Below are 144,179 nucleotides of genomic sequence, written 5' to 3' on the forward strand. Positions count from 1 at the left end.
GTCCTCCGTGACCGTGCCCACGGGACTCGCAGACCCAATTGCCGCCGGTGTCCCGCGATCAAGTCACAGGGAGGAAGAACGGGGAGAGGTAAGTGTAAACAAACCTCTCTCCATGCTTCCTAGTGTGACTGTCTCTGATCGTCTCTTCCCTATGTTAGGGAACGACGATCAGTGACATTACACGCACAGCCACGACCCCCCAACAGTAAGAACACTCCCTTTGGGCACACTTAACCCCTACAGCGCCCCCTCCTGGTTAACCCCTTCACTGCCAGTGTCATTTTTACAGTAATCAGTGTATTTTTATAGCACTTTTCGCTGTGAAAATGGTCCCAAAAATGTGTCAAAAGTGTCCGCCATAATGTCGCAGTCACAAAAAAAATCACTGATCGCCGCCATTACTAGTAAAAAAATTAAAATTATTAATAAAAATGCCCTAAAACTATCCCCTATTTTGTAAACGCTAAAACTTTTGTGCAAACCAATCAATAAACGCTTATTTTTTACCAAAAATATGTAGAAGAATACGTTTCGGCCTAAACTGAGGAAACATTTTTTTTTTTTGATATTTTTTGGTGATATTTATTATAGCTAAAATTAAAAAATATAGCATTTTTTTTAAATTGTTTATAGCACAAAAATAAAAAATGCAGAGGTGATCAAATACCACCAAAAGAAAGCTCTATTTGTGGGGAAAAAAAGGACCTCAATTTTGTTTGGGAGCCACATCGCACGGCCGCGCAATTGTCAGTTAAAGTGACGCAGTGCCGAATCGCAAAAAGAGGCCTGGTCCTTTACCTGCATAATGATCCGGGGCTTAAGTGGTTAAATGAGGTGAGCACAAAAAGGTCAATGAGAGTATACAAAGTAAACATGTGAGAAAAGGGGAAAACACTGCGCTAAACCAAACATATAAGTGAAAAAAATAAGCCAGCACACAAACAAACAAAGTAGCAAAAATGGTGAAACAATAGTGCAGCGCTAAATAGTGTGCACAATGATTATAAAGGCGCAAAAGTGAATTCAAACAAAATATGTATAAAGTCCGTGTGTAAACAAAATATATATAAAGTCCGTGAAAATATCCTATATCACAATGAAGGTGACACTGGGTTGGTAAATAGATCACACAGTTCAGTGTACAAATAAAATTCCATAGGAGGAGTGGTGAATGAGGACATTGACATGAACGTTGAGTATATGGTTGTCTGAAGGGGTCATCAAGGCGTCTAATAGAAGAGGTAAGTATAATAAGGTACTCTTACCGAAGGGTGTGGACTCAACTGTTTTATAAACAGTAAGGCCTCATTCACACTTGGCCGTTCGGGTCCGTCCATCTGGACATGTCCGCTGACATCCGACCCGATCCGACCCGCTAAAAACAGACGTATGGGGGCCACGTCCCCATCCGTCCATGCGGATCGGATCGGGTAAGATCTGATGAAAACGGACATGCTGTCCGTTTTCATCAGATCGCTCCATAGGGAGACAGCGGTGCCCGACAAGCCCCTCAGTGAGCAGAGAGGAGCTTGTCATCCGTCGGCTCAGCGGAGATCTGCGGACTGATCTCCCGCTGAGCCGACAGGAGCAGGCGGACTCCGTAGCGATGGAGTCCGCCAAGTGTGAATGAAGCCTAAGGGCCCTTTCACACGTGCGGACCGTACATTAGATCAGTTCCGTCACGTTTTTTTATCATCAGTTGTTGTCAGTAAACATCAGTTTTCATCCTTTTTCACTTCCGTTTTTCATCTGTTGTCATCCGTTTTTCATCCATTGTCATCTGTTTTTCATCCGTTGTCATCCGTTTTTCATCCGTATAGGTCCGTTTTTCTTTTTAGAACTTTATTTAATCAGTTTTTCATTAATTTTGATGAAAAACGGATGTCAGCAGATCGGATGTTGACAGATCGTCCGCTAACATCCGTTTTTCGTCCGTTCTGTTTTTTTTACGGAAGAAAAATAGGGTTTTCTTCCGTTCAAAAAAACGGAGCTTAACAGAGACGGATGTTAACGGACGTTAGCGGATGCTCATCCGCTAACGTCCGCTATCCCATAGAAAAGCATTGCAGTCCGTTTTAATCTGTAAACGGACGTATGAAAAAAACGTCTGCACGTGTGAAAGGGCCCTAAGTCTCGTGAGCGTAGTGGTCTCAGCGGACCTGAATCTCTGCATAGAAGAACTCCCCAGACGACGATGGCTATTCGAGTCAGATGAGATGGAAACCACCGATCACAGGAACTGGACGGATGTAACTTCAATTGCAGGACATAAATGGAGAACCCCAGTGGGCTCACAGGGCAAGTGAAAAAAATGAAAAAAAGAAAAAATATGCTCCAAATGGTGCAGGTCAAAATAAACCGTTTTTGTTTTATTTTAAATGGTATACAAAATATAAAGATATGATCACGTGAACAATACAAAATAAAAGCAGCATGGGTTGCTATAATGCAATCAGATCAGATATACAATAGATTGACAGCATAGAAAAAGGAAGATGTTGTGAAAGAAATAACTCTTATGCCGCGTACACAACCCTTATGTCGCGATGTTAAAAATTACATATTTTTTTAATGTCTCCAGAGCATTTTTCCCCACGTTAAAAATGGGCATTAAAAATTTAGAACATGCTCTAAATTTTTGCATCGTTTTTCACGTTGTAAAAAATGGTCGTGTGTAGGCTTTAACGACGTAAAAATAACGTGCATGCTCAGAATCAATACTAGAGACAGGAGCGCTCGTTCTGGTAAAACTAGCGTTTGTAATGGAGATAGCACATTCATCACGCTGTAACAGACTAAAAAAAACGAATCGTCTCTCACCAAACTTTTACTAACACGAAATCAGCAAAAGCAGCCCCAAGGGTGGCGCCATTCCGAATGGAACTTCCCCTTTATCGTGCCATCGTATGTGTTGTACGTCACCGCGCTTTGCTAGAGCATTTTTTTTTTTTAACGATCGTGTGTAGGCAAGGCCGGCTTAACAATAATCGGGTTAAAAAAAAAAACGTTGTTTTTTCTAGACCATTAAAAATGGTCGTGTGTACGCGGCATTACTATTTAACTGCTGGAATCAACTCTACAGAACAGGGGTCTCCAAACCTTCTAAGCAAAGGGCCTGCTTACTGTCCTTCAGGCTATTCGGGGGGCTGCAGTGTGCCCCGGTAAACAATGTCCCATCATTGGTTTTAATGGGAGGAATATTGCCCCATTGTTGATGTCAATGGGAACAATAGTGTGATCAATGGGGTTAGTGGGAGAAATGGTGTTCCATCACTGGTGTCAGTTAGTGGAGTAGTGCCCCAAGGGTCAGATAAAGACAAGCAAAGGGGCACATCCGGCCCCTATACCACAGTTTGTAGACCACTGCTATATAATATTTTTACTTCACTGTCCTGAGTGAACACCTATAAGGAAACCACAGTTTACTGTCCATAAGTAGGAGCCGAAGGGCCACGTATGGCCCTCAAGCTGCAGGATGGGCATCAGGGGATTACAGCAATAGGCAGTGGGACCTACTATTGCAGCAGAAGCCATCCTCTGATATTTGACTTACGTTATTACATAGGTGAAGTTTGAAAGGAAGCACAGAACGGATTACAGTAACGGGGGGCAGGGCTCTAGTACTTTTGATTGGTCTGGTGGTTGCAGGTGGGCCTGGGGCAACTTCCCCATTTTAATATTGATTAAAGTAGAACCTGTGTATGTAATGAGCCTTGGTGTATATAAATAACAGTGGCTTAGTGAGTGCTTAGGGCCAGATTCACAGAAGAGATACGACGGCGTATCTCCTGATACGCCGTCGTATCTCTGAGATACGATTGTCGTATCTATGCGGCTGATTCATAGAATCAGTTACGCATAGATAGCCCTAAGATCCGACAGGTGTAATTGACTTACACCGTCGGATCTTAGGATGCAATTCTAGGCCGGCTGCTAGGTGGCAATTCCATTGCGGTCGGCGTAGAATATGCAAATGACTAGTTACGGCGATTCACGAACGTACGCTTTACCCGTCGCTCTAACTTTACGTCGTTTCCGTCGAGATACGCCGCGTAAACCTAAGGCTGCCCTCTAGGTGGACTAGACAATGTTAAGTATGGCCGTCGTTCCCGCGTCGAAATTTGAAAAATCACGTCGTTTGCGTAAGTCGTCCGTGAATGGCGCTGGACGCCATTTACGTTAACGTCGAAACCAATGATGTCCTTGCGACGTCATTTAGCGCAATGCACGTCGGGTAATTTGATGGACGGAGCATGCGCAGTACGTTCGTCGCGGGAACGCGCCTAATTTAAATGGTGCCCGCCCCATTTGAATTAGGCGGGCTTGCGCCGAGCGGATTTACGTTACACCGCCGCAAGTTTACAGGTAAGTGCTTTGTGAATCAGACACTTACGCTGTAAACTTGCGGCGGTGTAACGTAAATGGGATACGTTACGCCGCCGCTGCGCAACGTAATTGTACCTGAATCTGGCCCTTAGTTCTTAGCACTCCTACCTTGCAGTGGTTGGGACATTGGTTCAAATTCCATACAAAGATTCTGACAGCATGGAGTTTACACATTCTCTCAGTGCTTTTGTCGCTTTCTTCCAGGTACTTCAGTTTCCTCCCACATGCCAAAGACATTCCTGAAGGTTAATGGGTTACTACCCACATTGGCCCTATTATATGCATGTAAGATAGGGACCTTGTGTGATTCTAGGGACCTAGTGATTTTAAAGCGGAGCTCCACCTAAAATGGAAAGCTCTGCTCATCTGCCTCCCTCCACTGTTACATTTGGCACCTTTCGGGGGGGGGGGGGGGGGCAGATATCTGGTTTTGACAGGTACCCGCTCCCACTTCTTGCTGACTTTTTCCAGCCTATCTGGAGTTCCAGAGATAAGGATAAAAGGAAAGGATTCATCATACTCCACATGAGTGGCATTATCAAAGCGTGTTTGCTGCATTATTTGTAGCTGCTGACTTTTTTATTAGGAGCCTGGAGCTCCGCTTCAATGCATAATAAGTAAAGCACTGTGTAAATAAGTTGCACTGAATAAATAACTGTAATAAATTAAATACTACCTTTTACAACAATAACACACACTGATAATATTATTTGAATTAAACTGATCTATTTTACACATTCCATTCAATATAGTTATGTAAGTAAGTAAGTAAGGAGTCCGTTATGTAAGTAAACATGAATATTTATGTGACTTTTGTCAGGCCCCAATAATACTGGCAAACAACGTTGCTTGTGATCACCATGTTGTTTGTGAAAAGAAGCCCAGACTCTTGGTGAGGACATATCTTCCTCAGAGGAGGCCGATAAATGGTTTAGCAGACTTTGTTTTGAATGGAGCTATCATAACAGCCACCACTCCGGGTGATCTTTATCACATATGGAGAAGTTGCTCTAAAGTTTAGAATATCCCGTTTCAAATCACAGAGGATGTGTAAAAAAAAAATGTCTCTTTTCTGTCAACATGTGGCAAGTGAAAAAGTCTGAGTGCAAAAAGAGGGGTATGGAGGAACCACAGGGCCTGGTGTAAGGTCCCCTCATAGCACATACAAAATGTTTGCAGGTCGTGTCCAGCTATTTACTGAATGAAGTGCAAAGCTGTGACAAAATGCCCTGTGTAAGTTCCAGACCAGTCAAGGTTGAACCGTGTACAGCACTAACCTTTGGGCCCATAGTGACAATATCACCCCACTTTCTGAAATGATAAAGAGGTCCTGGTTACATGGACCACAAAGATCTAATATGCAGAAAATGATTGGCTGAACAACATAGGTGCTTTTCTGACCTCTATTTTTCCTTTATATTGTAGCAGTGCAGCATTTGTAGCCAGTTTTCAATCCATGTACTCACTATGGTCCATGCCAACGGACCTTACTTTGTACACGGCTAGATTCACATACCTTTAGGCGGGCGTAGCGTATCTCCTATACGCTACGCCGCCGTAACTTTGAGAGGCGAGTATGGTATTCTCAAAGATTTTGCCGCCGAAGTTACGGAGGCGTATCGTATTAGGGCCGGCGTAAGCCCGCCTAATTCAAATGTTGAAGCTGTGGGCGTGTTTTATGTATATTAAGTGTGACGTAAATGACGTTTCGATCGAACTGCGCATGCGCCGTCTGTGGACGCATCCCAGTGCGCATGCTCAAAATGATGTCGGCAAATCGTCAATGCTTTAGACGTGAACGTAAATTACGGCCAGCCCCATTCACGGACGAGTTACACAAACGACGTAAAATTTGACGCGGTTCCGACCTCCATACTTAACATTGGCTGCGCCATCTTTTTGGTGGTTTATCTTTACGCCTGAAAACCCCTTACATAAACGGCGTATCTTTACTGCGACGGCCGGGCGTACGTTCGTGAATAGGCGTATCTAGCTGATTTACATATTCTAGGCGTAAGTCAGCGTACACGCCCCTAGCGGCCAGCGTAAATATGCAGTTAAGATACGACGGCGTAGGAGACTTACGCCGGCCGTATCTTAGCAACATTTAAACGTATTTCAGTTTGAGCATACGCTTAAAGTTGCGATGGCGCGGATTCGGACTTACGATGGCGTATCTACTGATACGCATGTCATAAGTCTACGTGAATCTGGCCCTCAATGTTTATGGGGAAGTGTACCGAATGCTTTTGCAAAATACAGATACACCACATCTACGGGCCTCCCATTATTTAGATGGCAGATCACCTCCTGATAGAAGGTTAATAGATTGGTTTGGCAAGAACGATTCTTCATGAATCCATGCTGATTACTGCTAATAATACAGTTTTTATTACTAAAATCTTGCATATAGTGCCTTATCATCCCCTCCAAAAGCTTGCATACTATTGATGTTAGGCTAGCTGGTCTGTAATTCTCAGGTATGTATTTTGGCCCTTTTAAAAAAAATTGGTGCTACATTGGATTTTCTCCAATTAGCTGGTACCATTCCAGTCAGTAGACTGTCAGTAAAAATTCCTTATTCTTTATGGGGCCCATATGGTTTGTCCTCCCTATTTTACTGTTTATATACTGAAAGAATTTCTTGGGATTTTTTTGCTCTCCTCCGCTATGTGTCTTTCGTGTTGTATCATAGCTGCCCTAATTGCATCCTTACATGTCTTGTTGCATTCTTTGTAAAGTTTGAATGCTGATGATTTTTCCTCTGCCTTGTATTTTTTGAAGGCCTTCTCCTTTGTTTTTATATACATTTTTACATTGGAGTTAAGCCACCCAGGACTTTTATTCTCTCTTTTAGATTTATTTCCCAATGGGATGCACTGGCTAATGCCCTTATTTAATATGCTCTTAAAGCAAACCCATCTTCGCATCTGTGTGATTTATACTGAAGCTAATTGACCTGTGATCGCGGTTTCCTAAATTGCCCCGTATTTCCACATCTGTGATCTGGTCTGTATTGTTGGTAATCAGTAGGTCTAGTAACGCTTTGTTTCTAGTTGGCGCGTCTACCATCTGACCCATCAATTTGTCCTGCGGGACATTTAGGAACTGGCGAGCCTTAGACGAATGTGCAATACCTTCTGCCCAATCTACGTCTGGATAATTAAAATCCCCCATTATGATGAGACTTCCTATCCTTGCCGCTAATGTAAATTGTGATAGGAGGTCCATCTCCCCCTCCTTCCTCAGGTTAGGGGGCCTATAGCATAGAGCTCTACCCATAAGGATTCCACCTCCTCCCTAGCTCCCTTAGTGATGTCAGCTCTCACATTCACTTGTACATTTCCCCGAAAATAAACCCGGGTCTTATATTAATTTTGGCAACAAAAGACCCAGTAGGGCTTATTTTCGGGGTAGGGCTTGATTTCTCCCCCAATCTCCCTCCTTGCCTGTCAGGAATCCCCAGTGGCCTGTGGAACTGAGTAAAAGTGCCTGCTAAACTCAAGAATGCTCTGGATTACAGTATCAGTAATGAAAACTGTACCTTTCTGCAATCCATGTGTGACAAACACCTTCACATAGCCCCGCACTCGTGTCCCGCCAGAGCACTGCAAATGGAGGGGGGTCCGATATCCCCCATAGAAGAGAGCTGGCAGAAGAGAAAAGCAGCAAGACATCAGCTGAGTGCCGCTATGCTCTTCCATGGACCGCCAAAGCTCTTGTTCCCACTCCGAGCACTGAGGGGGGGTCAAAATCCCCCGCTGACAGCTGGCTGTGAAGAGAGGAGAGAAGCAGCGGGACATCAGCTGAGCGCCGCTATGCTCTTCCATGGCCCGCCGAAGCTCTTGTTCCCGCTCCGAGCACTGAGGGGGGGTCAAAATCCCCCGCTGACAGCTGGCTGTGAAGAGAGGAGAGAAGAAGCGGGACATCAGCTGAGCGCCGCTATGCTCTTCCATGGCCCGCCGGAGCTCTTGTTCCCACTCCAAGCACTGAGGGGGGGTCAAAATCCCCCGCTCACAGCTGTCTGAAGAGGAGGAGAGCAGCGGGAGGCCAGGTGAGCACCGAAAAAGGATATACCGGATGCATCCAGCACACACAGCCCACATCACATACCGCGCTAGGTCTTATTTTCAGGGTAGGGCTTATATTGCAGCCCTCCCCGAAAATCACACTAGGGCTTATTTTCAGGGTAGGTCTTATTTTCGGGGAACACGGTATACAGGCATACCCATCCCCCCTTTTTTACCCACTCTATCCCTGCGATAAAGGGAACACCCTTGAATGGTTGTCAGCCAATCATGAGAGCTGTTGAACCAAGTCTCTGTAATTCCTTCAAAATCTAAATCCTCCTCGTACAAGGCTCCTGGCATTGGTTAACATGCCACATAGTTTAGACTGGTGACATACTGTTCTCTTATTGGATGTTCCAAGTTTGCAAATAGGACTTGTTACTATGCTCACCTTGGGTTTATGTGATTTAATCAACCTACCACTAATGCCCCCAATACTACCCTCTGGAATATGTTCCGCGATGACTATATCTACCTCTGGACCCTTCGCCCAGTTTAAAAGCCTGTCTAACTTTTTGGCCATCTTCATCTTCAAAACGTATAAACCATGATGGGTGTGCAGATAAGAATTCTAACTTTACTCTGACTTTTCAGATGTGCAAACCTGTTCCAGGTCAGCGACTCATAATGTATTAAAAACAGCATTTCAGCCAGGCCCCTAGCATTTTATAAGCATGTCCGAGGAGAGAAACCCATTTTTTGTATCTGATGTTTAATGCAGACTAGCAGAACATTTACTACCCAGATATAGTGTAAATGCTGACATCTAGTGGTCAAAGAGTAAAAACACCACACTACTATTTGCCTTATAACATTTTCCAAGGTATTGATGATCTAGAATCAGAAACTGAAATAAGAAGAGACAGAGTTTATATGCCATAAAAATTCTTACACCAAATCAATAACTAATTTAATTTAGGGCTCAGAATTATAACACTTTCCTGTATACAGTGCAAACTCTACTTTTGTTTCACTCCTCCTCCCATTCCACTCATTAAAGTGGAACTTCACTCTCCTAATCAACATTGATTCTTTTTAATTCTCATGCTGATAACATTAGTAATTAAATAGGAAAGTTTATCATATTTACTTGTTTTAAACTTTTTACATTCCTTCAGTTATTTCCTGGTTTCTTGCCTAGGCAAATTATGTCATACATCCCAGGAGGAGGGAAGGAGGGGAGGGGTTTTCTCAGCTAAGCACACTCTTCTGCATGCATGCTTGAGCTAAGGGCAGATGGATTCCAGGAAGTAAATGCTACATGAGTCACTTTCCCTTACTCAATATGGTCACAGCCAGAAATACTAGAGGGGTGTTTTTCAAAGTGATTTCTCAACAAAATAAAGCATGGAGACATAGATGGATGAATTAAATGTTTTTGGTTTTTGGTGCTCAGATGCATTCTAGGGATGGTACAGTCCAATCTTCTTTTGCTGTGTGGTTATGTCTTTTAACTAGTATTTGGCTTGAAATCACATCCAAGAACCGTTTTCTGCCACACATAACATCATAAAGTACCTTTTCTCTTCATTCTGTCACTAGTAATAATTGTATAGCTCATTTTCCCTCGGCGGGATAACAAAATGTAGGTCTCAGCCTATATAACTATTCATAATTCCAGACCTTTACATAAGACAGTTTAAGTCTCAAGTAGTCACAGGGTAATGAAATGTTTTTTGGGTAATATTACAGCTACAAAAAAGGTCTGTGCTTCTATTTATTAATATAATTGAGTTGGGTGGAGTGTTATACAGTGGTTATAAACCTCAGTCATGAAATCTGAACAAAGCACATATAGTATATCTGTAGTGTTTACTTATCTCTCTCCAAAGCTCTAAGTGTTGTTTCTCTCTGGTGCTTAGTTCTTCTGTTATCAGCATGAGTCACTTCAGAGAAGTTTTCGGACACATGAGATACATTTGTGCCAGGGAGGGAGCTCAGCATGCAGCTTGTCTATTAAGAACACAGCTCTGTTCCTTTTCTCCATTCCTGTTTGCTGTGTGGAGAGGGGTGTGTGTCTTTCCTCCAATCATCTCTCACATAGTGTAACTGCAGCTCTCCGACCCCTCCTCTGTGCTCCTGACAGGTGAAGAAGGATTTTAACACTATTCTGTTCTTTTGAAGGGGTGCAGGGGAGAGAAGGCCGCAGATAAACAAGTAAAACCTATGTAGGCAGATTTATTTCATCTCTGTGTATCACCTGAGGCCAGTCCCTTCGCTGATATATAGGAGGGTTTACAACCACTTAAAGTAAGGAGTCTTGTTTCCCTGGGAAACCAATGACTTAGGCTGGATTCACACATAGGCATTTTTAGTGCGTTTTGCATTTTGCAGATTTGCACTACAGAACATGTTCCATAGGAAACCATGTTACATGGACTGAAGTGCAAATCTGCAAAATGCAAAAAGCACAAACATGCATAGGTGTGAATCCAGCCTTAGATATGATTATTTGATTACAGATCAAACTGTTCAGCAAAACATTTTTTTATTTTAGGGCTCATTCACATGTGTGCAGAGCCCCATACAGTCCAGAAGAGCAGTTTGTTTACCTTTTGTACTAGTGCTGAGCAGTCTATATAAGTGAATTGATACATATTGACTGGATTGGTACACGGTCTCCGAACATAGCCTGTGCATTTGGGGCCATGCACCAGTCTCTGCTAACTTGCAAAAGTATGTATCAAAAACCGCTGTTTTTTAACTTGAGTTTTTTTTTTTACTTAGTTTTTTTGTGTGTGCTGACTAGCTACAGAGTGTGTTGGGAAACTGTTTTGTAGATTGCCCTGCCTGTGTGCACCTTTCTTTTTTTACTAGTTTTAAATCTATCAGAGTGGCTGCCAGGCATAGGTGTGTGCATCCTATTGCATTAGGATATGCACCCCAAAACTCAAACACACAGGTGTGTATTTATATAACAGTTTATTATGCTTCAGTCATGTATGAGTGATCGGTACTGATCACTCACTGTGTTCATTTACAAAAGGAAGGGGCCAGTAAATGACTTAGGGGCTCAGACAGCAGGGGGTATCTGCGCCACGTGGGGTGTTTAGGGTGTGCCCAGGGACACGCCTATGCTCCCATGTCACTGAAGAAAGGACAAGGACCAAGAACGTGCAACTTCAGAAGCAAGTCAGCAATGCCAACTCCCATATTTGTGTCTTAATGGGTTAATTTTATCCACTTCAGCCCCGGATGGATTTACCCACTTCCTGACCAGGCCATTTTTTGAGATACAGCACTGCGTCGCTTTAACTGACAATTGTGCGGTCGTGCAAAGTTGTATCCAAACAAAATTGATGTCCTTTTTTCCCCACAAATAGAGATTTCTTTTGGTGGTGTTTGACCACCTCTCTGGTTTTTATTTTTTGCGCTATAAACAAAAAAGAGCAACAATTTTGAAAAAAATAATATATATATATATATATATATATATATATATATATATATTTTTTAAATTTATAAAAAAAATCCCCTTACTTACCAGTAAGGGGTGGTGAACTGCGACATTGCGGTGGGCAGATCAGACACGTTTGACACTTTTTTTGGGACCAGTGACATTTATACTGCAATCAGTGCTATAAAAATGCACTGATTACTGTATAAATGACAATGGCAGGGAAGGGGTTAACACTAGTGATGGTCAAGGGGTTAAATGTGTTCCCTGGGAGGTGTTTCTAACTGTATGGGGGCTGGGCTGACTGGAGGAGGAGAGAGATTGCTGTTCCTGATCACTAGAAACAAACAATCTCACTCTGATTCCCGTTCTGCCTCTCTTTGGAGCGATCGCAGGTGGCCGACAGACATTGAGTCCGCCGCACCTGCTGGTTGGCTCCCCTGCTAGTCAATGGGCACATGCGTGCGCCGCCCACAGATTGCTGTGTACGTGCTTGACGTACAATGGCGGCGATTCGTGCAGCCCAGTCAACCTGCCTCAGTACAACTGCGGCAGCTGGTCAGCAAAAGGTAAACTAAGTTCCAGAAACAGTGTTACTGATTTGTTTAGAATAATGAATTAGTGAATAAGGTGAAGCTCTGCTGACTTCCATTATCAAATCGTGTGCAAGCAAAAATGAATTTTTTTTCCACATGATCTGGTATTCTTTGCCACAAGGATCCTTTCACGACATTCACTAATTAATGAATTGTAACTCGTAAATTAAACTATAAATATTTTTCCATGTGACATAGTGCTGACAAATATTATGTTTATTTAAAGTAAAACTTTATTAACAAATTGTCTATAAATTAGGCCAACAGGACAATTTAGAAACATTATTAAAGTGGGGTTCCGGGCATAACATATTAATAGCATAGTTGCCAACATTTGTCCAGGGACACTTTGCAGCACAGCTATTAATTAATTACCACACTCACTTCCCCGAAGCTCCACCCACTACGCATAATCTTCGCCAGGCGAAGATTATGCGGAGTGGGTGGAGCTTCGGAGAAGTCAGTGTGGTAATTAATTAATAGCTGTGCTGCAAAGTGTCCCTGGAAATTTTTTAAAAATGTTGGCAACTATGTAATAGCTCCCCAATCGTTCCAGAAATCATTGCAAACACTTGCCTTATATCCTCCAGCTCATGTTGTGGCCGTATCCATCTTATGTGTGGGCATGTGAAGCCCAGTTCTTTTTTCTTCCTGGTTTCCAGGGAGAGGTGCATGCTGGGCGATTTTTAGGCACAGTAATGCCCAGAGACTCCTGGGAAATGAGTGTCATCATTTCCTAGGAGGCAATGGGGTCTTAGGACAGGAAGTTGAACCACCTAGGACCAGAAACTAGGCAGATTGCGAAATCTGAAAGTAACAGCCAGAAGTGAGTAAAAAACAAAAACAAAATGTAAAATGTAAAACCAGCCTTTTTTTTTTTCAGATAGAGTGGGAAATAATGAGAACCCTAAAGGCCCTCTTCGCACTATTGCATTGTGGTAATGCACATTACTTGCATATTATGCATTCATTCTGAATGCACCCGTGTGCACTTTTCTGTGTTGCAGCTCAGCAAATCATGCAGCAATACATTAACGCGCATTGTGGTGCACTGCATGCACCTTTTTTTAATGATTTCCAGAGTGTTAGACGGCCTATTCAAAATGATTGGGCTGCCGTAACACAATACACATCATCACAACGCAACAGTGTGGATATGCCCTAACAGTTTTTTTCTGTCCTCTGTGGCATCAAGTGGGATACAAAAAAAATTAAAAATAAACTTTTTAGTAGAGTATTAAGCCCTGTACACACGGCCAGGAATCCCGTCAGGAAAAAAACTTTGGTTTTCCTGACGGGATTCTTGGCATGCTTGCTCGCTCGTCACATTCAATGCTGTCGCCGCCATCTTGCTACACCCCACACTATGCCTTGAATGCTACCGCGCATGCGTCAAAGGCTTATCGAGCATGAGTGAGTTTACCTTCGGACAGGTTAGCATACAGACGACCAGTTTTCTCGGCAGGTTCTCTATTTTCACGTCAGGATTCCCGGCTGTTTTCCCGACGGGGAAACTGCTAGGGAGCATACACATGGGCGGGATTCCCGGCCAAATGCTCTCCTGGCAGTTTTTCTGCCGGGAAAAACAGTCGTGTGTACGAGGCTTAACTTGCCATACATGGAGCAAAGTTCATCTGGTTCTGGCAGGGACAGATGACAAAATAAAATGCCCGCAGCAGGAGATTCGTCCATTAGAGCTGTGTAGCCTGGATGGAGGAAAGTTTAAATTTTTTTTTTCAACCTGCAGGCTGAATGGAGAAAAAAAAATTCTAACCTTGCTTTACACTACTAAAAATATTTTTTTTTTTTAAATGTTTCCTTCTGGTTACCACTGAGAACAATAAACCTGTTGGAGGTTCTAGCTTTTCCCCATGTTATCCAAAATTATAAAAAGGGTTTCAGATGAAGATACAGGGCCAGATTCTCGTACATCCGCGTATCTTTGCGCGGGCGTAACGTATCCGATTTACGTTACGCCTCCGCAACTTAGACAGGCAAGTGCTGTATTCTCAAAGCACTTGCTGCGTAAGTTGCGGCGGCGTAGCGTAAATCGGCCGGCGTAAGCCCGCCTAATTCAAATGTGGAACAGGGGGGCGTGTTTTATGTAAAATATCCATGACCCGCCGTGATTGACGTTTTTCACGAACGGCGCATGCGCCGTCCGTGGACATATCCCAGTGTGCATTGCTCCAAATACGCCGCAAGGACGTATTGGTTTTGACGTGAACGTAAATTACGTCCAGCCCCATTCACGGACGACTTACGCAAATGACGTAAAATACTCAAAATTCGACGCGGGAACGACGTCCATACTTAACATTGGTACGCCGCATGTACGCCACCATATAGCAGGGGTAACTTTACTCCGGGAAAAGCCTAACGTAAACGGCGTATCTGTACTGCGTCGGCCGGGCGTACGTTCGTGAATTCGCGTATCTAGCTGATTTACATATTTCTAGGCGTAAATCAGCGTACACGCCCCTAGCGGCCAGCGTAAATATGCAGTTATGATCCGACGGCGTAAGAGACTTACGCCGGTCGGATCTAATAGAAATCAGGCGCATAGATACGACGGCACAACTCAGAGATACGACGGCGTATCTGGAGATACGCCGTCGTATCTCCTTTGTGAATCTGGGCCACACTTTTTACTGTGCATGTGGTTCTGAGAAACTTGATGGATTCTCACAGGCATAACCTGACAAATTTTAGGGAAATACCATGTTAAAATCTACTTTTCATTCATAAGACATCATGCACTTATTGCATCCTTCTCCACAATAACATTATCTATAAACTCCACAAAGTCACTGTAAATGAGAAATCTAAACACAAAATGCAGTGTAACTGTGCTACAATAAAAGGTATTCACCTCTTTCTGTGTTTTAAATCTAAAAAATAATAATATAAAATGACGTGCACAGTGGATGTGTTTGCTCTACATATAACAAGATGTTACATTCAATGTCATCTCTCCAACCAGTACCCCCCACCCCAGAAGTCACACACCCTATGAATAGCATAATTATAGAAGCTTGCTAGGAAAATGATTTTTAACCTTCAGAGTACCGTATATTATAAGGCTTGCCTAACTATCAACATGTTCTGTTTTCCAGGGGAGAAAGTACATGTAGTGCTTTGTCCCTTCTTCCTATGTGCATTCCAGCTGTGAGGTCGGTCCACAGCTGTCCAATAATGCAGCTAGCTAGTATATGGATGTTTTGACAGATGGTATTTTCTGTCTATAAGCGGAGGGGGGGAAATTTAAGCCTCCATTTTCCTGGCAATCTGGTAAGTAGACACGTTCCAAATTCGTTTTTCGACGAAATTCGACAAATTAGTTATTTTGGAAATATTCAAATTAACGGAAACCTTTTTATGGAATTTTTCCGAAATTCTAAAATCTGAAAATCGAAAAAAAAATAATGAAATTTAAAAAAAATGGAAATTCGAAAATTCAAAATTTGGAAAATCGAAAATTCGAACATTCGAAAATCGAGAATTCCAAAATTTGAAAATAAGAACGAAAATCTGAGAATTATAAAGAACGAAAATAAGAACACAAATCGAAAAGTTAGGAAACCCAAAATTTTGAAAATCGGAAATAACTAACTAATAATAACTATAAAATTATAGGTATTGTAATTTCCTTTCAAATTTGGCTGTTAGTGAATGAATACAAATGTATTCAAAGTTACGGATTATCTGAAATAACGAATGCCACATCTAAGCGAATGGAACGTAATGAAATAATAATAAAAACGTTTATTATTATTATTATTATTTATTATTATTAATTCCTTATGTTCCATTCGTTTAGATGCGGCATTCGTTATTTTGGATAATTCATAACTATAAATTCGTATTCGTTACGTTCACTAACAAACAAATTTGAAAGGAAATTCCAATACCTATAGTTTAATAGTTAGTTATTATTTTGGATTTTTAAATTTTTGTTCTTATTTTCGGATTTTCATTCTTATTTTCGAAAATGTTCAGATTTTCGAATTTTTTACATTTTCAGATTTCTAATTTACAAATTTTCAAATTTACAAATTTTCTCATTACGAATTTATTCGAAATAACAAATTTTGATCATAACGAATGACCCGAAAAACAAAACAAAAAAATATTTAAACGAAATGAACAAGTTTTTTGGCAGTGCACATGTCTACTGGCAAGTTCTTGAAGAAAAAAAACATTAGTCAAAGCAGCCCTCTCCTTGCTAGCTGTGTTGTCGGAGGAGGGGTGCCTTGTTCCACATCACAGCTTGCCTTAGACAGCACATAGGAGGATGGGACAAAGTACTGCCGTTTATGTATGATGTTCCCTGAAGAACAATACCCATTAGTAATAATAATAAAACTTAGGCATTTTATTCAAGCTCTAAAAGTGCATAAATCCCCAAAAATGTTTGCTATGTATTTTGGCTTTAACGCCTTGGCATCGGCGCCTCCCGACCCTTTAAGGGGTTTAAGATGCTGGGAGGTGAGGCAGGATTTATAATCGGCAGTGATCGGGAGCATTCCATTAGCCGCCGGTAACTACGAACGCTCTCGGCACAGCTGTGTTTGCAATGTGGTACACAAATATGCGACCACTCGGCACCAAGACCCACCCGCCGATAGGTTGCATATTTGTGTACTGTTGGCACCAAGAGGTCAAAGTGTTACTAAACCCAGGACCCTGAATTCACTATATCTGGTCTCCCACAGTACACAGAACATGAAAATGCAATTATTTTAGTAAATATAAATTGCTAAATGCCTTTCCTTATCAGCAGTATATAGCAGTCTTGTGACTTCTATCAATGTCTGGCCAAGCACTGGTTTAAGCTTGTAGGAGGAGCTTTCGCTTTCTGACTGCCCTATGAGGCTGCATGACCTCTGACCCTCTGTTTGGACAGTGCTGATTGGCCCTGTACTGATCACACGCACCCTCCCAAAAAAACAAACAAAAACTCTCTATCAATAACACCAAACTGAGCATGTGTAGATTGTCCCCCAAGACTTTGTACTATCAGCAGATGGATTGGGGACTGTGGAAGAAGGGGAGGATCAGAGAGACAGGATCAAACAGCCTTTTTACACAGTGCAGAGGATTAACCCCTTAGGTTCCACAGTAAGTATAACAAGCATGCTTTACTGCATATACAGACTGATTTTACTGTTGTGGCTTCAGTTACAAGCCTGTTTAATATTCCCCAAAGTGCAAGCAATAGTTCACACCGTTGAATCATATGTGACACTGACTACAGGATTCATTTTATGATATAGGTCCATATTAGCTGAACTCCAGAGAATCTTGAGGTCTTCCTATGCAAGTGTCCAGAGGTGGTACATATGAGGGTTAGGTTAAGTTTATGAGCATGTTTTGCTTGCAGGTGAGGTGTAAGAATGACTATAATGTTAACATTATGCTGAGGGTTATGTTTAGCATTAGGGGTTGGGTCAAATTACGTGGTTAATAGGCAAAGATAAGGGTTCATTTTAGGTTTAGAATTATGGGTTAACTTACAAAGTGGCCTTTCCAGTTGGAGACAGTGTCATTGGGTGTGGAATATTGTTATGCCTCGTTTCCACTGAGCGGATCGGTTCGGTACGGTTCGGTTCGGTACGCTATTTTGGGTGTTTCCATTATGAAAGCGTGCCATAAAAGCGAACCGTACCGGACCATTCTGGGTCCTGCTTCAGATGTGGGGCCATAGAAATGGAACGGTTCCATTAGGGCGGACCTACAAATACATCTCACTGATTGGTGGACGTGCTAGGCATTTTTCCTAAATCCTGTATGGTCCCGACGTTCCGATTTGCAGTGGAAACACTCACGAGAATAGACCGGTCCATTCTAAACCGTTCCAAACATACTGACCCGAACCATTCCGTTCAGTGGAAACAAGGCATTAGTGACAGCACTATTTGAGTCCAAATACACCAGCCAAAATTATCATGGCTAAAGTGAAGGTGTACTGAGCATGTCAGATGCATCATTCTTCCTGCCCCAACAATGATGTCATGGTTCTTAAAAAGAATCTGCCTTTTTCATAAAAGTGTCTTCTGTGGCAGCGAAACTGGTTTAGTTGCCTAATCTTCACATAAAACAGCCATGAAATTTGAAACAAACTAGTTCTCATCTCAGTCACATCCATATGTGGGGCATAAGGTGCAAAGACAACCAGATTCTCATCAAAGCAAATCTGGGGTCAGAGTCTGGATATATGTAGTGCAATTCCTCAACAGTGCCCCTGAGAGACGTCTAGCAGGGCATGTTTTCCTACTTACAGGTAAGAGCAGAAATCCCTATAAATCAGGCCTCTAAAAAACTACAAGAGGTGAAAACATTACTTGTTAGCAGGCCTCTAAGGATCAGCGTTGAGTAACACTGATCAAGTAGATCAGTTTTTTAGGGTGTGCTATGTGAGAAGATTAAAAACAAAAACAAAATAAATCCAAACCCTGAGAAACAAATTGACAAAAATAATCTGCACAGTGCTTTGTCTAACTGTACGGCCTAGTAGTAAACACTTGAGTTATGGCTTCTCAACATCCAGCCTCCACTGGGGACAGGCTGTTAGCTGTGCCTGGCAAAGTGTGGCAGTTCAATTCCGGTGTGGAGGTGAATCTCTCCTTGAGCCTCCAGAGCAAAAGTGGGGTGAGCTGCTTCTGTAAACCGATGTCTGAAGGTGAACAGCAACTGTCCTTTCTGGACGTTATAGAAAGAGAGTCTTCCTTTCCTGTAGTCTAAAAGAACGCCGACCCGGACTGGAGGCTCCGTCAGGTGGACTTCACTCCAAACTTCATTGTGGAGGAACTTATACGAGAAGCTGAAAGAAGACACAAATATAACTGTATGAATTGAGAATGTGGAGGGCAGAAAAAATGAAATAGCCAATTTTGCTGAAGCAGTTAGAATATATGTAAACCTCAAGAATTAACATTTTCTATCTGCTTGGTAAGTGCAAAAAATAATGATAATACATTTCTGTAAAATCTTTTCCTTGGACTCTGTTAAGGAACACATGATGGTAAAATGGAATGAATGTATTTCCAGGCTTTGTCAGTCACTGTGGGCGTAACCCTGCAGAGTCTTCAGGGTCTGGGAGTTAGAGATGGATCACATCTCTGGACCTGTAAAGCACTCTACAGATTTGCCAAGGTGAGCGCTAAAGCAGGATTCAGTACCCAAAGCAACATTACAGACCATCCTGTGTTCCCCAATAGCATACCTCCCAACTAGTGATGGACAAACATCTGACAGGGCGGTTCGCAAACTCTAACCGCAAACTTTCTCAAATGTCCGCGAACCGCAAGTTCGCAACGGGCCCCATTGACTTTAATGGCAGGCGAACATTAAAAACCTGCAGGTTATATTTGCAGCCACAAAATACTTACTAGCTGTGCACAAATAGTTCCACAACATGGACACTGACCTACCAGAAGTATTAAGCGAAAAACCGGATACAGAAGTAAGTGTCCGCCATTACAGGCCCCAAAAATTAGCCCGCAGGCGTTCATCTGACAGCAAACAACTTTGTATTCTGTGGCTGGAGGTACATTAACCACTTCAGCCCCGGACCATTTTGCTGGTCAATGACCAGGCCACTTTTTGCGATTCGGCACTGCGCCGCTTTAACTGACAATTGCGCAGTTGTGCGACGTGGCTCCCAAACACAATTGGCATCCTTTTTTTCCCCACAAATAGAGCTTTCTTTTGGTGGTATTTGATCACCTCTGCGGTTTTTATTTTTTGCGCTATAAACAAAAATATAGCGACAATTTTGAAAAAAATATTATATTTTTTACTTTTTGCTGTAATAAATACCCCCCAAAAATAATTAAAAAACGTTTTTTTGCCTCAGCTTAAAGCGGGGGTTCACCCCAAAAAATGTTTTAACATTACATTCAGGCGAGTTTTTAGAATGACAATCGGGTGTTTTTTTTTAATTGCCGTACATACAGCGCGTCACGAGTTGCCGAAAGAAGCCGGACTGCGAGTCGGCTCTATAAGGCGCCTGCGCACCAACGTTCGGCTTCTTTCGGCAACTCGTGATGCGCTGTATGAGACGGTCGGAAGCATGTCAATCAATTAGGAACGCCCAGTCCCGCAGATTATACCCGGAAGCCGCAGTGAACATATATCTATATAACGGTATGTACGGCAACGATTTAAAAAAAAACACCCGATTGTCATTCTAAAAACTCGCCTGAATGTATTGTTAAGATTTTTTTTTTGGGTGAACCCCCGCTTTAAGCCCATACGTATTCTTCTACATATTTTTCGTAAAAACAATCGCAATAAGCGTTTATTGATTGGTTTGCGCAAAAGTTATAACGTCTACTAAATAGGGGATAGATTTATGGCATTTTTATTAATATATTTTTACTAGTAATGGCGGCGATCTGCGATTTTTATCGGTACTGCGACCTTATGGCGGACACTTCGGACACTTTTGACACATTTTTGGGACCATTGGCATTTTTATAGCGACCAGTGCTATAAAAATGCATTGATTACTGTAAAAATAGCAGGGAAGGGGTTAACACTAGGGGGCGAGGAAGGGGTTAATTATGTTCCCTAGGTGTGTTCTAACTGAAGGAGGGGGTGGGACTGACTAGGGGAAATGACAGATCGCTGTTCATACATTGTATGAACATTCGATCAGTAATTTCTCCCCCTATAACGAGCCATTGCAGGTGCCCGGCGGTGATCGCGCCCGCCGGGCACACGCATCGGCACCAGGCGCAAACAGGGGGCGCGCGTCCCTAGTGGCTGAAATGCGAAATCACGTTATATTATGTGATTTTGCGCAGCCGACCTGCCGCCGTAAAACTATGGTGGGCGGTCGGCAAGAGGTTAAACTATTCACCATATACAGAAGTAAGTGTCCGCCATAATATCGCAGTCACGAAAAAAAAACGCTGATCGCCGCCATTAGTAGTAAAAAAAAAATAATGAGTAAAAATGCAATAAAACTATCCCCTATTTTGTAAACGCTATAAATTTTGCTCAAACCAACCGATAAACGCTTACTGCGATTTTTTTTACCAAAAATATGTAGAAGGATACGTATCGGCCTAAAATGAGGAAAAAAATGTTTTTTATATATTTTTGGGGGATATTTATTATAGCAAAAAGTAAAAAATATTGCATTTTTTTCAAAATTGTCGCTCTATTTTTGTTTATAGCGCAAAAAATAAAAAACACAGAGGTGATCAAATACCACCAAAAAAAAGCTCTATTTGTGGGAAAAAAAGGACGCCAATTTTGTTTGGGAGCCACGTCGCACGACGGCGCAATTGTCAGTTAAAGCGCCGCAGTGCCGAATCGCAGAAAGGGCAAGGTCCTTTAGCTGCATTTTGGTCCGGGTCTTAAGTGGTTAAAGGAGAATTGTACAAAAAAATAAGATTGGTTAAACCCACAAGTGCTTTTTTTTTACCACTACTATTTCAATTGGCTTTTGGAATTTACAAATGCAGCAATTTAGAACTCAGATGAAAGGTTTAGCACTGCAAAACACTTTTTGATAGATAAAAAGTGCATTTTATATACACCTATATAGATCAGACCAAAATGAGGGACAGATGAGGGACAGATGAGGGACATTGTTCCAAATCAGGGACAGTCCCTCGAAATCAGGGACAGTTGGGAGCTATGCAAAGATGATAAAGAAATACCTTTTGATCATGCCAAACATCTTGTTAGCTGATACCTTCCTTTGATCTCTACCGTACCCTTATCAGTTATATTATTTTGAGGACTACAGGACCCAGATCATCTATTTTATAGACAATTAGACAGGGGGTGGCTACAGCAATCCTTCCCTGTTGTTCTAATACAGTAGGGCCAGTGAGTAATGGCATACTAGGACAGTACACACGGTTGGAATTCCCAACAACAAATGTTCGATGTGAGCTTGTTTATGCATCGGACATTTGCTGTCGGAATTTCCAACAACAAATGTTTGAGAGCTGGTTCTCAATTTTTCCGACAACAAAAGTTCTTGTCTGAAATTCCGAACGTCTGTAGACAATTCCGACGCACAAAAATCCTACGCATGTTTGGAATAAATTTTACGCATTGAACTTATTTTTTCTCGGCCCGTCGTAGTGTTGTACGTGACCGCGTTCTTGACGTTTGGAATTTCCGACAACATTTGTGTGACCGTGTGTATGCAAGTTTGAGCCAACAAGCATCTAAAAAAAATCCACGGTTTTGATGTCGGAATGCCCAATCGCGTGTATGCGGCATAAGTGTGTTACTGATAGATCACCAGTTGAAAATTAAAGTGGTATTAAATGTTCAGCTTTTTTTTAATTCAAATAACAAACATGGCATATTTACCTGCTCTGTGCAAAGGTTTTGCACAGAGCAGTCCAGATCCCTTTTTTCTCTGGGTCCCCCGCCTGGCCCTCTGTAGCATACCATTTGGGTAACCATTCGTTTGCACTGGATAGGCTTCAAGTAATGTCACTTACACAGGGAGAAGGTACTTACAATGAAAGTGTGGAAATTTTGCTTGCTGTAGCTACCCACTTAAAGCGGGGGTTCACCCTATCGACGAAAAAAAAATTTTTTTTTTTCTTTTACCTTAAAATCAGGCATTGTAGCGCGAGCTACAGTATGCCTGTCCCGAATTTTTTACCCCCGTACTCACCTTGTAGTCGTACATCGAAGATACCGGGGAATGGGCGTGCCTATGGAGACGGAGGATGATTGACGGCCGGCTCTGGCGCGTCACGCTTCTCCGGAAATAGCCGAAATAGGCTTGGTCTTCACGACGCGTGCGCATAGCCTGTGCGCAGGCGCCGTGAAGAGCCGAGACCTACTCCGGCTGTCTTCGGGGAGAGTGACGTGCCAGGGCCGGCCGTCAATCATCCTCCCTCTCCATAGGCACGCCCATTCCCCGCGGGAGCCGAAATCTACGATGTCCGATTACAAGGTGAGTCCGGGGTTAAAAAAATCGGGACAGGCATACTGTAGCTCGCGCTACAATGCCTGTCTCGATGGTAAAATGTGTCGGGGGGGGGGTGAACTACCGCTTTAAGCATGCTCTCTAAATTGATTACATATATTTAGCTGGTAATTACCTTGTGGAAGAACAAGAGCATTGCATACACCATGAAGTGCTGTCTTGTGCAGAGGTATCTTCCTCAGGGGAGGGATGAAAGGTTGCACCAACGCTGTAGGCACTGCACTCAGTTACCATCATCTCCCAGTAATGTCTCCCACTGGCTGGCAGCAGCTCCCCCAGAACTAAAGGAATTCTGTATAAAAATAAAAATAAAAAAGGTTTTTGGACTTGTATCATTTATATAGGTAGTTAATCAAAAAATGTAACCTATTGAAATGTTTTATTTATTAAAACTAGTTGTATTTTAAAGTGTGAATACCTTCATTCAGCTACCCCTCACGTTGTTGTTTTTTTAAGACATTTTTCTATTGCTGACAATTACAGGCAAACTAAGGGGACCCCCCAGACATTATATTTAAAGGAAAAAAATATATCTCTTTATATATTTTTTCACTTTTCCTGCCAATAACAGTTGGTGTCTAGCAGCAACCTTAAATATTTAATCACACAGTTATTCATTATTAGTAGCGCAGAAGTACCTTCTATTTATATTTAGAGGAATTTTTCAGTTTTATTGTTTCACTTAAAGTGGGAACCCCACTTTAAGTGAAACAATAAAAATGAAAAATTTCCCTTAAATGTAGTGCCTGGGGGTCCCCTTAGTCTGCCTGTAAAGTGGCGCATCTGTAGGATGTACAGAACATGTTGTAGCAAAAATAATATTTTGAAAGGGGGAAAAAAACGAGTCAAATCACATTTTAAATTGACTCTTGGTTGCAATTGCTGGAAACCAGCTATTGGAAAAAAAAAACGGCATGGGGTCCCCCCCAGTCCACACCAGGACCTTCGGGTCTGGTATGGGTTTAATAGGGAACCCCCCCCCAAAATCCATACCAGACCCTTATTCGGACATGTAGCCCGGCAGGTTAGGAAAGGGGGGGAAAGCGACCGCTCCACCCCTCTCCTGAACCATACTAGGCCACATGCCCTCAACATGGGGGGTGGTTGCTTTGGGGCAGGGGAGGCTCTGTCCCCATGTTGATAAGGACAAGGGCCTCATCCCCACAAGCGTGGCCGGTGGTTGTGGGGGTAAGCAGGTGGGGGGCTTATCGGAATCTTTAACAAGAGGGCCCCCAGAACCCGCTCCCCCCATGTGAAGGTATCAGGTACATAGAAACCCTACCCATTCACCAAAAAAGTGTACACAAATAATAAAAACACAGAGACTGTTTTTGACAAATCCTTTATTAAAAACAGTGTCCCTCGATGTAGATCCATCGTCAATCACGCCACCTACCACACCCATTTTTTTTTTAAATCGCTCTCGCTGACACGGATGCTCTCTGCCTACTGCAGGCTCCTCCGTTTGTCATTTCTTATATAGGTAAGGGGCATGGCCACCTGTCTACGCCACCTGGTGGCACCGCCCATCCCTTCTGACGTCACAGACCGGTGCATGCTGGGTCTGTGATGTCAGAAGGAGGGGGACAGTGCCACCAGGTGACGTAGACAGGTGGCCATGCCCCTTACCTATATAAGAAATGTGAAAAACTGTCTCTGTGTTTTTTTTACTTTTTGACACTTTTTTGTAGATGGGTTGGGGTACTATGTACCCGATACCGTTTCACATGTAGGGCTGTATCTGGGGGACCCTTGTTAAAGGGGGCTTCATGATTCTGATAAGCCAACCGCCTGCATACCCCCACAACCACTGGCCACGGTTGTGGGGAAGAGGCCCGTGTCCCCATCAACATGATGACAAGGTGCTTAGGTGCTTTGGGGTAGGGGGGCTCAGCCCCACCCCACACCAATCTCCCCATGTTGAGTGCATGTGTCATGGTATGGTTCAGGAGGGGGAAACACTTGCTTCTCCCCCCTTCCCTGACCTGCCGGCCTGCATGCTCAGAGAAGGGTCTGTTATGGATCTTGGGGGGACCCCACGCTGTTTTTTTTTAAATATTGGCGTTGCGTTCCCCTTAAAATCCATTCCCCAAGGGCCTGGTATGGACTGGGAGGGGACCCCATGCCTTTTTTTAAAAAAAAATCTATTGTTGGGCAATTGCCGGCATTCTTTACTTTACATTCATCTGTCAATGGGAAAGCCAGCTGACAGATAAGTCATGGCTGTAACCAAAAATTCATCCAAATTTATATTCGAACAAAAATGAATGGAACGTGTCTACTTGAGAATACACCATAATATTTTAGTCAAACGTAATCAGATTGGTTAAGAGAGAACTCTGGCTGATATGGGTCGCTGAATTTTGTACTACTTTTAATACTATGTTAGAGTGAACTTCTAATTCAATCAGGAAGGATTGCAAACCTTGCAAACGCTACAAATGATGCTGTTATCACTTCATTTATTTCAAATATATTTACTGCCTGGAAAGTTGATACAAACCCTGCGATTTCTCTGTCTTCAGCAATGCTGATCACAGTTCCATCTGGTGACAAGTCCAGGGCAGGGTGTGCAGTATCCCTCAGTAAGTGAAATCTAGTACCTGCATAAAAAAAAAGACTTTAGCATTCTGAACTAAATTTTCTTCACGCTTTTCTTATCAAGAATGGTAGCAATTGAAATTAGTAGGGTCACAACCAAATAAGTGACTTCTCATTTGCTCCATGGCCATAAAAAATTAAATTATGAGTGACGATAAAGAGCTTAGGAAACAATTTTGTTTACTTATCATTTTTGACGCTATGGCACACATTTTCTTATCACAAAATAAAATAAGCCAGCACTTTGAAAATCCTTAACGCTCTTTAACAGATAGAGTATGTAAAGCAATAAAGGAACTATTATATTTCATGAATTTACAGGTCTTCTTTATGAAAGTACATTGGGGGTTATTTACAAAAGGCAAATCCACCTTGCACTACAAGAGCAAAGGGCCAGATTCACAGTGGAGATACGACGGCGTATCTCCTGATACGCCGTCGTATCTCTGTTTCTATCTATGCGACTGATTCATAGAATCAGTTACGCATAGATAGCCAGAAGATCCGACAGGTGTAATTGTTTTACACTGTCGGATCTTAAGATGCAGTATCGCGGCCGCCACTGGGGGGAGTTCGCGTCGTAAACCAGCGTCGGGTATGCAAATGAGTTACGGCGATTCCCGACGGATTTTTGCTTTCGCTACATCGCCGCTAGTCTAGTTTCCTGTCGCAAAGTTAGTCGTTTTTTTTGGTGCCTTAACTTTACACAGCAATCGTATTGCTGTATAAAGTATGGCCGTCGTTCCCGCGTCGAAATTAAAAAAATAACGTCGTTTGCGTAAGCCGTCCGGGAATACGGAATTACGCTACGCGCGCCGCCGGTCGAAAAAATGACGTCACGGCGCGCAATGCATGACAGGAGTTCGGAAACAAAGCATGCGCGGTAGGTCCGGCGCGGGAGCGCGCCTAATTTAAATGGCACACGCCCATTTAAATTGGCCCGCCTTGCGCCGGCGTAGGTTTTCATTGCAAGTGCTTGGTGAATCAGGCACTTGCAAAGAAAAATTGCGGCGGTGTAACGTATCTACGATACGTTACGCCGCCGCTCTTCTATGTGAATCTGGCCCAAAGTGCTTAGAAGTGCAGTTGCTGTAAATCTGAGGGGTAGATATAAAACGAGGGGAAGCTCTGCTGATTTTATCATCCAATCATGTGAAAGCTAAAATGCTGTTTTTTATTATCCTTGCATGTCCCCATCGGATCTACAGCGACTGCACTTCCAAGTGCACTTTCAGTGCATTTTCAAGTGCACATTGCACTTGTAGTTTGCACTTCTATTGCAAAGTGGATTTTCCGTTCGTAAATAACCCCCAGTGTCTTTTCCACCTGGGTCCATTTTAGTTTGGCATGATCTACCTGCAGTTAAGGAGCATCAGGAATTCTGAAGTGCTGGCTCTTTTCATTGTGAACATTTGTAGTGCCACCACTTGCCAAGTACCTGGTTACCATTCTGGCTTTGGAGGTACATGTGTCGGATGGACTTTGTGTGTAACATCCTGCTCTTCAGGACTCAAAATTACAAGGCATTCCCAGGCCAACTAATCGTAATTTCCTTACTTTCCATTTCCAGTACCAGGTATTGTTGACAATTGCACACTCCATCACCTCCCCCACTTTCTCATGCAAGAGTGAAACATTGTGAACAATGTCTAGTCAGGCCCAGATCCCACCATTGTGAAGGCATGTGGGCGTACCCTATAGTCCTTCATACCTGGAATTATCTTGATTTTTAAGGAGTGTTGGTAAAGATCAAAGCGGAGTTAAAGTAGTGCTAAATGTTAAATAGTGGTATCAGACTTTTTACTTCTGATTAAAAAGAAATCCAATAAATCTCTCTAGTGATTGTTCTTGATTTTGGAAAACTCTGGTCAAACTTCCCAACTGCAATTTGGCCCAACCGCCAATAATTAGCCTTCACAAAAGGCAGTAGTGCTTCATTCCACCAGAGGGAGCACTCCACTCAAAGTCAAGGCCAATATTTTGTCTGGACTATAACCATGGCTGGTAGTTCACTACATTTTAATCACAATACATCAATATATAAATGAGAAGCGTATTGCATAAATGTTGCATTATCTCAGTAACACTTGTGGGCATGTACATGGATCCTGACTATGTGTATCTTTATCTCAATTGACAAAGACCATTTTTTTATACATGTATATTTTTTAAGCTATCGTAAATATTGTGAGCATGCAGAAAGAAAGACATTTACTGTACACTAATGATTGGTGAAACCATTAGGTACAACACAGTAGATTTTTTGCAAAATGGTGCCATTTTGCAAAATGCTTTGGAGCCAATTGGGAAAGGTGCAATGGCATTTAAATGGCTGCTGATGCATAGGAAAGCTTCTTTTAACTATCATGGGCCAACTCCTTTGTTATTCATATTATTCTATGTTTTTTCACAGTATGATAAAAACAGCTAAATAAATAGTAACATTAAAATATACATAAAGTGACAGTACACAACTTATGACCCACTGCATACAAAAGGAACATAAATACAAAGAAAATTAAATAACAAAGTAAATTACTGTATATACTTGAGTATAAGCCGACCCGAATATAAGCCGAGGCACCTAATTTTACCACAAAAAACTGGGAAAATGTATTTACTCAAGTATAAGTGTAGCGCCCCCTTACTTTCAGTATGGGCACTACGCTAAAGTTAGTGGGGAATAGGAGAGTTATTTTGCTCCCATTCACAATTTGTTGAAATTTGGGCTGCTGTCATTCCTGAACTGTCCTGTAGGTCAGTCTGCGCTCCAGGGGTGTTTTTCCATCCCTGGGCGACAGGTGGCGCTAGAGGGGTTCTGGCAGAGCCACTTTTCCCCAGCAGCCAATTAGAGGAGTTTTCCCTCTCTGGGCATGCTGGGGGAGGGTATATCTGTGGCAGTCGCCATTGTTCTTGGTCCTTCTTCCCGCGGGGTCAAGGTTCCAGGTGCGGCATCCACCTTCAGGGTGCGTGCATCCAATGTGTGACCCCGGCCTTCCAGGCCGGGGTCACATTCTACGCAGAGTTCTATGTTCCAGAGAGGGGCCCCAGTGACTTACTGGGTCCCCAGTTCTTTTGAAAGGATCCCAGGCTGGGTGCTGTTCGATTAGGGGGTCGGCTTCAGGAGAACCCGGAGGCAGGTTATCCAACAGGGCTTGAACGAACCAATTGGGGATCTGGTGACCGGAATGCTGACAGGTATGCTTTGCTGTCATCCGGTGACCCATGCTAAAACCTACTGGGAGGATTCGCTCAATTCGTCCATTTAGAGCAATCAAAGTAATAGGCCTGTGGCAGAGGCCCTGGAGCCAGGTCTGTGAGAGAGGCCTGTTCCTCCCAGCAATCTAAAGTGACACTTCGGCTGCCAGGCTTGTGGCAGAAGTCTGTCCGGGGGCACTTCACCCACTCTGGCTAAAGTGGCGACGAATAGAATTTGATACTACTGAGAGCAGGATTGCTCGGTTCATATCCAGGCCTGATACTGCAAAGTTCTCCCTTGCTTCATCAACCTTTTTCCCTCCCTATCTGATGTTGATGTTGGCCATGTTGGGCCTGGAAATAAAGCATTTGAAAACCATTCTTCATTGACTGGACATTCGCTCACTACTCTGTTCACCGATTACACCCTAGGCAACACTGAGGTAACTTAATACGCCGATCCCAACAATGAATCGGCTCCTGCGGGGGTAGCGCTACATAAGCCTAGGGTGTCCATCTGCATGCCTCACTGTGTCCATGTGCATGCCTCACTGTGTCCATGCCTCACTGTGCCCATGCCTCACTGTGTCCATGACTAGCCTTACGTTTACCATGGGAGTATATAGAAGGGGTGCCGGCTTTGAAAAATCGGTACTCACCAGCCGTAGGTCCCCCAGACAGCAAACCAGAGAAATTACCGTTTAACATGGGAGTCTATGGAAGGGGTGCCCGACTTTTAAAAATCGGTGCTCCCTGGCCGTTTTTTCCCCCTGACAAAAAACTGTGCACACTTATAGAGGAAGAGTGGGGCAATATGTGTGCCACGTTTGGGGTCTAGGGGACCTACGGCCGGCCAGTACCGGGTCCCCAAAATCCGGGAGATCAGGCACAAAAAGGTGACTCGAGTATAAGCCAAGGGGGGCATTTTCAGCACAAAATAATGGGCTGAAAAACTCGGCTTATACTAGTATACAGCTTATACTCGAATATATACGGTAGTGGAACTTTTACATTTTTAAGTAAATTTCACCTATGCTGCAGCTCAACAAGCAAAACACAGTTTCTGCTTTGATGAAATTTCACTTGAAATTTCACTGCCAGCAGTTTACTATGACTGTCTAAAAGCATATAACAGTGTAAATAAGATGAAGTACTTACCTTTGGTGGATATGAGAGCTGCCTCGCTCTGCTCGCTGCTTCCGAATGCATTGGCAGCTTTTACATAGAAGAAATAGTTCTCTCCTGGTTGCAGTGAAACTCTCAGCTGCTGATCCTTAATACCAGATACAGACCTGCAAAGTATAACCAAACCAGAAAGTGGCACGCTTACTAGAGAGAACATCTATTCAGACCCCTAACTCATGACTAAGAACAAATTACTTATCAGGATATGTACTGGGGTTGATTTACTAACGGCAAAAAGACTGCACTTTGAAAAGTGCAGTTGCTCCAGAGCTTAGCAAATGAGGTAAAGCTTCACTTTGCAAAGAATACCCAATCAGGTGCAAGGTAAATTTAAAGGGATTAAACTTTACCTCATTCACTAAGCTCTGGAGCAACTGCTTTTGTAGAGTGCAACTGCACTTTGCAAAGTGCATAGTCTATTTGCCTTTAGAAATCAACCCCACTGTTTCATTCTACAGCATCTTCTTCTGATCTTGTTTAGTGCCCCTATACAGTGAAGACATTTATTTTAAATCTGCCCACGTATGCTCCAAACCATTTGTACAGGTTAAAGCGGAGGTCCACCCAAATTTTTTTTATTTAAAATTCAGCAGCTACAAATATTGCAGCTGCTGACTTAAAAAAAATAGACACTTTCCTGTCCATCGCGCCCGCGATGTCGGCAGCCGAGGCCGAGCAATCGCTCGTCTCTCGGCTGCCCCCCCCCCCCCCGCCATCCTTGTCGAGGGAATCAGGAAGTGAAGAGTTGCGGCTTCACTGCCCCCAGGGCCGGATTCCAGACAAGGCCAACAAGGCCAGGCCTCGGGGTGGCAGTGGGTGCAGGGGCGGCAATGCAGCCGAGAGGAGAGGACACTTTCATTTCCGGAGTCCCCCCCGTCATGTCACGGATGGTGAGAGGAGAGAAAACAGAGGGAAGAGGAGGCCATCTCAATGTAATTTTCGGCAGCAGCACCCCCCAATGATCAATGTAATTTTTGGCAGCAACATCCCCCCCGGTTCTCAATGTCATATTCGGCAGAAGCACCCCCCCCTGCTTCCCAGTGTCCTGCCGAAAAAGTCCCCTGGCGAATAATGTCCCCCCTGTACTGCGCAGGCGGGGGCGGCATTGAAGGACCCGGCCTTGGGGCGGCAAAGGGAGTAAATCCGGGCCTGACTGCCCCGTTCCCTACTGCGCATGCGCGATCTGCGCAGCGTGCCCTCACCGGTCCCCGCTGTCTCCTGGGACCAGTGTGTTTCCCAGAAGACAGCGGGGGTGACGCGAAGAGGCATTATTTCTGCGGCAGTCTTTTCCTGGAAGTGGGTGCAAATACCTGTATTATACAGGTATCTGCACCCCCCCCCCCCCCACCTGAAAGGTGCCAAATGTAACACCGGAGGGGGGAGGGTTTACGAAAAGCGGAGGTTCCCTTTTTGTGTGGACCTCCACTTTAAGGAAGAACTGTGAAAAAATCCAAATGTGTGTGGGTTCACATAAGATTCATAAAATGTGGATGAGAATATGTGAAACAATGGTTTGGTAAATTTGAAACTTTGTTATTAGATGTAACAGATTGTAAAACTGGCACAATCTCTATATATATATATATTACCATTTCAATGGGTGCAGACTGTCTGCTGCCAGGGTCAAACCTCCATACGAGTTCACATACTTAACAAATACCCTGTGTACCTACATACAGCTGCATTCTATAAAAATATTTTTTATGGTTAACTATAGACAGCAGCTCTGGCTCTAGAGGAACCATATGGCCGGCCCAGGTACCGAAGTGCAGGAGGCCTTAAGCCCCATACACACTATTAGATTTTCTGCAGATTTTTGTCTTCAGTTTTACCAAAACCATAAAATATGAGGTCAAACCTTTAGAGTTTTAATTTGTATGCAGTCAGGCAGGCTCTAGCACTACATGGTTTTGGTAAATCTGAACACAAAAATCTGCAGGATATTGAATAGTGTGTAATGGGTCTTAGGCTGGGTTCACACTTGTCCGACAAACGCTCCGACATTAGGAGCTCATGTCGCATGACGTGTGAAAATCAATGTCTCCCTATGAGAGCTGTCTTAACTGGTCCCACACAAGTCGGTCCGACTTTGAAAATGCTCCCTGTACTACTTTGGTCCGACATTGATCCTACTTCAGGCCCATTGAATATCATTGAAGTCGGATCAAATTAGGACCCTTGTCCTTACCATCCGACTTTTGACATCCGACATGGTGATTACAGCAGCAGTAAAGGGAATTTATCTCACACTGGGATTGTTTTGATTGGTCAAAGAACAAGTCAGACTATCACAAAGTCGGATCAAAGTAGTATCCTGTTCATGAAAGTCGGATGGATGTAGGACCAATGTAGGACTGACTTAGCAGAGAAAAGTAAGATGAAAGTCGTATCACTGTCGTGTCGTATCAGTGTGAACCTAGCCTTAGGCCGGGTTCACACTGGTACAACACGACATCCGACTTTTATGAACAGGATACTACTTTGATCTGAATTTGTGATAGTCTGACTTGTTCTTTGACCAATCAAAACAATCCCACTGTGTGATAAATTCCTTTTACTGCTGCTCAGGGTGGGTCCTTCCAGCGGTGCCACAGCTCCCAGACAGTGTCATGTGCCTCCAACCGGTCTCGCAATCTGGCGGTCATTTTCTCCATAGTCTCCACGTCCTTGATCCTGGCGTATAGGGCCTCAGGGGAGGGGGAGAGCGGCATTTCCAATGCAACACCACTAAGCATCTTGCTGCCGTAAGGATGTGTCGGGACAGTTTCCTATACGGGGACGGGAGCTTTGGCGAAGAAAGACCCAGGAGGAAATATTTTGGGGTGGAGGGAATCTGTCTGTCTAGAAGTCCTTCCAGCAACTGCCGGACCGAGTCCCAGAAAGAGACTATCAGCAGGCAGCTCCAGTAAATATGGAGGAGGGTACCCCTAGCCCCAAGGCAACGCCAGCAGCGGTCCGAACTAGAGGGGTAGATGGCGTGAAGGACGTCCGGGGTCATGTACCAGAAGCACAATATTTTATAGGTATTTTCTTTATATAGCGTGCAAATACAACTTTTTGCTGCATGTGTCCAGATCCCACGGCAATGTTCCAGGGGGATCTCCTCACCAAGAGCCTTTTCCCATTTAATCATGTACACATGCTTGCCCTTTACCTCCATGTGCCAGGCATTCAGTATAGCGTATATCCCTGAAATCAATCCCCTCTGGGCGTAGCCCGCCAGAATCATGCGTTCAAATTGGGTCGGGGGAGCAAATTTGGTGCTATCGTTAAGGCATATTGGCGTATTTAGAGATACCAGTAGAATTCCTGTCTCGGGAGGTAATATTGGGTCTGTAGCTCGGCAAAGGGGCGTAATCTAAGGGTCAGAGGGTCCACCAGGTTGCCAAAGTGAAAGAGATTCTGTGAAGTCCACGGAAAAGACATTCGGTGGGTGAGGCTGTCTGGCACCTTGGGGTTGCAGGCAAAGGAGGTCAGGAGCGAGCTGTCAGAGGTTAGCTTATGTTGGGGTATCAACTTGCGCCACAGCCGCCGGAGTACCGACACCGGGCCAAGCATACGTTCGGGGTCTACCTCCGCATTTGCACTCCACAGTAGATTGTTAAGATGGACCGGGGCTAGCCATAATTTCTCAATTTCCATCCACTTATTATATGAACGTAATGTAAACCAGGATGCAACGGCCTGAAGCTGGGCTGCTTGGTAATACCTAATAAGGTCAGGAAAAGCCAGACCTCCATCCGATCGGGGGGACCGTTAGGACCGAGCGCGGTATCCTATGACGCTTGTAATTCCAGGTGAACTGCAACAGGTTCGTCTGGAGTTTTCTCAGGTAGGCGTACGGACTGGGATGGGCAGTGTTTTGAACAGATGTAGGACCTTCGGAAGGACAGTCATTTTTACCGACGCCACTCTCCCAGGAGGGATATATGATGTTTTTTCCACTGTAGGAGAAGGGCTCTAATGAAGCAGAAAAGGGGGGGGGGAATTTTCCTGATAGAGTGTGCCAAATCTGGGAGTAATGTATATTCCCAAGTACTTCAGGGCAGTAGTCTTCTAAGTGTAGGGGAAGTACGTTTGCAAGTGGGCCACCTCGCTCGCAGGCGTATTAAGTAGGAGCGCTTCTGATTTGAATGCATTAATTTTATAACCCGAGAGAGCGCCATATCGATCGAGCTCCGCACGTAGATTCGGGAGGGACGTTCTAGGCTGGGTCAGGGTTAAAATGACATTGTCAGCGAATAGTGAGATTTTAAACTCCCGGGGCCGGATTCATGTAGCTCTGCGGATCTTTAGATCCGCTAGATCTACCTGGTTTATGATCCGCCGGTGCAATTTAGCGAGGCAAGTGCATGATTCATAAAGCACTTACCTCGCAAACTGCACCTTTGGATCGTAACTCCCCCCGGCGGAATGCAAATTCCGCGGCTAGGGGGAGTGTACAATTTAAATCAGGCGCGTTCCTGCGCCGATTTAACTGCGCATGCGCCGCCGCGAAAAAGCCCAGTGCGCATGCTCCAAATGACGTCGCTAGGGCGTCATTGTTTGCGGCGGGTACGTCGATTGCGGCCATCGGTATTCCCGATCGCGTTACGCAAACAACGTAAAAAATGTAAAACTCGTGCGGGAACGTCGGCCATACTTAACATTAGCTACCCCTCATAGAAGCAGGGGTAGCTATCCGCCGGAAAAAGCCGAACGCAAACGACGTAGAAAACGAGCGACGGGCGGGCGTACGGATGTGAATCGGCGGTTTTCCTCATTTGCATATGCGACGGGTAAAAAAAAACGACGACACCTAGCGGCCGGCAGGAGATTACAGCCTAAGATTCGACTGGTGTAAGTCACTTACACCAGTCGGATCAAAGGGAGATCTATGCGGAACTGATTCTTATGAATCAGTCGCATAGCTCCGACCGTCGGATCTCACAGATCCGACCGTCGGGTCTCACAGATACGACGGCGGATCAGGAGATCTGCCGGCGTATCTATTGATGAATCTGGCCCATGGTCTCTAACCATAATGCCCTTGATGTTTGTGTTCCCTCGGATAGTGGCGGCCAGGGGTTCTACACACAGTGCTAATAGCAGGGAGGACAACGGACAGCCTTGCCTAGTGCCATTAGTCACCGGGAACGAGGGTGAAATAGCGAAGGGAGTTTTAACTTGGGAGGAGGGGTTTTCGTATAGGTGCCGAATCGCTGGCATAAAGGGTCCCCGAAATCCTACATGGCGTAACGTGGCGAACAGGAAGGGCCACCCCAGGTGATCAAAGGCCTTTTCTGCGTCCAGGTAGGAGGGACTGCAGGTCCTCCCTGTTCGCCACCTCCACCAGATCAACTATTTTCCTGGTGTTGTCCCCCGTTTGGCGGAGCGGGACAAAGCCCACCTGATCTTTATGGATAAGCGAAGGGAGGATCGTGTTCAGGCGGACAGAGAGTAATTTAGTAAAAATTTTGAGATCCGAATTCAGGAGGGCAATAGGTCTATAATTGGCACAGGAGGGATGGGTCCTTATCCGGCTTGGGTATCACCGTGATGAATGAGCGATGCATGTCTACAGGAATGGGGGTATCGTGGAGGAATGTGTTAAACAGTTTGCACCTATAGGGGAGCAGTATAGGGTGAAATGCCTTATAGTACTCATAAGGGAAGCCATCCTGCCTCTGGGCCTTGCTAGAGGCTAGGGATTTAATAGTGGACTCTAGTTCCTCTTCTGTAATCGGGGCATTAAGGGAGGTCAGGTGCTCCGGCTGTAGCCGGGATGTCGCACTATGCTCAAGGTAGTGGTTCATGCGTTGGGCGACACCGGGGGGGGGGGGGCTGCTCGGGATGTCAGGATTATTATAGAGATGTGTGTAAAACTCTGCGAACGAGTGGGCTATCTCTCTCGGATGTGTGACTATAGTTCTTGAGACAGTTTTGATTTGGTGAGGCGTCGAGGCTTGGGTGCTGTCTCGCAGCTTCCTAGCCAGGAGGGAGTGGGCCTTGTTCCCCTTATCGCAGAACAACTGCCGTAGTCTGACTGAGGCTTTTTCCACCCGGTCCATTGCTAGGTCACTCAGGGTCGCATGCAGGGAGGTGATCTTTTTAAGGAGCGCCAGGGTGGGAGAGCTCTGCAACCTGCCCTCCAACACTTTAAGCTCCCCCTCTGTCCGCACCCTCAGGGCCTGTGTGTCTCTCTTCATGGTGGCCGACAGGGCTAAACATTTGCCTCGTATCACCGCTTTATGGGCTTCCCACAATGTGGGAGGTGCCGTGTCTGGCGTGTCCTTTTACGCAAAGTAATACTTCATGGTGGACTCTAATTCGGACTTCGAGGGGGGATGCTGTAGAAGAAATGTATTCAGCCGCCAAGTACATGGCCTGCTGATGGGAGCGCCCAACAGTTTTTTTTTAATAATATTTGATGACTTATATTTTATACATAATGGGGCCAATCTCAAAGCTGTTTGGCTGATCTCTCTCCTCAATACATCTTAGAAAGGTGGTTGGTGAATGATTAGATTGTTGGATATTTGAAGCCTATGACAAGCAGCAAGTATTACCTGAGCCCCTCTCCCTCGGAGGAGTACTGCTTGCACCACTCCAAAGTGAAGGTGTCTGTGGATTCTGGATGAGCAGTGCTCCATCTGATTACAGCAGTGTTCCAGCACACTGTGCACTCCTCTGCTTTAATCATCGGGGTGGAAGGAGCTGCCAACAGAAAGAAGAGCTGTTCAGCAACTTGGCCTACGGTTCTTGCATGAAAACTCCATTTACATTCATATAAAACTCAATGGACAACTAAACCAAAACTAGCAATTCACAGAAATTGTAAAACACCAAATGCTAATGCTACCCAGGAACATGATATTACAAAAATGTGTGTTTTTTTTTTAAGTAACTTAATTTGTAAAAGAAAGTTGTGTCCATGCATGGCTTTCCAGCCCTGTTTCTTCCTTTTGTTAAAAGCGATCACATTATGGCAGTAGGTGGAACAGAAGCTGGAAGCTGTGCAATAGGCTGGTTTCATATATGTGCCAGCATGCAGTCAACTAGCAGTCTGCATGTCCTGGGTGACAACACTGCTCCTGCAGAGGTGCAGGCTCTGTTAGTGTTGTCACCCTAGAAAGGAGACAATGTACTGGCAGGATCAATTAGAGGGAAAAAGTTTGCAGAAGTTAACAAACACTCACCTTCCACTACCAGGTTACCAGGCATTTTTTGGTGTTTTACGCACACTGATGTTCTGCTTAATGCACGTTGTGAACGACAATTAGTAAAGTCTTCCAATAAATACAAAGATAATTCATTTTAGAGATGAGAACCAGGAAGTTCACCTTACTACAGTGTATAGGGTGTCACTGGGACAGGAAGTGAGGGGAAATCTCCCCAACAGCAACAAAAATCTGGTAGAGGATCTAACTCTTCTTCCCACTTCCAAAGCCTGGGAGGAAAAATATAGGAAAGCGTTTTTCTTCTAGACATGGTAGACTCCTCTTCTGATCACCTGTAACTCTGAGTTCTCGCGGGCGCACTCCTGTGATACAGCCAGCGGTCATAGCCACTCACTGTATCACTCGACCCGCTCCCCCTGGCGCCGCATCATTGGATGTGATTGACAGCAGCGCGAGCCAATGGCTGCACTGCTTTCAATCCATCCACTGTAACCAATCAACGGCCAGGCTGATTGGCGAAGAGGATGTCGGGGGCAAGCGCGGGACTTTCGAGGCATCAGGTAAGTAAAACAGGGGGCTGGGGGGGGGGGGGGCGGGATTTTTGGATGTTTTTTCACCCAAATGCATATAATACATTAAGATGAAAAAACATTTACCTTTACAACCCCTTTAAGGTGCTTTGGAAGTGCTGCCTATTATTTTCTATGGGCAGAGGCATTTTGGGAGCGCTATTTATAGCGTTCCCAACCCGCTCCAAAGATGCTGCTTGCAGGACTTTTTCTAATGTCCCGCAAGCGCACCGCCCGAGTGTGAAAGCACACATTGCAATGAATGGGAGACGGTTTTCATGGGCTTTTCAGAGGCTATTTCTAGCGATAAAACGCCTGAAACTGCCTCAGTGTGAAAGGGGCCTCACTATTAGATGCTGCTGAATTTTAACCAATGAATTTGAAGAGGACCATAGCTGGACTGCAGCATTTTTTGGTTTCTGTGACTTTATGATTTTAGCACAATGACAATGTTTCCTGGGTAGCATTAGCAGTGTTACCCATGGTTTGTCTTTACTACATCAACAGTCAACAAAACAGTTACAGAAACACGAGTGTAAAAGTAACATCATGTGTTATGGTATAGATACTGTCACCAAAGGCCAGGAATCACGCTAAGGAATTATATAACGCTCACAAAAGCTTTTGGAAATGAGGAAAGACCCCGGGACAGATAACATTACAGCTTGAAGTCTGAAATTCATCTTGCTGTAAATGCTCGGAGGAATTTGTGTCTGCTGGCCAAACAGAGGTGCTAAGCTTTCATACTCCCCATTGCAGTATCTGATAAACAAAAGTATCGGATGTTAGCCAACAATCAGGGAGACTTTTGTTTTTTCATTGTCCTGCCAAAAGTTCCTGTCAGACGTTTTGTATTTCTTGGATCAAAGGATGAAAAAAATAATAGAGCTCAGTGCTCAAATGCGTTATCATTTTGAATGGCACACCAAACACACCCAAAACTTTGTGCTTTGTCCAGTTCTAGATGCATTATGCCACACTGGCAGTCTATGTAAAATGAATGGGCCACCTTAGCACAAAGCATGCTTGCATGCAGCATACCACATGTTAAAATGCATGCAGCAAATGGCTGCAATAGTGAGAAAGGGCTCTTAAAAGGGTTGCAACCACTTTAGTTTTTTAAATATTTTTTCAATGTAGATTTGGTTGTGATGAAGTTGTGCAAATTTTTTTTTTAGGGCAAACTATAATGTTACGGTCACTTTTAGCTAAAGTTAAAGAAAAATACTTTTTCTTTTACTATTTCTGTAAATTATTCATTATATAAAAATGTAATTTTGGATACATACATGGCACTGGTTTCAAAGGTCAAAAAGTGGGCTTTAATACCGAGGTGCAGCACTTACAGCACGTTCACTGAGTGCTCTCAGCACACTGACAGCTTTCAGTCATGGCTTCTGTGACAGGAGTGACTTTGGGTCGGGGGTTTGTGTGACTCAGCTTGCCCTGGAGAGTCCTGGAGGCTCCTTGTCTAGCTTACCCATCCCCTCTTATGTGTACATCACCCTGTGTATCTAATAGGGGCACAGGGTAAATTAGAACCTCAGTCTGATCTGTGCTAGTCAGACTCAATGCTGTATATATGTATATATTATATCATGTTGTTGTGTACTATTTGCTGTGATGGTTTGGGGTGTTACTGTATTCTATTGTCTATTGTGGCTGTCTGCCTCAACTATTATGGGATGTGTAAAGCCCTGTACATACGGCCCAGAATCTGATCAGGAAAAAAACATTGTTTTTCCTGACGAGATTCTTGGCAAGATTTTCTTGCCGGCCGAGTGTACACACAGGCCATTCAAAAGAACCGCCGTTCTTTTGAATGGCATCGACTACGACGAGAATGCGCTTGTCACATTCAATGCCATCGCTGCCATCTTGCTTCACCCTACCTATGCCTTGGAAGCTACTGCGCATGCATCAAAGTCATTTCGAGCATGCACGGGTTTCCATGGAGAGGTAAGTATACACACTCTCAGGTTTCTCGGCAGGAAAACACTGCCGAGAATCTCACGCGAGAAAATAGAGAACAGGTTTTCTATTTTTTTTGTCTAGATTCTTTCTGGGCAGTTTTCTTGACGAGAAACCTCAGAGCCTCGTACACACGCACGGTTTACTCAGCAAAAAAGCTCTGCCAGCGGTTTTCTTGCTGGTTCTTGCCGAGAAAACTGTGCATGTGTACGAGGCTTAAGTGTCTTGCTGTGAGAAAAGAGGGAGGGGGGATTCCTCCAGCAGCCCTCCTGTTGATAAGACTGTTTACTGATGAGAAGTTCAAACACACCTGACCTGTGTGTCCATTGTCATTGGACAGTTTAACCCGCGCTGTTTTTCAAGGGTGGGGGGAAGTGTTTTGAAGTGAGGGATCTGTATAACATGTGCTTGAATAAAGGAGTCTGGGAGCCCTATACTTAGGTGTTGTCTGGTGACTGGGGGGGGGGGGGTGGCTGGAGAGTCTTGGATGGTGCTGGTTCTGGACAGAGGAAGCATTGACGGCGGACCAAGTTTTGTTTGAGGACAAGAGTTCTATGGGCAGGCTGATGTAAATGGCCTTCCTCTCACCTAACTCTGAGTCTGTCCAGGTCCGGAAAAAAGAACAGAAAAGCACTGCATTTTTTTCAGTTTTTCCAGACCTAAAAGTGATGGATCGGAAGTTTCCTGATGTAAATGGACACAAGACCATTTACATCCTGCTGCCTGTAAAGCCATCACTGTAGCTGGCCAGCTAAAAAAGCATGTCCTGGAGGCAGAAACCTGTATAATAAGTTCATATAGTTAACACACGTAGGTGTATAAAAGTGACAATAACCCACACACAGAGCTTATATATGTATTTTTAAACTATGGAAAGAGTTATCGCTGTATTTTGCATTTAATATTTTATTTGTGAGCAAGAGTAGAAAAGCAGGATATGCCTGAAAGCTAGCTTTGATGGACAGCGATCCTAGCCAATGACAGATTACCCGCCCCCTCCCTTTGTGAGGCAAAGTGAAACCAAGCTTTCCAGCAGCCATTTTCCTTCCAGAGGTAGAGAGAGCAGACAGTAGAAAGTCAGATCCACAACAGAGAGAGTTCTGTGAAAGCAAGAGGCAAAATAGGTGAGCGAAATCCACATATAGTATGATCTAGCTTATCCTTATTAACTGCAGAGTAAGCGGAACTGTATTTTGAATGTGTATCTATGTTTTATCTGCAGTTCCACCATACCATACCGTATCTACTGTTTCACCATTTCCTATTCCGAATACTTCATTATACTGATACCACGTGTTATATGGACTATGGCTGCGCAAGCAGCAATGTTATGAAGCAGTTTGGAGTTATAAATGAACGCAGTTATTAAAGAACAGTTATCTAAGAAGAATTGTATGGTGTGTTCTTAACCCTCTCAGCGCTTCACAGAACGGCATCTTAGGGAAGAGTCAGAGATTACATCATTAACCCTAATGCCATAGCGCATGGTGCTACTCAGTATTTAAGTAGTGCTGCGCCTGCCACAGTGGAACTATTACCCTCAGAGGGTAGGCAACAGTGCTCCCTAACCTGCGCAGTAAAAAGCGCATCAGAGAAGCAGAGCACGCACAGACACCTCAGCGAAGCCGCTATACAAGCCATAGTGTGCGTTTATTATTCAGACTGCAGCCGACTCTTAAAGTGGCATACTGGCAAAGACAAGAGAGTGAAAGAGAGTGTGCCAACCCTCCTGCAACCCCTAGAGAGAGAAGAGAGATGCATGAAGGGAAGGCCAGAGTCCAGAGCTAGAGTGTCCACGCCGCCATCCACCAAGAGACCACGTGTTGCATCGAGACAGTCCACGCTATTAGACCGCAAGCCCGCTGCAGAGCATCCCAAGTGACAACAGAGCATTGCAAATCTGCATATTAAGAAGACAAGTCTCCTTTAAGACTGACAGCCGTTCCTGCAATTTTTAGACCACAGTATCTAGTATCCCGTTCTTCAAATAAGGTCAGAGCTTTCCTTTTATTACTCATTTTTGCATACAGGCCTTTGCAAGAGACATTTTTGTCCTCAAGAGAATACAGACTGTGAATAAAAGGACATTTATAGTGTTTGGACTCTAAGTACTTAAAGTGAAAGTCATTTATTGCCTGTATTTGTTATCATGGTTTTTTTTAAAGTGACAGTACTTATTGTTCATAGTATTTACCACAGTATTTAGAAATGGCTGAGCTTAGTATTGTCACCTCACTGTGTGCAGATGCAATGATAGAAACAGTAGAAGGTGAAGACCAAGAGAACCTGTCTGAGGCAGGAAGTAATAATGAAAGAGTAGGCTCACCCCAAACAAATGCAACCCACACAGGTGATCTAAGACGTTCATCTAGGGACAGAAAACCAACCCCAAAGGTGCTAGACAATTTAGAGCAAGAGGCCGCACTTAGAAGAAAAAAGTTCAGCCGTATGTATGTGAGGTGGAAGGCTTACATCATGGATATTCGAAGAAATCTAAAACAAGGAAGTATAGAGGAGAACTCGCTGCAAAAAGAGCAGAAATTGAAATGGAATCTGCCATTGAGGCTCAGCGCCATAAAATGGAAGCTGAGATAAAAAGTCTGGAAAGGCAGAAGGAAGTTAAGATTATAGAAGCCAGACTTAGAGTACATGAAGAGGATGTGACTCAGGGCAGTCAAAGGTCTAAATCTTTGCTAAGTGAAGAAGCTGACCCTCACTTTCTTCCTTACCAAGAAAGGAAAAAGAAAGAAAATTTCCAGGAAGTAGGGAAGAAATAAGTTATAGTCCTCCCATCTCTGCTCAGAGAGAAAAGAAGAAAGACCCACCTGATTTGGAGCATAGTGGAAAAAGAGAACCAGACAATCCAATTCCCATATGTCATGGAGATGGACAAAAGGAGGTTACTGATGTTGTCCCAGTAGGACCTCAGAGAAAATTTCTCACTAGACTTCCTGTACCAGAACCTTCTGTATTTTCTGGAGATGTACTAAAGTTCATAGAGTGGAAGGCAAGTTTTGAAATGCTCATCGAACATCACTGCTTACGTCCAGTGGACAAGTTATTCTACCTCCAGAGGTATACTGGTGGAGAAGCCAAGAAAGTTCTTGAAGGTAACTTCTACAGGAAAGACGAAGAAGCCTACAAGCAAGCATGGGAAAAGTTGAATGCAAGATATGGTCATCCATTCCTAGTGCAAAGAGCTTTCAGAGAGAAGTTGATAGATTGGCCTAAAATAGGACCTAAAGATCACTTCAAGCTCCAAGAGTATGGCGACTTCCTGCAAGCATGCAGCGACGCCATCCCACATGTTCAAGGACTAGAAGTATTGAATGACTATCTAGAAAACCACAGGATGCTATCCAAGCTCCCTGAACAAATTGCTTCAAGATGGAACCGCTACTTGACCAAACAGTTAGATCAAGGAAAAAACTTTCCAAGTTTCAAAGAGTTCTCTGAGTTTGTCAATGAAGAAGCACGGATAGCATGTAATCCAGTGACAGCATCTTATGTTTTAAGACCCTTAGAAGAAAGGCCTGCAAGAGAGACAAGACGTGCAAGAGCAACTAGCTTTGCGACCAACACAGTTACTAAAGGCCCAGATACTTATGAGAGCAAGCTCAAAATCACTACTGGGATCGATAAAGAGTCTGAACCGACAAAGTTTCAGACTACCTTTAAGTGCATGTTATGTGGAGAGAACCACTCCATACATAAGTGCCCTCAACTGAAAGAAAGGTCTCCAGATGAGAAGAAGAAGTTTGTACTTGAAAATCAGCTGTGTTTTGGATGTTTAAGGAAAGGCCATATCACTAAGGAATGCAAGAAAAGGGCAATTTGCAGCGTTTGTAAAGGACGTCATCCTACACCACTACATGAAGACCGCCCAATGAAAGAGAAATCCTTGATACCCACGGACACTGAGGAAGAAAATAAAGCGACAGTATTCTCCTGCAGAGTAAGATAAGGAGAAATCAATGGCACTTCAATGGTTGTACCGGTGTGCATATCAAATCCTAGAATGAGGAACAAGAAGGTATACGCCTATGCACTCCTGGATGCCCAGAGTGACGTCACCTTCATTGATCAAGATATCTGCAAGAAGTTACAAGTGGCTACTGAACCAGTGAAACTTAAACTCACCACAATGTCAGGAAGAGACACATTGGTGAACAGTCAAAGAGTCAAAGGACTGAGAGTTAGAGGACTCCATTCAAACTGCTAATTAGATCTACCTCCAGCTTATACAAAAGACGACATACCTTTAGATCGAGAGCGCATACCCACCTGTGAAACAGCCAGCAATTGGGAACACCTATCTGTCATATCTCATGAAATGTCCCCATTGAAGGAGTTCGGTGTAGGACTGTTGATAGGCTATGACTGTCCCGAGGCCTTGGTACCACGCAAGGTAATCGCAGGAGGAAGGGGTGAACCCTACGCAGTTCAAACTGATCTAGGATGGGGTGTTGTTGGAGGAAAACAACAGACTGGGGATTTGAGACAGGTGACAGGATTGTGTCACAGAATATCTGTCCAAGAGCTACCAATTGTAAGTCCAGCGAAAGTAATTAAGATCCTAGAATCCGATTTTGCAGATGTGGGTTCTGATGAAAAGAGTGTATCCCAAGAGGACATTAAGTTTGTGCAAACTCTACAAGATGATATTCAACAGAATCAACAAGGCCATCTTGAAATGCCCCTACCGTTTAGAGAAAGACCTTGTCTACCAAATAACAGAGATCTTGCCCTGGCAAGATTGAAAGGCTTGAAGAAACGGTTAGGAAGGAATCCTAAACTCAAAGACGATTATGTGAAATTCATGAGAGATATCCTCAAAGAAGGACACGCAGAGAATGCTGATGCCCAACCTAAAAATGGAGAGGTGTGGTACATCCCACACCAAGGTGTCTATCACCCAAAGAAACCAGATAAGATCAGAGTGGTCTTTGATTGCTCAGCAAGATACAAGGATGTTGCATTGAATGATAATTTACTAAAAGGACCAGACCTTACAAACACTCTGCCTGGAGTGCTCTGTAGATTCCGGAAGCATCCCATAGCAGTCATGTGTGACGTTGAAAAGATGTTTCACCAGTTTCATGTGAAGGAGGAAGACAGAGACTTCCTAGGGTTTCTATGGTGGGAGGACGGAGACACAAATGCAGAGCCAAAAGAGTACAGGATGAAAGTACACTTGTTTGGAGCGGCATCATCGCCAGGTTGCGCCAATTATGGTATGAGGTACCTGGCCAATCAGAATGAGAAGGATTGACCATCAGCAGCAAACTTTTTGAAGAAAAACTTCTATGTAGATGATGGTCTCATAAGTCTAGAATCCTCTGAAGCGGCAATTCAGTTGGCGAAAGAAAGTCAAGAGTTATGTGCAAAGGGAAATCAGCGCTTCACAGAACGGCATCTTAGGGAAGAGTCAGAGATTACATCATTAACCCTAATGCCATAGCGCATGGTGCTACTCAGTATTTAAGTAGTGCTGCGCCTGCCACAATCACCGGTCCGCCCAAGTTCACCGAACACAAACTGAACGGTCGGAGAAACTGATCCATGGGAAAGAAGCTCTAAGGCCCATTCATCATGATATGAGAATGTGAAGGTTCCCATGCAGGTTCCCTCAACTCTAGAAACTGCATACGACCTGAAATGGTGTGATGTGGTGCCATTCATTCACCTCACCGACAGAGGTGCAATGCATTAATGCATGGTGTGCTGTCAAAAAAGGTGCAGGTCTGCTTTATGGGCCACTAAGGTGTGTGCCAGCCTATTTATTTTGAATAGGCTGCCTAAGGCTGGGTTCACACTATTGGGAATTGGATGCGGTATCCTCCGCATCCAATTCGCAATAGTAGGAGATTGTGAATTGCTCTCTAAGGAGCCGGTTCACATACCTCCGATGTGGCACCGGTGCAAATTTGCACAGGGGCCCTGTGCCTCTTTTGGTCCATTTCAGGTTCGAATTCAGCCTAAAATTTGTGCTGAAATCGGACCTGAAACAGTGAACCAGGATGCACTGGACCCCTGCTATGAGCCACATCGGCATGCAGTTTGAACCAAACCTAGGGCAGTGAAAATAAACAAGTCAAATAAATGTGTGTGCTTTATTGCACCGCACCTCAGTGTGAACCTAGCCTAACTTCCGGGTAGAAAACATAAATATAAAATAATCATATGCAACATTTCATATTAAGGAGATTAAAAATGAATACATATTAATCATTCATAATTTTAATATTAGGCATAATACATGTTGAAAATATATATTTGATTGTAAGATCCTAGGCCTATCCTAACCCTCTTGTATTGAATTGTATTGTAACTGTTCTGTTTCCGTTTATTTTGTAAAGCGCTGCGTAAACTGTTGGTGCTATATAAATCCGGTATAATAATGTTATATGTTAATCACTAGACATTCCCTGAAGAATGGCTTTAATTATTGAGGACCAGAATGAAAACAGTACAAGCTTGCTCCTCTCTACTACAGGGGGCATGCTGTGTGGGTAAAACCATGTCAATATTCAGATGTGTCCCTTATATTTCAGCCCATTTTCCCTCCGTAGTGTGTATTAGCAATCTTCTTAAACACCATTGCATCGTGCCAGTCTCTCAGTCCATATTAGCCCATTTCAGCTCTCTGTCAGTAGTCGTAGGAAATTCCAAGAAAACCTTCTGTCCATACTTGCTGCCAATGCTATCTAGGCTGTCTTGTTGATAATTTTTTTTAAATCAGTTTGTTAGCAGCCATAGTACATGTGATACTGGCACCAGGAACAGCCAGAATGTCTGACTGCACAGTTTAAAAGGTGATTTTCAAGTGTTTAATAATTGGACTGTGTGAGAAGTGTAGGGTTCAGGAATAGTACCCCAGCAGAGGACACATAAAGGGCATGGAAGAATCCATCTTTGAAATCAATCTTTGATGAATGGTAAATTGAGAGGCCTAAGATGCATATCTAGCAGCCTATTCACATTGACACATATCATGAAACTGAAGAAACTGCTGATTTATTGGCCCTCATGAGGAGGTACAGTCTAAACATAAAAATGACATCATAGTATCGGATTTAGAAACGAAAGAGAACCTATGTTTTGCCCTGCAGAGAAAAGCAACAAGTTCATTTAAAGCGAAGCTCCACCCTATTTTAACACTTGAGCTTAATTACATTGCAGCCTCGAATGAAGGAAGAAACTGAACTGTTTTTTTTTTTTTTGTGACAGTACCTGTCTTATCTTCATCTGTCACTCTCCTTCCTGTCTGTGTTAACCTGCGGGTAGTGTGTCATTTCTCTTACCCGCACTGTCTCCTGGGAGCTTTTGTCATTGCTCCCAGGAGTCATTGCAGAGGCTTGCTGCGAGTTATCTGCTTTACGTCCCTGCTCACCGTAAAGACTGAGCATGCGCGAGAACGAGCGGTGAATGCTGGGAGATCAGCATTCACTGTAACAAGGAAATAAATAGGCTGGCACACACCTTAGTGGCCCACAAAGCAGACCTGCACCTTTTTTGACAGCTCACCATGCATTAATGCATTGCACCTCTGTCGGTGAGGTGAATGAATGGCACCACATCACACCATTTTAGGTCGTATACAGTTTCTAGAGTTGAGGGAACCTGCATGGGAACCTTCACATTCTCATATCATGATGAATGGGCCTTAGAGCTTCTTTCCCATGGATCAGTTTCTCCGACCGTTCAGTTTGTGTCCGGTGAACTTGGGCGGACCGGTGATGGCTTTACAGGCAGCAGGATGTAAAGGGTCTTGTGTCCATTTACATCAGGAAACTTCCAATCCATCACGTTTAGGTCTGGAAATTTTGTTCTCACTGTGCCTGCATGGGTTTCCTCCGGGTACTCTGGATTCCTTCTACACTCCAAATACATGCTGGTAAGGTAATTGGATCCTGTCTAAATTGGCCCTAGTGTATGAATGGGAGTTACAGACCTTAGATCAGGGATCCTCAAACTACGACCCTCCAGCTGTTGCGGAACTACAGATCACATGAGGCATTGTAAAACGCTGACATTCACAGACATGACTAGGCATGATGGGAATTGTAGTTCCTGAACAACTGGAGGGCCATGCCTTAGATTGTAAGCTCCTTGAGGGCAGGGACTGATGTAAATGTACGATATACAGTACACTCACCGGCCGCTTTATTAGGTACACATGTTAAATTGCTTGGTAACACAAATTGCTAATCAGCCAATCACATGGCAGCAACCCAATGCATTTAGGCATCTAGATGTGGTGAAGATGATTTACTGAAATTCCAAACGAGCATCAGAATGGGGAGGAAAGGGGATTTAAGTGATTTTAAACATGTCATGGTTGGTTGTTTGTGCCTGTCGGAAGACTGTCAATCAAGAAGGAACGCCCAGTCCCGCAGCCCATACCCGGAAGCGGCGGAGAAGATGTATCTCTAAAACGGTAAGTACGGCTTTGATTTAAAAAAAACTACCCGATTCCCCTTGACAAAATGAGCATGAATCTAAGGTTAAAAATTGTCATTTCCAGGTGAACCTCCACTTTAAGGATGTGCAGCTGACAAATCTGCAGCAACTGTGTGATGCTATCATGTCACTATGGACCAAAATCTCTGAGGAATGTTTCAAACACTTTGTTGAATTTATGCCACGAAGAATAAGGCAGTTCTGAAGGCAAAATGGGGTCCAACCCGGAATTAGCAAGGTGTACCTAATAAAGTGGCCGGTGAGTGTATGTGTAAAGCCTTGCGTAAATTAACTGCGCTATATAAGTAACTGTAATAAATAAATAATAATAAATGACAGGCAATACCTACTCAGTGACATGTAGAAAAGATTTTCATAGGCTTAACTGCTGTCAGTCCTATCAGCATGTTTCTTGTAAGCTTCATGAGCACTGTAATATACTTAACTGGCTCCTTGGAACTGGCAAGAAACAACACGCGCTGCTCGTCCTTGCCAGTCTGAACTCTGAAGTACTGGTATATGCAAGAAGTGGATACCAAGGCAAATTCAGATACTTACCCTGTTTGCATTTTAAAAAATATATCTAAGGCCTCATGCACACAAGTGCCTGGAACAGTATGATGTAAAGTTTGGAGTAGCTGGGGAGCCACAGATGCCAAGTACAGATACCCTTAGAATTCAATGGCTTTACACAGGTATGTGCTGGTACTTACATAAACATATGCATGTATGTGGGCATACAACCCAGAATGCAAACAGCTTGTGTCCAGGGGAGTACATCCATATGTATACCCCAGACACCAGTGTGTATGAGGCCTTATGATGTCATGTATACATGGGGCTGCAGGGCAGGGATTGCCTTGGACAATTATGAATTACCCAGTACAGGTGGCAGCTTCCTGGTGGGCTCACTCAGGTGGGTTTGGATTAGGATCCGAACCTGCCGAAGCTCAACTCTACTTTTGGGTAGTCTAGGGAAGAGTAAGAAACAACGTTTAGGCTTCATGTACACTAGCAGCTCCTAAACTTGAGATTAGAAGCTTTTGGCGTTTTTTTGCCAAAGCTCCTAAACTCAACTCCCTAGAAGCCTACAGTATGTGTCAATGTACCCTTAGTTTTTTAGAAGAGTTTAGGAGAGCTGCCGTGGTTAGGTGAGCTTCAACCTCCTTCTCCTGAACGCGGAAATATCACGTTAAGGGAAGGACCGTTTTTCGCCGCTGGCGTTTTCCAGCCGCTGCGGTAAATGTAGGCAGGCTGTACATAGAGCCTAATGCAGTCTGTGCCACATCAAGGATATTTTCCTTCAATTCCAGTCCTACAGACACAACAGGAAGTAAATCTCTCCAAACTGAGGGAAGTCTTTTCTTAGACAGTAGTCACATTGGTCTCAGGATAGGTTAATCTTAATGGCACCAAGAAGAGCTGAAAATAGCAATCACCAACTTGAAAATAACTAACAATATAGATAATAACGTATGATATAGCTTAGTGAATTAAGGACCAGGTATCATTTGTCAATATTGCTGGTGTGGGGGGACAGGAACCATCTGCACATGGCACAATAATGTGTAGCAAAGATGAATAGTAGACACGCGGCCTTGATACGCACTGTGTCCGCTATGTCCTGTCATTCTGCACCTCTCTGGGATTAACACCACAACCTGCCTCCCACACTGTCTTATTCGACCCTGCTCTGCTTGTATTACTCACAGCATATTGATATTAATCTGATACTATACACTTGTAAGTGTCTGGAGAAAATAAACAAAACTCATAGCTTAATTCTACATATGTGAAGAACATATTTTATATCAACAAGTGAAAGTCCTTGAAACATCTGATACATGTTTTTAGTGTCGGCTACATCCAACCTTTGCAACAGAAAATCCATACTGTATAGGTGATATACAGATAATGAAATAAAATAGATAAATGCAACAGGGCCTCAAGAATTTTTCATGTTTGCAGCCTCTAAATCCCAAAACATAAAATGTAATATATAGCAGCTTGGAAGTCCTTAGATGAGGCGTTTGCTTAAATTTTTTAGGCTTTTTTCTACAACCCCAATTCAAAAAAATTGTGACATAAAACAGAAAGTAATGATTTACAAATCTCATAAACCCATATGTTAGTCACAATAGAAAATAGAAAACATATGACATTTTTAAACTGAGAAAATGTACCATTTTATGAAAAAATAAGGTCATTTTAAAATTGATGGCAACAACAAATCTCAAAAAAGTTAGGCAAGTTAACAAAAAGCTGGCAAAGTAAGTGGTACTAACAAGAAAGAGTTGGAAGAACATTTTGCTAATTAGTTTAATTGGCAATATGTCAATAACATTATTGGGTATACAGGGCCAGATCCACAAAAACCTGACGTAACTTAAAAAATCCAATTTAAGTTACACTGGCTTAAAGTTTCTACCTAAGTGCCTGATCCACAAAGCACTTATCTAGAAATTTCAGGCTGTGTAACTAAAATTCCGCCGGCGCAAGGCGTTCCTATTCAAATGGGGCGAGTCCCATTTAAATGAGGCGCGCTCCCGCGCCGGCCGTACTGCGCATGCGCGTCGGCCGTACTGCGCATGCGCGAAGTTACGTTACGCCGAGTTTTGAGGATCGCGACGGCTTAAAGTTGCGTCGGGGAAAAAAAAAATGACAGCGGCATGCATTCCTGAGGGAGAACTCCATGCCAATTTTCAAAGAAAAAAACGGCATGGGTTCCCCCCCCAGGAGCATACCAGGTCCTTAGGTCTGGCATGGGTTGTAAGGAGACCCCCCCACGCCGAAAAATTGACGTAGGGGGTCCCCCTACAATCCATACCAGACCCGTATCCAAAGCACGGTACCCGGCCGGCCAGGAAGGGAGTGGGGACGAGCGAGCGCCCCCCCCCCCTCCTGAGCCGTGCCAGGCCGCGTGCCCTCAACATGGGGGGGTTGGGTGCTCTGGGGCAGGGGGGCGCACTGCGGGCCCCCCCACCCCAGAGCACCCTGTCCCCATGTTGATGAGGACAGGACCTCTTCCCGACAACCCTTGCCATTGGTTGTCGGGGTCTGCGGGCGGAGGCTTATCGGAATCTGGGAGTCCCCTTTAATAAGGGGGCCCCCAGATACCGGCCCCCCACCCTAAGTGAATGGATATGGGGTACATCGTACCCCTATCCATTCACCTGGAGGCAAAAAGTAAAAGTTAATAAACACACAACACAAGGCTTTTTAAAATATTTTATTATTCTGCTCCGGACGCCCCCCCTGTCTTCGTTATTAGCTCAATTACCAGGGGGGGCTTCTTCTTCCGCTCTCCGGGGGTCTTCTTCCACTCTCCGGGGGTCTTCCGCTCTCCGGGGGGGCTTCTCCGGACTCCGGGGGGGCTTCTCCGGACTCCGGGGGGCTTCTTCCATCTTCTCCCCTCTTCCGCTCTTGACTCGGCGAACCCCGGTTCTTCTGCAGCTCTCCGGTGCCTTCTTCTTCAGCGCTGGCTGCCTGCTATGTTTGTGTGTTAGCTCGATTTCAAACAGGCAGCCGGCGCGGTCTTCTGTGGCGTCAGGGTCTTCTGGTCTTCTGTTCTTCCGATGTTGTCTCGTCGCCTGTTGTCGCTGTAATGATGGAAGCGCGCCTTGCATCCCATTTATATAGGCATCACCGTCCCATCATGCTCCGGTAGGTACCCACGTGGTGGGTGCCTACCCACGTGCACCCACCACGTGGGTACCTACCGGAGCATGATGGGACGGTGATGCCTATATAAATGTGATGCAAGGCGCGCTTCCATCATTACAGCGACAACAGGCGACGAGACAACATCGGAAGAACAGAAGACCAGAAGACCCTGACGTCACAGAAGACCGCGCCGGCTGCCTGTTTGAAATCGAGCTAACACACAAACATAGCAGGCAGCCAGCGCTGAAGAAGAAGGCACCGGAGAGCTGCAGAAGAACCGGGGTTCGCCGAGTCAAGAGCGGAAGAGGGGAGAAGATGGAAGAAGCCCCCCGGAGTCCGGAGAAGCCCCCCCGGAGTCCGGAGAAGCCCCCCCGGAGAGCGGAAGACCCCCGGAGAGTGGAAGAAGACCCCCGGAGAGCGGAAGAAGAAGCCCCCCCTGGTAATTGAGCTAATAACGAAGACAGGGGGGGCGTCCGGAGCAGAATAATAAAATATTTTAAAAAGCCTTGTGTTGTGTGTTTATTAACTTTTACTTTTTGCCTCCAGGTGAATGGATAGGGGTACGATGTACCCCATATCCATTCACTTAGGGTGGGGGGCCGGTATCTGGGGGCCCCCTTATTAAAGGGGACTCCCAGATTCCGATAAGCCTCCGCCCGCAGACCCCGACAACCAATGGCAAGGGTTGTCGGGAAGAGGTCCTGTCCTCATCAACATGGGGACAGGGTGCTCTGGGGTGGGGGGGCCCGCAGTGCGCCCCCCTGCCCCAGAGCACCCAACCCCCCCATGTTGAGGGCATGCGGCCTGGCACGGCTCAGGAGGGGGGGGGGGGGCGCTCGCTCGTCCCCACTCCCTTCCTGGCTGGCCGGGTAGCGTGCTTTGGATACGGGTCTGGTATGGATTGTAGGGGGACCCCCTACGTCAATTTTTCGGCGTAGGGGGGGTCCCCTTACAACCCATACCAGACCTAAGGGCCTGGTATGCTCCTGGGGGGGAACCCATGCCGGTTTTGTTTTTTACAAATTGACGTGGAGTTCTCCCTCGGGAAAGCATACCAAATGCCGTCGCTGCAATGGGCCTTTACAAGGTGTGACTAACTTTACACTTTGTAAAACGAGCCCTAATTTTACACTTGCAAAATAACACTTACGGCGCAAAAAAGAAGCTAGAAAGCTTTGTGGATCGCCTTAAGTGCTAATTTGCATACTAGCAACGGCATTTCGACTCGAAATGCCCCCAGCGGCGGATGCGGTACTGCATCCTAAAATTAGGCAGTGTAAATCAATTACACATGCCGGATCTTCTGTGTAACTTTGGAAAAAGCCTTTTGAGGATCGTTTCCAAAGTTACACACAGACTGAACAGCACTTAAGTCGGAGTATCTCTTTTGAGGATCTGGCCCACAGAGTGTATCTTAGAGGGTCAGAGAATCTTAGAAGTAAAGATAAGCAGAGGTTCACTAATCTGTGAAAAGCTGCGTCTAAAAATTGTCGAACAATTTCAGAATAATGTTCTTCAATGTAAAATTGCCATGATTGTAATTTTTAAATTGATGGCAGCAACATGTCTCAAAAAAGTTGGGACAGGTCCAGGTTTACTATAATGCAGCATCCCTCTTCCTTTAACAACACTCTGTAAATATCTGGGAACTCCATTTGCTGGAGTTTTGTAAGAGGCATGTTGTCCCATTCTCAGCTAAACTAGGATTCTAAAAAAAAAAATTTCCTAAGAAAAAACACTGCGCTAACACGTGAATAAATGTATGTAAATTGAACTAATTGAAGAAGCTGCCAGTACCTATTACTAAAGATACCCAAAGTAAAAAAGACATAAAATACAAAAAAGGTACAGCGCTAAAGTAATAAGTGATAATAAACCAATTGAGTGAAAAACTGTGACAATTCAAAATAAACAGTGTGTAGGATGATATAAAACAGACGTTGAAACCAATATTATATCAAAATATAAAAACTAAAGTCCAAAGTAGTGAAGTGGGTAATGATATTGAAAAGTGAAGGAAAGTGCACTGAAAATATCTTCTTCCACCAAAGGGGACACCCAGGTAGTGAGATGTAGTCTCCTTACTGAATCCCCTGACCGTTGGAACAGCAGTCAGTAAGGCACAGGGATGATTATAGTCTTCCCAATCAGACTTTCTCCAGCAGGTGGATGAAGGGGCAAGTCCTCAGCAACAGTTCATAGTGAAGTACTGTAGAATCATGGGTTTAATAAAAGTTGGGTTGCACTTACAATTAAGTTGAGTTAAAATGGCATAGAATATTTTATTTCTCCATAATTGGCTTCAACTGGGAACGGAGTCTAGGCCAGACTCCGTTCCCAGTTGAAGCCAGTTATGGAGAAACATGTCGGGTGGAGCTATTCTTAAAACTCCATCACACTCATATACTCCAGCTCTTTGGTTCGTTCCTTGGCTGTATATTTTATTTACAATATATTTTTTTTTATGCTGTTTTTTTCTTTTCTATCCTGAGTTTTTACATATTTTTTATGATGAAGTGACTTGCTGTGAGAATTTTAAAAGTGGATTGGCGCCTGCTGTGAAGTTTTTAAAGTGTTTTTTTAATAAATTCTTTGGATATACTACACTATGAGGATCTATTTTTTCTCCCTCCATTTCCACTGAGTCTACGTGTTCAGAATTTATTATCCCACATCTTCCAAGCTGAAAACTGAAATCTGACTACCATTCTTCTTATGTCATACGGCCTGGAAAGACAGCTGAAACCTTTTCTCTTCCTTCTTTTTCGCCTTCCTCTTGACCAATTCAGGGAGAAAAGACTGAGCGAGTGGTGGTTCACTTGCTCTTTCTCCCCCCCCGGCACCTTCAAAGCCCCCCAATCAAAATTTCTTCCCTGCGTCTTTTCTGCAACCATGGGGTATCTAAAATACTCTGCAGAAATCATCTGGGAACTAAAACCATTCGCTTTCACGCTTCCAGCAGTCACTGAAAAAGCTCTAAAGAGGGAGCAACTGTTAAGAATCAATCGACAATCGACAGTAAAAAAACGCACGCAGGTACACCAGCCCAAACGCATTTTATGCGCTTTGGTCAACACTAGATCGGCAGTAAAACATTGTCTAGAAATCCATGATTTCATCCTTCAACACGATCTAGACTGCCTCTTCATCACAGAAAGCTGGCTTACAGCAGACTGCAACACCATTCTGGGAGAACTGGTGCCGGCAAATTATCGCATTCAAATGCAGAACAGAGTGGGGCAAAGAGGGGGGGCCAGGCAGTGATCCACAAGACTCACCTCTCGATCACCAAACCAGTCCTTCAAAACTCGCTTCCATTTATGGAAACCTTCTCTCTGCAGCTGCAAACAAATCCCCAAAACATGGTCCATATTCTACTCTGTTACAGTATAGACCACCAGGCCCAAAAACGCACCTTCTCACGTCGCTGACAGAATTTATCTCCTCATACACCCTAAGCATCAAACATCTTTTTGTAATGAGAGGGGGAACCAATGCGCAAATCCACCTAATAAAGAATAATTCTGAACTAAAAGGAAACTAAAATAAAATTAAAATAAAATAGCAGCCACGACGAAAAGTGTTCTCACACTCAAGACAGATATGAATATTGGTAGGTGTAATGGCGCTAAAAACACTAGAAAAACTTAAAAACAATAAGTGATCCTCATCACTCGACCCATAAAATATTGGAGAAAGTTTCGTGGTAAATCCTCCAATGAATGTGAATAAAATGTGTCCCACTCTTGGCGAATCCTGGAATACCATCCAACATCAACAAAAATGTGGAGGGTATTGGTAGTGGCAAATAATAACAAATGATAAGTGAACAACTGTGCCAAGCCAATGCACAATGTTGCATCAATACAATCAAAAGTGAATATTTGGGTAACTAAATGAACATCAATAATAGTGAAAAAAACAAATCCAGTATACAAAAACACCAAAAAACAATGGTCCAATAAAGTGCAGCGTGCAATAATTAAAGTGTAACAAATTCCAAAGTGATCCGAAGTATTTAAAACAACATGCAAAAATTAAGCATGAAAATAAATCTAATTGTGAAAAAATGTCCAGTGAAATGAATAATGTTACATTAATAACAATGTCTCTAAAATTCACCAATTGAGGTTAAAAATAAAAGCACAGTGATAATGGTAAAGTGTCACAGTGCATATATAGATGAAGAAAAAAACAATCATAAAAAATGTTCAGTGAAAAAGATAAGTGCTCCAAATCACAAATCTTTAAAATCCACAGCGTTCAGTGTTCAATCCTGGATGTGCATGCAAGCTTAGAACTTCCACCATCAGGCTTCCCAGAAGTGTCCAACAAACTAAGTGTTCCAGCCCCTTACCTCAGAGCGGCTTGTAATTAAGCCTAAATGGATGTCTCACAGGCAGTCAGCTGTTCATCCAGCCCCACAATCCCACGACCCGGTCACGGATGGTTGCAGTCTCTCAGAGGGAATATAAAGCAAGGGGAGCCTCCATAATGTAGTAACATCAATGCATTTTATTAAAAAACAAATAGACACTCACATTTCTAGTAGTACAAAGTCGGCGTGTGTAATCTTTGTGTCTCCCGCTCTGCGGCCGCGAGCGGGTGACGTCACCAGCAGCTCCTCCACGTCCTCACGTGTATCGCAACTGATTCACGTTGCTTACTCATAGGATCTTATGAGTAAGCAACGTGAATCAGTTGCGATACGCGTGAGGACGTGGAGGAGCTGCTGGTGACATCACCCGCTCGCGGCCGCAGAGCGGGAGACACAAAGATTACACACGCCGACTTTGTACTACTAGAAATGTGAGTGTCTATTTGTTTTTTAATAAAATGCATTGATGTTACTACACTATGGAGGCTCCCCTTGCTTTATATTCCCTCTGAGAGACTGCAACCATCCGTGACCGGGTCGTGGGATTGTGGGGCTGGATGAACAGCTGACTGCCTGTGAGACATCCATTTAGGCTTAATTACAAGCCGCTCTGAGGTAAGGGGCTGGAACACTTAGTTTGTTGGACACTTCTGGGAAGCCTGATGGTGGAAGTTCTAAGCTTGCATGCACATCCAGGATTGATCACTGAACGCTGTGGATTTTAAAGATTTGTGATTTGGAGCACTTATCTTTTTCACTGAACATTTTTTATGATTGTTTTTTTCTTCATCTATATATGCACTGTGACACTTTACCATTATCACTGTGCTTTTATTTTTAACCTCAATTGGTGAATTTTAGAGACATTGTTATTAATGTAACATTATTCATTTCACTGGACATTTTTTCACAATTAGATTTATTTTCATGCTTAATTTTTTGCATGTTGTTTTAAATACTTCGGATCACTTTGGAATTTGTTACACTTTAATTATTGCACGCTGCACTTTATTGGACCATTGTTTTTTGGTGTTTTTGTATACTGGATTTGTTTTTTTCACTATTATTGATGTTCATTTAGTTACCCAAATATTCACTTTTGATTGTATTGATGCAACATTGTGCATTGGCTTGGCACAGTTGTTCACTTATCATTTGTTATTATTTGCCACTACCAATACCCTCCACATTTTTGTTGATGTTGGATGGTATTCCAGGATTCGCCAAGAGTGGGACACATTTTATTCACATTCATTGGAGGATTTACCACGAAACTTTCTCCAATATTTTATGGGTCGAGTGATGAGGATCACTTATTGTTTTTAAGTTTTTCTAGTGTTTTTAGCGCCATTACACCTACCAATATTCATAAACATCTTTTTGTGCTTGGGGACTTCAACCTTTGGGCCAACTCCTCGCTGGACCCCGTCGCCGACGCCTGCATCGACCATCTGGAAGGATTAGGTCTGCAGCAACTAATACAAGGCCCCACTCATGTCTCAGGTCATACCCTCGATCTCATTTTCAAACAAGATTTGGAAATTGACGTCCTGAATAATGAGTCGCTACCATGGAGCGATCACCATGCGATTAAATTCAAAATCACCAATAACGCCCCCCCCAAAAAAACGACTAAACCGGTGACAACTCACTGGACTAGATCTCAAAAGAAGCTCCACTCGGAACTCTTCAAAACAACACTAGGGAACAAAATAAAAACAATCCAACAAAAACAAACAGCTACACAAATACTTGACGCCATCAACAAGGCGATGCGACAGTCAGCGGACTTGGTGGCACCAAAACGCAAAACTTGCAACCGGTAAAACAACTCCAGCTGGTTCAATGACCAGCTGACGTTGCTAAAGCAAGAGCGGAGAAGAGCAGAAGCTGCGTGGAAAAGGAGCTCTTCAGAGGAAAACCACACCTTTTACAAGTCAATAACAAAGAAATATCACAAAGAAATCATTACGGCCAAAGAAAATCACTTCTCCAACATCATCGCTAATGCCCTAAACCGCCCCCGCAAACTCTTCAAGCTGGTTTCGGAGTCAATGAATCCAACTTGTTTAGAGGCCCCCAATTCGGATTCACAAGAATTTTGCAACGAATTATCGGATTATTTCATCAAAAAAATTGAAAAAATCTGTGAAAGCATTCAGCAAAATGGAATCGTCACTAACTTTTCCCTAAATCCCAAACCTAATACCCACTTAAATCCACCGCAACTACCAAAATTCACTCTAAAACCCATCTCCATCAATGCCACTAAAAACATCATCGGGACGCTGCGTAACAGCACAGTGCCCAATGACATATAAGCAGTATACTGTATACCTTCCCAGTGTCAGGTCTGCATTGCAGATCGTTCAATGACAAAAACAAATCTGAACATCATTGTATGCACCCAGGCCCCTAAGTATCACCAATTGCAACTTTTATTCTCATGCAATTAACTCTAACCACTTTACTAATTTAAAGCCCATCTATGGGGAAGTTTAAACCCTCCACCTATTCATTAACCTTAAAAATTACCACACATTTTAAAACTTATTTTTTTTACTCACCCAAGTCTGTCATCATGTGACCCTCTGCAGCACGTTTTTCAGGACTGGAGACCAGTCCTCTTATCATGAGCCTATAAGTACCCTGCTGATGGACAACCAATGAGCAGTATAGTGTCTATATGAGCCTGGAAACAATGTGGGCACCCACTTTGCAATCCAGAAGAAAGCAGACTTGGACCAGACGTGTCATGTGAACAGAGTTGTGGGTCTGTTCCAAAGGGCTTTTAAGCTAACATGATGATTGGAGGGGGTAGTTAAACCACTCAACCTACCCTTAAAATAACAATTAACCTGACGCCTGTCACCAAAGCTAGATTGACCTGCCGACACAATAAAAAAAATGTATAATAAAAAGCATTTTTAAAACATTTTTTGCTCCAATATATTGCATTTTATTGTCCATTCTGAGTATTTTACTCTTTCTGTAATATAATAAAACACACTGAAAAAAATCAAACCCCACAAACCTAAAATTCAATAATGTACAGCATAACAGCATAGCAAATGTGATAAAATGTGAACCTTAACACCCTTAACAGGCCACCTGGTCCTAATAATTTACCCTAATCCGTTCCGTAAACGTGACTCTTAAACTAATCCTTATACTTAACCCCTAACCTCTAACCATAAGCCTCGCTATAATTTGTTAATCTGACTGCAAAAATAAAGTTGGACTAAAAAAATTGATACCACCTGTTTAAACTAGCGTTCTCGTGCTAAGATAGATGCATGGAATATAGTTGGTTCCTCTGATAGGACAGAGGGGGTTATTTATGAAAGGAAAATACACTTTGCACAACAAGTGCAAACTACAAGTACAAAGTGCACTTGAAATTGCACTGAAAGCGACTGCACTTCCAAGTGCACTTTCAGTGCAATTTCAAGTGTATTTTGCACTTGTACTGCAAAGTGGATTTGCCTTTCATAAATAACCATTGACAGAAATGTCTATGTAGTCAGAGAACTGCTGTAGACCCAAGCACTATCCCCCATCCCCAAAAACAAAGCGAAAATGTATATAGATTTTTCAGGGCACATTTCCACAGATAAATACTTGTACTTCTGCAGCATTAGTCAGCTTAAAAAATGTATCTCCACATAATGTACTGACATTTCATTCCTTCAAGGCATGTTTACAAGTGTTATTAAGAAGAGTGTGGCACATACCAGTCTTGAATATTGACTTGTCAGTGGGTAAGCTGCAGCCTGTGTTATTTACGGCCATAACCCAGACACTGTAACATTTATCTGGCTCAAGGTCCTCCAAAATGCAGAAACTTTCCTTCACCGTGACCCTGTATTCCTCCAGCAGCCCTGCAGTGAGAAAATGTCCCAAAAGACACTATAAGCTTCATTGCTAGTAATATGGAGTCATACATCATGGGTGACATAACTGCAAACCTGAGACAATATAAAGAACAGTATAGACACAGCCTTGGATGTTACTTCACTATTAAATTGAATTTATAATGACTTGTGTGGACACAATCCATCTTGTTTTTCTGCTCTGTGAATCCTAATCTTATGTCCGGAGGTTCCTTGCCAGACAGCCATCAGGAAAATGCAGTACACTTGGGGCCCATCATAGCGTTCATTGAGTTAATTAGAGGTCATGCATTATCACCATTCATTATGGCAGTAAATGTTAGGGTGCTGCTACAGAGGTGGTCTACTTTTTAGTATAAAAGGTTGAAGGATTGTTCATCTGTCATGAGGGAATTATGTAGGCTGACATTGCTGACGCTGATTTAAAGTACGCATGTCCTGGGTCTTTGGCTTAAAGTGTTAAAGCCAGGCACAGTCAGGAAACTAGTATGTTCATAAGGTGCCCAGTAATGGCAACCACCATACTTTTATCATGATATGTACTTTAAGGAAGCATAAGGGTCTGGATACTGGAAGGTTGTTTTTTATGTAGTGCTCACCCCCAAAAGGGCCAGCTGATTTTGTCCTACTAGTGTAGTAGCAGCCAGGCACCCAGTAACAATCACACTTTTGGGCCAATGAACTTGGGTAGAGAGCAGGGAGGTTGTGGGATACTCCAGTAACACTATGTAAAAACACAAGGGCCCGGATTCAGATAGAGATACGACGGCGTATCTCCTGATATGCCGTCGTATCTCTGACTTCCGACGGTCGGATCTATGCGGCTGATTCATAGAATCAGGTTCCGCATAGATCTCCCTAAGATCCGACAGGTGTAAGTGACTTACACCGTCGGATCTTAGGCTGCAATCTCCCGCTGGCCGCTAGGTGGCGTTTCATTTTTTGTACACGAATATGCAAATGAGGAGTTCCGCCGATTCAGAAACGAACGCCCGCCCGTCGCTTTTTTTTTACGTCGCTTGCGTTCGGCTTTTTCCGGCGTATAGTTACCCCTGCTATGTGAGGGGTATCCTATGTTAAGTATGGCCGTCGTTCCCGCACCGAGTTTTGAATTTTTACATCGTTTGCGAAATTGAATTCAGAATACGGCCGGATGCAAGTTACGCTCACGCCGAAACCAATGACGTCCTAGCGACGTCATTTGGAGCAATGCACGCTGGGAAAAATCTAAAGATCCGCTAATCTATCTGAATCTACCCCAAGGACACTTCTCAACTTCTCAAACATCTTAATACAGCTGGAACCTTAATGAGCAGTTGTGAACTTCAGCTGTACTACCCAGAAGGGCTTCCGGATGGGAGCTTCTCATTCTGGACAAGATCCCCGTTGCTCCAGGCCTCAGACTATTTATGCACACCACAGCCACTTACTGGGCTTCCTCTCCCAGGGGTTGGCTGAGACCACATATACATTCAGGCTGTGGGTTTGCTGCTCCAAGCCCACTACGTTCTAGATTCCACAAAAAGGTAGGGGGAAGCAGTTGAGCCTACAGCCAGTGAAACCTAGAACAGCCAAAAATAACCACATTCATGGCTCCACCGCCTGCAGAGGAGCAAAAAAAAAAATCAAATTTACTTGACATTTCTAGCAACTTGTCTAGGAGGGCACTACATTTAATAACAAATCGATTGTAACTTGGCCTCAGCATCAGCATTTGGCATAAATATATGAAGATACCTAGATTAGCTTTTGGGTCATATAATGATGCAGAAAATACATACATACGACTAGCAGAAGAGCAAAAATATAATAAAAAAATGCAGTTTAGGCCTAAAAACAACATGTGAGCATAGGTCCCGTATATGAAAGTAAAACCATCATTGTCTACATTGCTCCTCAGCACCAGTTAGCTTCTCCTTTTCTCTTTCTAATCTGCCCTAGCTTCAAGAAATGATAAAGTTGACTGGTTGCTGTGAGGAAACACAAACAGTTCTTCAGATGCTTTCAGACATGAGGCCAAATGGTATTAAGGTGTTAAGGTACTAAAGTCATGAGCGTTGTTTAAAGTGCAATTTAATTTTTACTAAAATGTACACCAAACTTGCCAGCCTAGACTGGGCCAGTTTTCCATCACTGGAGCCTGTAGGCCCACAACCTTTGGCACTCACAGGAACCCCCTTTTATTAGGATCACCATAATATTTTCTTCTTTTTTTTTTTTTGGTCTTTACCCAGCTTAGCATATTTTACTTGTATAAAAAATATGACAGTCAAATCTTGGCTAGTCTCTATTGAACCCGCAGAGATTAAAACCATCTATGGCCAGCCTAACACATTGTCTATTCACATTTCTGTTTAGCATTTGCACAAATGACTAGTACAAGTACTGAACAGTGCACAGGGCAACTATGAACTTTGATATGTATTTAGCCTGCAAGTATTTAAGTATTTGCTGGATTTCCATAGTGCAAGTGTCTGCTGTGCAATGGAACCACATTTTACAGGTTTTCAGGACACTAGTCAGACTTACTATTACCCTTATATCCTCAATCTTAAGAAACCAGTGAAAGAAAAGGCAGTGTAGGATATTTCAATAGTGTAAAGCTACAAGAGCTTGTGGCGTTAATCAAATGTCTTACAATCGATTGTTTTTACTCCTTCAGTGGGGTGTTACAATGGTATAAAGGAAAGAATCCCTGGGTGTATGGTACGGGTCGGTCAGCTGTCAGTTTATTTTTTAATTCCAGTCTGTGTCCCTATTGGGGAGATTTTCTCTCAGTTCTTTTGGCATACATATTTTCTGTAAAATGGAAAAGGTTTAGAACTTATATAAGGTTATTATTCCTGTCTGTGTCTTCTCATCCCAGTGTCATCTGCCCCACTTATTAATTTTTCTTGCTGTCATCAGAAGAACAGGAATTGCAGTGAAATCTACAAGAAACAACCATAAAAGTTGGACGGAAGAATTTACTTTCACCAAGTTTGTCCCAAATAAAAAAAAAAAGGGCCAGATCCTCAAAGGAATTGCGCCGGCGTATCTATGGATACGCCGCGTAATTTCAAAGTTCCCCCGTCGTATCTCTGTTTTGTATCCACAAAACAAGGTACGACGGAATCTGGGCTCGATCCGACAGGCGTACGTCTTAGTACGCCATCGGATCGTAGGTGCATATTTACGCTGGCCGCTAGGTTGTGTTTCCATCGAATTCCGCGTCGAGTATGCAAATTAGCTAGATACGGCGATCCACGAACGTACGTCCGGCCGGCGTATAGTTACCCCTGCTATATGAGGCGTATCCTATGTTAAGTATGGCCGTCATTCCCGCGTGGAATTTTGAAAATGTTACGTTGTTTGTGTAAGTCGTTCGCGAATAGGGCTTTGCATAAAATGACGTCACCGTCGTAAGCATTGGCTTGTTCCGGTTTAATTTCGAGCATGCGCACTGGGATACCCCCATGGACGGCGCATGCGCCATTCAAAAAAAATGTCATTTACTTCGGGTCACGACGTATTAACATAAAACGCCCCCATCACATACATTTGAATTGCGGGCCCTTACGCCACCTAAGTTACACTACGCCGCCGTAACGGCGGGAAATCTTTGAGGATACCAACAAAAAAAAGTAAGTTACGGCGGCGTAGTGTATCTGAGATACACTACACCGGACGGGGAGAAGCGCCGCGCTTCGTGGATCTGGCCCAAAATATTTTGTCTGGAGTTGGGCTTTAAGGGTGAAAATTCTAATTCAAATGACTGTTCCTTACTGGTCATCTTTAAAGGTTTTAATAATAATACCATTAATGATTTACAAATGAGTGCTGATGCATTACCAAGCATAGGATAACAGCATAGTGCCCAAATGCTAAAGATCAACAGAAACAAAGATAAATTTCACTCACCATTGTCATCGCGATTTCCTTGAGGCTCCTCCATGCAGTAGACCTGGAAATAATCAATGACATCTTCCTCACTCAATGTCCAGTACACGGTGATGGAAGTGCTGGTGGCAGAATTAGCCTCCTGTGTTGATAACTTCGGTGTCTGTGGAACTGCAAAATTATTGAATAATGTTACAGAACGTTCAAAAAAGACTACTGCAGCCAAACAGCTAAATAAACTGATGAAATAAATGCATTGATTTTCCTGGGCTTAAATATTTCTATTTGTTGAATGCCTATTTTAATTTGTACAGATAGTGTTTTAACATTATGATTTTTTTCCCATTAAATATATCCTGCTATTAATGGGTGCATGATTCTACCTAGTGACATTGGCTTGATTCCTTATAATTTACCCATTGTTCTGGGAGGTTGACTGGCAAGCAAAGCATTCTACGACACAAGATGCCCATTGTCGAATGTACTGTATCTATTTGGCAGTGACTATTGGGTCATCGAAGGATTAGTTGAAGTGCTAGTTAGCGCTAAAGTCTAATGAGAAGAGAAACACTGCTCCAGGTGAAGTACCATCAACCTTGTTTAATCCTTCATGTGGGTGCTTGCCACGACTCGCCACCGCAAACACTGTAAGCATCAGAAGGAATGGCCGCACACCACTGTAGATCCGTATGAACCATTTATTGCATCAAGTGAACAGCACATCAAATACAGGAGATAGAGTATCTGCTTGTTAACACATTTCACACAAAAATGTGCTTATTTATAACCAGTGAATAAGCACAGTTTTGTGGGATTTGCAACCCTGGTGTCAGTAGTTTATTTTTTTATTATTTTTTACCATTTTATTTATATTTATTTATTTTACAATTTTATTTTTTATTATTCTTACAATATTAAACCGGTCTAACCAGACCTCTGATGTTTCACCTTTGAGGCAGAGAAAGCAGAATGAATGAACAGGAATAGCTCTGTATAGAGCTTCCCGTTCATTCACAAACTGAAGCCTAGTAAACACAGTTAACTATTCATGGATACAAGAGCGAATGCTACCAATAATTCACAGTGTCCTTTCTGAAAAGGAAGATCTCCATCTTGACAGATTCCCCCACAGCAGCTGGCGGGAGAAGGGAGGAGGGGAGCAGGCAGCACTGTGGGGGGAAGGAGGGGACCAAAGGAGCACACAGGGGCCCATGGCAGCAAGAGAAAAGTAACCTGGATAGGAGTGGGTAGAGAAACTGATGCTCTCCATTTTCCTCCTGTAGCTGCTGAATGCTTTGCAGGAGGGAGGAGGAGAAAACAGGATTTCAGCGGCTGCAGGAGAAAAATGGATGTCATCAGTTCCTCTATATACCGCCCCAACTGCGACTCCTATTCAGGTGCACAGGGGAGCCGCATGGGCCCCCTGGACCATGGGACCAGATCACAATTGCAACCCCTATGCCGCGAACAGACGATCGGACATTCCAACAACAAACCCGTGTTTTTTTTTCCCAACGGATGTTGGCTCAAACTTGTCTTGCATACACACGGTCACATAAATGTTGTCGGAAAGTGCGAACGTCAAGAACGCGGTGACGTACAACACGTATGACAAGCTGAGAAACATTTATTTCAATAGCCAGTGCGGCTCTTCTGCTTGATTCTGAGCATGCATGGAATTTTGTGCGTCGGAATAGTATCGGAAATTTCGACAGCAAATGTCCGATGGAGCCTACACACGGTCGGAATTTACGACAACAAGTTCCCATCAAACATTTGTTGTCCGAAATTCAGAGCATGTGTACGCGGCATTATAGTTACTCCCCTGCCTCCTATATTAAGAAAAAGAAGGGGGGGGGTGTTCTGTGGTCTTAAAACACCAGTCCTAAGGTGAAAACACTGCTCCTCAATAGATAAAGTGCAGTGAGTAAACATCTTCACCCTGGAAATGTGTCACTGGCAGCATCACCAGGGGAACATAAAGAATGAATAGCCTGCAAAATGGAAACTAAGTCAACATGTCTAAGGACTGGTGAACCACAATATAGTGTGTTTTTATCCTTGTGTTTAGATATGCTTTCCTTATTGGCACTGTTCACAAATTATAGGCGTCCTTTTATGATAGCTGTAAAGTGGGAATGTACATTGGTAATCCAGAAGTTAAAAACATTATTGCTTAATAAGGTCGTAAAATATTCTGCCAAGCTGCTCCTCTTGGGAACTTAATACTTAGCTTAGCCTGGGAGGCCATATCTCTGGATGTGTTTAGATGCTGACTAAAAACTCACCTTCTCAGTTGTTTACCTTGTAAAGAACTTTCAGATAACTACTGAAACCAAAAAGCTTCACATACTGCAGATGTGCTAAAACCAGACAATTCCCATTACAGACATACTGCAGATGTGCTAAAACCAGACAATTCCCATTACAGAGTTCTCTGAGAACCTCATGGGTCAGTAGAAGGGCAGTACTGGTCTGGAGAGCCTTTGTTTGTGTTAGACGGGTTTCACTTTCCTATACAAGTCTATGGGAATGCAAAACCCACTTGAAACAAGTTAACTGCAGGCCAGAAGTTGGTCAACGGCAGGTCCAATGCACCTACCAATGAATTGTGATTGATCTTCGAAGTCTCAAACTGATGTATAATGGATATAATTGACACAAGCCCAAAGTTCATTGATACAGACCCTAGAAGTGTATGACCCGGGGCATTATCAGTGTAACTTCCTCGCCATTTTCTTCCTAAATCACCAAACACATTCAAACTATATGTTGGGATCTGATTTGTGGAAAACATCACAGTACAGTCATTTTCAGATTTCTATGTGTGAGGAAGGATGTGAGTGTTAAAGCACCACACGCATATGTATTCCACAATCACCAGATCACTGAGAAAAGGGAGTGGAGTAAACAAGTGGACTACAGCAATATCTAGATGACGTATTCAGCAGGTATCAATTGCTCTTTGGGTACATCTCAAAGCTTAAATCCCAACTCCAGGAAAATGATCTCTTGCTGCAAGGGTTATCTGCTTGTTTAGGTTCCAGAGACTTGTTAAAGAAGATTTATTTTCGGCTCCTCTGTGCTGCTAGACCCGTCCCCGCAGTATCCTCTCCCCTACGTTCCAGCTGTCTAAAGTCCTGATGTCATCAAGACCAAGGAAGGGTCCATAGCCCTACACTGGACATGATGACACTGCTGAACAGTCCACCGGCAGAGCTATGGGGAGCAGCATCTGCCAGGGGGTGGAAGATCAGGCAAGTTAAATACTACATGAGCAGTCAACCTCTGCAATGCAGGCGCAGTCCCAATGCAAACGATAATTTTCAAATTTCCCAGAGTTGGGCTTTAAAATATATGAAAGCCCTAAATCTACTTTGCAGTATGTTTCAGTTTATACCTTACTGTTTAAGTAAACCTTTTTTGGAAATCTTTTGCAAGATTTATTTCTTGGAGATCCTGCCAGTAGCAGCACTTCCCGTTGCAGGCTGACAAAGCTAAGCCACTGCTTCTCAGTTAGCAAATGTTGTCAGCCTGCTGTGCAAGTTCTTTCACTTGGCTGTTGGTTGCTTATCTGAGAGATCTGATAACAGTCTAAGAGTCGGTTCACACTAGGGCGACACGACTTCCAGCGCGACTTTCAGAGGCGACTCCGACTTGACTTGAGCATGAACCACAGGGCGATCTGGGGCGATTTACAACACGACTTGAAGTCGTCTCCAGGACAGGAGACTTTCCAGTGGCCAATCAAACAACAATCGGCTCTAGGGGAGGGAGAGGTTTGCCTGAGAAATGTATGTTATCTTCCTGGAAAGTCGCTTCAGTTAAGACAGTGATCAGACTTGGAGGCGACTTCCATTGAAATCAATGGGTACAAATCGCCTACAAGTCGGATTGAAGTAGTACAGGAACTTCTTCTGAAGTCGGAGCGACTTGAGTAGTGTGTATTAACACCGCTCCCATTGACTTACATTGTTTTTCTCTACAGCGCGACTTGGGACGACTTGAGGCAACCTCAAGTCGGATCCCAAGTCGCCCCAGTGTGAACCGACTCTTAGGGTGAACTGAAAGAAAGCACAAGGCAGGCTGACAACATTGTTGCCAATTGTAAGGTAGTGACTTAGGTTCCATGCACACTCGGCTTAAAAAAACGTATGTTCTTTTTGGAGTAAAAAACATCCATATAGAGCATTTTTTGTACAAAGGTTAGACGAGTTTAGGAGAGTTTTACGTTTTTCCTGCCAGTGAGCTCCAATCAGAAACGCGAATGAGAAAGTTTTGTTTTCCTGCCTCTAAACATTGTTCTCAAAAATATGCCTGTAAACGTCCTAATGTGTATGGACACAAAGGATAACATTGAGTTGCTTCTACAGGCAGAACACAAAACTCCTGTAGAAGCAACGTTTTTTATTCCAGTGTGCATGGAGCCTTAATGTTGTCAGCCTGTAATAGGAAGTCCTGTAATAAGCAAGATCATCTTTATCTTACTGAGCTCGCCAATCATTGCACAGGCTGCAGACATCCCAACTAATCTATAGCAACCTCAATATTCAATTCCACCCTCATTTCCAGAGTGATAGCCAAATCCACTTACCAACTATTTGCAGTCAGCATGGGTTTAAGGGGCAGCTCGGCTGGTTTGGGCCCCACAACAATGATTGGGCCTGGGGGAGGTGCCCCTTTTGCCCTGCATTAAAAACGGACCTGACCTTATCCCAACTCTGTCCCTCTGCTCTCCTCCCTTGAGCTTACGTTCCTTTGGATTTTCTACTGCTCCTTTATTTCATTAGTTATCTCCATAACTCCCCCATTCCTTGCTCTTCCCTTTAGGATCCATGGGCCCAAACAATGGTCTAGGGTGAGGTTATTGATCTGCGATCTTAGGCCCATGAAAAGGTTTGTATTTCGTGCATTACTTTAGGCACTGAGGGCCAGATTCACAAAGGGGATACGACGGCGTATCTCCTGATACGCCGTCGTATCTCTGTTTCTATCTATGCGACTGATTCATAGAATCAGTTACGCATAGATATCCCTAAGATCCGACAGGTGTAATTGTTTTACACTGTCGGATCTTAGCATGCAGTACCACGGCCGCCGCTGGGGGGAGTTTGCGTCGTATGCAAATTAGGAGTTAGGGCGGATCCACAACGGATTTTCGAGTTCGCTACGTCGCCGCTAGTCTAGTTTCACGTCACAAAGTTAGTCGTCGTTTTAGGTGCCCTAACTTTAGTCAGCAAACTTATTGCTGTCTAGAGTATGGCCGTCATTCCCGCGTCGAAATTTAAAAATGAACGTCGTTTGCGTAACACGTCCGGGAATACGGAAGTACGCTACGCGCGTCGCCGTTCGAAAAAATGACGTCATGGCGTGCAAAGCACGATGGGATTTGCGAAACGGAGCATGCGCAGTAGGTCCGGCGCGGGAGCGCGCCTAATTTAAATGGCACACACCCATTTGAATTGGCCCGCCTTGCTCTGTGAATCAGGCACTTGCGATGAAAACTTGCGGCGGTGTAACGTATCTACGATAAGTTACGCCGCCGCAGTTCTATGTGAATCTGGCCCTGAAAGTCTAATATTGCTTATATTTGATTATATATTCTCACTGCGAGTTACTTTTACTAGATGTTAGCGTTTTTTTTGCTATTTTCTTCTGAAAACCCCAAAAAATTATTAAAACAAAAGCAAATTAACCTTGCTAGGTATCCCTGTCACTTTTTCAGTGTAGGTCCACATTAAGACAAGCCCCTACCTATGATAGAACTGACCCCTTACTGATATAATGTTTGTTATTGCTGTATAACACCAGGTCATGAAAACAGCATCAAATAGAACACACACAGTGCAGACTTTATTGCAGGTAGCAGCTGCCATATTACATCAAGGTTCGAATAACAAAAATATTTTGGGCAAAGTGGAAGTGACTCCTTAAGAGAGAGCTATAAGAAAAGGTATTGCCTCTCACTGAGTATTTATCATGTCCCACATATCTGAGTGAAACATACTGAACACGGCGCACTCTGACAAAAAAGTGGTACGACTGCATAAGCCAATGCCTTGTGACTCTGGACAGGATATCTTACATATCAGTCTTCCAGAATTAGCCCGTGTCGTCTTCTGAGAAGCTCTGGATTTCACAGTGACAAGATACTCTGGACCTTATGTCACGACTGACAGATCTCTCCTCTTATGTGACACACAGCTGTTAGAATACACTTTCCTGGACTCCACTGCAAATTCTTCCATTTCTAAAGGCAAATCCAAAATGTCTCCATTGCAATGATGCAAGTGTGAAATTCAGTGTGCGTGTCATAGATCAGACGGCAATTACTGTCACATACAAGGCAGCACGAGAGATCATGCAGGTTACTACTAAGTAATTTATGGAATCTTGTTACGTTATATAGGACGCCCATGTTACTTTCAGTATCAACCATACTCAGTATAGTCTAAGGCTAAGGCAGCCTTTTTCAACCAGGGTACCCAGGCACTCTTGTGGGTTCTTCAGGGGCGCCTTGGTAAAATGCTTAAAATTTGTCCCAAATATCCCCAAATTTGTGTGCAAGCCAGTGCCTGATTTTTTGTTACACAAAGCCACAGGTTACCATTGTCCAACATTACAACCCGGAGAACTGTGTAGGCCAGCCTCCAGCATCTTAACAATCACTGATGTCATTGGTTGATAAGGAGGATAAACGGCAACTACACAGCATCCTTGTTTGATTCCCTGCCCCTCTCTCTCAGCACTGGGGTCACATTAGCTGCATGGGGAGGAGAAAATTAGGAAAAAGAAATGCTGCAATACCAGTCAGTATCAGTTGCAAAATAATAACTTTGAAAGAAAAAATCACCTCTACTGTTGGGTGTCTACATTCCAGAGGCGGCCTGTCTATTAGGGTCACCCAGGCGCTGCCCCCTCTATCCACGCCACACCCTAAATGCATAATAGATAGATTCATGCACAGCATGAATCAATCCACGGCCACCGCGGCCACCCCCTATTCATGCATCTGGCCCCTTTCAGGATGCCGGGTGCCTGAAGTACAGCGCCGGGGGTGTTTTTTTTAAGCACTCGATTAGAGCCAAAGGGCTCTAATAGGCTTCAAAATAGGGTGGGTTTGTGGAGCAGAGCACTGTGCCAGGGGGCCAACCAGGTGTTATACCAGCGAATGAATATTTGCTGTTGAAACACTGATCCTTAATCTGGCCAACCAGAAGTGGGCGTGAGACCCGTTTTCCAAAAAGATAAGATTCCTGATTGGCCACCGAGGAGGAGGGAGGAAACGGAAGCCGCTGGCACCGTGATGACCCGTGGAGAGCAGGGGAATGGGAGGCCGCCACTGAGCAGGGGAAGCCGTCTGTGAAGCAATGGGGTAAGTACTTCCGACCAACCGACCGGTGGCATACTGTTTGCGCCCTCCCAAAAAAATTACCACAATTATAATTACTACTGTATTACAAGTGTGGATGCTGCTGGAATATGTTTAGCTGTTGTTTATTTTATTTTTAAAGTTTTAGAAGGGGGTACCTCAAGATTGTCCATAATTTTAAAGGGTGTTTTGACAGACAAAAGATTTAAAAACTCTGGTCTAAGGATCCGAATAACATCTCAACATTTTTAGATGTGTATTGTAATTTTTAACATAATGAATCTTGTAATGGATCAATAACTATCTATACAATTAAAGGATCACTATGTTCATAAATGTTTACTGGTAACTGTACGGATTTAATAAATGTAATAATAATTTGCAGAGGGGATGATATATAAGTGATATACACCCCCAGCTGGGCCATGACCTGGATATACAGTATAAGAACCTTAACAGACATACCTGAGACATGTTTCACTCCTTTCTGTCCTTGATCAGGAGCATTTGCAGACAGATGATCGAAAAGTGAGAAAGCGCTGGGCATCTTTTCTAGGGATATGGTGTTTTCTATTGCTGTAATTAACCTAGGTTTAATAAAAAATGAGGTGAAACCAGTATTATTCACACAAATTACAAGAAGAGTGAGGTGAGCACAGGTATTGGACTTTGCCTCATGCAAATTAAAAACCTTATAAGAAATGTTTTATAATAATTGTACCGGTTTTCTTTTTTTTTTTTTTTGCTTTTGCTGTCACATTTTACAAAGAATATTATTATTATTATTATTATTATTATTATACAGGATTTATATAGCGCAGACAGTTTACGCAGCGCTTTACAACTTGAGGGTAGACCGTACAAATACACTTTAATACAGTAGGAATCAAAGGGCCCTGCTCGTTAGAGCTTACAATCGAAGAGGGGGGGGGGGGGTCAAGAATAACAGTAGCATATTTATAATTTTAATGTGCCTTATGTAAACTAACTGGAATAGTGCAGGCAGGGCCGCCATCAGGAATTATGGGGCCCCTTACACAGCCTTTAGGCATTGGCCCTCCTGGAGCAGAGAACCGGGGGGGGGGGGGGGGGTGTGCTGCCGCCTGAAATTGAGAAGCGGGGTGGGGGCCATTACAAAAAAAAGATAAAAAATATTTTTTTTTTAGGGGTCCGGAGGTCCCCAGGGGCCCGGAGATTTCCAGGGCCCTGGATGACAACCCCCTTTTTTTATAAAAACAATGCTTTTTTTTATATATTTATTTTTTTATTTTATTTTTTAAAAGGGGGGTTGCAATCTGGGACCCTTTAATAAAATATATATATATATATATATATATATATATATATATATATATATATATAAAAATAAAAAATAAAATAAATAAAAAAAAAATATAAAAAAAAGATTGTTTTTATAAAAAAAGGGGGTTGTCATCCAGGGCCCTGGAAATCTCCGGGCCCCTGGGGACCTCCGGACCCCTAAAAAAAAAAATTGTCAGGGGGGTAGCCATCCGGGGCCCTGGGGACCTCTGGGCCCTTTAATAAAAAGAAATTAAAAAAAATATATAAAATATATATATATATATATATATATATATATATATATATATATATATTTTTTTTTTAAAAGGGGGGTTGCAATCTGGGACCCTTTAATAAAAAAAAAAAAAATATATATATATATATATATATATATATATATATATATATATATATATATATAAATAAAAAATAAAAGAAATAAAAAAAACATATAAAAAAAAGATTGTTTTTATAAAAAAAGGGGGTTGTCATCCGGGGCCCTGGAAATCTCCGGGCCCCTGGGGACCTCCGGACCCCTAAAAAAAAAATTGTCCCTTTAATAAAAAATAAAATAAAAATATATTAAAAAAATATATATTTTTTTTATAAAAAATAAACAAAAAAAAGGGGGGTTGCCATCCGGGGCCATGGGGACCTCCGGACCTCTAAAAAATAAAATTGTCCCTTTTAATAAAAAATAAAATAGAAATATATTAGAAAAAATATATTTTTTTTTATAAAAAATAAATAAAAAAAATGGGGGGTTGCCATCTGAGGCCCCTGGGAACCTCCGGGGGGCTGCCATCTGGGCCCCTGGGGACCTCCGGGCCCCTTACAGGTGTACTGCCTGTACCCCCCTGATGGCGGCCCTGAGTGCAGGCTGTGTGCAATAAATATGCCGCTGTGTGCTAGGCCAGCACTCCAAGCCAAGCAGGGTTCTTTGGCTGTGTGCTGTGCTGTGCGTCTAAACACTATGAAAATTCTTACAGGAGGGAGAGCAGAGGGATGCCCTTATCAGTTTGCTGCTGCTCCTTCACTGCCCAGGCATTGGCTAGGGTGAATTCTGGACAAGGCTGTATTGCTTAGCTGCTATGTAGATTGCAGGGAAATCCAGGGTTTTGCTTCGCTATCTGGCAGGGATGTCTAGCTCATGAATCTGATTGGATAGAACTCTGGCAGATAAACATTTCCCAAATATTTATTGTTCTGGCGTATTTAGCTATATCAGCTTTTTTTTCAACCAGGATGCCGTGGCACCCCGGGGTGCCTTCTGGGTTCTTCAGGAGTGCCTTGGAAAAATGAAAAAAAATTGCCACAAATTACCCAAAAATTGTCAACAAGCCAACAAGTGGATCAGTCTTGTCTTTTTGTTGCACACAGGTTTCTATTGTGCAGCATTACAATCTTGGGCACCATGTGGGCCAGCCACTGGCATCCTAACAACCAATGACATCATGGGTTTATAAAGAGGACATTGATGCCTGCTCAGAATACTTATTTGCCACTCCCCTGCCCCTTTCTTTCACTATTGATGTCACGTCAGCATAGAGAAAGGGGGATAAACCGGGGGAAAAGAGAAACGCTAAAATACTAGTCAGTACCAGTTTGCAAAAGTGGAAGATTATATCACGTCTAATGTTGGGTGGCCCATGTGTATGGGTGTGCGTCTATGTATAAACCATTAGTTTTGTTTTTCTTACATTTTAGAATGGGGTGTTGAAGATTGTGCATATATTTAAAGAGGTAGCCTTGACTTTAATATCACCGACCCTGAAGCTCAGCTATATATTTCTCCATTTGTTATATCTCTTTTAACAATCAAGAAGAAATATTCCAGTTTCTCTTTTGCTTTGTTACTGAAATATCTAACTTAAAGCTGAACGGGAGAGAAAAGATGACCCTTGCAGTGGGGCACACCCCAGTTGGAAAGGGTAAATGTTTATTTTGTCTAGGGGGTAACATAATAAAGCCAAGATACTTACCTTATCCCTCTTTCACACAGGCTTCCCAACTGCATGACCTAAACCCCGAAGTCTATACATAAGTATAGACACTTTTTCTCTACTGCAAGGGTCATTTCTTTATATATATTTTTCAGAGTTTAGCTTTAAGCCTGAAAATAAACCTAATAACTTATCGGTTTACTTTTATTGTATATACAGCAACTGTATATAAAACAAATACTTTGGGTGGCTTTAGCATGGAAAAATCCCGCTAATGATAACGTCTTTGTCAAGAAGCTAGTTCAGCTAATGCTAAATCTCGTACAGTTAAAGGAACACTAAAGGTTCATTTTTATTAAATAAATTGATTGCTGTAATCTAGAGCATTTAAATATCACTTACCTCGTTTTTCCTTTTGACCTCCAAAATACAGTAATCCAGGTTTGAAAATGCCATTTCCTGTCTCTCCTCTTCTTGCTTTCCACCAGCATCTGAGCTGTTTTGCATGGTGGAAAGCAGAATGTGCTCACCCCCTCCCTATGACTACAGCCCTGCGTGAAGATGCTCTCTTATCCCTCACAGGCATGGAGGCTAAGCCTAATGGGAACTGTAGTTCCCATTAGGCCGTGATGTAGCAAGAATGAATGCGCACCGCAAACCAGGAAGTCAGTGAGAATAATGATTCAGGAGTGACGGAGGTGAAAAAACATTACTTTTTACTTTATCAGCTACTGTCAGACTTTAATTTAAGAGGAAAATATTTTTGTCTTTACAACCCCTTTAATGCTAATTCTCCTGCAGCTGCTGCCCATTCCTGTACAGCTAATGCTTGTGCACATGTACCAGCACACAGAGGCTAATGCATTGCCACGTAGGTGCATTTCTGTGCGCCAACATCTTCATGTATTGGCGCCAAACAGCCTATTCAAAGGAGACTCTGCTGGATTCTTGATTCTAGCTGCAAGGTGTTCTTCAGCTTCTCCTGATCTATGCTCCTGTTGTGATGGATTATACTAAAATTCCTATTTTTGAGTTAAGCTAATTATTTTATTGAAACCACTAAAATGTTTTCTCTTCTTATATTCTTTTGATTTCTTTTTATATTCTTTTTTCTTTTTTATATTGTTTTTATATTCATTATCTATATATGCATGTGTGAAAAATATGTATCACATCAGTGTTTATTTTCCTTGAGAGTTTATATCAGATATGATGTTAAGTTTTAAAGTTACAAACTCAGCATTGGAAATGGAGGATAAAGAACTAAAATCAAGAACAGATGTGTTTAACCTCCCCCTTTCTGTCTTCATTTTACTGAAGGAATATTGTGTCTCGTGACACAAGAACTGTTTATACCATATATTGCTAACCCTTGCAGAGCTGACCAGGGACCCCTGTACAAATGGCCTTTACACAAGGCTGAAATGTGCTGTGAGAAGCCCCATACCTTATATGGACTTACAAGGAGAATGTGCCACGATGCCAAGAACAGACATCACAGGGGGGCATGTAAAATGGGAGTGAATTTTATGAGCTGATCAATCTGAATGCATATGTTTTGTTGTGATGTCATGTTGTTAATAAAGGTAGCCGCCCAGGCTGCAGCTCCTCCTCTTTCACATTGGGAATGAAGCAAGCAGACTTTGTGTCAATTCTTGCCATACAATTTGATCCAGTGGGCAGTACAGGTTTCCCTGATCTGAGTCAGGGCCTCATCCTTATCACTGTGTTCCTACTACGTTTGCTGACTGATCTTCTGTTGCTGACCTGGCTTGTTCCTGACCTTGCTCTATGGATTCAGACCTTGGCTTGCCTCTGACTATTCTCTGCCTGATCTCCTGGTGCCGACTTTGGCTTGCCATTGGACCTTGCTCTACCTGTTTCCCTGGTACTGATCCCGGCTTGCCTCCAGATCACGCTGATGTCTTATGGTGTATGATCCTGGCTCATCTTGTCTACATTCCTGATCGTGGCAGCCATCAAGCTACCCTCACATGTGCTTCTTTGAGCCTTGTACCTCTGTTACCATATTCAGGGGTGCTCGGACCAGAGCCACAAGGAAAGACCTTTCGTCAACTAGGCCTCCAACCAAGGTACTTGACAGTGTTTTTTCATTTAGAGAGAGCAATAAAACCATTGCCAGAGGTTTGAACATTTCATTACTATAAAAAAAATATTTTTTTTTGGAAGTGAGGGAAAATCTTCCCAATAGGGGCACAGGTGGCAATAAAGATCTGATAGAGGCATCAATCCTCTATCCAAAATGAATAAAAAAATGTTTAGCTGGAGTTAGGTATTAAAGCCATTACCTTCTGTTAAGTAAGTAATACCTTTCACAACCAACTACAAAAAGTAAATATGGCAAAAAGTAGGACCCAGGACTTCTCACTTTACTGTTGGCAACTCATAAAATGTATTTAGAAAATTTAACAAAATCTGTGGCGTTTTATTTAAAAATTTTCATACCACCTTCCAGTAACATTTAAAACTTGCTGTTACAAGTGAATTTCTAACAAAGATAGTTAAAAATGTCTGTTGTACAGCACCATAAACATAGTGTGCATTGCTTTGTGACCTCCCTGTGAAGATTCAGCAAACCAGCTGAATGCCACAAATAAATTAAACTGTTATGACATATTTATTCTTCTGTATTGTGGTATGCAGCTCTTTACACAAGAATTTTATGAAATGCATATTCAGATACACAATAATATACAGAATTCTCCCACAATTTAGTCTCATTATTCAATAGCAGGACAGCAAAAAGACTCAGTAGGTAACTAAAGGACACCGACGTGGCTAAAAATGTATATGTCTACTTGAGGAAAAAAGCAAACAAGCACACAACAATCCACAGCACACTTTTTTGGGGGGGTAAATATATTATGCATTCTATTACATTGAAATTCATCTTAAAAACGTCAGTAAAAAAGTCATTCTGCATGCCTGAACAAACAAGACCCATGCAGTAGAAACAGAAGGTGTTATACCTGCCATTGATGTCATTATGAGCCTAGAAAATAGAAAACAAATGTCTATTATAACATGTCTGGAAGGGCTTTGTAAAGCAAAATGATAAAATAATGACTTGTGAATACAAAGATTTACGTTGATTAGTGTGTGGGATGCTGTAATGTTAACAAAACCATGCAAACGCACCCACAGCATCTGTATTAGGCCAGAGGGTCCTGCTGTTCAACGTACAGCAGGTACATTCTTGCACTTTGCAAGAATTTACAAAACTCTTACAAAAAAAAAAAAACAGTAAAAAAGGGATTTGAAAGATAAATTCCTCGCAAAATAAGAAATAAAAACCTGCCACAGGTGCCACATTGAGGGGCCGCTGCTGACAGGAGCAGTAACACTACTCCTGTCAGTCCAGCGCTGGGAGCAAGGAGGAGAGAGCCAGAGGCGGTGAGGACTGTGTTCTCTCTCCCTCTGCTATTCCCAGCCAGATGCCACCCATGAAGCTGTTTTTGGGTCTGCTCAGAACTAGCCAGTGTCGGACTTCAGGCACTGCCTGGCAGGAGGTCGAAGGGAGAACAGGATAGGAGCAGAGGAGAAGACCATCAGGGGGTACTCCTGTAGGGGGCCCAGACAGCAGGGGGATCGGTGGGGTGGGGAGGTGCTATGCCCTGTACTGCTCTCTTTAGCGACTGAAAGCCGGTTCCTCTCCCAACAGACATGGTCCCGTCCAGCCCTTTCTTGGATGCTATGTGAGTGGCTGCTGATCTCTCTCCACTCCCGCTCGCACTCAGAGCCGGGACAAGGGAGCGGCACCCTGGGACAATGAGAGGAGAAGTGGCAGAGTGGCGAGAGCGAGGAGGAGCTGGGATGTGCTGTGCTCTCCAGCTCTCCTCTCCTGTGAGAACAGCGCTCCTCCAGCACATTAGACAGGATCGCTCTTAAATGGTATTGTCTGTACACACACACACAGTTTTATTTCTGCCCCCTATCTCCTCCCAGGACTGCTCATTGTAGCAGAAAATGTGGGTAGGGGGCTGTAATGAGTGAGTGAATTACTTATATAGCGCTACAAATGCGAAATGAATCGCCTCAAGGCGCTTGGCATCCATTTTCCTTCAGTTTAACCCCCAGAATAGATGGGTCTTTAGTTTTTTTCTAAAGGCCAGGTGATCAATTTCCATTCGGATATTAGTTGGTAAAGCGTTCCATAGTCGAGGTCCTTGAACTGAAAAACGACGTTCTCCTTTGGTCTTATATCGGGCTTTGGGAATTTGTAATATTTTTTGGTTAGTTGATCTAAGAACTCGATTTGGGTTTTGTTGTTTTAATTTCTCACTTAAATATAGGGGCGCGCTTCCGTGTACACATTTGTGCGTTATGCATAAGGCCTTGAAAGTGACTCGGTTCTTTATGGGCAGCCAATGGAGGGATCTCAGGGACGGGGTGATTGGTTCCCAGGGTTTTTTCCCTGTTACCAGTCGAGCTGCCATGTTTTGGATGATTTGGAGCCGGGCGAGTTGGTACTTTGGGAGTCCAAGGTAAAGGGCATTTGCATAATCCAATCTGGAGTTAATGATTGACCCTACCACTACCGCTGTGTCTTCTTTAGGGATGAAGGGAACCACTCTTCGTAGGAGCCGTAGAAGATGGTGCGATCCGCTAATTAGTGATCCTATTTGTGTGTGTGTGTACAGTCCAATGCAATGCGAGAGCGATCCTGTCTTATGTGCTGGAGGAGCACTGTTCTGACAATAGAGGGTGAAGGGGAGCCGACGGGCAGCAAGAAGGTGAAAGGAGTCAGTGATATTAGATGGCATAACAAAGCACTGACTCCTTCACCGGGAATGCAGTGATCAGATAACCCTGCTGATAGCATCCAGGCACATTACAGGCATCAGGTATCTAACTCTAGATTTGTTTGTTTTTGTCAAATAGTTTTTATTAATTTTACCATAGAAAAAAACATACATAACATACTCAAAAACAACATCATGGCATACCAACATCTTCATTATTTAAATATACCATGTAAATATATATTACTCCTATATTTGTACCCGTATAACAATACAGACACCTCCCAAGAAACTAAAAGCTGTAGTTTTGGGGGATGGGGGTGGTGTCCTGGTGTAGTATTGGGGGATAGGGGAGTCCTGTCTCTCACCCTCACCCTCTCTCTCACCCCTATCTCTCTCACCTCCCTCACCCTCTCTCACCCCTCCCTCTCTCTTACATCCTCTCCCTTGCACTCTCTCACCCCTCTCTGTCTCTCTCTCTTACATTCTTACCCTCTCTCACCCTTTTTTTCTCTCTCCTCTCTCACCTCCCTCTCTCTCTTACATCCTCTTCCTCACCCTCTCTCACCCCTCTCTCTCTCTCAACCCCTCTCTTTCTGTGTCTTACATCCTCTCCCTCACCTCCTCACACCTCTCTCTCACCCCCTCTATCTCTCTGTGTCTTACATCCTCTCCCTCGCTGTCTCTCACCCCTCTTTTTCTCTCACCCTCTCTCACCCCTCTCTCTCACCCCCTCTCTCTCTCTCTTACATCCTCTCCCCAACCCTCTCTCTCACCCCTCTCTCTTTCTTACACCTACTCCCTCACCCTTTCTCTCTCTCCCCCCCACTCTCTCACCCCCCTCTCTCTATGATCCTTTCCCTCACCTTCTCTCTCACCTCCCTCTATCACCTCCTCTCTCTATCTCTCACCCCTATTTCTCTCTCATCCCCCACTCTCTCTTTTACATCCCCTTCTTCACCCTCTCTCACCCTTTTCTCTCTCTCACCCCCTTTTCTTTCCCACCCTCTCTCACCTCTCTCTCTTACCCCCCCTCTCTCTCCCTCTCTTACATCCTCTCCCTCACTATCTCTCAACCTTTTCTCTCTCTCTCGCCCCTTCGTCAGTCACAGGCACTCCAACATAATCATATAAAATAGAGCAATGGGTCTCAACCCTGTCCTCAATACCCCCAACAGGCCATGTTTTGGGAATTTCTCTTAGATAAAATAACTGTGCAAAATACAGAGCCATTGACTCTGATTTAAAGCACCTGTGCAAGATAAAGAAAAACCTGCAAACATGGCCTGTGGGGGTACTTGAGGACAGGGTTGAGAACCAATGCAATAGAGGACCAGCATCGGAAAGAAGAGGCTGCATTTCATTACAAGAAGTCACATTATGGCCTCCATGGATATTATAATTTTACACCTCAATTCCCAACATGAATAGATTTAAGGCAGTAAATCAAGTGGGTAAGGTCAAGTGGTTAAAATGCTAGTCATGTTAATACTTCAAATTAAATACATTCACATTCATTAAAAAAGAATTTCATAAATCTGGAAAGTTAGAAAAAAGTAAAGGACCGAGTCCTTATCTGACAACCTGTTCTGGGTCAGTTACTCATATTACTGAAGCCAGAGGGTCAGTTAGGTGTCAGGGAACTAGCATTTTTATAAATTAAGGTCAACAGTGGCAGTCCCCATGTTCATTTGTGAAAAGTTTACTTTAAAGCACACGCGCCCTACTCGGAAGAGTCGGCTCACATATATATACACGTGATCCATCCAGCACAGAGTTGCCGCCCTGTAACAGTAAACCTGCTATAGGACGGTCAGCAAGTGATTAAAGTGTCTCTAAACCTACATCATTAAAAACTATCAATAATATTGCATTACATGATGTTCAATCTAGGGCTGAAACAACTAATTGACATATTAATTAACACTATAATTGATTATGAAAATAGTTGTCAGCTATTTTCATAATCGATTAGTTGATCAGCCATTTAGTTGGCATGCATACAGAATGCCTTATTTCTTTGCGTATCAGAAAATACAGTGCAGCACGCATACAGCTCAGTGCACAATTCATACATGTCAGTAAGTGTCACTCTAAGAACTTGTTAAAGTGAATGTGTGAGGGGGAATGCCTAGTGGGAACTGTAGTCCTGGGCAGGAGAAGGAAGTGATTCTAAATGCAGAAGTTTCTTTACCTTTCTATAGGGGCATTCTATACTATACTTTGTAGCTTGCTATAGGGGCACTCTGAAGGTAGGTGGACCCCAAAAGAGGAGAACCAGGGTGGCTCACTTTAAGGGTTCTGTGCAGGGAAGATCAGCTTCTGAACCCAGAGAAGCTGGAGGCTGATAGACTGGAGGTAATATAAGAAATTACAGTTGAAATCTTAAGTAAAAGTTTACCAGTATCTTGCATTATATTTAAAACTTTTATATTTATACAAAAAAGTTTCAGCCTTTTGTACTACTTTAACCACTATGGCATTTTCACCCCCTTCCTGCCCAGACCAATTTTTAGTTTTCAGCGCTGTCGTACTTTGACAATTGCACGTGGCTTCCAAAAAATAATTACGCCCTTTTTTCCCCACAAATAGAGCTTTCTTTTGGATCACCTTTGCGGTTTTTATTTTTTTGCGCTATAAACAAAAGAAGAGCGACAATTTTGAAAAAAACGCAATAATATGTTTTACTTTTTGATTTAATAAATATCATAATTAAAAAAAAAAATGTTTCCTCAGTTTAGGCCGATACGTATTCTTCTACATATTTTTGGCAACAAAAAAAAAAAAATCGCAATAAGCGTATTTGATCGGTTTGAGGAAAAGTTCTAGCACCTACAAAATAGGGGAATAGATTTATGGCATTTTTTTATTATTTTTTTACTAGTTATTGTGACCGGACATATCGGACACTTTTAACACATTTTTGGGACCATTCACATTTATACAGCGATTAGTGCTATAAAACTGCACTGACTGTCTGGTAGGGAAGGGGTTAACACTAGGGGGCGCTTAAGGAGTTAATATGTTCCCTAAAGTGTGTTCTAACTGTAGGGGGAGGGGGACTCACAAGGGGAGGAGATCAATGTGTGTTCCTCTGTACTGGGAACACACATCAGTCTCCTCACTGCTGACAGGACATGGATCTGCGCCCCCTAGCCTCCCGAGAAGGCAAGGACGTCATATGACGTCCAGTCTGAGGGACAGAGGGATCCCGCCGACGTCATTTTACAATGACTCGGTAGGGAACGGGTTAAAGAGGAGCTTCACTCTCCTCCCAAAAAAAAAAATCTATTCAGCAGCTACAAATACTGCCCCTGACTTATTATAAGGACACTTACTTGTCCAGGGATCCAGCTCTGTCCTCACCCGAGCCAATTCTTCAATGAGCTTCGGGTCCAGGCACCGTTAACTTAACTAAGGGAAACTGGCTTACCACTGCGCATGTGCAAGTCACTCTGCGCTTTGTGAATGGTCCCGCAGTCTAATGGGACCTGTGATGTGTCCAAGAAAGGCTGCGGAGAGCCGCGGCGTATAGATATTCAAGAATAAATTGTCTTCTTTTAAACTTTACATATTAACTAAATTATACACCAAACTTTTTATGAGATTTTTATCAATATTAATCGATAATTCAAAACAATAATCGGTCAACTAATCGATTATGAAAAGCCCTAGTTCATAGTCACTCAGTCACTAAGAGATCAATTTTCTGTATGCTGCAAAAAAAAACAAAAAAAAAACTGGTTGATCCTGCTGCTCTCTATCTCCACCTTCTGTTCATGTTCCTAATCCAGCTATGGATTTTGCAGCTGTGGTGGCAACTCTGCACATGCTCAGTTTTCAGTGAGTTTCTATGCTGAGCATTTCCTCCCTATCACATCTGAGCAGCCCATGTGACTATAGAGTCACACATGTGGGTCTATACACAGTGGTTAACCGCTTGACTACCAGGCACGTAAACCCACTTAATAACCAGACCAATTTTCAGCTTTCGGTGCTCTCACAATTTGAATCACAATTACTCAGTCATACAACACTGTACCCAAATGAAATTTTCGTCCTTTTTTTCACACAAATAGAGCTTTCTTTTGGTGGTATTTAATCACCGTTGGGTTTTTTATTTTTTTGCGCTATAAGTGAAAAAAGACTGAAAATTCTGTAAAAAAAAAAAAATTTTCTTTGTTTCTTTTATAAAATGTAGCAAATTTTGTATTTTTTCTTCATTCTTTTGCATAATGTGAAAGATGAAGTTACGCCGAGTAAATAGATACCCAACATGTCACCCTTCAAAATTGCACACGCTCGTGGAATGGCGCCAAACTTCGCTACTTAAAAATGCCCATAGGCGACGGGGTATTGCAGAGTATTGTGGGGTATTGCAGAGTAGTGTGGGGTATTGCAGAGTATTGCGGGGTATTGCAGAGTATTGCGGGGTATTGCAGAGTAGTGTGGGGTATTGCAGAGTATTGCACAGTATGGGTATGGAGCAGAGTATTGTTAGTATGGGGCAGGGATGGATGGATGGCTGGATCTGTGACTGCATTTGTCACAGATCCAGCCCACAGCACTCGTGCTGCATCCGCTCTCTCCCCTCTCCTCTCACACTGTACCGAGAGGAGCCGGCATCATCACATAATGCCGGTTTGTTTACAAGTGATCGCTCCGTCATTGGACGGAGCGATCACGTGGTAAACCGCCGCTATCAGCGGTGATTTACGTGATGCGCCGGGTCCAGAGGACACGGCGGTCACAGACATTCCCGTGTGCGCGCCCCAGGGGGCGTGCGGGAGCGCGATTCTGGGAGGACGTCCATGGACGTCCTCCCAGAGTTAAGGAACCGCCTTGTAGACGTCTTTCGTCAATGGGGCGGTGATTAAGTGTTTAATGACAGACCACTTCTTCCCTCCTTCTCTATGCCCATTAACCAGCTAAACAGAATGGGGATGGGATATTACATGTAGATTAATAGAGACTTCACCTCCCTCTTATCCTAAGACACAGGCTGGAGGGGCATGACACAGACTGTGACTGGCAGAAATCTGCCCACACCATGATATTTCCACAAAGTAATAAAGATTTGATTTCAAAGATATATTTGTAAGACAGTTTATTGATATTATTAATTTATTTTACACTGTTTTAATTTTATTTTAAACATGTAACCAGCAACAGAGGACAAGAAGCTCCTCCTGCTTATGTTTCCCTGCAGACAGGTTGGGAAAGATCTGGGTCATGTGACAGCTGTATATCGATTAGGAAAAAGGTACTTTCATTTTTTTTTTTATTAATTTATTTACAGTGCCATCATCCACATATAGAAATAGAGGGGACAATATAAATTAAACAGTGTGTGTTTCCTATCACTTTAAAGTCTCACACTTAACAGTAAAACATTTGCAATTGTTTTTTTTTATTGTACCCTCAATTTAGAGAATTTAATTTATTTAAGTCCAGGTTTATAATGAACGTTCATGGTCCAAAATGTGAGTACGTGACATGGGAAGATGCAGTAGTAAATAGTGGTGTAGTTATGCTGGCTATAAAGTGTGACAAGGAAAAGTGAATCACAAGAGTGACTGAACATGGAACAATATATTGGCAGGTAAAACAATTCACATGTATTTTTCAAATTGTGTAATGTATTCCTCGGCTGTAGTTCCCCTTATTTGAAACAAATGATTTTTACAGCAAGGTCTGGAAGATGAACATTCTAAGATTTTAGTACTAAAGTGGCCAAGTTTATTGTTATTCTGCTGCCTTCTGTTCTCTGTGATTGGATTACAATGCACTATTACTGATATCAAGGATAACAACGTATGTGGTCAGCGATTGACAGATATGGAGAAAAGAGTACAAACAGGCAAAACACTGTTATGTCTGTTTATGTTTTTAATTAGCATTCTACTGATGGGTTTTGCTTGCACAAGCCTTTAAATCCTCTAAAAAGGCACATTTTTAAGACTTACCGCCAGAAAAGCAATAGCATCCAGCTCATCCAGATCCTTGGCTGCTTTCTCCAGGACTTCTTTTGCTGTATCCACATTTTGCTGGAAACTGACCATCTGGTCATATAAATAGTCCATCTTCATCTTCTTCACTTCCTCAAAGCTCTCCCTCTTTTCCTTGTGCTGGGCAATTACTTTTTCTATCATCTTTTCATTCTGTTCTGTCACACTCTTCTCACCTTCTGTACAGTTTTTCTATAAAGATAGTATAACATGTCACTGATCATACTCATAGTCCCCTAATCCGCCCAGAAACATAAGCGTCACTTTAGACCAGGGGTCGCCAAACTGCGGCCCGAGGGCCAGATGTGGCCCATTGCTAGTTTTTAATACGGCCCTTGGGGCACCATTTCTCCCACTGATATGAGGCACTATTCCTCCTACTGGCAGCCAACCAGAGGACACTATTTCTTCCTCTGGTACCAATGATGGGATATTATTCCTCCTACAAATAGGGGCACAACTCCTCCTTCTACTGACCACCAACCCTGAGGCCATATTTATTCTCACTGATGTCTGGCCCGGTACATTTTCTGCCTCCCGCTGGCCACAATACGGCCCTTCTAAACTCTAAAGCACAGAAAACTGACCCTTTGTTTGAAAAGTTTGGAAACCCTGTTTAGACCAACATTCTCCAAAGGTGACCAAAGACAAAAATTTGCATCATTGGAAAGACTTGATTAGCAACATGTTCGTGGCCGTGGGTACATGCAGGCACTGTCCATACCTCTCTCATTACAAGAAAGGACTTTGCATGCTTTGGAAACCACTGCTTGGCATTGCATGCCATTATTGAGCTTATAATCTACCAGAACCCCCAGATCCTTCTCCACTATGGATTCCCCCAGTTGTACTCCCCCTAGTTATTATGATGCATGCATATTCTTAACCCCCCAACATTAAACCTCATTTGCCACACAGTTGCCCAATCAAACAGTGCATTGAGTTTGGCTTGTAAATTGGAGACATCCTGAAAAGAAATTATTCCACTGCATAGCTTGGTGTCATCTGCAAAGACTGAAATGGTACTTTTGATCCCAGACCCAATATCATTTAAAAATATATTAAAAAGAAGGGTCTCAACACTGAACCTTGGGGTACACCACTAACAACCCTAGACAATTCAGAGTAAGAATCAATTACCACTATTATCTAAATACGATTTTTTGGCCAGTTTTCTATCTATTTACAAACTGTTTTTTACAAGCCTGTAGACTTTACCTTACACATTAGCCGTGTGACTGTGTCAAACGCTTTTTCAAAATCCAAGTATACTATGTTCACAGCCACACCTCTGTCCAAGGTTTTACTTACCTACAGTAGCAGCCTGTCCATACAGGGCGCAGGGGCATCGCCTCCCTAATTCATGCATTCGGCTCCATAATCTACATGCGGGACACCGGACGCATGGATTACATGGATTTTAGAGGCTCTAATAGGCTTCAAAAAAGGGTGGGCTCAGGGTGCAGAGCACTGCACCCTGAGCCCACTCAGTTGTGAGACAAAAGCGAAATAATATTCGCTATTGTCTTCCTGAATCTCCTCCTGGCCAATCACCTGATTGCCCCGAGAGGAGAAGCAATCCTATTGGCCGCCATGGAGGAGGAGGAGGGAGGAGATGCAGGGGAAGCTGCTGTGAAGCACCAGGAGGAAGCATTGTCCACAACCTAGATGGTGTAAATGCGGGGCTGGTGGCGTGGCCGCCTGGCCTGGCAGGGGGTGGTACCTGTGATCTGACTGATCGGACGGGAGGGTGGTGTGGTTGAATTGTTTTCCGCCCCCCCACCAAAAAAAATATACCACCAGCTGCCACTGCTTACCGCCTCATAAAAAGAAATCAGGTTTGTCTGACAACTTCTGCCTTTCATGAATCCATGGGGGCAGAGCCACAAAGGTATTACGCCAGCGTATCTCTTGATACGCCGCGTAATTTCAAATTTTGCGCGTCGTATCTTTGTTTTGTATCCTCAAAACAAGATACAACGGCATCTTGGCTAGATCCGACAGGCGTACGTCTTAGTACGCCGTCGGATCTAAGCTGCAATTTTTCGGTGGCCGCTAGGTGGCGTTTCCGGCGAATTCCGCGTCGAGTATGCAAATTAGCTCGTTACGGCGATCCACGAACGTACGACCGGCCGGCGCATTTTTTTACGTCGTTTGCGTTCGGCTTTTTCCGGCGTATAGTTAAAGCTTCTGTTATGAGGCGTTCTCAATGTTAAGTCTGGCCGTCCTTCCCACGTAGAAATTTAAAAATGTTTACGTCGTTTGCGTAAGTCGTTCGCGAATAGGGATTTGCGTAGAATGACGTCACCGTCGGAAGCATTGGCTTGTTCCGGGTTATTTTCGAGCATGCGCACTGGGATACCCCCACGGACGGCGCATGCGCAGTTAAAAAAAACGTTCTTTATGTCGGGTCACGACGTATTTACATAAAACACGGCCCCATCACAGCCATTTGAATTCCACGCCATTACGCCGCCAAAGATACACTACGCCGCCGTAACTTACGGCGCGGATTCTTTGTGGATTAAAAAAAAAGTAAGTTACGGCGGCGTAGTGTATCTTAGATACGCTATGCCCGGCGCATAAATGCGCCGCTGTACGAGGATCTGCCCCAAGCTGTCTGTTACTTAAAATATTTATTTTCCAGCAAGAACTCGTCTATGTTACATAGTTACATAGTTACATAGTTACATAGTTAGTCAGGTTGAAAAAAGACACAAGTCCATCCAGTTCAACCACAAAAAACAAAATAAAAAAACACAGTAAAATCCTATACACCCAACTCCATACCCACAGTTGATCCAGAGGAAGGCAAAAAACCCCAGCGGAGCATGATCCAATTTGCTACAGCAGGGGAAAAAAATTCCTTCCTGATCCCCCGAGAGGCAATCGGATTTACCCTGGATCAACTATACCTACAAATCTTAGTACTCAGTTATATTCTGTACATTTAGGAAAGAATCCAGACCCTTCTTAAAGCAATCTACTGAGCTGGCCAGAACCACCTCTGGAGGGAGTCTGTTCCATATTTTCACAGCTCTTACTGTGAAAAAACCTTTCCGTATTTGGAGGTGAAATCTCTTTTCCTCTAGACGTAAAGAGTGCCCCCTTGTCCTCAGTGATGACCGTAAAGTGAATAACTCAACACCAAGTTCACTGTATGGACCTCTTATATATTTGTACATGTTGATCATATCCCCCCTTATTCTCCTCTTCTCAAGAGTGAATAAATTCAGTTCCTCTAATCTTTCCTCATAGCTGAGCTCCTCCATGCCTCTTATCAGTTTGGTTGCCCTTCTCTGCACTTTCTCCAGTTCTCCGATGTCCTTTTTGAGAACTGGTGCCCAAAACTGAACTGCATATTCCAGATGAGGTCTTGCTAATGATTTGTACAGGGGCAAAATTATATCTCTGTCTCTGGAGTCCATACCTCTCTTAATACAAGAAAGGACTTTGCTCGCTTTGGAAACCGCAGCTTGGCATTGCATGCCATTATTGAGCTTATGATCAACTAAAACCCCCAGATCCTTCTCCACTACAGACCCCCCCAGTTGTACTCCCCCCCTATGTGATCTTTTATTAAACTCTCCAGTATCTTCCCAAATATAGACGTTAAACTAACAGGTCTATAGTTACTTGGTAAAGACTTTGATCCATTTTTAAATATAGGTAGACCCAAGGGGCCAGATTCATGAAGAGATACGACGGCGGATCTCCTGATCCGCCGTCGTATCTCTGAGATCCGACGGTCGGATCTATGCGACTGATTCATAAGAATCAGTTCCGCATAGATCTCCCTTAGATCCGACTGGTGTAAGTGCCTTACACCAGTCGGATCTTAGGCTGCAATCTACCGCCGGCCGCCAGGTGTCGTCGCGGTTTTTTACGCGTCGGATATGCAAATGAGGAGAACCGCAGATTCAAATCCAAACGCCCGCCCTTCGCTTTTTTTTAACATCGTTTGCGCTCGGCTTTTTCCGGCGGACAGTTACCCCTGCTATATGAGGGGTAGCTAATGTTAAGTATGGCCGTCGTTCCCGCGCCGAGATTCAAATTTTTACGTCGTTTGCGTAAGTCGATCGGGAATACGGATGGCCGGAATTTACGTAGCCGCCGAAAACAATGACGTCCTAGCGACGTCATTTGGAGCATGCGCACTGGGAAATTTCGCCATCGGCGCGGGAACGTGCCTGATTTAAATTGTACACTCCCCCTAGCCGCGGAATTTGAATTCCGCCGGGGGAGTTACGATCCGACGGTGCTATTTTCGAGGTAAGTGCTTTGTGAATACTGCACTGGCCTCGATAAATTGCACCGGCGGAACGTAAATCACATAGATTATGCGGATCTAAAGATCCGATAATCTATGTGAATCTAGCCCAAGATCTATAGATATAGTAATATACGGCACTGGAGTTGAAAGCTCCTCTCAACCATTCATTGTGAATAAAAAGAGAAGAGATGAATCTATTAGCTTGTTTCTTATTTCCATCAGTTCAGGATAATACCCAAACCTACTTTTGCAGATACAGCTGTTCTTATCCCAGCTACATTTGTTCCAATAAAAATATGTCAAATGATCAGACACTTACTTCAACTTCATTAAACAACGCTTCCACCCTGGGAACAAATTCTTCAGTTTTCAAGGAACTTTCTTGCAGCTTCTCTAGCAGTTTCTCCAAATTACTCTGGAAGCATAAAATATGTTGGTTTTTCATATAAATGTGTATATTTTAACGTTTTTAACCAACTGTGTATACATATGAATGTAAGGCAACGTTAGCAATGTACTTAATTCCTGGCACAGCCTATTCATGATGAAGTACTGCATAGATCACTTTGTGACATAATGGAGTTGATTTACTGAAGGGGCAGAGCATGCTCACTTTGCAAATTTGTAAATGCCCACCTAACTCTCTGATTGAAGTTAAGCTAAAAAAAAAGAAAAATTCACTTTGCAAAGCATACCCAATCATTTGCAAGGAAACATTTAAAATATTTTTGCCTGCACTGATTGGATGATTGAAGTTAGCTCAGCTTCAACTCACTCACTAAGCTAAGTGAAAATACACTTTGCTAAGGGATTGTTTACACTTGCTTCAAAATGTGACATTGGACAGAGCTGGGGGTTACTACTGAGTGGGGGATCAGCAGAGCTGGGGGTTACTGCTGAGTGGGAGATCAGCAGAGCTGGGAGTTACTGCTGAGTGGGGGATCAGCAGAGCTGGGAGTTACTGCTGAGTGGGGGATCAGCAGAGCTGGGAGTTACTGCTGAGTGGGAGATCAGCAGGTTACTACTAAGTGGAGCAACAGCAGAGCTGGGGGTATTAGTGAGCTGGGAATCTGCAAAACAAGGGCACCAATGAGCTGGGGATCTGCTGTACAGGGGTACTAATGAGCTAAGGATCTTCTAAATTGAACTTGAACTTCATTTTTTTCAGCTCGTCGTAGTGTTGTACGTCACCGTGTTCTTGACGGTCGGAATCTCCGACCACATTTGTGTGACCAAAGGGAGGGGGTCACCGCTCCAGGTAGGTCTTTGCAGGCAATTTGAGGAACCTCTCAGGAGTCCAAGGTGCTGGCAATGCACAAGGCAAACATGGAAAAGTGGAAATGGATGGACTGCCGCACTCCAGAGGAACTTGAAGAAGTAGTCTTTATTAATAAAAGATGGACATGCAAATCCAAAAATACAGTCACATGAGGGGACAGCCGACGCGTTTCGCACTCAGTTAGTGCTTAGCCATGACTAAGCATTAACTGAGTGTGAAACGCGTTGGCTGTCCCCTCATGTGACTGTATTTTTGTATTTGCATGTCCATCTTTTATTAATAAAGACTACGCGGGCAGATCCACAGAGATCTGCACCCGCGCAGCGTATCAGAGATACGCTACGCCGCCGTACCTTACCTGGCTTTAGTTCGAATCCTTAGATTTTGCGCCGTAAGTTACAGCGGCGTAGTCTATCTCTGGCGGCGTAACGGCGCGTAATTCAAATCGGCGATTAGGGGGCGTGTTTCATTTAAATGAAGCGCGTCCCCGCGCCAAATGAACTGCGCATGCGCCGTCCCTAAATTTCCCTCTGTGCATTGCGCTAAATGACGTCGCAAGGACATAATTTTTTTTAACATAGACGTGAATTACGTCCATCCCGATTCGAGGATGACTTACGCAAAAAAAAAAAAAAATTCTAATGAAACGCGGGAACGACAGCCATACTTAACATGGCAAGTCTAACTATACGCCGCAAAAACAGCAGCTTTAACTATACGCCGGAAAAAGCCAACTAGAGACGTAAGAGAATGCGAAGGCCGCGCGTACATTCATGGATCGTCGGAAATAGCTAATTTGCATACTCGACGCGGAAAACGTAGAGAACTCCACCCAGCGGACACCAAAGTATTGCATCTAAGATCCGAAGGCGTACGAAGCCATACGCCTGTCGGATCTAACCCAGATGCCATCGTATCTTGGTTTGAGGATTCAAACCAAAGATACGACGCAGGAAATTTGAAAGTACGCCGGCGTATCAGTAGATACGCCGGCGTACTCTCTTTGTGGATCTGCCTCTACTTCTTCAAGTTCCTCTGGAGTGCGGCTGTCCATCTATTTCCACTTTTCCACATTTGTGTGACCGTGTGTAAGCAACATAAGTTTGAGCCAACATTCCGTCAGAAAAAAATCCATGGTTTTCTTGTCAGAATTTCCGATCGTGTGTACGTGGCATAAGGGTTCAGTTATGTTTACCTCTAGCACTGTGAATAATTGATGGGTGTGTTTAATAAAGACACGTGAAATTTGAATTGCTTGTGTGTTATCAGATTAAGCATATTGGGCCAAATCCTCAAAAGGGATACGCAGGCGGAACTGCTGTTCAGCCTGCGTATCCCTGTGCCTATCTTTGGAACTGATCCTCAGAAGCAGTTTTCCAAAGATAGGCAGAAGATCTGACATCTGTAAGACACTTACACTGTCAGATCTTAGGATGCAGTACCGCATCCGCCGCTGGGGGCATTTCGCATTGAAATGCCGCTTTGCGTATGCAAATGAGGACTTACGGAGATCCACAAAGCTTTTCAGCTTTGTTTTTTCTGCGTAAGTTTACGTTTGCATACGTAAAATTAGGGCTGCTTTTACAAGGTGTAAACTGTTTACACCTTGTAAAAACAGAACTTTTTTTCGATCGCCGCAATTTTTTTTTAAATTTGATTTTTTTTTTCGCCGTATCTTTTTTTTAACCCGTCGCAATTTTTTAACCCGGCGCGATCCTCAAAGCTCGGCGTATCGTAAAAACACGCGATGCACGTCGGGAAAAATGACGTCACGGGCATGCGCAGTACGTCCGGCGCGGGAGCGCGCCTCATTTAAATTGTAATCGCCCCCTGGAGAAGAGGACCGCCTTGCGCCGGGAGAATTTAAGTTACACGGCCTGAAATTTCTAGGTAAGTGCTTTGTGGATCAGGCACTTAGGTAGAAATTTTAAGGCAGTGTAACTTAAATGGGAAAAGCTAAGTTAGGCAGGATCTTTGAGGATTTGGCCCATTGTTTGTCTATTGCTGTAATTTAGATGGGGATCAGATCACATTTTATGGGAAATTACAGCCGAAAAACAGTTATATCCAAGGGATTCACCTCCTTTTTCTTGCCAGTGTCACGCAATTTTCAACAAATATTTAAATTGATTTGGTGCATTCTTGTTCTGGTTGAGTGGCTCAAAAAGTACTGCATGCAGAGGATTCCAGGCAACTAGCATTTTAGGAGGAGGTTAGTAAAGGCAGACTAAATATTTATCTCTACACAGATTTAATTTATTGTTGTTTATTAGTAACTGAGGAAGCTTAGAAAACAAAGTGTACAAATTAGTCATCATGGGGTATGGCATCTGTAAGACCCGGTTCACACTGGGGTGACTCGTCAGGCGACTCAGCCCCCTGACAAGTCGCATCGCATTCTATTCACCAGAATCGTTCTAATAGGAGCAACACAGGTCGCTCCGACTTAGAAAAAGGTTCTTGTACGACTTCGGGGGCGACTCGGGGCGACTTGCATTGACTTCTATACAGAAGTCATTTTGCAAGTCGCCTCTGAAGTCGTCTTCAGGACGACTTGCCGAGTCGCCCCCGAAGTCGTGCCGCCCCAGTGTGAACCGGCTCTCAGAGTAGCAACGAAAAAATAAACCATGTTAGTCATCAATGAAAGCAAAAAGTTTGATATTTAAGTGACACCCTTTTTTATTGTTTAACTCAAACAGTTAAAGGGGTTGTAAAGGTTTGTTTTTTATTTTCTAAATAGATTCCTTTAAGCTAGTGCATTGTTGGTTCACTTACCTTTTCCTTCGATTTCCCCTCTAAATGTTTTTTTTCTTTGTCTGAATTTCTCACTTCCTGTTTCTCCTCAGTAAGCTTGCCCCAATCATTTGAGTGGTGGAAAGTCATTTAGAACAGCTTACTGAGGAGGAACAGGAAGTGAGAAATTCAGACAAAGAAAACAAAGAAGAAAGTAAGTAAGTAAGTGAACCAACAATGCACTAGCTTAAAGGAACCTATTTAGAAAATAAAAAAAATAACCTTTACATCCCCTTTAATCTTGCAAACTTTTATACCATTATATGCATTTTTTTTAAGAGTAAAGACTTACCGTCATTGAATTCACAGCATTTTCCAAAGTTGTAACATCATGATTTTTGTGATCGCCAAAAACTTTATCAATAGCCACTATGGGAATCTTACAAGTGTTGCAGAAAGTGTCAATCAGAGCCTTTTTATCTTCTTCTAGAGAAGTTTCAAATACCTCCTTAGATACATCATCTTGTGGCATCTCCTGGTCAATAACCACAAAGCCAGAATTTTCCTGTTCTTGTGTGGCCTCTTGTACAGAATCCAGGAATAAGTCACTCCCACGTTCTAAAGAATCTTGATCTTCAAATGTGATTTCCTTCAAAGAAACGTCATCCTCATCGAGGTCATCTGGAGAAATGATGACGTAGTCCAGGGTCTCATCAACTTCTTCCTCATCTGAAATATATTTCTGTTTTGTAAAGTGAGGTTTTGGTGCTTCTATTATTATAGTGTCAACGTTTTCCCTGTTATTAACGCTTTCCTGTAACAAAGTCATAGTATCTATTTCATGTTGTAGTGAAACAGGAAGATCCCTTGTTGGCGTCTCCCTTGTAGGTATTTTTGAAAAAGCGGATGGTGCGTCTTCTTTATCTTTCGTAGCTTCAGATTCCAGATTTTCTTTGGGCAAAAGTTCATAGCTTAAATATTGTTCCTCTTCACTGCCCTCATCGCTGTAAAACTCTTCTTCGTCAGATTGGTCATCACCAGCTAGGATCTCATCTTTCAGATTAAACTTTTCAAAATAGATTCCAGTGCCATCATCGTCTGAAATTCTGCTATGAAATGAGTCTAGAGAAGTGGTACTTTCTGCATCTGAGCGGTCATGCTCTTGTTTTGTTTTCGATCCTCTTGCTTCTTCATAAAGATCTGTATAAAGAAAAGACAAAGCAGGAGGCTCCTCTAAAAGCTCTGGGTTTATTGGGTAAGAAGTTGGGAAAAGGAACGATTTGGTCAGTACACCTTCATCTGGATTAAATAAGGTTGCTCCATTTGTTTTCTTCACCTCCTTATCTTGATGGTATTTATCTTCATCTAGGTGTGATGGTGGACCAGCTCCATGGTGTGACAAGTTCTCGAAGGACACGCCATAGAAAGATTCATCCAGATTATGCAGCAGATAGAAGTCCTCTTCGGGAGATGGTTTTCTTTCAACAGAAAGACCATTTTCTATTCTTGTGTCATGGCCTACGTCAAGCTCTTGGATTAATGTTTTTAATTCAGTATCAATAGGTATTTTGGTGTCAATCAAAGTAAACTTTTCAAAATAATCTATGTCAAGAGCAGGTTTATCGGAAGGTGTCACATTTTCTTCTTCTACTGTTTTGTTATGTTTCTGATCGAGCTCATCAGGTATGGTATCCGGTTGTGTATCATCTTCATCTAAAATCTGTTTTCGCATAAGCATGGGGTTTTCTTCAAGGTATTCCAATCTGTCTTGCATCTCCTCACTTGCATCTTGGTCAGCTGTTGATATAAGATCTGGAGCCAGGATGTTTAAAATCTCTGAGCCATCTGAAACAATACTGAACACATTTGATTGTGTGCTAGGTGGCTCGTTTTCTTGGGACAACTCATCTTTTGATGGATTACATAGTTTAGCTATGTTTTCTAAAACACTGCTTAAGTCTTCAATAACATACGATGGATATTTTTCAATGTCATGCTGACTAGATACTATTTCAGCTTTTTTTTCAACTAATGACTGTGGAATACGTCCTTTATATTTTCTGGCATTTATAACATTGGCATTTGTAACTTGTGGTTGTTTCACTGTCTTCGTGGTTGTCTTGTCTTGCAAATCCTTTACCGGACAAGATGCAGAAGTTGCACGTTCATGATTTAACGCAGGGTCCTTTTCTATTTTTTCAGGCTCTAAAAGATAAGAATAAAGTTGTTGTAAAGGCTATCCGGAACATACTATGTAAATTCTTTAATTGACCCATGGAGTTAAAGCGGAGTTCCACCCAAAAATGTAACTTCCTCTTTTCGGAACCCTCCCCCCTCTGGTGTCACATTTGGCACCTTTCAGGGGGGAGGGGGGAGCAGATACCGGTCTAAGACAGGTATTTGCACCCACTTCTGGGAAAAGACGCCCATGGGAGTCACGCCACTTAAAAAACATTTAGAAGGGAAATCCAAGGAAAAGGTAAGTTAACCAACAATGCACTAACTTAAAGGAACCTATTTAGAAAATATAAAATGAACATTTACAACCCTTTTAAATTGGACAACACTGACCTTTTTAGAATAAAAAAGTGATCTGCTTGTCTGCATTGCATATTTACAATGCGTATGGTGCTATGTTTAAAGTTTATGCAGTTCTTGGTTGTTGTTGGTTGCAGTTTTGACCTGCAAAAATTACTTTTTTTAGATCAGAACCATTCCTATATGTTTCACTTACAGAACTCAGAGCTAATATGAAGGGGACTACTAGAAAATGCAGGATGACCGTCAGGCATTTGCATTTCTCATGGGAATAAGTTCATGGTGCTCTGTATGTTTTTAGAAATATAAAATGCACAAGTAACTTGTGCTCATCAGGGAGATCAACTGACTTTTAGAGCAGGCAATGCATAGAAAACTGTAGACAAAATACTGCACGGTAAATGGTCTGCACCATCTGTCTACACAAACCTAATACAAAACTTTTTTCTTTTTTTTAATCCAAGAGTTTTTATTAGTATGGGAATGGCCATAAAGTAACAACATTAATGCTATAGACCCCTCTTTTAAAGGGAGAATTGAAGTTATACACATTTGTACCATAAATATGCAATATGTTTAGCTGACTCTGAATTTTGGTTTTAGAAATCAGTGAACTTCTAAAATCCAATGACATTGGACCTAAAGCTGTGTAAGGGGCCCCAAAATTTCTGATGGCTGCCCTGCCTCCACTATCCGAATTAACTGATCATTGCTGTAGCACTGATTAAACCCAAAATTTTCAGCAAGCCTGTTCATGAGCAATCAATCAGTAGATCAACTGGTCTCAAACAGGTCCACCCATACAGGGAAATTTGGCTGGTCCCTGCGGAAATCATTTAAAGTGACACTGAAGATTCGGGTTAAAAAAAAATATCATACTTACCTCCACTGTGCAGAGTGGCCCCGATCGTCCTCTTCTGGGGTCCCACGGCGGCTCTCTCGGCTCCTCCCCGCAAGAGCTAACCCTCTCTGGGAAGCTCTCTCCCGAGAGGGTTACCTTGCGGGCACGCTCCCGTGTGATACACTCTGCGGCCATAGCCGCCAAGTGTATGACTCAGCCCCGTCATTGATGTGATTGACAGCAGCAGGAGCCAATGGCTGCGCTGCTATCAATCATCCAATGAAGAGCCGACGGGAGCTGGGAGAAAGCAACGTGGGATCGCTTCCACGGAGATTTGGGGCTCAGGTAAGTAAAACGGGGGCTCGGGGGGGCCAGTGACAGTGAGGTGTTTTTTCACCTTAATGCACAGGATGCATTAAGGTGAAAAAACAAAAAGGTTTACAACCCCTTTAAGGTCAGATTATGGGGAAAATTATTTTCTCATAAAGGGGTACAGTGTTGATAAGAACTACAATAGTGTGTGTGTGTGTTTTTATTATTTAATATATTTTTAAAATGAGCAAACAGTGTAACCATACAGTGGGAAAGTGCATATAATTCTGGAGTGCCATCATCAGAGGAATCACCAGCAGAAGGAATGAAGTCCTGATTCCCCTATAGAGATCTTGAGTTCGACTTCACTTAGAATACTATGACCCATTCTGGAGACCTTACTAACAAAAAGATATTGATAAGATAATACAGGTCTAGAGACAGGTAACACAAATGGTGAAAGGTCTAGAGGATAAAACAAATTAGGAGAGCCTACAAGAACTTAAATAAGGATTTTTACTCACCAGATGCGGTAGGCATCATTGCATTCCTGGCTGCTGCTCCCTTCTGAGTGCTACTTGTGTGGGCTTGATCTCGTAGACACAGAGAGCCCTGGCCCCGCTCCCAGTATTTGACTGATAGCAGCAGGGGCCATTGGCTGTCCCTGCCTCACCAAAGCCTGTGAGAGCGGGTGGAGAAGGTAACCACTACAGATGGGAACAGCCCTGATCAAGTGAGGACCTAAACATTTTTTACCTTAATGCAGGGAATGCATTAGGGTAAAAAATGTTTAGGCTTCAGAACCACTTTAAGGGCGTGAATGAGCTTCTGCCAGGCAATACTTTTAATAGGAAGCTAAGATCGAGAACACAGGGGAATGACTAAACTAGCAGGAGGAAAGTTCAAAACCAACCTTGAAACAAAATGATTAAGAGGCCAGAATTTTCTTACTATTCTATGTTAATAGGCATAGAGCAAATGCAAACCCATACCTCCCAACTTTCTGAAACGATAAAGAGGGACACCTACCTAGCACTCAATATGTAGGCAAAGGACACATCCTTGCCAAAGCACCAGTTACAGGGTCCACAAAGATCTAATATGCAGAAAATGATTGGCTAAACCACACAAGTGCTTTTCTGACCTCTATTTTCCTTTATATGGGCTTTTTAAAATAACAGATGTAGTTATATAGAGATTTTGTATAGAGATGTACACATCAGACCAAAAAGAGGGACAACTGAGGCCAGAGACAGGGAGGTTTGGTCTCAAAAGAGGGACAGTCCCTCCAAATGAGGGACATTTGGGAGCTATGCAAACCACAATAAAGAAATATAGAAGAGTCACATCAGGAAAAGACCAAGTGGGCCATCCCATCTGCAATTTGTTAAAGACAAAACAATGTTTTTAACCTTTTTATCCATTATACCTATTTTAGCATTTTTAAACTCACTTTAAAGCGGAGCTCCACCCTAAACTTCTGCTCATTGGATTCCTCCCCCCCTCTGGTGCCATATTTGCCACCTTTCGGGGGGAAGGGGGACAGGACAGGTATCCTTTCCCACTTCCGGGAGTCTGGCCACGGCCGTGACGTGGCAGTGACGTCACTGCAGGGCTCCCTTTACCCCCTCCCCTGGCCGCCAGGCTAATAGGAGAGAGGAGCTGGGCCACGCCCATGCGCAGTAGGGTTCCCGGCGTGAAGCCGAAAGGCTACACTGCCAGGTTCCCTTACCCGCAATGGCGGCAGCAGTGTAGCCTTTCGGCTTCACACTGGGAACCCTACTGCCGACATCGCTGGACTCCAGGACAGGTAAGTGTCCATTTATTAAAAGCCAGCAGCTGCAGTATGTGTAGCTGCTGGCTTTTAATTTCTTTTTTCACAAACCTCCTCTTTAAGTTTAAATTCACTTACTGCTAGCTGACTCATACAAACACATCACGAAACAACAAAGTAGAGGTCACACCAACCTAGTGCATTACCATAAATCAATTTTATTAAGAAGAAATAGTAACAACTGGATGCTCAGGAATGCATGTCATGCACAAACATATCTAGAAATGCAGGTGAGAGCGCCTCCAAACCACATAACATCTTGAAATAGCTAACATGTTGTTACTATTTTTTCTTTGTTGTTTTGTAGTTTGCTTAAGGATTCCTACATTCCCAAGAGGGCAGAAAGGCGGTTGTGCACCACATCTATAGAATCTAGCCAAGAGAAGAGTCCCTTTTTCTTCTTCTTTCTAAGCAACACAGGAGCACGGGAGCATTTTATTTCTGTTATGCAAACACGTGCATGTAAGAGAATACTATTCTAAAATAAAAAGTACCTCTTTTTTGCCATGTGTAAAAAAAACCTGCATCCTGATATGCTTTATTTTATTCAATACCTAGGCAAAATTATAGATGGTGTTTGGCTACAAGGAGCATTGTGGAAGTTTTACTACAACTAAACTTTGCCTTTAAGTTTTCAGTTCGATAAGAGCATAAATTTGCCCATAGATGGATCGAAATTCAGCCTGTTAATCAGGGACCAGCTGAATTTCGATCCATAATTGTGCAATGTGGCTGCAGAGAAGTCGATCTAACGATCAACTTCTGTACAACTGCCCTGCTTGAGAATTTTCTGTCGATCAGGCTGCAGGATATAACCAGTCCTGATCTATGTATTCTGAGAGTGGTGAAGTCTCCCTGCTGTCATAATACAATGACACAGCAGGGAGGATTCCCCATCCACCTCAAATTTGTGGATGGGAGAATTAAGTCATTTTTTTTTCAACTTTACATCTTTCTTAAACTGTGGGTATGGACCCAAATCGGGTCATGGACAAGCTTAGGGTGGGTCGCCACTTGAGTAGCAGATCAACGGAGAGTCAAAGCACACTGGGGTAGATTTACTAAAACTGGAGCACTCAGAATTTGGTCCAGCTGTGCATGGTAGCCAATCAGCTTCAAACTTCAGCTTGTTCAATAAGGCTACTTTCACACTGAAATAGCACCTGTAAAGCACCTGAAAACTGCCTCTCATGCCTCCCCAGTGTGAAAGCTTGAGTGCTTTCACACTGGGGCGGTGCACTTGCAGGACGGGAAAAAAGTCCTGCAAGCAGCATCTTTGGGGTGGTGTGGGAGCACTGTATACAGCGCTCCTAAACCATCCCTGCCCATTGGAATGAATGGGCAGCTCTTCTAAAGTGCCTGAAAATCGATTCGGAAGCGGCCCAACACAGGCGCTATAAACCCCTTCGACCATTAGTGGGGGTTAAAAGCACCCCGCTATCGGCCGAAAAGCACTGCTAAAACGCCACTAAAACTATCAGCGCGTTACCGCCAACGGACCCGCTGCTCCAGTGTGAAAGTACCCTCAAGCTTTGATAATAAAACTTGGAAACTTATTGGTTGCTATGCAGAGTTGCACCAGTTTTTGCACCCTCCATTTTTAACCCCCACTGACTATGAATGACAGCACAGACATATATAGAGGATAGAGCACATGGAAGGTGGGAGGCAGGAGGCATTTACCTATCAAGATTGTAAGATGAATAGGTGAGGAGACCCAAAACTAGTTGCAAATTTCTATTGCTAAAAGAAGTACAATTAAGATTTTATACCTCTTGGCTTTACTACAAGCTTGCAAAAATACAGCCAGATATGCCACATTTTTACCTCTCTTCCTAACCCCCCCCCCCCCAACCCCCCCAAGCTGCAAAGGCAACCATAAAAGGGTATACACATACAGCAGCTGCAATGTTTTGCATAATGGCACAAGACCAAATGACCCCCCTGTCGCATTTGACAGGCAGTACCATCCAACCAATATCACCCATTCAAGGGAATTGGGCCACGCCGCTGGCTGCAGCACAGTGCTATGGCTTTTTAGGGACTAAAATAGGCGGTGAGGAGGCCTTACTGACTGCCAAATGCTCTCTGAAAATAAATCCACTGTGGATAGCTCCTCAGAGGGTTAATGCAAATGAAACAAGCCCTAAAAAAATCTATTTTTGGGTCACAGTATGATAACAATTTTCTTATTTAGTTGCTCAGATTAGAAAGTTTAGGAACCTCTACACTAGGAGATTGGTTGCGCCAGACCCCCTGCACTAGGAGATTGGTGGTGCCAGAACCCCTGCACTAGGAGATTGGTGGCGGCAATACCCCTGCATTAGGAGATTGGTGGCGCCAGAACCCCTGCACTAGGAGATTGGTGGTGCCAGAACCCCTGCACTAGGAGATTGGTGGTGCCAGAACCCCTGCACTAGGTGACTGGTGGTGCCAAAACCCCTGCACTAGGAGCATAGGTGTGCGCAGTCTATTGCATTAGGGTGTGCACCCCAAAGCTCAAACACACACTACTGATCACTCACAATGTTAATTTAAAAAGGGAAGGGGATGGTTAATTACATATTTACCGGCCCCTTCCTCCACTCATCCTAAAACATCCTTGAAGCAACAGCTGTCGGGAGAGGAGGGAAGCGGTTAGCACTGCAGGGGGAAGGGGGGAGCCAGGGAAGTAGGGGGAATTTGTGCGGTAAAGGGTGATTAGGGTGATTGGTGGCTCCAAAACCCCTGCACTAGGAGATTGGTGCCAGAACCTCTGCACTAGGAGATTGGTGGTGCCAGAACCCCTGCACTAGGAGATTGGTGGTGCCAGAACCCCTGCACTAGGAGATTGGTGGTGCCAGAACCCCTGCACTAGGAGATTGGTGGTGCCAGAACCCCTGCACTAGGAGATTGGTGGCTCCAGAACCCCTGCACTAGGAGACTGGTGGTGCCAAAACCTCTGCACTAGGAGATTGTTGGCGCCAAAACCCCTGCACTAGGAGATTGGTGGTGCCAGAACCCCTGCATTAGGAGATTGGTGGCGCCAGAACCCCTGCACTAGGAGATTGGTGGTGCCAGAACCCCTGCACTAGGAGATTGGTGGTGCCAGAACCCCTGCACTAGGTGACTGGTGGTGCCAAAACCCCTGCACTAGGAGCATAGGTGTGCGCAGTCTATTGCATTAGGGTGTGCACCCCAAAGCTCAAACACACACTACTGATCACTCACAATGTTAATTTAAAAAGGGAAGGGGATGGTTAATTACATATTTACCGGCCCCTTCCTCCACTCATCCTAAAACATCCTTGAAGCAACAGCTGTCGGGAGAGGAGGGAAGCGGTTAGCACTGCAGGGGGAAGGGGGGAGCCAGGGAAGTAGGGGGAATTTGTGCGGTAAAGGGTGATTAGGGTGATTGGTGGCTCCAAAACCCCTGCACTAGGAGATTGGTGCCAGAACCTCTGCACTAGGAGATTGGTGGTGCCAGAACCCCTGCACTAGGAGATTGGTGGTGCCAGAACCCCTGCACTAGGAGATTGGTGGTGCCAGAACCCCTGCACTAGGAGATTGGTGGTGCCAGAACCCCTGCACTAGGAGATTGGTGGCTCCAGAACCCCTGCACTAGGAGACTGGTGGTGCCAAAACCTCTGCACTAGGAGATTGTTGGCGCCAAAACCCCTGCACTAGGAGCAGTGCCGGCCCAAGACATTGTGCTGCCTGGTACCAAGAATGAAATGCTGCCCCCCCCCCCAAAAAAAAAAATTACACCCACCAAAATGCCCACACATCCATTATTTTATATCATGATAACTAAAGTGGACCTATCATGGCTCTATACATGTATATAGGAGTATAAAGAGGACCTGTTATGGTTGTTTACATGTATAGGAGTATAAAAAGGACCTGTTATGGCTCTATTCATGCAATTAGCCCCACAGTGGAGTGGAGTGGAGAGCGGAGCTGATCGAATGGGATGGCGGGCAGGCGGCAATTTGCTGCCCCCCTTAAAGTGCTGCCTGGTACAATGGTACATCGGGTCCCATGGTAGGGCCGGCCCTGACTAGGAGATTGGTGGCGCCAGATCTGAGGAGTGCAAGTAGAAAACTGTAAATGGTCTGGCAGGGGATACAACTCTGCTCTACAGCACCCAAACTAAGAAAAAAGCTTTGGGTAGAGTTCCACTGTAAGTCTATCATCTTATGTCATTTGCTCACTGACAACAAACTATTCAATACACCAATGGAAAAAACAAAAAAAACATTTTTGCAGCTTACAATTAAATAAGAGAAATTTAATTTGCATGACATTATTAGACACACTGGCAATGTTAACCTAGACGGCAATTCTCTTTTAATTCCAATAACCTCTTACGCTCAGCAGTCCCCCCACCCAGAAAATACAAAGCAAGTACATTTTACAGTATTTGTGTCTTTGGATAAAGATATTAGACGCTTCTGATGACAATTACAAATGGATTATTTTGTAAAGATGTTTCATAAGTGTTCCCTGTCTGAACTGATGAAATATTAAGTGACCTATCGGGTATTAGACATCTGAGGTAGCCAGAATAAACTGCCTGTTAGCTTGACATCTCAGATAAATATGATAAATTAGATCTAGCCATGTCTGGCACCTAATTACTTGCCTGTGATAACAGACTCCAAACTGTCCAATCCTCGTAATGATTAACAGAAACTGACAAGATGGCGGATTACTGTTTTGACAGGCAATTTTCTACAATATTTAAAGGACACCATGGGGGGTTATTTACGAAAGGCAAATCCACTTTGCACTACGAGTGCAAAGTACACTTGAAATTGCACTGAAAGTGCACGCGAAAGTACAGTCGCTGTAGATCTGAGGGGGACATGCAAGGAAAATAAAAAACAGCATTTTAGCTTGCACATGATTGGATAATAAAATTAGCAGAGCTTCCCCTCATTTCAGATCTACCCCTCAGGCCCCGTACACACGTCCCAGAAACTCATTGTTTTCCCCGTCGAGTTCCTTGTTCGGCTGTCAGAAAACTTGTCGAGCCAAATGTTCCCATTGCCCAACGAGAAAATAGAGAACATGCTCTCTTTTTGGCTCGACGAGTTTCCCGACGGGTTTCTCGGCGAAAAGTGTACACACGACCGGTTTTCTCGGCAGAATACGTCTCCCATCGAGTTTCTTGCTGAATTCTGCCTAGAAAACCGGTCGTGTGTACGGGGCCTTAGATTTACAGCGACTGCACTTCCAAGGTCACTGTTAGTGCAATTTTATATGCACTTGTAGTAGTGCAAAGTGGATTTGCCTTACGTAAGGAACCCCCATACTGTTCACCCCTTTTTGTTCTGTTAAAATTATCTAAATGAGCTGCACTTGGAAAATGAGGACAATGACCTTTCCTACCTGCATTAGTGCATTTTACTTGCTCTTCTCGATTGTATGGTGGGATAGCTGCGGCTTCAGCTTTAACTGGTTTCATTTTCTCCTCTTCTGTTGCGTTCTCTGTGCTCACATCCAGCGTTGGCTCTTCAGAATGCTGCACTGTATGTTCTTCGGGACACTTTGCAGAGCTGTCAGTAGAGCTGACTTCTTCTGTGTGAGTAGACAGGTGACGTTTAGCTTTCTCTAGGGCTTGCTTGAAAGATTCACCCACACTGTCAGCAGATGCTTTGGGATTATCCCCACTTTTCTTGTGATGTGATGATAGCCGTGAAAACTTTCCAGCGCATGAAGGCCTAACTTTTTTCCTGCGCAACTTGCCTTCATCCATGATGAAGATGACTTTACCAGGTAGCGTTCCAGCGGAAGAACTCTCCATGCTGTAGACATCAGAGGTGGTGCTGGCTTCTGACGCCCATGGAGTGGAGCATCGGCTTGATGTGGTCTCCCAATGGATTCCGCTGTCTTCACATTGCACTGTCACCATAGAGAAGTCTGGATTGGACATGAGACATTGGAGTTTTGGTTTCGCATCTTCATCTTCTACTGCATCTTTCAAACTGAAGTAAAAAAACACAAAAAAAACATTTAGTGAATAAAGAGCAAAAAAAAAACAGGGAACATTTTTTAAGATACCAAAGAACCTAAATCAGTAAACTTTTAACTAGGTACCTAAACATTTTTTAAAAATTGTGCTTATATTGTAGATATTTTATCATAAAGAATTTTGGTTTTGGATCTGACTGAGGAATTAGGTTCATTTGCAAAAATTTTAAAAAGTATCAAATCTTAGTACTACTCATTCCTGTAAACCTTTCCAACAGAACTGGACCCTAAGGCCCCGTACACGGAATTCCATCTAAACTCCGACTAAATTCCTCTGGAATTCCGATGGAAATAATCCAAAGGGGCATACACAATGACTTTTTCCATCAGAAATTCTGACCGTGTGTACGCGGCATAAGTGTTTTTTCATAGAATACTTTTGTAGCAAGGTCCCAGGCCTCCTTTAGTCTAATGAGAACCTCCAGAGCCAAGATCTGCTCACATCCTTCTGTATAGAGTGGGTTATAAGGCATAGTGAGTGTAGTGCAAGATAGATTCATGAGCGCCAGACACTTCTTGGATGCAAAGAGATTATATTTCTCTTGAACAGAACTTTGGGATAGAGGGTTAAGGCCAAGAGACCGTTAGGTAGTTACAATGTTAATTGACAGATTCCGAGACTTCTATAGGTAGACAGCCATGCAGGTAATGGCATCCAGCAAGACACCACATCTGCATGCAAAGGAGTGCTGTCTCCTATGGCAACAGTCTCAGAACAGCTCCTAACACAAGTTGTAACAAACTTCTTTACTCTTATACAGTCACCTATTGTAGGTTCTCAACCCACTGAGCTCCCAGTCTCTCTCACTAAACTTGCTGATTCACTGCCACCGAATCCTTTGAGCTCTGAAATATCTTCACTTAAGTATCTCCCTCAAGCCTCCTCGTGTACCTGCTGGGTCCCTAGCTTGGCACTCAAGATACTTCTCAAGCTTCACCCCACTGGCCTGCTGGGTCCCTGGCTTGACATACAAGACTGTTCTGCAAGCGTCACCTCCGCTGGCTTGGTCCCTGGCTTGGCAGGCCAAGGGATTTAGGAAAACCCCTGCCCATTGGCTGAGATTCCCCATATACTGCTAACCTGTCCTTGCTTTGCCCTTGTCTTATCTAAAGTCACCAGGTACCCGGCCACCTAGCGGCAAAAGAGAGAAGTGCAGCAATTCCAGACATAGGGTGAACTCAATTGATCCCTAATGAGCCAAGGTAACTACACCTGGCAGGTAAATTTAGGAGCAACCCTGTCTAAACATCAGGGTGCTACACTTTTATCATTTGTTTTATTTATTTTTTATTCTGTTTGTTGTTGATATGGATGATTAGATAGATAGATAGATAGATAGATAGATAGATAGATAGATAGATAGATAGATAGATAGATAGAATCACAAAAGTCAAACACAATCTCCCTTTTAGGAGTATTTTTTTTTTGTCTCTACCCTTTGACCTATGCCAATTGTTAAAGCGGTAGTTCCCCCTCCAAAAAAATGTTACCCTTAGTCTGATGCTCATTTTGTCTAGGGGAATCGGCTAGTTGTTTTAAAATCGACGCTGTACTCACCGTTGTAGAGAGCGATCTTCTCCGCCGCTTCCGGGTATGGGTCTTCAGGAGTGGGTGTTCCTTCTTGATTGACAGGCTTCCGACGGTTGCATCCATCACGTCACGAGTTGCCGAAAGAAGCCTAACGACGTTCGGCTACTTTCGGAAAATCGGGACGCGATGGATGCGACCGTCGGAAGCCTGTCGGAAGACTGTCAATCAAGAAGGAACGCCCATCCCCGAAGACCAAACCCGGAAGCGACGGAGAAGATCGCTCTCTACAACGGTAAGTACAGCGTCGATTTTAAAACAATTAGCCGATTCCCCTAGACAAAATGAGCATCAGACTAAGGGTAAAACTTTTTTGGAGGGGGAACTACCGCTTTAAGCAGACAATAATACCTCACCCCTCCCACCTGAACCCTCACACCTAACCTGCCCCTTCAAGTAAACCCTTAACTCTTAAACTGAACCTGGCTGGGGCCTTTATAAGCTTTAAGTAGTGGCAGAGGGAGAGAAGAAAAATAGGTGCTGGTGGTGGCTGCCATTAAAGTGAACCTGTTGCTTTTACCGAAATAAAGAAAAAAAAGATTTATTTTAACCTCCCCTCTAAGTCTTAACCCAGCCAACCTTTATATTTTACATTTAACTATTAAAACTTAAAGAGGAACGCCACTCTCCCCCTTCACACCCCATTTTCTCAAAAACATACTGATGCACAGCAAATCCAGCAATGTCTGGTGTAATCTGTGCCACCATGTTCTCTTCTTACATCATCAGGAGGCTGGCTGTTGCTTCCTGGTTTTTGCAGCTGGCACCCTGGTGACACACTGAGCCACATGCACAGTGTTGTGTAGATTGCTCCAAAAACTCCTGAGATGCATGAAGTTGGGTATCCCAGGAGACTTTGGGGACGGGGAAGAAATCATTCTTGTCTTGACGAGAAAGATGGAAGCACTGGCTGCGTTCCCAAAAAAAAGGTATTTAAAAAAGAAAATTGGTATCTATAATTTTATATAAAGGGAAGGGGGTTATTATTCATCGTTTTACAAAATAACACGAGGAATCCTTTATTGGACATCTTTTATCTATATCTATATGGGACTTTGCTACCTCAGTATATTGTTTTAATTATTGGACATATTGGACATTATTGTTTGGAATTATTTACAGTTACATTATACAGTGTTGATGTTGTAACTGGGCTTCGCCCTCCCAGAGCTTTAATTAAAATTATATTTGAAAAAAAAAGAGAAGGGGAAAGAGCAATGTTCTTTAAAGATGGAAAGAGGAAAGAAGTCCACTTTAGCCCCCTAAAACCCTACCTGAACCTCAAAACCTTTAATCCCACTACTGAACGATTCTAATTTATAACATATTCCCTACCATTCATTTAACTTCTGCAGCAGCATTCTTACATTATCTCAAGTGGTAAGCATCTGCCCTGAAAGCTGCCAGTTATTGTTCATTCTTACTTTGCACAGTGCTGTACCAGATGCGGATGCTAGATAAAAATCCCTAATAACAACATATATAAAGCGGACCAGAATAAAAGTCAACCAGAACTACGTTTTTAGACATTTAGGCTTTATGTACACGGGACGTTGTTCAACCTCTCCTGAACAATTTAACTTGACAGCTTGAAACCGGCATCTAAAAATGGCTGTTTAGCTGTGTTTACAAGCCGCATTTAGCCGCGTTTGCGTCTAGAAGCGTTTGAATTTTTTTGGGGGGAGTTAAAATGAAAAACGTTAAATGTGAGTTACTGTATTTAGCTGTGTTTGCGCATGAAATGCCTCTAAACACAGCTTCTAAATGCATTTTTGGGGTTCCAGAAAAAGCCTCTAAACTCAACTGTCTAGAAACGACTATAAATGACCCTGTTTACATGTACTGATAATATAACATAGAGGAGAGTTCAAGAGGACTTGAAAAAAATGCCCAACTACTCCTAAATGTCCGTTTACCAGCCGCAGTGTTCATGAGGCCTTACACACAATGTCAAACGCAATCTGTGGGCTGCCGCGTTTAGAAGCTTTTGAAATGCCTCTAAATTTAGCGTCTGAACTAATTTTTGGGCTTTCCAAAAAAAGCCTCTGAACCCACCTGCCTAGAAATTACTATAAATGACCCAGTGTACATGTACTGATAAGATAACATAGAGGAGAGTTTAGGAGCAGTTGAAAAAAATGCCCAACTGCCCCTAAACGCCCGTTTACCAGAAGCAGTGTACATGAGGCCTTATAGACAGACAGAAAAATAGACAGTGCATATATAGATTGATGGCTGTTCCACGGTAATGAAAACTGATGCCGCATACACACGATAATTTTTCAGCATGAAAATTTTTTTTTTTTTTCAAAAACGTCATTTAAAATGATCGTGTGTGGGCTTCACATCATTTTTCAGGTTCTGAAAAACGACCAAAAAAAAATTCGAACATGCTGCATTTTTTAACGTCGTTTTAAACAATGTCGTTTTTCGGGTTGTAAAAAATGATCGTGTGTGGGCTAAAACGACGAAAAAAACCTGCGCATGCTCATAAGCAAGTTATGAGACAGGAGCGCTCGTTCTGGTAAAACTACCGTTCATAATGGAGTAAGCACATTCATCACACTGTAACAGACAAAAAAGCGCAAATCGTCTTTTACTAACACGGAACCAGCTAAAGCAGCCCAAAGGCGAATGGAATTTCCCTTTTATAGTGCCGTTGTACGTGTTGTACGTCACCGTGCTTTGCTAGATAATTTTTTTAAAACGACGGTGGGTGGGCAACGTCGTTTTCATGATGAAGTTGGGAAAACTTTGTTTTTTGGACATGCTGAAAAACAACGTTTTCTTTCATGTTGAAAAATGATCGTGTGTACGCGGCATGATACAAAATGAAGCTTTTTAAGTGAATACACAAAGGTCAGACATGTAATATGGACACACAGCTTGCTGGATAAGTGCTGATTTAAAGGGGTTGTAAAGGTTTGTTTTTTATTTTCTAAATAGGCTCCTTTAAGCTAGTGCATTGTTGGTTCACTTATCTTTTCCTTTGATTTCCCTTCTAAATGTTTGTTTTCTTTGTCTGAATGTCCCACTTCCTGTTCCTCCTCAGTAAGCTGTTCTGGATGACTAACCCCCAGCCAGAAAGGCTCAGATGATGGGGGCAAGCTTACTGAGGAGAAACAGGAAGTGAGAAATTCAGACAAAGAAAAAAAACATTTAGAAGGGAAATTGAAGGAAAAGGTAAGTGAACCAACAATGCACTAGCTTAAAGGAACCTATTTAGAAAAAAAAACGAACCTTTACAACCCCTTTAATACACCGCCAGCAAAGTGGACAGTAGGTATTTCACAATGACACAACATGCTGGCAGCACTAGATCATTAGGAGACCAGCAGCTTCCAGAAAGCCAGGGGAGGGGCAGAGGCAGACAACCCAGCTGTCATTACAAGGACTCTTTAAATAGAATAAACCTTTTCACAAGCACAGCAGACTTTGAAATAATAGCCATTTACACTGGAAGGAAACGCAGACTGTAGTATGTTCAGGGGATTTTCAAGTTTTAGCTTTGGCAGGTCCCCCGCCTCCGCAATCGCCCTGTAACAGGTGCAATGCCCCCCACTTCCCAAGGCATACCTCTGTGCCAGCTCCTCTACTTCTTCAGTGTTGAGGACAGCCTCAAGAGAAGTGTCATCCTCCAGGCAGATGGAGACTTCTGAAGCTCTGTCACACCCAGGAGGACACAGACTTTCCATTCTTCTATGGGGTGTTGTGGAGTTCCCCTAGATCAGTCCTCCACGGAGCTCCCCGGAGAAACTGGTGTCATTGCAGCGACAGGTGCAGCCAGTGGCTTCTATTCCCCTGACTAAGGGGAGTCTTAAAATAGCCCGAGAGAGCAAACAGCCTCAAACACACATGCTTTCTTTCAGCACCCAGAACTGCTTGGCCTGCCTCTCGTACATCCTTGTGCTGGGTCCTAGGGCCAGATTTGTTTGAGCCACTGCTCAACGTTGGCGTTTTCCAACTTTGTTATGGTGTCATCATAGGTGTGCGCAGCCTATTGCATTAGGGTGTGCACCCCAGAGCCAAAACACACACTACCGATCACTCACAATGTTCATTCAGAAAGGGAAAGGGCCAGTAAATTACATATTTACCGGCCCCTTCCCCACTCCTAAAACATCCCAGCAGCAACAGCCAATAGGAGGGGAGGGAAGCTGCCAGCGATGCGGGGGGAAAGATGGGAGCCAGGGCAGTAGGGGGAATCTGTGCTGTACAGGGTGATTAGGGTGTGCCTGGGCACACCTGGCACACCATGTGCGCACGCCTATGGGTGTCATCTACCCCTACCAGGGCTTTATTTCAGCTGGAACTTGGTGGAACTCAGTTCCACCACCTTTGGCTCAGGCTCTCTGCCTACCACTTTCACCTGTAAACACAGAAGTCACCTACAGTGGAGGTACTAGAGCCGGCTGGGTGCTTCAGCTTAAAGTGAAACTTCCACTCATCAGATTCCTTACCCCCTTCGGTGCCACAATTGTCACCCTTCAGGGGGGAGGGGGGGCAGATACATGTATAATACAGGTATTTGCACCCACTTCCGAGGAGAGATATCTGCAGAATATCCGCAGAACACAGCAGGAACCAGTGAAAATGCGCGTTGTGACTCATGCATGCGCAGTAGGGAACCGAGCAGTGATGCCGCAATGCTTCACTTCCTGGTTCCCTCACCGAGGATGGCAGCGGGGGCAGCCTGGAAAGGTAAGTGTCCATTTATTAAAAGTCAGTAGCTGCAGTATTTGTAGCTGCTGGCTTTTAATATTTTTTGTTTAGGTGGACCTCCGCTTTAATACAGCAACAAAAGTAAGATGTGAGGATGATGGTGGAACTTTTAAGGAAGTGGGGGTTGCATGGAGAGGTCAGAGCTGAAGATGGGTGAAAATGGGATGTGGATGGGGGATGCAGAGGTTGGCGGCTGTGGAAGAAGGCTGAACTCTGCGCTCTCTTTGTAGTGCACCCCTGAGCTCTGCACTCTGTATGTAATGCACCCCTGAGCTCTGCACTCTGTATGTAATGCACCCCTGAGCTCTGCACTCTGTATGTAATGCACCCCTGAGCTCTGCACTCTGTATGTAATGCACCCCTGAGCTCTGCACTCTGTATGTAATGCACCCTTGAGCTCTGCACTCTGTATGTAATGCACCCCTGAGCTCTGCACTCTGTATGTAATGCACCCCTGAGCTCTGCACTCTGTATGTAATGCACCCCTGAACTCTGCACTCTGTATGTAATGCACCCCTGAGCTCTGCACTCTGTATGTAATGCACCCCTGAGCTCTGCACTCTGTATGTAATGCACCCTTGAGCTCTGCACTCTGTATGTAATGCACCCCTTAGCTCTGCACTCTGTATGTAATGCACTCCTGAGCTCTGCACTCTGTATGTAATGCACCCCTGAACTCTACACTATTAGCCGGATTCAGGTAGAGCGGCATACATTTGAGCGGGCGTAGAGCAGCTCATTTGCGCTACTCCAACGTAAAATAGAGAGGCAAGTACAGTATTTACAAAGCACTTGCTCCCTAAGTTATGCCGGCGTAGCGTAAATGGGCCGGCGTAAGCCCGCCTAATTCAAATTAGGAAGGTAGTGGGCGTGTTGTATTAAAATTAGCCGTGATCCCATGTTAATGAATTCCCGAACGAACGGCGCATGCGCGCACATGCTCAGAATCACGTCGAATTTACGCCCTAAGATACGACGGCTCAATGGCAACGATGTGAACGTAACCTACGCCCAGCACCATTCACGTACGACTTACGTAAACGACATAAAATCCGACGGCAGTTCCGACGTCCATACCCTAACATGACTTAGACCAGCTATTTAGTGGTTTATCTTTACGCCGGAAAAACGCCTTATGTAAACGACGTAGATTACAGTGACGGGCGTAAGTACGTTCGTAAATCGGCGTATCTAGGTCATTTACATATTCGACGCGTAAATCAACGGAAGCGCCCCTAGCGGCCAGCGTAAATATACACCCAAGATACGACGGCGTAGGAGACTTACATCGGTCGTATTAAGCCAGAATTTAGGCGTATCTAGTATTGAGAACAAGGCGCATAGATACGATGGCGCATCTGTACACTTACGCTGCGTATCTGTAGATATGCCAGTGTAAGTCTACCTGAATCTGGCTATATGTATGTAATGCACTCCTGGGGCAAGATTCACGTATCTGGACGCATCTTTGTGCGGTCGTAGCGTATCCTATTTACGCTACGCCGCCGCAACTTAGACAGGCAAGTGCAGTATTCACAAAGCACTTGCTCTGTAAGTTGCGGTGGCGTAGCGCAAATGGGCCGGCGTAAGCACGCGTAATTCAAAGTAGGCTGGTAGGGGGCGTGTTGTATGGAAATGAATCGTGACCCCACGTAAATGACGCGCCTAACGAACGGCGCATGCGCACGCATGCTCAGTATCACTTTGAGTTTTCTCCCTAAATTACGCCGGCTCAATGCTTAGTCGACGTGAACGTAACCTACGCCCATCCCCATTCACGTACGACTTACGCAAACGACGTAAAATACAACGCTGTTCCGACGTTTCCGACGTCCATACCTTAACATGACTTACCCCTGCTTTATGAGGGGTAAAGTTACGCCAGTCGTACGCCTTACGCAAACAGCGTATATTAATACGCCGGGCGCAAGTACGTTCATGAATCGGCGTATCTAGCTCATTTGCATATTTGACGTGGAAATATACGGAAGCGCCCCTAGCGGCCAGCGTAAATATGCACCCAAGATACGGCATCAGTGTGGCAGCAGTGAGGCGTATCTGATTCTATGAATCAGTCGCTTAGATACGACGGCGCACATTCGGACTTACGACGACGTACGTGGAGATACGCCGTCGTAAGTCCTTTGTGAATCTGGCCCCTGGTGTTTAATACCCCTTATGACCATTCCACTGTTAGGCCTCGTACACATGACCGGATCTATCCGCTGGGATTGATCCGCGGATCAGTTCTAGCGGACAAATCCGGACGTATGTACGGCCTAGCGGATATTTATCCGCGGAGATTCGTCCGGCCGGTCCATTTCAAGCGGATAGAAATTTCTTAGCATGCTAAGAAATCTATCCGCTTGAATCGGGACCAGCGGATTGATCCGGTGGTCTGTACAGACTCACCGGATCAATCCGTGCGCTCCCCTCCCTCGCATGCATCGTAATGATTCAACGCATGCGTGGAAGTACTTACCTTCCAGCGTCGCGCACGTCGCCGCGTCATCTTCGCGGCGACGGCGCGACACGTCACCGCGGAGGAATTCCGCACGGATTTTGATCCGATGGTGTGTACGAGGCCTTAGTGAAATTTAACCACACTATTAACCCACTATGTGATGAGATTTGGAGGGTGTGTGTGTGTGTGAGGGGGTTTTCGGGGGAATCGTGATTGAGTTCCTGCACCAATTTTCCGAGAAAAAAAGCCCTGACCCCTACATTATAATTAACAGAGGTGATCAGATGCATCTGTCAATAAATAGTGAATGATCTCAGAAGCAACAAATACTGTAGCTGATGACTTTTAATAAACATGCATTCAACCAGTGGCGGCTGGTGCTCAAAATTGCAGCCTCACTGTGCCCATCAAATGCAGCCACTGTACCCATCAATTGTCACCACTGTGCCATGCCATCAAACGCAGCCACTGTGCCATCTATTGTCGCCACTGTGCCCATTAATTGTCACCACTGTGCCATCAATTGTCGCCACTGTGCCATGCCAATTGCAGCCACTGTGCCATCAAACGCATCCACTGTGCCATCTATTGTCGCCACTGTGCCCATTAATTGTCACCACTGTGCCATCAATTGTCGCCAGTGTGCCATGCCAATTGCAGCCACTGTGCCATCAAACGCATCCACTGTGCCATCTATTGTCGCCACTGTGCCCATTAATTGTCACCACTGTGCCATCAATTGTTCGCCACTGTGCCATGCCAATTGCAGCCACTGTGCCATCAAACGCATCCACTGTGCCATCAATTGTCGCCACTGTGCCCATCAATTGTTACCACTGTGCCCATCAATTGTCACCACTGTGCCATCAAACGCAGCCACTGTGCCATGCCATCAATTGTTACCACTGTGCCCACATCAATTGTTACCACTGTGCCCACATCAATTGTCACCACTGTGCCCACATCAATTGTCGCCACTGTGCCCACATCGATTGTCGCCACTGTGCCCACATCAATTGTCGCCACTGTGCCCTTTAATTGTCGCCACTGTGCCCTTTAATTGTCACCATTGTGCACTTTAATTGTCGCCACTGTGCCCTGTAAAATGCTGCCCCCTTGCCCCACCGCCCGGCACTTACCTTTCTGGGGTCAGCCATCCTCCTTCCACGGTCCCTCAATGTCTTCTCCCGCCCTCGATGATGCTTCAGCCAATCAGGTTACCAGTAACCAGAACCGGTGAACCTGATTGGTGGAGACACCTGTCAGTCTTATCCAAGGAACGCACCCCCCGTGCATCCCCAGGATATTTATTTGGAAGCCTGAGGGCTGTAATCAGAAAGCCTATCAGAGCCGCTGGCTCTAATAGGCACTTCCAAAGCCAACCAGCTGCCATTATTCAGATGGCCGGCACTCACCAGGGGGCCGGCCATCTAAATAGTGGGTGGCAGCAACAAAACACAGATTCATGCAATGCATGAATCCATGTATTGTATTCAGTGGCGGTGCAGGAGTGAGAGGGGGCGGCGCTCCTGCGCCCTTTATGGACGCACTGCCACTGCAATAAACAGTCCAATTATCCAGTGCCGTCCTCACCCAGGCCAGTTTTTAACAGGTCTTCAGTTCTTTGGCATTGCCATCTTGGATGTGGGAGGCTGGTTGTGACTTCCTGGTGCTACACAGCTGGCTTCCCACTGTGCATTATTTGACAGGTTAAAAAAAAACTGTCCCAAATGCTGTTGTTGTCCAAGCAGCGTCCTCTCTCCTGCAGTGCAAGCCCTCATCCCCATTTCCCCTCCATTGGAATAAACTTCCCTCACTTCCTGTGCTGCTGACAGCCATTTCATGAGACAGCAATTAAGGGTCAGGCTAATCATACACCCTTCAATTTCTTTGGTCAGCCCACTAAACAGCACAGATCTCCCCTTCCAGCTATTGTATTCTGACACCAGTGGCTGTCAGAAAATCCAAACAGCAACTGCATATGGTCGGATGCAATTACTGTTCAGCCAACAATTTTCACTTATTAATCTGGGTGGTGCCAACTGGGCCACCCACAGCTTGAATTTTGTCCGATTCAGCAGGAATCGGCTGGCCCTGTAAGGCTAGCATTAGTCTTGGAGAGCAGCACAGAAAGAAATACAAACCCTTTATTGTTGCTGTGTGCCCATTTTCCCTCACTACCTGTTTAAAAGTATTGTCACCGGGACAAGAGGGAAAACCTCTGCTCTCTAACAGTGCCCTGGAAAGCAGCTAAAACAGCTCAGCGAAGCTGGCCCCCCTACAATCAGCACAAATAAAAACTCAAGTGTGTTTCGTTAGTGCTACGTTTGTGCTGTTTTGTGCTGCAAAAATTTACGTTTGTGCTGCTTTTATTTTGAAGATATTAGCAATTGTTTTTTCCAGACTATGACATCACACAGCCCCCCTACAACAGCCAAATGGCACAAAACTGGTCTTGTTGGTTAGTGCTACGTTTGTGCTGTTTTGTGCTGCTAATATTTCCATTCTATCTTTTATCGGTTTTGTGTTATTAATGACTTTTTAAAGGTCACCAAAGGTCACACAGCCCCCCTACAACGCCCAAATGACACGAAACTGGTCTCGTTGGTTAGTGCTACGTTTGTGCTGTTTTGTGCTGCTATTATTTCTGTTCTATCTTTTATCGTTTTTGCGTTATTAATGATTTATTAAAGGTCACCAAAGGTCACACAGCCCCCCTACAACCCCAAATGACACAAAACTGGTCTCGTTGGTTAGTGCTACGTTTGTGCTGTTTTGTGCTGCTATTATTTCTGTTCTATCTTTTATCGTTTTTGCGTTATTAATGATTTATTAAAGGTCACCAAAGGTCACACAGCCCCCCTACAAACCCAAAATGACACGAAACTGGTCTTGTTGGTTAGTGCTACGTTTGTGCTGTTTTGTGCTGCAAATTTTTTTATTTGTACTGTTATGGTTTTAAAGTTATAACAGTTTATTTATTTTTTTCAAACCCCACTCACTTTGCCCACCTTACAATCAGCACAAATAAAAACTCAAGTGTGTTTCTTTAGTGCTATGTTTGTGCTGTTTTGTGCTGTTTAAATTTCCTTGCTATCTTTTATCGTTTTTGCGTTATAAATGATTTATTAAAGGTCACCAAAGGTCACACAGCCCCCCTACAATGCCCAAATGACACAAAACTGGTCTCGTTGGTTAGTGCTACATTTGTGCTGTTTTGTGCTGCTAATATTCATGTTCTATCTTTTATCGTTTTTGCGTTATTAATGATTTATTAAAGGTCACCAAAGGTCACACAGCCCCCCTACAACACCCAAATGACACAAAACTGGTCTTGTTGGTTAGTGCTACATTTGTGCTGGTTTGTGCTGCTTATTTGTACTGTTATGGTTTTTAAGTTATAACAGTTTTTTTGTTTTTTCAAACCCCACTCACTTTGTCCCCCCCTACAATCAGCACAAATAAAAACTCCAGTGTGTTTCTTTAGTGCTGCGTTTGTGCTGTTTAAAATGTCTTTCTATCTTTTATTGTTAAGGTCACCAAAGGTCACTCAGCCCCCCACAACACCCAAATGACACAAAACTGGTCTCGTTGGTTAGTGCTACATTTGTGCTGTTTTGTGCTGCTAAAATTTATGTTCTATCTTTTATTGTTTTTGTGTTATTAATGATTTATTAAAGGTCACCAAAGGGCACTCAGCCCCCCTACCACCCCGAAAGGACACAAAACTGGTCTATATGGTCAGTGCTACGTTTGTGCTGGTCTGTGCTGCTAATATTTTTATTTGTGCTGTTATGGTTTTTAAGATATAGCAGCTTGTTTTTATTTGATAACAACCCACTCACTTTGCACCCCATGTTATTAAATCTTAAAAACAAACATACTATTTGTTAGTGCCACGTTTGTGCTTTTTTGTGCCATAAAAATACAAATTTGTGCTGCTTTTATTTTTAAGATAATAGCAATTTGTTTTTTCCCAGACAATGACATCACCCTGCCCTCCTGTCCCATACCTGGTTAGTGATCTCCTGGTTGGACAGCAGCAATTGGAGCACAGCGAGGTATGGGTGCCTGTGATCAGTCCAGTAGACTCCGTGGTGGCAGCAGAACCGGCTGGTGGCATATAAGCTGGCACTGAGCTTGGCTGGCAGCAGACTGTGGGTAAGCAGCTGGAAGCAGGAGACAGGTGAGACCTTGCTGGACTGAAGAGCTGTAGCAGGCTTGATGAGCAGGATGCAGGGTCAGATGAGCCGGGTCCATAATGGTCGGGCAGATCAGGCATAGACGGCAGACAACAGGATAGTCGGGTCACAAGCTAAATCAGCAACGGGAGTTAGATCAGGCAAGAACAGAAGGCAGAATCCAGAGACAAGCCATGGTCAGGGCAGGTAGCAGTCAAACGGAGGTCAGGAGCAAGCTAGGTTAGGATCAGAAGTCAAACACAGCAATCAGGAACGAACACACAGAAGCTGCACACCAAACTGCAGCCTGTTTAAATAGTCTGTCTGGCGCCAGCATTGATGACAGGCTCGCGCTCATCTTCCCGACCAGTTGCCAGTCTGCGCATGCGCATATGTATGCACAGGGAGACATCATTTGTGCTATGGGCAAGCCTTTGCTGAAAAACCCTACAACAGCCAAACAAAATTAAAAGGGGCTGGTTGGTTAGTGCCACGTTTGTGTTGGTTTGTGCCATTTTCCTCTCGATTCTATCTCCTTTTGTTTTTCAGTTATTGTTGATTTAATAAAGGTCACCCAGCACCCCTACAAGAGACACAAGACATGAAACCAGGCTGGTTGGTGCCTCCTTTGTGCTGGTTTGTGCTGTTTAAATATCAGTTCTACCGATTTTTGTTTTTCAGCTATTTACTATTTATTAATAACGCCAAAACGATAAAAGATAGAATGGACATTTTTGCAGCACAAAACATCACAAATGTAGCACTAACCAACAGGACCAGTTTCGTGTCATTTGGGCATTGTAGGGGGGCTGTGTGACCTTTGGTGACCTTCAATAAATCATTAATAACGCAAAAACGATAAAAGATAGAACGGAAATATTAGCAGCACAAACGTAGCACTAACCAACGAGACCAGTTCCGTGCCATTTGGCTGTTGTAGGGGGGCTGTGTGATGTCATAGTCTGGAAAAAACAATTGCTAATATCTTCAAAATAAAAGCAGCACAAACATAAATTTTTGCGGCACAAAACAGCACAAACGTAGCACTAAAGAAACACACTTGAGTTTTTATTTGTGCTGATTGTAAGGTGGGAAAAGTGAGTGGGGTTTGAAAAAAATAAACTGTTATAACTTTAAAAGCATAACAGCACAAATAAAAAAATTTGCAGCACAAAACAGCACAAACGTAGCACTAACCAACAAGACCAGTTTCGTGTCGTTTTGGGGTTGTAGGGGGGCTGTGTGACCTTTGGTGACCTTTAATAAATCATTAATAACGCAAAAACGATAAAAGATAGAACAGAAATAATAGCAGCACAAAACAGCACAAACATAGCACTCACCAACGAGACCAGTTTTGTGTCATTTGGGCGTTGTAGGGGGGCTGTGTGACCTTTAATAAGTCATTAATAACGCAAAAACGATAAAAGATATAACGGAAATATTAGCAGCACAAAACAGCACAAACGTAGCACTAACCAACGAGACCAGTTTTGTGCCATTTGGCTGTTGAAGGGGGGCTGTGTGATGTCATAGTCTGGAAAAAACAATTGCTAATATCTTCAAAATAAAAGCAGCACAAACATAAATTTTTGCGGCACAAAACAGCACAAACGTAGCACTAAAGAAACACACTTGAGTTTTTATTTATGCTGAGCTCAAAAACAGGGGTTATTTTAACCCATCCCAAAAATAAAAAAAAGTTTGGCTTGATATACACCTAAAGTGGAAGAAAAGCCTAACTATACAGTGCCTTAAAAAAGTATTCATATCCCTTAAAATTTTCCACATTTAGTCATGTTATAAACAAAAACTTAAATGTATTTTATTGGGATTTTAGACCAACACAAAGTAGCACATAATTGTGAAGTTGAAGGAAAATGATAAATGGTTTTCAAAATGTTTTACAAATAAATATGTGAAAAGTGTGGCGTGCATTTGTATTCAGCCCCCCCTGAGTCAATACTTTTTCACTGCAATTACAGCTGCAAGTCTTTTTGGGGATGTCTCTGCCAGCTTTGCACATCTAGAGAGTGACATTTTTGCCCATTCTTCTTTGCAAAATAGCTTAAGCTGTGTCAGATTGGATGGAGAGCGTCTGTGAACAGCAATTTCCAAGTCTTGCCACAGATTCTCAATTGGATTTAGGTCTGGACTTTGACTGGGTCATTCTAACACATGAATATGCCTTGATCTAAACCATTCTATTGTAGCACTAACTGTATGTTTAGGGTTGTTGTCCTGTTGGAAGGTGAACCTCCACTCCAGTCTCAAGTCTTTTGCAGACTCTAATGCCGCGTACACACCATCACTTTATGTGATGAAAAAAAAAACGATGTTTTAAATCATAAAATAAAACGATGTTTTTGAAACTTCAATTTCAAAAACGACGTTGCCTACACACCATCGTTTTTTCAAAATGCTCTAGCAAAGCGCGGTTACGTTCAGCACTCTTTTCCATTGAAGCTAGCTTCAATAACTTTCTTCGGAGCATGCGCGAGTTTAAAAACGTCGTTTTGCCCACACACTATCATTTTAATTTATACAAAAAACAACGTTTAGAAAAACGACACAAAAAATTGAAGCATCCTTCAATTTTTTTTTGTCGTTTTTCACAAGACATAAAACAATGTTTTCCCCCACACACGGTCATTTTAATTTACGTTTTTAAAAACGTTGTTTTTTTTCATCACATAAAGTGATGGTGTGTACGCGGCATAACAGGTTTTCTTCTAAGATTGCCCTGTATTTGGCTCCATCCATCTTCCCATCAACTCTGACCAGCTTCCCTGTCCCTGCTGAAGAAAAGAATCCCCACAACATAATGCTGCCACCACCATGTTTCACAGTTGGGATGGTGTGTTCAGGGTGATGTGCATTGTTAATTTTTCCACCACACAAAATGCTTTGCTTTTAGGCCAAAGAGTAAAATGCTGTTCTCATCTGAATAGAGTACCTTCTTCCACGTTTGCTGTTTCCCCCACATGGCTTCTTGCAAGCTGCAAATGGGACTTTTTCTGTCTTTCTTTCAACAATTGCTTTCTTCTTGCCACTCTTCCATAAAGGCCAGATTTGTGGAGTGCAGGACTAATAGTTGTCCTGTGGACAGATTCTTCCACCTGAGCTGTGGATCTCTGCAGCTCCTCCAGAGTTACCATGGGCCTCTTGGCTGCTTTCTGATTACAGTAATACTCTCTTTGCCCGACCTGTCAGTTTAGGTGGACGGCCATGTTTTGGTAGGTTTGCAGTTGTGTCATACTCTTTCCTTTTTCGGCTCTGTGAGATGTTCAAAGCTTGTGATATTTTTTTATAACCTAACCCTGCTTTAAACTTCTCCACAACTATGGGCCAGATTCTGATACATTTACGTTGCTCCACGGCAGCGTAATGTATCCCATTTACGTTACACCACCGCAGGTTTACAGCGTAAGTGCCTGATTCTCAAAACTCTTACCTGTAAACTTGCAGCGGTGTAACGTAAATGTGCTCGGCGCAAGCCCGCCCAATTCAAATGGGGCGGGCACCATTTAAATTAGGCGCGTTCCCGCGCCGAACGTACTGCGCATGCTCCGTCGGGTAAATTACCCAACGTGCATTGCGCTAAATGACGTCGCACGGACGTCATTTGTTTAGACGTTAACGTAAATGGCATCCAGCGCCATTCACGGACGACTTACACAAACGACGTTGTTTTTTAAATTTCGACACGGGAACGACCGCCATACTTAACATGGCTTAGAACAACTAGGGTTCAGCCCTAATTTTACGCGGCGTAACTCGACGGAAACAACGTAAAGTTAGATCGACGGGTAGATCGTGGATCGCCGTAACTATTCATTTGCATATTCTACGCCGACCGCAATGGCCTCGCCACCTAGCGGCCGGCCTAGAATTGCATCCTTAAGATCCGACAGTGTAATTCAATTACACCTGTCGGATCTTAGGGCTAGCTATACGTAACTGATTCTATGAATCAGTCGCATAGTTAGGACGGCCGGAACACAGAGATACGACGGTGTATCAGGAGATACGCCGTTGTATCTCTTTTGTGAATCTGGCCCTATATCCCTGACCTGTCTGGTGTGTTCCTTGGCCTTCATGATGCTGTGTGTTCACTAAGGTCCTCTAACAAACCATTGAGGGCTTCACGGAACAGCTGCATTTATACTGAGATTAAATTACACGCAGGTGAACTCTATTTACTATTTACATTAGGTGACTTCTGAAGGCAATTGGTTCCACTAGTTCAGTGGTTCTCAACCTTTTTAGTGCTGTGACCCCTTAATAAAATTTCCCAAGTTGTGGGGACCCCTAACAGTAAAATTATTTTCATAGCGTGGGTTATCAGCACCCAAGGCAGGACAAGTAATTTGCGCCCCTAACCCACGGACATTTAGCGCTCCCTGAATACCTTCCACTCGTACTGTATTGCAGTAAAACCCATTATGGTAAATTTTAGGATGTACCACGCTTTCTTTTTGTTCTCCTTTCTTTCCCTTTTATCTCTCTCTATGCTAATTTCTTGTTTTATTTCCCCCTTCCTCTCTCTCTATCCAACTTGTTCTTTCTCTTATTCCCTCTCCCTTTTTCCTTGTTCCTCCCCCTCTTTTCGTCTACCTTCCATGTATTCTCTATTTTTATTTCTTCTCTTACTCCTTGGTGGGGGGGAATGGGAAGAGTGGCAGTGCTGGCGGGGAGTTGGGATGAGTGGTAGTGCTGTGGGGGGTGGTATCAGTGACAGTGCTGGGGGGAGTTCTGATCAGCCTACATAGGTGCTCTTGATCAAGGTCACCTGCTGATTTGAGAACTGTAGTGGGGACTTTTAATGACTTTTATTTGTCTTTACTTTAGCTGTATAGGTGTACCACTGATCATCTTGGTGACCTCCCAGTCCTACAGTGTGTACCCAAATTGGGGTAGGCTGGCCTAGGTCGCCGAGTACCATATTCTTTTTCTGTTAAATGTTTGCCTGTACAAGGTGATTATACTGCTTAAGTTGTATATTGAATGCAACTACCTCAAGTGTTGTAAATTGATAAACCCAATAAAAAATGTATTGATAAAAAAAAAAAAAATGCATACACGAAATACATAAAAAAATAAAAAATAAGTAAAAAAGATTACGGCCATAGATTTACAAAATACATAAAACACCTTAAGTAATGCATAGAAATAAAAAAGAAAAATGTTACAGATTGGATGGATGGATGAACGGATACATGGATAAGAAATACAGTATATACAGAGAGATAAGGAGAGGATAAGAAATAAATAAAGATATAAAGAGAGAGATAGAGCGCAGGGGGGATAGATTGGTAGATAGATAGATAGATAGATAGATAGATAGATAGATAGATAGATAGATAGATAGATAGATAGACAGACAGATAGATACTGAATCATTTTAAAACCACATAACTTCTATACTCACAATGGGAAGGCTCGCTGTCTATCTTCACTGTTTTCTACTCTCTTGCTTACAAATGACACTGGAAACTGAGAGTGTACAATGTTATGTAGGGTGGTGTTGGATGTGGGGATACCCCTGGTGGAGGAGGAGAGAAAGATTATTCTAGGACCAGCATAGCTTATTAACCAGTTCAGAGAGCAATTGTACACAGTTGAAAACATTGTCAAAAATTTCTCAGAGTGATGAGCACGGATAGGTGGCACACACTGATTGCTGGGCACTGATAGGTGGCACTGGCTGGCACTGAGTGATGAGCACTGATAGGTGGCACACTGATGGCTGGGCACTGATAGGTGGCACGCATTAATGGCTGGCACTGATAGGTGGCACTGACTGGCACTGAGTGATGAGCACTGATAGGTGGCGTGGCACACTGATAGCTGGCACGCACTGATGGCTGGCACTGAGTGATGAGCACTGATAAGTGGCACACACTGATGGCTGGGCACTGATAGGTGGCACTGACTGGCTGGCACTGAGTGCAGGGTGCAGGGTGTACCAAGATGGGCGTCGGAATTTTCAAAGCACTGACTGTGTAACAGCAACACGGAGCGTCACTTCTGTTACCGATTGTGACGGCTCCGGTCGCCGATGCGGCTGCCCCTGCAAGCTTACCCGCCCGAGGACTCGCTCACCGCACCGCTCTGCTCTCCACCCCGGTCTCCGCTCTGCTCTGCTCTCCACTCCCTGCTCGCTGACTCCGCCCGCTGACTTCCTCTCTCCCAGCCTAGTACTCGTGCAAATGCTCGGTATCGGTCCCGATACGGATACTAGTATCGGTATCGGACAACCCTAGTTTAAAGTATAACTTAAATCAAGACTTTTATTAAGTTTTGGATAGAGTTGAGGGTGTTGTTAGATGGGGAAAAGACCAGGGGCTTCAGCTCGAAGGTAAATTTGATAACCCCTGCCACATTTTAAAGTAAGTCCAGTCCAAGCTGGCATCATAGGGGGGGGTGGAGGGTTTAGGTTCACTTGCTGGTTGCTGCCTAGTTCACCAGTGTCCCTCAATGCAGCCTCACCAGTGCACATCAATGCAGCCTGATCAGTGCCAATCAATGCAGCCTCACCAATGAACATCAATGCACCCTTATCAGTGCTCATCAATGCAGCCTTACCAGTACCCATACATGCAGCCTCATTAATGCCCATCAATGTAGCCTCACCAGTGCCCATTAATGCATCCTGATCAGTGCCCATCAATGCAGCCTCATCAGTGCCCATCAATGCAGCCTCACCAGTGCCCATCAGATTAGCCTCACTAATGCCTATCAATGCAGCCTCATCAGTGCCCATCAATGCAGCCTCATCAGTGCCCTTCAATGCAGCCTTACCTGTGCCCATCAGTGCAGCCTTACCTGAGTGAGTGAGAGACTTATATAGCGCAACACATGCAAACTGAATCGCCTCTGGGCGCTTAGTATGCCTTTCCTGAGTGAACTTTTTGATCTCAGAAGAGATGGGTTTTGATCTTTCTTCTGAAGGCCAAGTGCCCATCAATGCAGCCTGACCTGTGCCCATCAGATCAGCCTCACCAATGCCCATAATGCAGCCTCGTCAGTACCCATCAGATCAGCCATACCAATGCCCATTAATGCAGCCTCACCAGTGCCCATCAATGCAGCCTGATCAGTGCTCATAAATGCAGCCTGATCAGTGCCCATCAGCTCATCCTTACCTGTGCTTATCAGTGCAGCCTGATCGGTGCCCATCAGCTCAGCCTCACCAGTGCTTATCAATGCAGCCTTGCCACTGTTGCCAGTGCCCATCAATGCAGCATTATCAATGCCCATTAGCTCAGTTTTCCTTTGCCCATTAATGAAGCCTGATCAGTGCCCATCAGCTCAGCCTCACTAGTGGCCATCATCACAGCCTTGCCAGTGCCCATCAGCGCAGCCTTGCCAGTGCATGGGGAGAGGAGAGCTTCCGGTTTACACAGAGCAGGGATCTCCTGCTTACCCGGTACAACCGCAGTGTCACACTAAGTCCCGTCTCCTGGACTGGCTCCTATGATGGACGCCATATGTCCCGGCATTGGACAAGTGTGACGTCCATCATAGGAGCCCGTCCAGGAGGAGGGACTTGGCCGCGCCAGGTAAGCAGGAGATCCCCACTCTGTGTAATCCGGTGGCACTCGCCCCCTCCTCCCGATGCACCCCCAGGATCAGCCCTACAAAGTGGCCCCAGGGCAGGCGACCTGTCTGGCCCTGGATAGCCCAGAGTTCCCGGCCGACCCCAGGCCAATAATTCTGAATTAGCAATATGAGACCCAGGGCTTATTGACCCCTAATGTCTTTATGGACCTTGCTTTGTGCACTGGTCAAAAATAATTGGTGGAAGAGAGATTATGGTGTGCGGTTATTTTTCAGGGGTTGGGCTTGGCCCCTTTGTTTTTTACATGGCTGTACTCAGAGTGACCACTGGGTGGCGTTCCATTACCACCTTCTGCTCACTTTCCCCGCCGCTCCGCGCGCCTCCATATCCATTCTGGGGTGCGCGCGAATCGGTGACTATGCGGCCAGTATGGATGACGTCAAGCGGCTGCGCCGAGGTGTACGTGCATCCGTGCGGGACATGGAGCTATTTAAGGGCCTTCTGCCCTAGTACTCATTACCGCAGCCTCCCGGGAGTCCTACGGATCTAATTTTCACGCCTGCAGCCTACTCAATAGGTAAGGACTTTAAATTACCCCCCCCCCCCCCTTTATCCACAATCCTATCTGATTGTTACAATTTGGTAGTATTAACTGGTTGTCCTCTATCACTTTGTTTCAGAGACACTTTGGCCTTGCAAGTTGGAACTCTTGATATATAGATTCAGCGGTGCAGCAGACGCTCTCATCTTAGTCTGCTCACCCCAGGGATAGTGAGAGCAGGACGCTCTCAAACGAGTCGGCTCTCCCCAGGGATAGTGCAGCCAGGCAGGGTCCTCCCAGCTCTCGGCTGCTGCAGACACAGCACAAAAAAAACAGGACTCCCACACCCCCCTAGGCAATTGATCCAGGGTTGCACCGATCGCCGTTAAGGGGTCAGGAAGGAATTTTTTCCCCCGATCGCTGCAGATTGGCACAGCACGCCTGGGGTTTTTCGCCTTCCTCTGGACCAATCGGGGAGAGAAGACTCAACGAGTGACGGCTCACTTGGACAGTCTTCCACCCATCACCATATAAGACCCGCCCAATCAACATTACTTCCCTGCGTTTTTTTCTGCGACCATGGGTTACCTAAAATACTCTGCAGAAACTATCCGGGAACTAAAACCATTTGCCTCTATACTCCCAGTTGTCACCAAAAAAGCTCTAAGGAATGAGCGACTGTTGAGAATCAATCAACGATCAACCGTCAAAAACTACGCGCAGGTACCCCAGCCCAAGCGCATAATATGCGCTTTGGTCAACACAAGATCGGCAGTAAAACACCGAAAGAAATCTATGATTTCATCCTTCAACACGATCTAGACTGCCTCTTCATCACAGAAAGCTGGCTGACAGCCGACTGCAACACCATTCTAGCAGAATTGGTGCCAGCAAATTATCGCATTCAAATGCAAAACAGAGTGGGGCAAAGAGGGGGGGGCCTGGCGGTGATCCACAAGACTCACCTCTCGATCACCAAACCAGTCCTTCAAAACTCGCTTCCATTCATGGAAACCCTCACTCTGCAGCTGCAAACAAATCCCCAAGATACGGTCCATATGCTACTTTGCTATAGACCACCAGGCCCAAAAACGCACCTTCTCACTTCATTGACTGAATTCATCTCCACATATACCCTAAACATCAAACACCTTTTGGTGCTTGGGGATTTCAACCTCTGGGCCAACTCCTCGCTGGACCCCGTAGCCGACGCCTGCATCGACCATCTGGAAGGATTAGGTCTGCAGCAACTAATACAAGGCCCCACTCATGCCTCAGGCCATACGCTCGATCTCATTTTCAAACAAGATTTGGAAATTGACGTCCTGGGAAATGAGCCGCAACCATGGACCGATCACCATGCCATCAAATTCACAATCACCAAAAATGCCAGCCCAAAAAAAACGACAAAACCGGTGACAACTCACTGGACTAGATCTCAGAAGAAGCTCCACTCGGAACTCTTCAAAACAACACTAGGGAACAAAATAAAAACAACCCAACAAAAACAAACAGCCACAGAAACACTTGACGCCATCAACAAGGCGCTACTACAGTCAGCTGACTTAGTAGCACCAAAACGCAAAACTTGCATCCGGAAAAACAACTCCAGCTGGTTTAATGACCAGCTGACGTTGCTAAAGCAAGAGCGTAGAAGAGCAGAAGCTGCGTGGAAAAGGTGCTCTTCAGATAAAAACCACACCATTTACAAGATAATAACAAAGAAATATCACAAAGAAATCTTCACGGCCAAAAAAAATCATTTCTCCAACATCATCGCAAATGCCCTTAACCGCCCCCGAGAACTCTTCAAGCTGGTCACTCAGACTATGAATCCTGCTTGTTTAGAGGCCCCCAATTCTGATTCACAAGAATTTTGCAACGAATTATCGGATTATTTCATTAATAAAATTGAAAAAATCAGTGAAAGTATTCAGCAAAATGGAACCGTCACCAACTCCCCCCCAAATCACAAACCTAATACCCACATAAATCCGTGGCTACCACCAAAATTCACTCTAAAACCCATTTCCATCGATGCCACTAAAAACATCATCGGGACTCTGCGTAATAGCACAGCACCCAATGATATCATCCCCACTAAACTGCTGAAAGAAAGTGCCGATATACTGGCACCAGCTATCACGCAGCTCATTAACCAATCATTCAAGGAGGGCATGGTGCCCACCTTGCTAAAACAAGGTACAATAAAACCAATTCTAAAAAAAAATAACCTCGACCCCAAAGACCCAAACAACCGGAGGCCCATAACAGCTCTAAATGTCTTCTCCAAGGTAATGGAGAAAGTAGTTGTACAACAGCTGCAACTGCATTTAGACACCCATAAATTACTCGATCCGTTTCAATCAGGCTTCCGTCCGGGTCACGGAACAGAAACGGCGCTGCTTAAAATATGGGATGACGCTCTAGAGGCCGCAGACGAAGGAGAATCTTGTCTCCTGATACTGCTGGACCTAAGCGCGGCTTTTGACACTGTAGACCACGGACTACTACTGGCTAGGCTAGCTGAAGTAGCCGGAGTCGCTGAATGTGTTTTACCCTGGTTCTCCTCCTTCTTGGAAAACTGATCACAAATAGTGAAACTGGGGTCTTTCACTTCTGAAAAACGTACGGTGTCATGCGGAGTCCCTCAGGGATATCCCTTATCGCCCGTATTGTTTAATATCTATCTTCGCCCTCTCTTTGAAATCATCAGTAACCAGAAGTTTTTTTTTTATTTATTTTTTTAAATCAGAAAGGTTTTTATTGATACAAAAACAAATTTGTACAGACAGTACAACTCTCCAGTGCACAAACTGAGGTTGGTTCCTTCAAAGCATACATCATACACAAATAGAAACATGTCCCCTACTCCACCCACCACCACTCCTATGCAGACGACACACAACTGTATTTCCGCATCTGCAACAAAAAGGATCATTCTCTTGGACTAGAGAAATGCCTCACTCTAATAGATAACTGGATGACAAACAGTTATCTTAAACTCAATGGTTCGAAAACAGAACTTCTCCTGTTTCACGCTAACCGGAAAAATCACCCCGCGTCAACATGGACTCCCCCACCCATTCTGGGTAAAACTATCTGTTATGACCCTGAAAATGATAAGACTCTACTTAAGGTTTAGACCGCAGGTGTAGAGGCTTATCAGAAATCAACCACCACTTCACTCTCACAGAACAATAAGAGTTTGGGGTATTATCATCATATCCTCTAATGAAGGTAACACATAAAAGTAGTAGCTTAATTCCTCTTAAGCTTAATTGATAGACACAACCCAGATACTATAATCGTAAATCTAATTTAGGTATTTGCATCAAATAAAGGTAGTAGAAATTACTGGTATTGTAGTATCTCACCACACACATATGAATAGTATGAAGTACTCTGCTGTATCTGGTGCTAGTATATAGTAATAAGTATAGAGTCTAGGATATAGTTCAGGCATATACTAGCAATCACTATTAGCAACAAGCTGGTATTACATATACTTGCGGTTTAGGAGGTGGTCTGTACCAGGAAAGTCCGCACAGGTGTTGATGGTACCTTATACAGCAGTAATGTGGTTTAGATATACTTGCGGTTTAGGAGGTGGTTTGTACCAGGAAAGTCCGCACAGGTGGTGGTGGTATCTAGCCTGTAGTGAGCAATGGTGGTGAATCTCCAGCAGAAGCTAGTGATGTCTTGGGTCTCTGAACAGGTGCGCTGTGAAGAGAGGTGCTACAGGGACTCTGTAGCTCGTTCTGGGTTCCCAGGTGGCGGCAGGGTCCAACAGGAATATCCGAACACCCTGCCGCCATTCCCGGGAGTTTAAATAGCCCGGGCAGTGGCTGAGCTGAGCGCCGCACGTTGGAACGCACTTCCGCGTTCCAACGTGGAGCGCAGACGTCCGCGCACCGGAAGTGACGCGGACGTGTATCTGAATGGAGCGCAACTGTCATAAGTGACAAGTCTGTGCTCCATGTGGAAGGAGTAACGCTGACGGCGTTACATACCCCCCTCCTCAAGGGGGCACCTCCGGAGCGCCCAGTGAGACATGGTTTATCAGGATATTTATGATGAAACTGCTTAATGAGCCGAGGAGCATGAATATTTGAAGAACATTCCCAGGAATCATCTGTGGGAGAATAGCCTTTCCAACGAATCAAATATTGAATAGAGGATCCTCTTTTCCTAGAATCAAGAATCTTCTCTACCTGATATTCAGTTTCACCAAAAACTTGAATTGGAGGAGGAGGTTGTGGATCTCTATTTGGAAAGGGGTTAGATTTATAAGGCTTGATTAGTGAAACATGAAAAGATGGATGAATCTTCCAATCTGGAGGTAGAAGTAATCTAACAGCATTTTTATTTATTACATGAGAAATTGAGAAAGGTCCTGTATATTGACGACCAAGTTTCTTTGAAGGAATATTAAGTCGTAAATTCCGAGTGGATAACCATACCAAATCTCCAATCTTGTATGGAGGTGATATTGTTCTATGAGAGTCGTAATATTTCTTTTGTCTAATTTGAGCAGTCTTTAGATTAGAACGAAGAGTGTTTAGAGTGTTTTTTATGGTTGATAAGAAATTCTCAACAGCCGGAACATTACTTGGAGAAAAAGTAGAAGGTAAACTATTAGGATGAAACCCATAATTTGCGTAAAAGGGTGAAAACTGAGAAGATGAATTGGAAGCATTGTTATATGCAAACTCTGCATGTGGAAGTAAGTCAACCCAGTCATCTTGAAGATGGGTGCAATAACAGCGCAAATATTGCTCAAGAGTTTGGTTAACACGTTCCGTTTGCCCATTTGTTTGGGGATGATAAGCAGTAGATCTACGATGATCTATTTGTAAGGTTTGGCAAAGGGCTCTCCAAAACTTGGAAATAAACTGTGACCCACGATCCGAAATGATTTGGGATGGAAGGCCATGCAATTTAAGAATATTAGATACAAAAGCCCTTGCTGTTTCTTGAGAAGTAGGTAACTTTTTCAAAGGTACAAAATGGGCCATCTTGGTTAATATGTCAACAGTGACCATGATGGTGTTAAATCCATTTGATCTAGGAAGGTCTACTATGAAATCCATGGATATAACATCCCAAGGTCTGTCAGGTATTGGGATGGAGGTTAATAACCCATAGGGTGGTTTCCTCGAATGTTTGTTGATTGCACAAGTGTGGCAAGAACTCACATAGTCATGAACAGTCTTTGTCATATGGGGCCACCAATAACTTCTCTTCAGTAAAATAATGGTTTTACTAATACCAGGATGACCTGCAAGTGGGGCATCGTGGAGTTGTTTTAATAGTGTGAGTTGTAAACTTGGTGGAACGTAGATCTTGTCGTTGAAAGTAAATAGTCCATTAGACTGCTGTTGTAGACCTTTAGGGAGTTGAGATTTATCTTTAGAAAGAGTTTGAATGAGCAATTTATCGAATGTCAAAGTTGTTCCAATAATTCGGTTGGAAGGAATAATGGAAAGTGGTGGAATGTCCATGGATTGATCTTCATTCATACGAGATAGAGAATCTGCTTTGATATTTTGAGTACCAGGGAGGTATGAGATGACAAAATCAAAACGATCAAAAAATAAACTCCATCTGACTTGACGGGCAGAAAGAGTTTTACAAGTTTTGAGATGCTGTAAATTACGATGGTCAGTGAGGATAGTGATAGGGTGTGTAGAACCCTCCAGAAGGTGTCTCCAGTTTGCGAGAGCGTCCTTTATTGCTAACAGTTCCTTTTCTCCAATCGGATAGTTCTTTTCAGCTGGTGATAAAGTTCTGGAATAAAAGGCAACAGGATGTAGTGGGTGTGATAATGTGGGTCGTTGGGAAAGTACAGCACCCAAGGCAAAATGTGAAGCATCAACTTCCAACGTAAAATGAAACATTGGATTGGGAAGTTGGAGAATGGGAGCTGAAGAGTAACTAAGCTTAAGTGTTTCAAATGATTTCTGTGCTTCCTTGGACCAAATGAAAGGTATCTTAGAACTGGTTAGACTAGTAAGTGGTCTCACAATTGATGAGAAATTTTTAATGAATTTTCTATAATAATTAGAAAATCCAAGGAATCTCTGAAGGGCCTTTCTGGACTGGGGAGAAGGCCAAGACAAAATGCAATCCACTTTAGTATGGTCCATCTGAACTCCATCTGGAGTGATTTGATAACCAAGAAAGGAGATAGTAGTCTGACTGAAGACGCACTTCTCAAGTTTTGCATATAGAGAGTGAATTCTGAGTCTCTCCAGAATCCAACGCACATGTTTGTGATGTTCCTCGAGAGTATCAGAATAAATTAATATGTCATCTAAGTAGATAACAACACAAATGTCAAGCAGATCATGAAAAATATCGTTAATAAACCACTGAAAAGTTGCTGGGGCATTACATAAGCCGAAAGGCATTACACAGTACTCGAAAAGCCCGTATCGAGTTTTAAAAGCAGTTTTCCACTCATCTCCAGAGCGAATCCTTATAAGATTATAAGCACCTCTGAGGTCCAGCTTTGTGTAGATCTTAGCTGTCTGTAACCTTTCAATAAGCTCTGGAATGAGTGGTAATGGATATCTATTCTTTACTGTGATGTTATTGAGGGATCGATAATCTATTATCGGTCGAAGTGATCCATCCTTATTTTTTACAAAAAATAGAGCTGCACTGGCAGAAGAAGTGGAGGGCCTTATAAATCCTTTTTTAAGGTTCTCATCCAAGTAAACTTTTAGGTGTATAAGCTCTGGTTGTGAAAGGGGGTAGATGCGAGCGGTAGGGATAGGACTGTCAGGAATTAAGTCAATAGGACAATCGTAAATCCTATGTGGAGGGAGTTTCTCCGCGTTAGTCTTACTGAACACATCAGCAAAATCTTGTAAGTAATCTGGTAAATTAGTAGGATGAATCTCTGAGAAGGAGATGATACATGGAGGATGACAAAATTCTGTACAGTAAGTAGACTGTAAAGAAAGAGATCTTGTGGGCCAAAGAATAGTAGGCTGATGAAGATGCAACCATGGTAAACCTAAAACTATAGGGAAAACTGGAGATGAAATAATATCAAAATTGAGAGTCTCTGTGTGGCCATTGGCACAAGAAACTATTAAAGGAACTGTCTGAGATGTAACTGGACCGAAAGAAGTGTTAAATCCATCAATAAATGTGAGTGACACTGGAATCTGCTTTAACACACTGGGAATTTTATTTGCTTTTACAACATTTGAGTCAATGAAGTTGCCACATGCCCCGCTGTCGACCATTGCTTCAATGGAAATCTTTCCTTGATCCCACTGTAGGGTGAGAGGAACAAAAATATAATGATTAGATATGGTTCGGGGTGAATTTAATTTATTAATGTGGGAGAAATTACCATCTGAATTCTTCTTGAGAAGAGGGCAGGTGGAAACGATGTGGTCAGGAGCAGAACAATATAGGCAAAGATTGTTAGCTCTGCGACGCTGTTTCTCTGCAGAGGTTAAAGGTCCTTTAATAACACTAAGATCCATTGGAGAATCTTTGGGAGGTGATCTAGATCTCCTGAAGGGAGTGACAGAATAGGTAGTGGCACGTTCGGTCTTTCTTTCGCGAAGGCGACGATCAATAGTGACTGAGAGGTGCATAAGATCTTCCAAAGTAGTGGGTAGGTCAACACGAGCTAACTCATCCTTCATAGCTTCAGATAAACCCAAACGGAACTGGTTTCTGAGAGAAATATCAGACCATTGAGTTTCTCTGCACCAACATTTGAATTCTGAAATAAAATCTTCAACAGGACGCCTTCCCTGTCTAAGACTCCTGATTGAATTCTCAGCTGTTAACTGTTTGTTGGGATCTTCGTATAACAAAGACATCTCATCAAGAAATGTGTCAAAATCTCCTAAGAGATCTCCGTGTTCTTCTACATAGGTGTCAGCCCATACCCTGGGCTCACCTCTAAGGAAAGAAATTAATGTAAGGATCTTTATCCTATCAGAATGATAAGTACGTGGCTGTAGTTCAAACATCAGTCGACATGAACTAATAAATTGTCTGTAATTTTTTCTATCTCCAAAAAATGGTTCCGGTGAACAGGCCTTTGGTTCAGGTCTTTGCCTGGCTTGTGCCAAATTTTGATCTCTTAAAGCATCATTCTGCATACGTAACTCATTCATGTTGTTAGTAAGATTATCAACTCTTTGAGAGAGTGCAACTAAATGATTTGCAAGGTCAGCTGGATCCATTTAAAAGATATATGTAATTATATCCTTTATCTTTTTGGGTTCGGATATTATGTTATGACCCTGAAAATGATAAGACTCTACTTAAGGTTTAGACCGCAGGTGTAGAGGCTTATCAGAAATCAACCACCACTTCACACTCACAGAACAATAAGAGTTTGGGGTATTATCATCATATCCTCTAATGAAGGTAACACATAAAAGTAGTAGCTTAATTCCTCTTAAGCTTAATTGATAGACACAACCCAGATACTATAATCGTAAATCTAATTTAGGTATTTGCATCAAATAAAGGTAGTAGAAATTACTGGTATTGTAGTATCTCACCACACACATATGAATAGTATGAAGTACTCTGCTGTATCTGGTGCTAGTATATAGTAATAAGTATAGAGTCTAGGATATAGTTCAGGCATATACTAGCAATCACTATTAGCAACAAGCTGGTATTACATATACTTGCGGTTTAGGAGGTGGTCTGTACCAGGAAAGTCCGCACAGGTGTTGATGGTACCTTATACAGCAGTAATGTGGTTTAGATATACTTGCGGTTTAGGAGGTGGTTTGTACCAGGAAAGTCCGCACAGGTGGTGGTGGTATCTAGCCTGTAGTGAGCAATGGTGGTGAATCTCCAGCAGAAGCTAGTGATGTCTTGGGTCTCTGAACAGGTGCGCTGTGAAGAGAGGTGCTACAGGGACTCTGTAGCTCGTTCTGGGTTCCCAGGTGGCGGCAGGGTCCAACAGGAATATCCGAACACCCTGCCGCCATTCCCGGGAGTTTAAATAGCCCGGGCAGTGGCTGAGCTGAGCGCCGCACGTTGGAACGCACTTCCGCGTTCCAACGTGGAGCGCAGACGTCCGCGCACCGGAAGTGACGCGGACGTGTATCTGAATGGAGCGCAACTGTCATAAGTGACAAGTCTGCGCTCCATGTGGAAGGAGTAACGCTGACGGCGTTACACTATCACCCCTAGTACCAAAGTCAAAAGTCTCGGAGTCATTTTCGATACCTACATGACAATGGATGCACAAATAGGGTCAGTAGTCAGCGGATCCCACCATCTGCTGCGCCTACTACGCAGACTCACGCCCTTTATCCCGAAAGAGGACATTGCAGTCGTGGTGGGAACAATCATCAATTCCAGACTCGACTACGCAAATGCCCTCTATCTAGGACTCCCCAAATACCAAATCACTCGTCTGCAAGTCGTTCAAAATACGGCCGCTCGACTAGTGACTGGGAAAAAACCATGGGAATCAATCTCACCTTCACTGAGATCCCTTCATTGGTTGCCGGTAAAAGACAGAATCACTTTCAAGGCACTCTGCCTAATACATAAGTGTATTCAAGGCAACGCCCCCCAATATCTATGCGAAAAAATAAAAGCCCATAACCCCAATCGCATTCTGTGATCCACCAATCAAAACATCCTCCAGATACCCAAGGCCAGATACAAGTCCAAAGGAGATCGAAGATTTGCAGTCCAGGGACCTCGCCTGTGGAATGCACTACCAACCACCATCCGACTGGAGTCGGACCACTTGGCCTTCAGGAGAAAGATTAAAACCCATCTCTTCTGAGGTCAAGGGGTTCCTTACCCATGAAATGGATACAGCGCCCAGAGGCGATTCAGTTTGCATGTGTTGCGCTTTACAAGTCTCTCTCTCTCTCTCTCTCTCTCTCTACACTACATGCTCCATTGGTGGGCATGGGAACTAATGTGGGGACCTCTGACCCCAACATTGGGGTTCCTAGAAGGAATATATCCCTTGAGAATTCTCAGACAGCTTCACAATTACACCAATGTACTAGACAAGGGACTCTGGACCCACACATTACAACCCAGGTTTCAAGTTTTCACTTACCCCTTGGGTGTAACAAGCTGTCCATTTGCCCCCTTCTCACTCTATCATTACTGTGTAGGTGTGTGGGGTGTAGCAAGATGGCGGTGACGGAACGTCACTTCCGGAGCAATGGGGAGCCGAATGTGACGAGACACCGTAGCTGCCTTATCCTGCGCTTTTTAAAAGTTCACATGAACTGTTTTTATTGAATCATTCATTTGTTTGAATATTTTTAAACCTTCCAATAAATACCCAATTTTTGGGGATTTACGATATGTGGAGGTTCTCTCTTTATTTTTTTTTTCATTTCTATGTTTTGAACATGATAATACCCGGAGGGATTACAGCTTGGGTTTAGGATCACTGATTACCCAGAGTATCATCCATTTTCCTGGAGACTTTTTGGCCGGTCTTGGATCCACTATCAGTCCAGAGAGGAGGAGATTAAAATGATTCCTGTGTGAGCCTGATTCCATGGTCTTTGGATATAAGCCTTATTGATCCACCGCCGTACGGTGAGCTGGATCCACCATTTAGGGTAAGAGTACCCATCTCTCCTCCCCCTTTCCCAAAGGTGAAGGCACTCCTGGGTGTTAATATTAACTGCACATCACATCTATGTGAATGACAGCAAGACATCTATAACAACAATGGGTCATTTTCTGTCATCAGTGTTGATCTTTTGGTTTATGTGTTAAGGCTCATACACACGGTAGGACATCCAACAAAATTTCCCTTGGGTTTTTGTCCTAATTGATTTGTCCTGCCACACCCATAGCATACACACAGTCAGACTTTTCTGCAAACTTTTCTAAAAGTTTCCTAACATCACGTGTTTTTTTTTGCTCTTTTCTGCTCTTTACCGCCACCCTTTGGTTAACTTCTGCTATTGTTTGTTGCTTTTAACATTGGTTTTCAGCATTCGTATTTGCACTTTGTCCAAAAGTTGGTTGGATTGCTGTACACACAGTCACACAAAGCACCATCGGACTTTTGTTGCCGAAAAGTTGGTCCGTTCGCAGACCCAACTTTTTGTCGGATGAAACCAGAAAAAGTTGGTCCGATGGAGCGTACACACGGTCGGACAAATTTGAAAGATTTTGAAGTTGGTTGGCCAAAAGTCCGACCGTGTGTACGGGGCTTAAGATATAATCTTTCAGGGGCTAAACAAAGTACAAGCAGACAGTCTGGTGTTTCTCTGTGAAAAACTGAGACAGGAACAGGAAACTCTTTTATTACTTATAAGGCATAGACAAAACATGAACCCACAAACGTAACACTGCCATCTAGTGATCATACAATATAGTAGGCACACAGCAATGACTTATAGTTGTTTGTTGCTCATTAAATACAAACCTTGTATGCCAACACCCCCACTCAACAACTACTATATATGTCAATCCCATTTCTGATCTAAGATCAACAAATCTGTTTCTAGCTAGTGGCTTTGTCAAAACATCAGCAATCATTTTTTCCGACTCACAATACACAAGTTCAATCACTTTTTGATCAACTAAGTCATGAATGTAATGATGTCTGACATCAATGTGCTTGGTTCTTCCATTAATCTTCTCACTTGTTGCAAGCTTAATGCAACCCTGATTGTCTTCAAATAAGACGGTAGGTTCTGATGTTGCTTCTCCAAGATCCTTGAGTAATTGCTGTAACCACACAACTTCTTGACTGGCATAAGCTGCAGATATGTATTCGGCTTCTGTAGAGGACAATGTCTCTGAACACACACTCACATTACTCATGCTTTCAGTTTTGCGCTTGTATTCATCCACAAGCTTGCCTTTAACATATTCTAGTGTTAGATCATCATCTGGACGTGCATCTAGTGCTGTTACAAGTGTCTCATAACTTTCAGGAAGTCCACTTAATAATAGCGCTGCAACATGGAAATCTTTTATCTCTTCTCCAATCCCTCGCAGTCTCTCCACCATCTCTAAGGTCTGTCTTATATAGTCCTGCATGTCCTGGTCTTTCTGTAGCTTAGTCTGATAGAGCTTTCTGATTAAATACAGTTTATTGCTGAGATTAACTCTTTCATGTGCTTTCTGTAACTCTTCCCACATGTCTTTAGCAGTCTGACAGTTACATATATGTATGATTTGATCATCATCTATGCACAGGGAGATTGTGCTCTGCGCTTTCTGATCTCTGTCTAACCACTCCTCTGTGGGCTGTGCAGGTCTTTGTTCATTTATACATTTCCACGTACCTTCTCTTATAAGCAGCATTTTCATCTTGAATTTCCAAGATTGGTAGTTCTGATTCGTCAGATTTGCAATGGAGAACTTTGCTGAGGGGATGGCAGCAGCCATTTCTGCACTCAATTGCTTTAGCTCACTGTATCTGGCTATATCCAGGGGTAATCTGTATTATATCCTGGGCTTCTGTAACATGTCCTGGGCCCATAACCTGTTAGATATAATCTTTCAGGGGCTAAACAAAGTACAAGCAGACAGTCTGGTGTTTCTCTGTGAAAAACTGCGACAGGAACAGGAAACTCTTTTATTACTTATAAGGCATAGACAAAACATGAACCCACAAACGTAACACTGCCATCTAGTGATTATACAATATAGTAGGCACACAGCAATGACTTATAGTTGTTTGTTGCTCATTAAATACAAACCTTGTATGCTAACATTATGGACTTGAGTTTTTATTACATTAATATCTGGACTGTCCTCTACCATATTAATATTTGTGTCACTCTCAAGTTTGAGGCACTACCTATGATCACATATTGTGTTTGATTATATCATTTTTCCTTTTCAGGAATTTCCTGTCTTGTCATATTGTAGGAAAGTGTTTTTTACACTCAGGTGTGATAAGCACAGGGCCAGCCCTACCAAGGGACCATCGGTCCCAGGCAGCAGGTTTTGAGGGGTGGCACATTGACGCCCAAGAAGGCAGTGGTCCCACCAATCGCTCCGTTCCTCTCCTTATGCCACTACTGTGTGGATGGCCTGGCACCACTGCTATTAGAGGTAATGGCAGAGCCCAATCGCTGCCATACCCACATAACTGGCCACCTGCCCATCCTCTCATTGGCTCTAACCCCCCCCCCCCCCCCCATTGCTGCTGACAAGAGAAAGTCATCTGACAGGCTGAAGGCCAACAGCATAAAAGGGGAGGAGCTTTCGACTGAGCAGACTCCATGATGAAAGAGGGATCCCTATAGGAGCAGCTGACACTGAGATAAAGTAAGTGCCAGCGCCACTAATCCCATCTCCACCACTTCTGCCTGTGACTAAACCCCCCTACCAGTGTCTAACCCCCCCCTCACCACCAATGCCGCCGCCTCTGTCTGAACACCAACACCACTGTTGCATGTAAATCTTACTTCCTGATAAATGTAATTTTGGTTTTAATTGTCATGATAAAAAATAAAGAATGTGGGAGTGCTTTTGAGGGATGTGATTTTTTTTTTTGGGGGGGGCAGCATTTCATTCCTGGGCCCAGGCGGCACAATGTCTTGGGCCAGCCCTGGATAAGCAGGATTTGTTCTCGAATAGGAGACATGTATACACTCACCTTCCTTTTGTATCATTTGTTTTTTTCCAGCGGTGGGTTGGGTTACTCCACCTAAGGTTTTGTTTGGGTCATCGATTCAACACTTTTTTAACTGTTAGCGTTTTATATTTATCGTATGATATAATACTGTGTGTTTGTATTCACATACATTACATAGGACACATTTTTTTATAAGTAAACATATTTTCACTATTTATATGCTTTTGGTCATATTTGTCTTTTTAGATATAGGTTGGGTTATTCACCTAGCACATTTTTAGCGCTACACTTTATAATCACATATATGATCATTAGTACACAGCTTTTGAGAGCCGATCACAACAGTTCATGCAAAATTACCTGAAAGGACAGCGAGAACATTTTCCTCGTATGATACCAGAATGAACAATTTTCATATAATCAGTACAGTATTCGTTTGAAAAAAAATCAAGGGGCCAAGACCGCCCATGCTCAGAAACAAAAGAATACAAGAATATTGAAGTCGTATTCTGTTGTACGAGAATTTTTGATATGATACCAGCATAAAAAAAGGCGATCATTCGTCCTATATTCTCATGGTGTGTACGAAGCTTGCCATCCAGACTAAGCCATCTAGGATGTCCAGCTGTCTCTCAGCAGCCCTTCATTGGCCATAAAGCCTACCCATTAACTACTTTCGGACCGCCCACATACTGCAGCAGAGCGGCCAAGCGTCGCGAAACAACGTACCTGTACGTTGTTCGCACTTCCTGGTCTGGGACACGCATTCGCTGCTGCTGACCCGCTACTGCTGTGATTGGGCACAGCGGGTCCAGCGGCTGCCCCTGATCATTCGGGGGAATGACAGAATGGCGGTCTGCCTTTGTAAATAAGGCAGACCGTTGTTCTGTCACAGAGGAAGAGAGATCTGCGATTCCTACTAATCAGAAACAACGATCTCTCTTCGTCTAGTGTCAGCATCCCCCACACAGAAAGCACACATAGGAAACACATTTAACCCGTTGATTGCCCGTTATCCCCTTCCCTGCCAGTGTCAGCACATTTATTTATTTTTTGCACTGATCACTGTATTCGTGTCATGGGTCCCCAAAAAGTGACAGTACGTCACAATGTCAAAGTCCTGCTAAAAATCTCTAATCACGGTGGTCTTGCCTGTCTAAATATTCAAAACTATTTTATTGCATGTCAGCTTACCTACTGGTTGCACTTTGCTCCTCCGTCACCCTCCTTTCTGCTTTTTTTTTTGTTGGCCTTTCTGTCTCTCTGCAAGATGAACTACACAGTTTACAACCACTTTAACCTATAGGTAGGCCTAGATTAAGGCTTACCTGTAGGTGCTTGAAATGTATCCTAAACCTACATGGTTTAGGAGACATTTACTAAAATCACAGGTTCCTCCTTGTACGGCGCAGGAGCACTGTAGCGTGCCGTTCCTGATTGAGGCAATGTTGTCACTGGTAGCTCGCGCGTGCAAGTGACGTCTTCACGGCTCCGATCAACCACAGCGCCGTAGCCACGATACCCAGAAGTAACCCCCGAGCAAGATGTCGGCTGCCCGAGTGTTGGAAGAGGATGGCTGCGGGGGCTTCGATCTGAGGTATTACACAATGAGCTAGTAGGCTATGCCTACTAGCACATTATGCCTTTGTCTTGCAGGTGGTGTTTTTTCATTTTATTTTTTTAACTGGGTTTACTTCCTCTTTAATTGGGTCTAGAATAGATGTTCTCAGTGTTCCCCTGTCAATATAGGTTTCTTGGCTTGGAATGAGGGTGGAAACAACTCCCAACCTCATCTCAAGGGAGGACGCCACGGGTCTTTTTATGGAATAACCCCAATCTCTGAGCTCTATGGTCATCCCGGCTCACTCTGGTGGGGTTTTCTATGGTATTACCCATATCTCTCACAACGTAAATAATAATATCTTTGTGTCCTTTGACACCCTAAAAGGTAGTCACGGTGTGGATAATGAATCTTTAAATATATCTTTTGTTTCGCCATGCCATCTGGACAAAGTTTGGGACTCTGAGCTTAGAGCTCACAGAATGCCCACTGGAGAATATATTATCCTATTAAGAAGTCACTAAATTGGTATCTACCTTTTATAGTCATCAACTGGCAGGGACCCACCCATTCCAGAATTCCTATTGCAAGTGGATTTTGTTACTGCCTGAGCTTTCCAAGGAGGTTTGGGAGGAAGCCACTGAAGTTTGTTTTCAGCATATTAATACAGATCAATTTATCCAATTTAAGTTTATTCGTCAATTTCACTATACCCCAGCTAAACTGGATCTGATAGGATTAGAAGCTGCTGCCAATTGTCCTTGATGTGGACTCACTGGGGCAGATCTTCACATGTTTTGGAATTGTCCAGGTCTAAGGATTTTTGGCGGGAATTATTTAGTTTTTTGAACATACAATTAATCTTCCAATACCTCAAAACTCAGAAGGACTGCTGGGTATTCTAAATGACTTGGTTCCAAGGACTCATGCCCATATTTTTCAACCCTTAATTTATAAGGGCAGGGGATGCTCTAAGAAATTTACTAAAATATGACAACCATGGTTGGACATCTCTAATTCCCCTTTGGGAGAAGTTCAATCATCACAAATTACCTGAGGGGTCCATATAATGTTTCTAATATTTGGTTGTCATCGCTGTAGTGATTAGCTACTTTAGGATTCCAGTCACATTTTGTTGGGCAATCAGGGGACTGTGGCGCTGGTATGCATGTTGTATGAATGAGTAGGTGCTTGATTTTTTTTTTTTTTTCTTAAAGGGTTTCTCCTCACCCATGATTTTTGGGAGGTACCACCGTTGTTCCTCCTCCTCCTTCCACCCATCTTTGATTCTCCTTGGGAATGAGTGGGTTCTGGAAGGGATATCCTTGGTTTAACCCTTTTTAGGGTATAAACCTGTACACTGGTGATATTTACTTACTGTCTCATCCAATGGTGCCTTCTATTTTGTGTACCGTTTTCTGATTACGGTTTGTTTGCATTCATAAAAAAAGAAATTTGAATAAACACCTATTTATATATATATATATAAAAAAAAAAAGGCCCCTAAATATATCCCATGTAGACGCGATAACTTTTGCTTAAACCAATATATGCTAATTGGGATTTTTTTTTTACTAAAAACATGTAGAATACAAATTGGCCTAAATTGAAGAAATTAGATTTTTACATATTTTTATTGAATAGGTTTTATAGCAGAAAGTAAACAAATCGTTTGTTTGTTTATAGCGAAAAAAAAAAAAAAAAAAAAAAAATTAAAAAAAAAAATCTAGCACACGGTGAGATGATCAAATACCACCAAAAGAAAGCTCCATTTATGGGGACAAAAATGTTATTTGGGTACAAAGTCGCACGACTACGCAATTGTAAGTTAAAGTAACGCAGTGTCGTATAGCAAGTAATGGTAAATCCTTTCCGGGGCTGAAGGGGTAAAGCGCATGTATACAGGTGGGCAGGTCTTAGCCCAGAAGTCAGGCTAGTGTAGAGGGTTCTTCCCATAAAAGCAGTATCCGGTGCTTGCATACACAGGATGGAAAATCAGTTTGTGATGACCTCAGCTGCTAATCAGTGCAGCAAAGGTAGACTTGTTCTAAACAATTTGGACATGATAAAAAACAAAAAAAAAATTACTTCATGAGCACAGAGATACCAAGCTTAAAACTATACAAATTTCACAAGTTCCTAATTTTTCCTTTATTTAATATATTAAATTACAAAAAAACACATCAAAAAGAACATACATTACTCATGTGAACAGAAAATAAATAAATATATATTACACAGACATGGGCAGTAGCAACAGTTATACTGTGATATGTGCATCACACACTGTCATATATGTCATCTGTTATCTTCTGAGAGGGGAGATGACCACTCTAGAGCACAAACTGAGGTACTTGGTCCCCTACCACAATACCTCAG

General features: G+C 43.5%; 1 protein-coding gene across 2 annotated transcripts; it reads right to left on the minus strand.

Annotated features, from left to right (window-relative positions):
- Window positions 1-18,224: 18,224 nt before the first annotated feature.
- On the minus strand, window positions 18,225-110,997 carry CMYA5 (cardiomyopathy associated 5). 2 transcript variants are annotated; one of them, XM_040340580.1, is made up of 14 exons: window positions 110,759-110,995; window positions 104,953-105,548; window positions 94,407-96,259; window positions 90,362-90,457; window positions 85,728-85,961; window positions 77,989-78,011; window positions 72,219-72,340; window positions 64,403-64,552; window positions 60,344-60,490; window positions 36,954-37,101; window positions 30,379-30,512; window positions 25,925-26,024; window positions 23,537-23,713; window positions 18,225-19,272 (listed from the first exon to the last, which is right to left on the minus strand). In XM_040340580.1, exons 1-14 carry the CDS (start codon window positions 110,875-110,877, stop codon window positions 19,020-19,022), a joined length of 4,152 nt encoding a protein of 1,383 aa, XP_040196514.1. In that variant the 5' UTR covers window positions 110,878-110,995; the 3' UTR covers window positions 18,225-19,019. The 2 variants fall into 2 exon arrangements, with proteins under 2 accessions (XP_040196514.1, XP_040196522.1); XM_040340588.1 differs by lacking the exons at window positions 18,225-19,272; window positions 23,537-23,713; window positions 25,925-26,024; window positions 30,379-30,512; window positions 36,954-37,101 and adding exons at window positions 42,487-42,572; window positions 58,348-58,349 and having other exon boundaries at window positions 110,759-110,997.
- Window positions 110,998-144,179: the final 33,182 nt, after the last annotated feature.

The sequence above is a fragment of the Rana temporaria genome, chromosome 1 (assembly GCF_905171775.1).
Source record: "Rana temporaria chromosome 1, aRanTem1.1, whole genome shotgun sequence".
Classification (NCBI taxonomy): Eukaryota; Metazoa; Chordata; class Amphibia; order Anura; family Ranidae; genus Rana; species Rana temporaria.

What these genes read in the sequence shown, in the direction of transcription:
- CMYA5 (XM_040340580.1), bottom strand. Translation starts at nt 110,877, where the DNA reads ATGGAAAGTCTGTGTCCTCCTGGGTGTGACAGAGCTTCAGAAGTCTCC. An exon ending in GTAGAGGAGCTGGCACAGAG is followed by an intron (nt 105,549 to 110,758) that starts GTATGCCTTGGG and finishes TTTTTACTTCAG; the next exon opens with TTTGAAAGATGCAGTAGAAG. An exon ending in ATGCTATTGCTTTTCTGGCG is followed by an intron (nt 78,012 to 85,727) that starts GTAAGTCTTAAA and finishes TCTATTTTCTAG; the next exon opens with GCTCATAATGACATCAATGG.